This window comes from Callospermophilus lateralis, chromosome 6, assembly GCF_048772815.1.
Source record: "Callospermophilus lateralis isolate mCalLat2 chromosome 6, mCalLat2.hap1, whole genome shotgun sequence".
NCBI classification, from domain to species: domain Eukaryota; kingdom Metazoa; phylum Chordata; class Mammalia; order Rodentia; family Sciuridae; genus Callospermophilus; species Callospermophilus lateralis.
Window position 1 is genome coordinate 38,704,211 of NC_135310.1, and position 144,179 is coordinate 38,848,389.

The 144,179-nt window shown below is 35.7% G+C and overlaps 1 protein-coding gene across 1 annotated transcript; it reads right to left on the reverse strand.

Annotated features, from left to right (window-relative positions):
• Positions 1-32,015: 32,015 nt before the first annotated feature.
• On the reverse strand, positions 32,016-108,475 carry Rspo3 (R-spondin 3). Its single transcript, XM_076859756.2, has 5 exons — positions 108,379-108,475; positions 78,803-78,994; positions 76,960-77,106; positions 72,201-72,398; positions 32,016-33,207 (listed from the first exon to the last, which is right to left on the reverse strand). Exons 1-5 carry the CDS (start codon positions 108,473-108,475, stop codon positions 33,014-33,016), a joined length of 828 nt encoding a protein of 275 aa, XP_076715871.2. The 3' UTR covers positions 32,016-33,013.
• Between the last annotated feature and the right edge of the window lie 35,704 nt (positions 108,476-144,179).

Below are 144,179 nucleotides of genomic sequence, written 5' to 3' on the forward strand. Positions count from 1 at the left end.
TTCCTACTTCTCATGGGGAGCTGGAGGTTGTCTGATCCAGGATGCTCAGGGATTCTGGGCTGCAGTGCTGTGTGGACTAGGTATCCACATCAACTCTAGCTGAGTCACTGCAGGTGACAGGTCCCATTCCCCTGGCTTGCCTCCTAGGCCTCACTTCCCTGCTATGTTCCAGCCCCCCAGCCCACCCAGGCAACTGCTGCACCAACGCTTCTCAATGGGGATTACTATGCTGGCTGTGTGGCTCTGTGGAAGGGGAGCCATGTCATTCCATGTTATGATGGACTTATCTTGAATAATCCTGACACAAAAATGTAAGCAGTACTAACTTCATATTAAGTATTGCTTAAGTAATAAGTCATGCATTCTGAAAATGGTATGCAGCTTCCCCTTTACTACACAGTGAATGATTGGCCCCACAATCGACCTATTTTTCCTTGTGAAGTATTTGCCCTATGAAGGAGAATCACTGCAGCTTCAATGACTTAATGGTCAGTCCCATTATACCAGGCATGATTCCACTCTTAATTTTGTGTATGTCTCTCAATTAGCAAATAAACAGGGGAATTATCCTGACTGGAGCTTTGAACTATTGGTGGGCTCTATGTACTTGAATATATTTACAGGTTGATGCTATTTCAGAAATATACTAAGACTTATAATTTTTAAAACATGGTCATTGTTATGGTTTTGGTAAGGTTTGAGTGTGTTCCCTAAAGGTCCAAGTTATACTGAAGTTTAGACTCAATTTTGAGTAAATAGGACTAGGAGGGTGAAAACTTAATCTGACTATGGTGTTTAAAGGTAAAACCTTTGGGAGCTTATTAGTATTAAATAAAGCCATCAGGGTGGAACCCCATAGCTGAGTACTGGAGGCTTAATAAGAAGTAGAAGAGAGAACAGAAGACACACATGTATGAACTTCCTGACTCTTGGTATGTGATAAGTGCCAATTTAGGGCTCTGCCAGCAAGAAGAGATGGCTCCTCCATGTGGGCCCAGAAAATTACGAGCCAAAATAAAACTCTTTTCTTCATAGAGAAGCCTGCCTCAGATACTTCATTATACTTATAAAAAATGGACTAATACAGACATAGAGGCAGTCTTAGAAAACTATATAGACAATCAAGGCAATATGCACAATGAAAACAACATATAATCTACAACATGAAGGAAACCTTTTGGCCTACATAGTACACCAAGTTTAGTTCCAAATAAATGTGTGTGACTCTAACCAAAGATCTGTCATTTCATTAACTTTCCTTTTCCACAATTAATCTAACCTTCAGGTCCGCTATTTGTCTCAGGACATGTTCTGTTCTTAAACTGTGGCTTCCCATGATAAATTTTCTGGATAATGTCCAAAGCTTGAACCCTTGCTGATTTCTCAGACATCTGTGTATTAGTGGCCCATTTCTTCAGGAATGGTGTGGCAGATAACAATAGTCACATATTCTTTGACACTGTTCCTTTTATGAGGCGGGACCTGTTTCCCTTTCCTTTGGACTTGGATTGGTATAAAGCTGTTCAGACTAATAGAATGCAGTCAAGGAGATTAAGGCCGTTCTAGACATCATTTTTATGAGACTGGAAGCTCCTGCTTCAGTCTCATAATGCTCTAAGGCTCAAAATAAGAGGTCAGAACAAACTTCTGGAGAGAATATATGCAGAAAACAGAAAATACATAGCATTATGGTTTGGATCTGGAATGTTCCCTGAAAGACATGGAGAATTAACTGCACCCCCATACCCTCCTGGCAATTCCCCTATCTACTGCTGTTTCCCACCTCCCTTCCTGCCCCCAAGCATGTAGGGTAAATTGGAGCTTTTGTCATTCAGAAGTCCAGGTCTCAGCCAAAGGGAAGACAGAAGTGGAAAATGGGGAGTGTAGGGTCTTGATTTAACATCTGAGCAGCCATCTTGAACATTAACCGCCATCTTACGAGATAAATTTCGCTTTTCTTGTATTTCCTTTTACCTGAACTCCCTCCACCCCATTAGTGACCTACCCCATGATACCATAACCCCAAGCCAATCTCAGGACACGACCCCTTGACTCTGGAAAGCCCCATGGTGCCATTGACCTAAGCCAATCCCATGCTATTTCTCACCCCCCTAACTCTGATGCAAGCAACCCTGAGCCTATCCTATAGTGCCACAGCTTTAACTCCAAACCCCTACCTCAAAAAAGCTGAACACCTGAACATCTCGGCCCCCTCTCTCTCCTCTCTATAGAGAGATGGCCTTTATTTGTCAGCTTTGACAAATAAACTCTCCTGTGGATCTCTGCCTAGTCTTGGTCCTTCATTTCTCGATCGCCAGTCTCTTGCTTTCTCACTTTCCTTTCAGGGAGAACACAAAAGGAACTTGTACCTGACCTCCATCTGATTGAACAGCTGTTCCCAGTACAATAGGCCCCAGGGGACTTCCCTACTTGCCCTCCTGTCCTACAGACATGAACCCTCCAAAAGTAACTGACCAGCTCATCCCATGCCCTGGCTCTGCTAAACCCTATAAAACTCAGACCTCTGTTGCAGCCCATCACCAATTTCTCTCCTGAAAACGTGTCCCTCTTCTGCTTAATAGAAAGCATCACTGAACCATTGAGGTCTAGTCTCATTTTGGTTATTTTTGCTTTTATCCTTCATAAGCTCATGTGCAGAGGCCTGGGTCCCCAGTACAGCAATGTACAGACGTGGGACATTTGGGAACTGAGGGCTCTGATCTCATCCATGAATTAATCCATTTGATAGATTGATAATTTGAATGGACTGCTGGGAAGAGGTGAAACGTATAGGCAGGTAGGGAATGATTTGGAGGAAATAGATCACTGGGGTCATGTCCTTGAGGACTGTATCTTGATCCTGCCTTTCTTCTCTCTTTCTTGCCTGTCCTGGGATGACCAGCTTTCCTATATCAGTCCCTTATTCCATAGAGTTCTGACTCATCTCAGTCCCAAAGCAATGGAGCCAGCCAACCATGAAATCTCTGAAACCATGAGCCAAAATAAATCTTTCCTCCTCTAAGTTGTTCTTGTCAGGTATTTGGGTCATGGTGACAAAAAGCGGAGTACTGGAGGCTTACTAAGAAGTAGAAGAGAGAACAGAAGACACACATGTATGCAAAGAGTCAGAAGGGTCCAGCTGTGCCAGTCTCCCAGCTAATCTTGGCAAATAAGTGTGCAAGGGAGTGAAGCCTGCTCTGAGTCTTGCTTATTTATATGAACATCCATGGTTTGTAATTGGTCTGACTGTAAAAAGCAGGCATTTTTTTTTTTAGTTGTAGATGAACACAGTACCCTTCTCTATATGTTTGTATATGGTATTGAGGATGAACCCAGTGCCTCACATGTGCTAGTCAAGTGCTCTACCACTTAGTTACAAACCCAGCCCTGCATACTCCTTTTTCTATATGGATTTCTTCTGATAATGTTGCAAGGAGACTTTATATCAGTTTCCCATTGCCACGGAGGGGAGTGTATGTGTTTCTCCCTGCTGGTATCTTTCTCCATGATGCTTTATCTTTATGAATGTGTCGGTTTTTCCATGCTTAGCTTATTTTATATTTTCCCTTCTATTTCTCTGACTCTCCCTATTAGTTTCTCTCACTGTCTCCCAGGACAATGTGTACAGAACAATGGATTAGAGCAAGACACTAGAGCCAAATTGCTGGGAGCAGGCTTTACTTCTGCTATTAACTGTGTGACAACCTTGGGCAAATTTCTTAATATCTCAGTGTTGTTGTAGTTTTCCCATAAGAAATATGAAGACAATAATACAATATTTTTTGCTTATCCATGGTTACAGCAATTTCCACAGATTTAGTTATGCAATGTCAAATATGATCTAAAAATATTAAATGGAAAAATCCTAGAAATAAATAATTCATAAGATTTTTTGTTTTGTTTTGTTTTGGGTACTAAGGATTGAACCCAGGGGTGCTTTTACCACTGAGCAACATACCCAGTGCTTTATTAAATTTTGAGAGAGGGTCTCGCTAGGTTAATGAGGCTGGCCTTGAACTTGTGATTTTCTCCTGCTCTAATCACATGAGTTGCTGGCATCACAAGTGTATGCCACTGTGCTAGGCACAATTCATTAAGTTTTAAATTGAACACTAATATAAGTACCATGATGAACTTTTATGTTGTCCCTTTCCCTCCTGCCTGAGACACGAATGGAGTCTTTGTCCAGCATATTCACACTGTATATGTTATTTGCCTATTAGCCATCTCCATTATCACATCAATTGTTGTAGTATCAGAGTGCTTGTGTTCAAGTAAACACCTACTTTACTTAATAATGGCCCCCAAACTCAAGAGTTGAAATATTGGCAATTTGGATCTGCCAAAGGAAGCCATAAAGTGCTTCCTTTAGGTGAAATTATAATCATATTTAGAGAGAGACAACATATTCCCATAACTTTTATTACAGCATATTGTAATAATTGTTGTGTTTTATTATTGGTTACTATTGTTAACCTTTTAGTGTATCAAATTTATAAATTAAACTTTATCATAGGTTTATATATTGTTATGGTCTGGATGTGAGTTGTCCCCCAAAAGCTCACATGTGAGACAATGAAAGAAGGTTCAGAGGAGAAATGATTGGGATGTAAGAATATTTTTTTAATATTGTTTTTTAAATTTATATGTGACAGCAGAATGTATTATTACACTTAACCTAATCAGTGAATTAATTCCCTGATAGGGATTAACTGATGGTAACTGAAGTGGTAGGGTGTGGCTGGAGGAGGTGGAAATGGGGGTGTGGCTTTGGGTATGTATTTCTATCTGGCAAGTGGAGTCTCTATCTACCTTCTGATCAAGATGTGAGCTGCTTCTCTCTGCTACACTCTTTTGCCATGATGTTCTGCCTCACTTTAAGCCCCAAGGAATGGAGCCAGCCTTCTATGGACTAAGACCTCTGAAACCGTGAGCCCTCAAATAACCTTTTCTCCTCTATAGTTGTGCTGGTCAGGTCCTTTAGTCATAGCAGTGAAAAAAGCTGACTAAAACATGTATAGGAAAAAACACAGTATATATAGTGTTCAGTACTATGCAAAGTTTCGGGCATCCATTGAGGAGAACTGGGGACATATACTCTGCAGATAAGGAAGGAATACTATAGTTTCCAACTCAGAGTTGTTGTATGTATAAGTCACTAAGTACATAAATAATGAATATAAATGTGTATATATACTTATATGTGTGTCTACATACACTCATGTAGGTGTGTGTATTAGGATGGTGGTCCACAAGAGGTTCCTTCTAAATTAGGCATTACAAGTTCTGATCTTAATGTGCTTCTTTGTGTCTATTTCTTGTTCCCTGTCCTTTCACTTTTCCACTATTCTCACATTTCCCTGGAAAATAGCTGATATGAAAATTGCATTATTTTTGAGTAAATCAATATAATAGTCCTAAAATTACTTTTTTAAATGAGTCCATTTTGATATATTCCTCTCTTATTAGCATAAGAATCTTCAAGCTTATATGGACATTGACTTTTAAATTTTTCTTTTTCTGACATAGAATATATAAAAAGACTCTCTATCCAGCAGGCTTAGTTTATGGAAGGATATTTAAAATCTTTGTTTCTTTTCTTTTTTTTTTTTTCCTTTTTTTGGAGTGAAACATGTGAGAGATGACATTCTTAGATTCCTAGGAAGGACAGTTCTGGTGGACTCTGAGGTTTTTGAATTTCCAAGTGTTATGATTTGGATATGAGGTGTCCGCCCTCCCATAACTTTGGTGGTAATGCTGAGGGTGCAATGATTAGATTACTAGAGTTGTAACCTAATCAGTGGTTTAATCCACTTGATGGATTAAAAATTTGAATGGGTTACTGGCTGATAATTGTGGGCTGAATGGAGTGCATCTGGAGGAAGTGGGTCACTGGGGATATGCCTTGGAGATCATATATTTTGTCCATGGCTCTTCCTGTTCTCTTTCTGCTTTCCTCAGTGTCATGAGCTGAGCAGCTTTTGTCCACCGTGACCTTTCCACCAGGATTCTGTAGCTCAACTCAGGCGCAGAGAAATGAAGTCAGCTACCATGGACTGAATCTCTGAAACTGTGAACACAAAATTAACTTTTTCTCTTGTCAGGTGTTTTGGTCACAGTGAATAGAAAGCTGGCTAATACACCAAGTTTACCATTCTCTTACATTCAAGACAACATATTGTTTCAGGTAAAGTCTTCTCAGAATCCTGACAATTCTGAGACAAGGGTTTGTATAGAAGTGATTTGTAAAGTAAGTACTTGCAGGAAAGCAATAGGTTTAGCAGGACCAGAACACAAAAGAAGCCAAGTAAAATATCAGTCTGCTTTTGCAGGAATATCAAATTCTCTGTAATATGAAATTCACCTAAGCATTGTCCTGAGGAAAGAAAAAAGCTGGGCTTTCATATTTTTGCATCAGTAAATAATTGACCAAAGGCTGGAAGCCTTGGAGCTACATAAGCTCCCAGGAATTTTCAGTTCTTTTTCTCTATATCTTTATGCAAAAGAGTTTCAGGTATTTTTTCATGAATCTTAGGTATAGGCTAGAAACTGGCAGTAGGCTGATTAGGAATGGTAAAAGTAATCTAAAGAGATCTAGGCAGAACACAGAGAATGTCCCAGTTTCACAAATATAAAAAATTATAAGGAAGGAAAATAATAACTTTTTGCAAATAAAATTCAAATCTATTCAAATTAATTTTAAAAGCAAGTCACTGAGAGGTGTTAGCACATAGCAGGAGGTGGCATCTCCACATTTGTTGGCCATATGTTTTGGGTCACAACAACATGGATTATAGCTAATTAGTTTAGATTCTAGTTCAATTTATTTTAGAAAAATAACACAGCATACTCTTCTTAATTCAAACTGATTTTCGTATGTTATGATGGCACCTGCAAGTTAGCACAAATAATAATGATGCAAGAAAAAAGAAAGGAGTCATTTCAAAGCTGAGAAAGGTCATGGGTTCATTAACCTTTTCAGATCAATGAGTCTTCTAAACACAATGGTCAGAGCTAACTTCTGACCCTTGGGTCTATTTGAGGTGACCTAGAAGGGAAAAGTCAAATTGAGTAGCCTTCTCTTACTGATTTCCTGATTTCAGAGGTTACAAATGGACTCTTAGTCCTACTGCTACTCTCTGAAAAGCCTTTTCCCATCGTTCTTGAATTACAGAGTAGCCAGGCCAGGAGCAAGCTGTGAAGGAAGGCAAGAAGTAGTGAAGCTGGGATGTGGCAGCCAGTCTCTTGTGTCAGTTCCTTTTTACCCTCACTGGGACTCTTGAGTCTATTGCCTCTGTGGTTCTCATTCAACAAAAGACAAGAAAACTAGTACTGAGTGTTCCCTGTGTCTACAATAATCTCTGTGGTTCTGGGTATAAGATGAAAACGTGGATGCACCCCCTAATCTCTGCAGGCAGGGTTGATACAGGTGATGTCAGATGTGGTAGTCATGCTTTAGTTACTGTAAAAGTTGTAACCCCGTCTGGAGACAACTTTTCTGGCCAAATTTGTGGAACATAATACCAGTGCTCCCCGAGAACTTTCTTCCCTTTTGGAAGGGAAAGGGTGGGTGGGTGGGAGAAAATGAATAAGAATGAGCATTTCAAGGTTAAGAAATAAAGCAGGCTAAAAGAATTTTGTGGAACAAACTAGAGGGGCCAATTCTCTAAAGAAATGAACTGAGAGTAAAGTTTGAGCATTTGCAGATATAGAAGAGTACTCTGAAAATAGTAATGAGGGCTTTTAAACAAGAAAGAGACAAATCCCAGTGTAGATGGCCTGAAAAAAAAAACTATCAGGGCAATAGAAGAGTATACAGAATTATCCCAGACTGGAGCAGTACAGTTACTATATAACCTCATCCAAACTGGCTAAGGGGGTCTCACAAGCTTCTTAGTTAAAAGATAACTAAAAGTCTACTTCAGAACAATTTTATTTTAATATATCAAAATCTGACATATATATATATATATATATATATATATATATATATATATATATATATATATATATATTCATCCTAACTATATATATGCATTTAGTTAGGATGAAATACGTGAGTGTGTATGTGTGTGTGTTTGTGTGTGTGTGTGTGTGTATAAACTGCAAGAGATTTGTGAAAAGATGTATTGTTAGCCAGAACAGAGTATCATAAGCACCATTTTTTAAAAAATTTATTTTCAAGACAGGCTCTCATTAATTTGCTTAGAGCCTCACTAAGTTGCTAAGGCTGGCCTTGAACTTGAAATCCTCCTGTCTCAGTCTCCTGAATCACTGGGATTACAGGCTTATGACACTGCACCTGGCTGTAAGCATACTAATTCTATTCTCCATAAGTACCCATACCCACATATCAAGGAAAACGTATGCACAGAAAATAAAACAAAAAGAAGGACTACTCTTTGGGATTGGCTCCAAATTCCCTTGCAGAGCTCCAGTGGGTTGCACTAGCCTTGAGCATTCCCTTCTTTCAGCTTGGTTTATTGGGCCTCAGCAGCCTAGAGCCAAGGTCAAGTAGAAGACCTACTTGCTTTCTTTGCTTTTACTCCAATCTAAATTTTGAATGTCAGCACTCCTTGAATTAAGGAAAGCACACCATCTAACAACATGCACTGGAAAAAGAAAGCACAGAAAACCATGATAATATTTGGCTCAAGACAGAGGGCAGAACTGGTTGGATTCCCATCCCCTGTGTTTTGGGGGTTGGCTGGGAAGGGAACTCAAGGGAGCTCCCTTGGCTCTTCTCATGCAGCTGGGTGGAAGAACTAGCCAGGGTTATGCAACACACACCAGATAAAAGTCTAACTCAGTTATATGAGGCCAGAAATATAAAGTGTCTGAAAATTGTTGTCTTCCTATAAAACTAAACAAAATGAACCCCTTCTCTTAATCAAGAACATCCTTTGTTCTCACTGAGAGATGAAAAGTCCCTTAAATTGATCTTACCCTCAAATTATTCCTGAAGAAATATTAAAATTCTAAAATAGTACAGCAACATCTATTTTCCTTTTGCCTCCTTTCCTGCTGTTGGAACTGGCATTTATGACTTGCAAAGTTTTGTATGTCAACTCCAGATTTATTAGACTTCTTGAACTGAATTTTCTCAGTAGCTTTCTCTCTTCTTCATGTGTAATTCTCATTTATTACTATTTTCATCCACCTGGTTCAACTGGGGCTAATAGTCAATGGTTCATAGATAGAACTATTGGGTAAACCAGGTTCCCCTTTCCAGGAATTGAATCTTTTCTTGGTCAGGAATAGTGGCATGTAGCCTTTGATTAATCAGTCAGAAGGCATCCCACATATTCACCATATTGGGAAATCCAAAATAATAGAGTTGACACCATCTCACCTCCCAAACAAATAGATATGAAAAGCTGTTAGTATTATCATATTTAGAAGATTCCTTCAGTTTCTGGATTATCCCTGAGGTTATTTCAATACCTGTTCTCCAGAAGTAATTTTCTAAATTCTGAACATTGGGCAAATATCTTTCCAAATAAAACCTTTTCTTCCCCTTGCTTCAGTTTATTTGAGGTGGGTTTCTGTGATATATATCTAACAAATCCTAATATACCAAGATTTTCATTTGTTTCATGATTTCCATTGCGAAAACCATTCTAGTTGGTGTTTTAGTTTCAAGCACCATATTGGGAACACTATTTGATGAGACTGAGCCATGGAGAGGACACTTTTTGTCTAGACTGGGTTAGTGTGAATGACTTAGAACATGACTGGCCAGAAGTTGTAGACTTTGCTTTCTCTACTTAAATCCATCTCTTGGTTTTTACCACATGGGAGAGGCTAGTTACGTATTCTAGATTCCATTCTTTTTTTCTTTCTTGTAATAGAAATCCTATAGATTCTAATCTTCCTTGGAGATACAGATGGCCATGTAGTGAAGTTTTGGTCAATGAGATGTAAAGACAGTGTTTTTCCCCTCTTTTACCACTTTTCTAAATTCCATTTAATGGTCTGTTGGCAATATGATCTTTTTCTCCTTTCTTTTCAAGTCCCCCTCTTTTCATCTGATTCTCATGAAATCCAGGTAGAACTTCACTAGGTCTCTTGAACCAGGAGGTGAAAGTCATGAGCTGAGGTTGATGGAACTGGGTTTATGAAGTCATGGATCCCTATACCAATGCTGGAATGGAATACATATGCTCAGGCCTTCTCCTCCTCCTCTTCCCTACTTCTTCTCCTCTTCTTTTCTCCTCTTTCTTCTTCTTTTTCAGTCATGTGGCAAAGATAAACTTCTATTGGTTTAAGTAACTATTATATTGCTATTATATGCAGCCAAACATCCTAAGTGCTGAACCGCTCCAGAGGAAAAAATCCCCTTAAGATCATATCCAATAGTAAGAAAACCAAGAAAATAATAACAAAGGTCATCAGTAATCAGATTTCATCTACTGAGATTATGGTCAAATACAGTGCACTGAGTCTTGAGCAAAATTAGACTAATATTATTATTCTCCATTGGGAGAGAATTTAAGGTAGGATTATGAACAAAATTTGGGTTCTCCCTAGAGGTGACACATTTATATTTTTGAAAGTATAGAATTCTCATTTCATGAATGGGTTTAATCATCTCAACAAATGTTAATACTTTAGTAATGTCAATTCTCCACACAAAGTCTGAGTCATCTTCTAAAAATGTCATCTGAATAATGTCAGATGCTAAACTACTCTGCCAAAATGCCCTTCAGTGGCTGAAAGCTCTTCATATTGATCAGCGACTATTGTATCTGTTTCCTTATCTGTTTGGAGTTTGTGTTTGGTTTTATTATTCTTTCCCCTAAGTATAAACTCTGCAAAAGCTGAGACCATGACTGTTTTATTATGACACCTACATCTAGCACTGTGCCTGGTGGTAGTTGCTAGTCAATCAGTATTTGTTAAGTTAAAGATAAGGAGATGAAGGAAAGGATGGAAAAAAATCATGAATCTGAGAAATCTTTGAAAAGGCATGGTTTTTAAAAGGTATCTAAAAGAACTTGGTTATATTAGTCGAGACTCTAGTGTTTGATAAATGATTATACCAAAGATTACTTCTTGAAAAATATTCTTTTAATAGTTTTACTTGTGGGTGGTGGGTATCATGATGTGCTACATATTGCAGGCAGTGACCATAACCTTGTATAACTCCCACTCCTTGAGTGTGGGTGAAACTGTTAATATGATGAGCTATCATTCTTATGATTAGGCTTATTATTGGTTGACTGACTAATCTCAAAATGAAGAATGTCCTCAAAGGAGCTGGATCTTTTCAGGTAAATGTTTTTGGTTTCTTTCTCTTTTTTTTTTTTTTTTTTGGTACTAGGGCTTGAATCCAGGGGCATTTAACAACTGAAGCACATCCCAGACCTTTTTTTATTTTTTATTTAAGAGACAGGGTGTTGATAGCTGAGTTGCTCATAAAATTGCTGAGGCTGGCTTTGAACTCTCAATCCTCCTGTCTCAGCCTCCCAAGCCACTGTGATTATAGGCATGCTCCATCATGCCCATATTCAGGTAAACTCTTAAAATAAGTAAGTAGCATCAGCAGACATTCTTGCTGGCCTGGAGAAAGCAAACATCTAGGCTGTGAGCTACCTATTCCCATATTGTAAGGAATTACAGGTGGTCTCTAGGAACTGAGAATGGTTACCAGCCAATGGAAATAAAATGTGGACTTTAATCAGACAATTGCAAAGGACTGAATTATTCCAAAAATCTTTGAAAAATCCTGAGCTCCAAATGAGGAGGGAGGTCAAGATCCTGATCTCAAGTTTGAGAAAGCTTGAGCAGAACACCCAGCTAAGCCATCCCAGATTCCTGGTCCATAGAGAGTTGAATGGTTTTGAGCATTTATTTGTGGAAATACTAGTTTTGAAGCAGTAGAAAATAAATACAAACACTTTCACATACGTTATCTTATTTTTACATAAATACACAGAATTATGTTTTATCTCTGTGTTTACAGAAATTGAAACTGAGTTTAGAAAGGTTAAACACCACCAAAGTTCTTTCACTTAGTAAGCACACAGAAAAGGGAGACCATACAAGAGTGGGAAAACCTATGTCGTGTGCTCAATGGATAGAGGAGCCTAAGAACTGAGGCTGCAATCACCTATACAAGTGGATGACTGCTTCTATCCAGCCTACCATGTTGAGTGGGTGCCTTAACTCCAATCAAAATATGGTAATCTAGGCTAGCATGCCTATCTTTTATTTGCTTAGAGACCTCTGTAGGTGATTTTTAGGTAAGTGGTTTATGTTCTTGTCTTCCTTACCCATTTTTAATTTTTCCATTATTTTTTTGGATTATCTTATTGAACTCTCAAATTCTATGTGGCATGAAGTATAGGAAAGAAGGGAGAAAAAACAGAGAGAGAAAGGAAGGAATGGAGGGAAGAAGGGAAGTCGGAAGGAAGGGGGAAGGAGGGAAGAAGGAAAGAAGGAAGGAAGAAAGAGGGATGAAAGAAAGAAAAAGAAAGGCAAAAATTACACAATTATGACAAAGGAAGCAATGCCTCTGAGAGGTTAAGTAACTTGCCCAAAGTCACTGAGTTTGCAAGTTGTAAAGCAGTCTCCCACGTCTTCTGGCTTTAAGCATCTTCTTTTCCTTCTTCTCTTTCTCCTTCTTCTCTTCCTCCTTCCCCCAGCCTGACATAAACATTTAATTCTCCTGATCCTAGGTCTTTCTATTTCTAAATTAGTGTGTATATTTTTTTTCAGGAAAATAATAAGGCAAGCATCCTACTCACAATGAATTAGTGTCCCCTTTAAGCAGTTAGACTTCAGAGTAAATTTGGAGATTTTTTTTTGTTTGTTTGTTTGTTTGCATTGCTAATGGGAAAGAGGCTAATAGAAACAGAACATGATGAATTTGGATGAGCTTTAATCCACACATATTCCAGAAGTCATGTGTTTTATTCAGGAGAAACAACCACAACCACCACAACAAAAAACCCAGAAACCAATGCCTTGAAAATGTAATGGGCCACAAAAAAATGAATACAAGAAAAGAGAAGGCAATAAAGAAATAAAGCAAAAGAAGAAGAAAGAGGAAAAGAAGGGGGATTATAAAACAAAACCAAAGAATAATAGAGTTTTCAAAAAAAATCTTAAAATGCACTCTGGTCTTTGTATTGTATTTTTGTAAGTCCTGTAGGAGTTCCTTTGGTGGCTCATGTGTTGTGGATGCAGTTGGGTGGGGTTGAACTATTCTTTAAACCATATGGAATGTCAGAGAATTTGGAACACACTGATTTATCTGGCTTGTCATTATTTAATTGTATAGTTTGAGATGAGAAATCTAGGTTCTGATTATTTTTTTCTCATATATATATGTATATATATATATATATGCTATACATAAAATAAAAATTTCTATTCTTTGAGGAGAAAGGTCAAGCTCAATAAGAATAAATTCTAAGACCTCACCCAACATTTTCCTAACTACAGTTAATGGATACTCCACGCTTTCAGTTGTTCAAGGCAGAACATTAGAGATATCCCAAACTCTTCTTTCCCACCTCACTTATAACCTAAGCAGAGCAAATCTGGTATCTCTATTTTTCAAAATAGTTCCAGGATTGTATCCTCTATTATTAGTTTACTGCTTCTAATATATTCTAAGACATCAGCTTTTCTTGGCTGCTTCCTTTGTTCTTTGTCTCCTAAAATCTATTTTATAATCTAGAAGCTAGAGTGATTCTGTTAAATATTAGTCGTATCATGGAATTCTTCTGCTCAACATCTCCAGTGGCTCTCCATTCTTCCCAGAGTAAAATCCCAAATATACTCTATTACTCCACTTGATTTAAAATTTCCATAGAATCTTGGGGTCTTGTAACTACAAGCCTTTAAATTATCATGGTTAGTGGATGTAAGGTAAGGTTTCATAGAGCCTCCAAAACAGGCAGGATCTAAATGACTAAAAATCTGCTTGGCTGGGTTATTTTAAAATAATTGGATGTATACAAATTTGAGTTTGGTGCTGGCAGACTTTTGAGCTAATGGGTCTCAGTTTACAGTGAAGGAATAAGCAAACTAAGGATGAAGATATAGGCCATTTTGACTCATTTATATAAGAGACATTTTGAGTTTTATTTTTTCTAGTTATAAAGTCTTTTGTTTGAATTTCAACTTTCCTACTTCTATTACTTGTTTAATCTTGGATATTGTAATATGCTCCTATTTTATTTGTATTTGAAGAATTATATTTTTTTTAATAGTAAACAATTTCTTTTAATATTTATTTATTTATTTTTAGTTTTCGGCGGAGACAACATCTTTGTTTGTACGTGGTGCCGAGGATTGAACCCGGGCCGCACGCACGCCAGGCAAGCGGGCTACCGCTTGAGCCACATCCCCAGCCCAAGAATTATCTTAAATGCATATAAAAAGTTGTTGTCACATAGTAAGTACTTAATAAATGGGAGTTGTTGCTAATTTTTTTTTAAGTTGGAAGTAATGGAGAACACTGAGAGAAAATGTCAATTGAATGGCTACCCAGCAGTGGTGTGATAATGAGTATAGCACCAATGGATTTGGCAGACACGATGAGGAATCTTTTGTAGAAACCTACAGGGAAAGCCAAGCATACAGCAGTGATCGCAGAAAAATAATAAAAATAATAAAAGAATGGGTTTCAGAAGTATGGAAAAAATGGACAGGATTCAATCAGTGGATTGAATAGAGTTTTCAGCTTGTGAAATGGTTGAGAGGAGCACTGTTGGCCAAGATAGAAAGAACAGGAGATGCGTAAATATAAAGAAGGAGGAAGGTGGTGAGTTCAATTTAGGACAACATAGTTTTGAAAATCTATAGAACATTCAAGTCAAGAAGTTTTGTTTTTGTCTTCTATTATCCATTGGCTATGAGGACCTAGGAAGGAATAAGGTTGAAGTATTAATGCTAAATGTAGCTAAAATTCTACAAATGAATGGGCTGGGGATGTGGCTCCAGCGGTGGCAAGCTCGCCTGGCATGCATGCGTCCTGGGTTCGATCCTCAGCACCACATACAAACAAAGATGTTGTGTCCACAGAAAACTAAAAAATAAATGTTAAAATTCTCTCTCTCTCTTTTAAAAAAATTCTACAAATGAATGAGGTTTTTCTTTATGGAAGATAAAGGAGGCAGTTGAAGAGTAAGTGATGCCATAGAAATCATATGAAAAAAGAATTTCAAAGATAAAGATGAGCAATAGAGAGGCTTTGTAAGGTTAAGCACTGAAACGTGTCTGTTGTTTTTAGCGATTAGCAGCACACTTGTAGGAGAGGTGAAGAATCACGGATTTAGTAGTTGAGACAAAAGTAGGAAATGGGGAGATAGAGGTAAATTCATGTCAGTCTTTGGAGAAACAAGATTTTAAGGGGAAAGGAAAAGTAAGGTGTTCCCTAAAAGGAGCCAAAGAGACAAGATGGGAGATGGTGAAAGAAAGAAGTTGAAATACGGAAGAAAGGAGATACACTGGATTTAACTAAGGTTCCCAAAGAAATGGAAAGATATGACTCAAAGAACAGATGGAAAGATTAACATTTGCAACACAGGAAACCATTTAGCTAAAATAGAGAAGCTCTGACTATATTTACATCTATTTGTGTTGTGGGGAGAGACCAGAAGTGCAGGACTGTTCTTGCAAAATGATCTGTATTTTCTCTCTGAAGTAGAGTTCATATTCTGAGAGTGATGGAGAAAATCCGAGTAGTGAAGGTTTGAAAATGTTATTGTGGGAAATGAGAGAGGAAGCAGACTAAGGGTAGTTAGAAATTTTACTGCGTAGTGCTAATAGCTCAACTGATGTGGGAGCCCGTGAATTTGTAGTGGCATCAATCCATGTGGTTGTGGCTTTTGTTTTCAGCAGTGTTTTGGCAGCCAGATATATGACTGGAAAGGGAGTGAGTGGTCAATCCAGGGTCTGAGTTTTGCTAATTCGGTGCAGAAGAAGGACAAAGAACAACTTGACAGATGGCCTTGACAAAGAGAGGTTTAAAGTAGTAAATCAGGGCTGGGGCTGTATCTTAGTGGTAGAGAACTTGCCTGTCGTTCACAAGGTCCCGTTTTAATCCCCATCACTGCAAAACAAATAAATAAATAAATAAACAAATAAACAAGCAAACAAAAAAATGGAATAAATCCTGAGATTTATATGTACTAAGGTTGATAATGATCATTTAGTTCCTAATCTGAGCAAGGAACAATGCTATGTTTTACACAGTTTAGCTCTTATTTTTCACATTAAATATGTGATGTGAATGTTACTGCTATTTACAAATGAGGAAAATGAAGCACAGGTAAAATAATTCAATGAAGCCAGTATGAGGATGAGATTAGGAAAAATTGAAGGAATAAGGACTAGAGCTCTTAATAAAGTTGAAGAATATTATTAGTAAACTAAAAGGTTGAGGGGAAAGAAAATTTAGGAGATTTTGGAAAAAGTATTACAAAATATAAATCCAGTTATAAAAATGATAAATCCAGAGCTGGATAATTTCTGGATTTGGTTTTGTCTAGGACACCTTATGTAGAGATATATAAGCAGTGAGGTTGGAGTGTTGGACATTCTGCCCTTGCAGAAGGGGCAGTCATGAAGGTGAATAGAAAGCCCTGCAAAGCTGACTGTGTAATTGATCTACTGAGTCCTTGACAAGAGGGGCACAGGGGTGAGGTGGGGTGGTCAGTAGGGTATGAGAAAATGCCCATGGCTTGTATGTGTAAAGCATGATTTTATAAGATGCCCTCAGCTTCAAAGAGAAGTTAAGATTTTTTTAAAAGTATCTTCAAATCTCATTCTTCTGGTTCTTCTTCCTCTAGGCACATCCCTCTCATCTTTTGTCACTCCCAAAGTCTACACTTTTCCCATTTATTCTGTGCTGCCCTAGTCTGATTTTTCTACTCCTCACTTCCGCCTCTTTCCCATTCTCATAGCTAGAGTCAAAAATATAACCTCTAAATCAATCCGTCCATTTCTTTTATTTAGATGAAATTTGAATAAATCTCTCAAACATAGTGGTGTCCTGTGACAGTCCCAGATGATATGCTGAGATTCATGGGCCTCAGAGAGCTCTGGGGTAAACTTGAGCAGACAGTGGTGTGAGGATACCAGAAAATGGTTGGTTTTTCAGGTTCCAAAGTAACTGGCAAAGATTTATTATAGTGCCTATAAAGAAATTCTAGCTCAGCAATGAAGAAATAGATTTGCTAGTTCTGATGATCAGACCTTGAGGTAGAAATAGCAGAGGCCCCCATGGATGACAGGCTGCCCTCCCCATTACTGTTTTGTTAGCTCCTTTAGGTACTGAATAGGCATCCTTGCTTCTCTTAAACTTGTGGTCAACTAAAACCTCCATGGGTTAATGTATTTTTCCATGTTAATTGTTATTCATTTCCTTGTTTCTGTGGTAGTTTGCTGTACTTTATTAATGACTATGCTTTTATCATTGATTTCATCATTTTGTTACAAGTCTGTCATTCCAGCCCAAATTGACTACTTGCACAATCAATTTTTCTCATCCAAACTATCAGTTATTTCTCTAAGACTGCCTTGGTTTTTCGAATTTGGCTAAGTGTACTTTCATTAGCTTCATCTAAGCTGTTGAGATGAACAACAGAGCAGCATGAAGTACGTAGACTCTGGTGATTGATAGCACTTGCAGGTTGACAGTGGTAATTATTCAATATTACTTACATATGGTTGTTCAATAAGCTATGCAGCCATCTAATCATAGTTGTGTCTATAAATTTTATTCATAAATACATCCAGAGAAACTATCAAGTCCTTTGTTAAATTCAATACATATTTTATGAAGGTTTCCTAATTTATTACTTAAAATAGTCTAAACAAGAACAATAGAACACAAGAGGAAAATTACATCGCTAAGGCATAGCCTGATGTCTGAGAATTTTGGTGATCCCAGGTGTCCCATAGAGCCTGTTTCTCTCTCTCTCTCTCTGTACAGATTCCTATAATGGTAATATCTGATCTTACAGTAGCTATTAATAGTTTCATATTATTTATAGAATTTTTTGCCACATATCAACACACAACTTCAGTGTAGTCTTCAAAATCTGTATTTTTTCCTCAGATCAGACCCTATTATTTAGGCAAAAGAAAATATGTTCTGAAAATAATTTTTTGAAATGACTAAATATAATTGTGTTTTCACCCCCAAAAGAATGTATAATAGATATGAGAAAATTGCTTTATTTTTCTGATTTTATGTCTGATTTTGTGATATAGAATACAACTTGAAAGCAAGCACTTCTCCTTTTTTGACTTAGGAGGAGATTTGAAGATCTGTGTTTTTATTGGCCTGAATTTCCATTGGGCAGAAAACTAAAATTCTATATTTGTCATTGGATCCATACTGTAAGCATTATATTAGGTTACTTTTTTTCAGAGGGGTTTACCAAGGATTGAACTTGGGGACACTCAACCACTGAGCCAACCCCAGCTCTATTTTGTACTTTATTTAGACAGGATATCATTGAGTTGCTTAGCGCCTCACTTTTGCTGAGGCTGGCTTTGAACTCATGATCCTTCTGCGTCAGCCTCCTGAGCTGCTGGGATTACAGGTGTGTGCCCCTGAGCCCAGCTTGGGTTTCTATTTTTAGATATTAAATGACAAGGAAATGGAGAAAATTTCATCCTATATTTTGCTGAATATACCAAACATAAGATGCTTTCTATCAGCAACTAAATACATTAATAAAACATTTCATTTTTAATTGAATAGCTGAAATCATGCCAATATGTGAAAGATAAGAGTTACAAACTGTCACAAAATATAACAGGTTGCATTAAATAAGGTTATATATTGTGGGTTGCTGATGCATGTATTTGAAAAAGAAAGCAAATATGAGACAAAACTATGCTTTATATAAAATATAATTAACAGGTTTAATTTAGTAAAATTTTTTTATAAAGTAGTGATGTCAACTTGAACAGTTTCTCTTCATGGTGATGATTTAAATTCATGATTCAAACACTGGATTGCAACTTTATATAGAGAGATAATATATCATTAAATTGATATTAATATTATATTTCATATTTTATAGTATTTTACATTTAAAATATTGTTACATCTATTTCATTTTATTTATTTATGTATAATTTATTTATCAAATAATATATAAGAAGTATAAATCAATATAGGACATATGAGTTTTTAGCAAAGTTCTCTGTAAGCAAGATTGCCTAAAAGTTAAGAAACTTGACCAAGGAAGGCAGCAATACAGATTGATTTTAGATTGAAAATAAGTTAAGGTGAAATAGCACTATTGGTCACATTTACATAGAAAAGGAGATAGCCAAATAAAGGAGAGAACAAAATTATCTTGCTGAGAATTATGGAGTGATATGAAGAATTGAAAGAATTGTAAAGGTGTGTTTGTAGAACAGGTTCAAATGGAAATACTATTAACATTGACATTTGCTATAATGGTTAATGTTTTTAGTTGGATTTTTAGTTTTATCATGTTAGTATAATTCTAATCTTTGTCTGTTAAGCTACGAAATTTTATGACTTTTTCTTCTATGCCTCGCAGGTTAACATGCTCTAGTCTAATTTCTTTCTTCATAAAGTAGAATCAAGTAAATCACACCATAACACTGAAGGCCATTTCTTTATCATCCACAGCTAGACTTGGATTCTTTATCATGACTTTGGTGAAGAAGTCATTAAAGAGCACCACATTGGCAAATCCAGGGGACTTGTCCAGTCTTTAAACTGACATTTTTTGTGAAATTTAATGTTAACTATACCTCCAAAATTTCTATGTCATCACTTTTTTAGATCTTGTTTACCTCTTATTCTGTCTTTTTCAGTTTTTCTCATAGTTTCTTTTTTCTCTGCTCATTTTCTAAATACTGTTAATTGTATTTCATCTTTTTTTTTCCTTTTCTTTCACTCTGTTCTCCTTGGGCCACTCACTCATGCCTTCTGACGTATTCATTAGATGGTTAGTCCTAAATCATTACCTTCACCTTTCCTACATTTTAACCACAGACAGACTTATATTCCAGACTCATCACCATTGACCTTTCTCCTATACCGGAGAATCAACAAAGCAAACAATGACCCCCATCTTGGCTGTGGATGATGTTTAATGACATTGTTCTCCTCAGGTACACCAGAAGGAAACATGTGATTCCTTTGCTCACTTGCATTCTCCTATTGATCACCACTTTTTGTGACAACTACCTTCAAATTATCTCAGTTGTCTATCTGAGATATTCCTCTCCATCTTTCTCTGAATTGATTTGGGCTCTTATTTTGGAGTTGACTAATATAATTTTTTTTGGGGGGTACCAGGGATTGAACTCAGGGAGCTCTACTACTGAGTCATATCCTTAGCCCTATTTTGTATTTTATTAGAGACAGGGTCTCACTGAGTTGCCTAGTGCCTCGCCATTGCTGAGGCTGGCTTTGAACTTGTGATCCTCCTGCCTCTGCCTCCAGACCTGCTGGGATTACAGGCATGAGCCACTGGGCCCAGCCAACTAATATAATTTTATACTCCAATATTTAAACATGCTTTTCATCAGCACCTTCATTTCTTTATTCTTACCCATTCTTTCATTTCCACCAAAGGTAATTTTGTAAGGCAAATTGAATCATTTCATTGCCCTTTATAAACCTTTAACAGACTCATCACTGTTTTCAAGATAAAGTCCAGAATTTTCCCATTACACATAAAGCCATTTGTCATCTGTTCCCTGCCCACACACCTCCTAAATCTCTTGCCAGAGAACACAAAATCTGCTAGTAATTCAACAAACTGCATTTTCTCTTTTATGTCAAGCTCTTCTTGTGGCCTGTGATACACAACCCAGTATTCTTTTCCTGGCAAGAAATACTCCCTGGCAAAGAAATGCTCCAACGTGAGGAATTAGTTCAGGTTCCTGGACACACATCCTCTCTTGCCCTGACATCCAAGACTGAGCAGCCTCATTCCTCTCACTCTGCACCATGAGGCACATACTTAGGCAAAACTACTTTAACAGTATTTGGATATTAGTTTATGTTTCTTCCACAAGACAGTTTCAAAGGTTATAGTTTTCAGAATATATAAAGAACTGAAAATATTTAACACCTATAGAACAAGTAAGCCAGTCAATAAGTGGGAAAATGAGAGGCACAGACATTTTTCAGAAGAAGTACAAATAAACAATAAATATATAAGAAATGCTCAACATGTTTAACCCTCAGGGAAATGCAAATCAAAACTGCATTGAGATTCCATCTCATGCTAGTCAGAATGGCTATTACAAAGAAAATAAAAAATAAAAAATGTTGGCAAGGATGCAAGGGAAAAGGAATACTAATATATTGTTGTTGGGAATGTAAATTATTACAGTCACTATAGAAAGCAGTATGGGGTTTCTTCCATAAAACTAGAAATCAAACTACCCTGTAATCCAGCTATGCCACATCTGGGTATATACCTGAAGGAATTAAAATCAGCATATAATTGAGATAACTGCATACACATGTCTTCACAACTCTATTTATAATAGCCAAGTTATGGAATCAACATAGATGCCCATCAGCAGATGAATGGATAGAGATGTGGTTATATACACATAATGTAGTATTATTTAGCCATAGAGAAAACATGAAATCTTATCATTTGTAGGTAAATTAATGGAACTGGAGATCATCATGTTCTGCTAAGTAAAGACAAATATCATGTGTTTTCTTTCATATGTGGAATCCAGGGGAGTGGGAGATGACATGCAAGTAGAAGGGGGACTATTGGGGAAGGAGAAGAGGGACAGAGGGAAGAGAGGGTAATGGGAAATAGATACAATCAAAGCATGTTATGTGCATGTATGAAAATGTCACAATGAAAATCACTATTTTTTTACAATTAATATGTATGAATAATTACAATAAGAATTAAAAAAATGTAAGGATTTTTGTTTTATGGATTTACATTAGCAGCTGAAGCATGTTGCCTGGCAAATAGTAGATACACTGTAAATACTCATTGAGAAAATTGTGTGTATATATATATATACACACACACACATGTGTTTATAATTGTGTGTGTGTGAGTCTGCTTCAGATTGACTTGAAAATTCGATTTTAAAGTATGTACAAAATCTAGCAAGCAACAATTTACGTGTAGCCATCATGTGCTTGGCATGCCACAAACTTCATTTCCTTTAATCCTTGCTGAAATTCTGCACAGTCTGTGATAATATATTAATTTTATGTGTGAAGGTACAGAGACTCCAAGAGTTTAAACTATTTTTCCAAGGTTGCACAGTCAACAGTAGAGAGATTTCTTGTCTCCAAAGGCAACTCGAGCCTCATTTCCCAGTGTTCCCTCAGCCTGTTCATCTTGACTGTGTCTTCAGGAGTAGAAGACAACTCCTGCATTAGTTGTTTCAGGATAATGGGGCAGGCTGATCCGGAGATAAACAGGAACAGAACAGCAGGACTCACTGCAGGGACTGAGTGGAAGAGATGTATTGGTACTCTTCTTCCTCCCTTTTTGTTGGATGGAATGTTTGCTTTTGGCTGATTATGTTTTATTTTGTTTCATTTAGAAGCTTGGAGGATAAAAGGAAAATGCTCTTTTAAAAACTTAAAATATGAATCAACTTTTGTTTTCATTTGTTGAATGAAAGGAAATGATTAATCATGGAAGTTGAGGATAATTCTTTTAAGTTTATTACAACAAATAGCCTGAGTGAATTTGACCTTACCTCTAACCTTGGTAATATCTGAAGAAAGGGAGTCTGGAATTTAGGACATCTTTATGTAGCCTGCCTACAACTGGTATTTGGTTAAGAAAAAAATATTTGATAAAATTTTTGTTGTTTTTAAAAGGGAATTTTGTTGAAGAATATGAATTTTTCTGGGATAGTTTAGGCCAGTGAGAAACACAATAAATTTATGTCATGAGGCGCAGACTGAGTAGATGAAACCATATTTCATACTAGCTTAACTATCTTCCTCTGCCAAACACAAACTCTATGGAAATAGAGACAAGTATACGTTTAAAAATTACTAAATTGAATGTAATTATGTTTACATATTTATTGGACTAAATGAGAAATATTTACTATTCCACTATAGTTAACAGCTTCCTTCCTTCCTTCCTTCCTTCCTTCCTTCCTTCCTTCCTTCCTTCCTTCCTTCCTTTCCTCTTTCCTTCTTCTTTCTTCCACTTTCTTATTCACATTCTTCTTATTATTTTATTATTTTTCAGTACTGGGGATCCAACCTAGAGTGTTCTACCACTCAGTTAGATCCCTAGCACTTATTATTTTTAATTTTGAGACAGTGTCTCTTAAGTTGTCCAGGCTGGCCACAAATTTTTGATTCTCCTGCCTCCTCGGCCTCCCAAGTTGCTAGAATTACAGGTTTGTAGCACCTTGACTGGCTACATTGTTTTTAAAAATCAAGATTTATGAGCTGGGAACTAAAGACAAATGAGGGCATATATAAATTTGGAGTCATTTATCTCCTTCTTTGTTATTGCTAGTTGTTATAAATAAGGCACAATGAATTTTAGGAGGTATTTACTCAAACATTACATAAATTTGTAATGCTTTTGTTTCTTTGGCATTGGATATATATTACTAACTATGTCACCTACAAAAATCTGATCAGGGTATTCTGTAAAACAAGTGAAGTGATTTCTTGGGCAAAGATCTGCATACCATTTCTTAAATTTACTAGGAGTGACATAATTAGCTTGTTCAGGATACACTTTTATAATAAAAATTTTGTGCTTTTCTAGCATATTAATTAGAAATTTTGGTTTCCCAAGGCAAAAAGAATGGATAGTTTTCTATCTAATATGAATTAGACCCTAGAATGAACCATTTTCATATCTAAATATCAGGTTTGCTAACTGAATGCTTATTATATGAGCTTCATATAGTTGAAAATAAGAGAATTAAAGCATTTACTAAGATTATCCCAATTTGTGAGGAAAAAATCATGTATAGGCCAGATTACATTATTTGAAATTTTAAAATAAAATTTTTAAGTCTTTGGTTTCTGTTTGGTTGATAGTGGAAAACATTTCCCAAAATAAAAATGTAACATCCATACTTTATTACCAGTACTAAGAAAAATTATCACTTTCTCTCACCCTACTCTGTGTAAACATTTGCCTCCAGATGTTATTTCATATTTATTTTGCAACGTTTATTATGACAGTCCAAGAAGTTTATATTTTAGAGACACATTGGCCAGTTTATAGAGAGACAACTTCTTCAAGTGAAGACAGTTTACTTTGGGTGTGGGCTAAGCTATACAGCACTAGAGTCTGGTTCCCTCCAGTGTGTTCTCTATTATTCCTCATTTCCATTCTTTATGAGAACTCTGTTTCATTCTTTTCTTTCCTTTTTTAATACTTTATGGTTTTACATGATTTACCTACCCTGAGAATTATCTGAGCTCCTGGAGCTGTAACCCTGCACAGGAAATGAAAGAAACACAGGATAGTTGATAGAACTTGGCACATTTGCTCCTAAGTTTGGCTCCTGTCAAAGGTGAAACTGGAATAGCTAGAGAATTTTTCAAGGCATCCAGGATAGAGAGAACACTTTGTTGTGTTTTGATAGACTCACTGGTGTTTCTCAAATGAGGCTTAGTCCTGGCTAGTTGGAGACTAAGGAGGCAGTAGGTGATTGTGTCTGTGAACCAAGGATGTTGGGGGCCCCAAGTGCTAAAGATTCTGTCATCCCTTTAAAACACTGCAAAATAAAGCAATATTAAAGTATAAAACCTGTAGAAAAAAATTCAACAAAGTTTTCACATTTTTTTTTCTATAATGACAACTTCATTGCCATTTGGATACTATTAAACAGCATGTATTTCAAAATTTATTTTGTAATATAAAGTAACATTTTTAGAAAGCTATTCTTCCTTAACTCTTGCTCTGTTGAGTTCCTCAGAATGTGCTTAGGAAATCCAGTTTGTGGGAGGATAGGCCAGGAGAATTATAGAATAGAAGCTATCACTGTAAGAGCCTATGAAGGCTGGGGAAGTGCTGAGTATTGTTTTCCCTTAGGACTGGAGTGACAACATCCTTATAACCCTAATGAAGCACTTCACAGTAAAGTGAAAGTGTCATCTTGTGATTTAAAGTGCATAGTGAACTTCACATTTAACTGTTCTCCTTCACTATTGTTGTTCCCATGTTCTATAAAGTTATTTAAGATTTGTTTTCTGATATTTTTCTCAATTCACTTTTAACTTAATATTGCTTAACATTTAACTTAGTGTTTCAAGTGACATAGGGAAATCAGGACCATCTGCTACTTTTTTCTTTGAGGATCTGAAATAATCTTAAGGAGACACCTGTTAACACTTTGACAATCACTAGCCATTTTAACTGTCTGATATTCCCAGTAAAATGTGCCTCACAGTAATAATTGATTTTATTTTTTTAATCATTTGAAACATCACTGGAAAGCAGATCATAATTTTGATTTTGCTGGCCAGTCAAATAGTTCAGTCCTGATTATTCTTTCAGATAAGGAAGTTTTCTTTTAAATGGCTGATCAAACTACTCTTGACTCATGTGAATTGACACTTAATTGTGTGTATTTCACATTTTCTGGTTTATTTGGAGGATATGGCATAAAACTTACAAGGTAAAGAAACTATAAAAGCAGTAATATATTTTCATATAGTTTTTATAGAATGGAAAACATTAGTATTTACTGTGGATGCTGGGTTTGATATATCACTTATTATAGATTAACAAAGGCTTTTTACTTTCACCTAGAAACCTGATGGACAATTTTTGAATATTATGTAGTCTGTGTATATGACGATTTTCAAATATAGTCTTATAGCTCTACTGGCATCTCAATTATTGGTAGTAACTAGCTATACATTAAAGGACAGAAAATGTATAGCCTTATGAGTTATTTGTTTATTTAAATAACACCTAATTAATGGGTGGAAAGTGCATCTACTGACTGGTTTTTTATTTGTGTTCTAAAGTGACTACATTAAACTTGAAATATGTGATTTTCTTACAGTAATTTCTCTACTTATTCATCTCTAATTACACTTTGTTAACTTCATATTAATTTATCTGTTATCTAATTGATAGAGCTTTGGGGGGAGTAGGTTGTGGGAGATGGAAATGGTAGAAAGGCAAGGAAACTAATGCAGACTCTGAATTCAATGGCTTAAATCTGCAATAAAGTCCATGATTAAAGAATCTATTTTGATAATCATAATCAACTTGGAAAATCTAAAGACACTAAATAGTACATTTATTTATTACATTTATTTAATTACCTCTTCCTTTCTACAAATAATACCATTTTGAATTTGGATCATCTATTTCCACAAATTAAGCTCTGTTCTCTTAGACTTTCCATATGTTCATATTAAGCTGTGTTTTAAACATTCCATTGTCAACAAGTAGAAATGTTGACTTACTACAATAATTTATTCTTCTGCCCTGCCATGGTAAAACTCCAACTTTTAAAAGGAAACTGGCAATCAAGAAAGCTAGCACTTTTGGGCATGAAACTGAGTCATTTTCCTAAAATGATTCTGCCTGTCTATGTCTTTTTTTAAATTATAAATTATTCTCACTGCTGGTTTGGATAAAACTAAAATCTATTTTCCTGGAGCATTTGATATATTCCTAAAGTGAGTCATAATCATATTTTTGCAACGGGGGAAAAATCAGTAGGAATGAACCTAGTGATAAATTGAACCTCCTTTTAAACAGTTACCACATGAGGACAATCCCTTGGATGTTAAATATCAAATATTTTATTTTTGTTTCTCCAGTTTTGTTTTGTTTTGTTTTATTAAATTAATGCCTTAAGAATTACAAACAATAGTCTTTCCTTGGTTATATATTAATGGTAGAGGAACTTATTAAAAATATCTTCTCCAATTTATTCCCATAATTTTTATGTCATGAGATAGAGTCTTTTTTTTTTTCTTTCCCTAACTAGTCAACCAAAAAACATAAACCAGCAAAGTTTAGGAGCAAAGCAGGGAGACATTAAAGACCAGGATGATCCTGCAGCTGCCATGAACAACTCAGAGCCCCAAGGCATGACTCTCTCTTTCTTTTCTTCTTTTCTTTCTTTCTTTCTTCCTTCCTTCCTTCCTTTCTTTCTTTCTTTTTTCTTTTCTTCTTCTTCTTCTTCTTATTTATTTTTTTGGCATGGCATTCTCTAGGACAGACAGTACATGGCTGTTAAATAAGGAGCTTTAACAATAAAAGGATAAAAGGAAGGATCTCATTCTTTTGGGAAACAGAATTTCTTTTTCTTTTTATAAAACTGAGATCATCATAGCCAGATGGTTGACTGAGCTGGTGCAGAATTTTGTACCTTTTGGGAAACTGGGACCAACCAGGAGTGTGTGTGGTCCAGGGGGAACAGGTATAGATGGTAACGTTAACTGACTCAAAGATGTCTCCAGATCAGGACTCAAGATTTAGTAGTAGCTTATTTTATTATATTTGGGTATATTTACCAAGTAAATATACAAGATGAAATATATAATATTTATGGGGTGAAATTTTTTCTCAGGGGCATCTTTGACGTAGTTCCATTGCCAGCAGCTACAGAAGAAATATACCAGAAGAAAGGTTGCATGCCCAAACATGTGGTTGTCAAGGTATTACTACTTCCATTGATTTCTTTTTTGGGAAGTATTTGGATAATTTCCTCTAAGGCTAAAATCTTCAATGAAGTCAGAGTGTGAGGAATGGGAAAGAAACACAATTTCCTATAGTAGATAGCAACTGGCTAGTGAAAACAATAGCTTATGTATTTATTATACTCTACAATTTCAAAGCATTTTTAATGCAGTTATTTTAGACTTTATTCTGAAGATAGATGTCTTTAAAATTTTTAATTAGTTGTTTTTAAAGTTAGTTTTAAAGTCTAACTCTTACTTGGAATCTATTTTTGACAGAAATAAGGAACAGCTAAAATTTTAACTGATATTAATAAGTGCAAAAGCTAATGCTTCAGTTAAACCTCAATTGGCCAGAGCATTTGGTAATTAAAATTAGTATTCAGATATGTTTAAAAACTTTTCTAATATGTATTTTCCAATTCACTGTGTTTAAAACTTAATCTTTAGTAGATGATTCAGTCTTGGATTGTCTCAACATCATTTTTGAACAATTTGCATTCCACACAACTATAGATAATGGCAGTATAAGCATTTTGCAAACTGTTTATATGTTAGATTACTTTATATTCATATAATTTTGCCTCCTGAAATTTTCATTTGTTGATTTTGTAGTTAGTGGAATATTGCTACTCATGGAGCTTCTTCTACAGTTGTATTTTAATGTAAAAGTAATTACTATTTTGAGGGGGTCCTCTCTCCTGCTCCTTTCCTCTGTTTTCCTTCCTTTTCCTCCATTTCTCCCTCCTTCCCTTTCTCTCTCCCTCCCTCCCTTTCTTTTCACTTTCCTTTTTGTTAACTATTTATATGATGGTATGTTGGCCTCTGAGTTATTTGAGAGACAGGATGGGTGAAAAAAGATGTTAACAACTGAAGTCCTGATATTAAATGTCTGAAAGTAGCTGTGAGAAAGTGAGGCATGGTATGAAGGAAGTAGCTTCAGTGAATTCCAAAAGTGAAGAGTTGTGTTACTGCTTCTTTTCAGATTATTGTAATTCTGAATGGGACAGTGCTGGTGAACACCTTGTTTGCGTATTGGAAGAAAACTGCATTGAAGGTTTTTCCAAAATTGTAAAGGGCTACAGAAATCCAAGATTTTCCAAGGGTTTAGATTCCGTGATGCGAACTTTGGTTTTTCTCTAATGGCACACAAATCTCATTTTTCTTATTTATTCTTCTTACCTACCAATGCATTTGTGTCCCTTCCAATCCTGGGCTCCAACTCATTCACAGGCTCCTGGAAGCTGTCACCCATACACTTACACAGATCTATACCCAAATACATTAGTGGGCATGTTTCAGGTTCAGGTTCAGGGCTAAGTCTTATCCTGGGTTCAGGCCTCTAAGATTGTTTTCTCAGCCTGCTTCATGAGGTTATTATTCCAGATCATGGGAACGCACTTTAATATGTAATGCCATAGGTCATCTTTGAACTAACAATGTATATTTTAAGGGATATGATGACTGGAAGAAACACAGGCTTGGGAATTGGCCGGCACTCAGTGGACTTCCAGGCTCACTGGTTGGTAGTTGTGACTTTGGGTACTTCTCTGTGTCTCAGTTTCCTCATTTAAAAAAACAAGTAAATCAGTAACCTCTTCAGATGGCTCTTGACGTAATTATGTAACAAAGCTTGGTAAAAGGGCGGTTGGCTAGCATAAAGGATATCCAGCCATTTGTTTTGCTTCTCTTTTTACTAAAAAACCTAGGAATTAAATGTTAATGATCTACTAAGTTAATGAGATAAAATACTGAAAATGGGAAAACTCTCAATTGATCTGACCACCAGGTTTATTTAATCTTTTTATTTTAGTGACTATCAGACTCCAGATAAAAACTCCCTTTGAATTACAACTGAGCCTTTGATAGAAGACTTTCCCTCTATTTTGAAGTAACAGTTACAGTTGTGTTGAGAAAGAATCTAGTCATTTCATTTGCTATTAAAATATATCCATGGGAAAGATGGAGTATCTTTACTTATGTCCATTTAAAAAAGTGAAGATTCTTAAGAATAAGTAATATTTTAATTTTAAGAAGATCCAAAACAAATTGTAAACTGGGATTTATCTGTGAGTTGCTATTACTCATTTCAGTTCCATGATTCTTAACTATGTTCTTGGAAATGATCACACGTGTTCACTTATATGGATATAATCACATATTGTTATTCAGGAAATAAAATTAATTTATATGTATGACTTGTGGAATTAGTTGTTACATCTTTTTATTTATTTGTTTATGGAATAGTTGTTATTCTATTGAATGATGAAATTTTCAGTTTTCATTGCAACCTTGTGAGAAGCATCACCACTTCCATTTTGCAGATGAAGAAGGAGACTCTGAGAGACACACAACTTGCCAAGGTCACACATATTACAACCGGTTAGTAGCAGTATTCTAGCATTCACATAGACTGTTAAACTTGAGTCTCCTCATTTTCTTTACCATCTTGATTTGTGGGGATCTGCCCCCTCTTGGCATTAGCTGTATTTATGTGTACTGTTCCCTACCTATGTTTTTCTATTCCTATATTTTTATTACCATTAACATGAACCACTTATAACTCAATAACATCAGAGTAGCAGTGTTCAATCTTTATTCTCTGACAGTCTGTACCTTTCCACTTTGAGAAGTAGGGTTAGGAGAATTTCCAAAGGACATTGTTACTATTGAGGACTTATGAGGGGCATTAACCTGAAATCTGACAAAGGTCAAATGTTCCCTTCCCTGGGACTACAATGATGATTTCCTGCCCCACTCTTTGATATTGCACATAAGAAATTCGGACCCAGAGAAGTTATGTGACTTACCAATGGTTACACACCTGGGACTTCAACATAAATCTTCTGATGGTGGAACAGAGGCCACCCTCTGGTTACAAAGCAGAATTTGATGACCAGGTCAGGGGTCTGGATCAGATACTCATAAATTTATGTTGCTGATTTCTCTCATTTCTCATTGTATCGATAATTTACCCATCATGTGTTCTCATAAAAAATGTGATTTGTATGGGAACTTTATTGGAAAGCTGCTAATGAGTTTTTACTGTTTTGAGGGTTTCTAATTTGAATATCATATGATTCCATGTGCCTAAGGATCTATTCGGGTAGATTGAGAATTATAGCTAAAATTAACGTTATCTTTGTCTTCACCCAGTGTATGTAAACCAATGTTAGTTTTCATTTCTTTTTCCTTGGTATTTTTACTTAAGTTTTGTATGAAGAATTTAGATCTCTCATGGTCTGGAGGACCATATGGGAAGTCATGATAGTCCTTTGCCACCATTGTTATATCCTGCTTCCCCAGGATTGCATATGCAGATAAAGACTTTCCCAATAAGTGCATGTGGAAAGAATAGGGACAATGAGAAACACAGAAAGAGATGCAAAAGCAATCTGGCTACTTATTCTCAAGCACAAAGATGGTGTTTGATACCATCCAAAAGTTTTAAAACATGGAGACAAAGCTTCCACCTAACATAATTCTGCAGGATAATGTTTGTTTCCCTTGGCAACCTAAACTTTAGTTGAAGATAATATTAGAATTACTTTTTACATTGGAAACAGTAGTTCAAAGTAGTTGAAATAATTATGTTGTGTGGACAAAGAAAGAAGGACCAGAGTAAGAAGCAGGAATACATCATTTTCAAGTTTTATATCTTAGAATCAGAAAACCAATTAAGCCCAGCAGTCCACATGAGCAGTGCAGTTGATGGAGAACAGGGCCCAGAGATAGAGAGACAGAAGCAGATTCACTGCAATTCTTCAGAAAGTAGACATCTTTGAGAGAGCTAGGAAGCATGGTGGACAGAACAGCTGTATGTCCTTCCATTACAGCAGGAAGCCTAAGGGTCATGAGATTCTATGGTGCATACTCTCAGAGGCCTCCTCCTGGACTGGCCTGGCTGGTCCTCTGTGAAACACTGGTGAAGCCTTCAGCTAGGATGAAATCAAGTCCCAAAAGAGATCCACAGACTGAGAAAATATGGAGAAGAAAAGGTTAAAGACTGAAGGTGCAGGAGAAAAACAACATGTAGGAAAAGATGCTCATTTCTAGGCAAAGAAGAGGGATCAGTGAGACCATTTTGGTAGGCTCATGTGGCCAAAACTAATTGGGTTGGTTTATTAAGAAAGAAAAATTGAATAAGTATTTCCTAATACCCTGTCAGTAAGTCTCCACTGGCTCAGATAAAGGTGGATGTAAAGAGAAAACACTGAGAGACATTATATTCTTTGGATTACGCAGGTCACAGTTTCTCTGATTTGGCAGAATTCTCAAGTCTATGAGTAACGACGACTCAATAAAACCAACGATAAAACAAAGTGAACTAAACTTTAAAAACTATGAACAAATATATTTATTGTGGTGGCTTTCTCCCCTACTAGATACACCTTGTTAGAAAGTAGTATCCCTTTTAGTTCCAGGTGGACCATTAAGCAGGTAATAAAATCATTTTTTCCCTCATTGAGAGGGAAAGAAAACACATGACTTTGCAAACGTGTCATATTCTCCTTGCTCTATTTTTTTTGTTTGTTTTCTATGACATCAGAGTTTTCTTCTAATAAGTATGATTTTGTTTTTGGAAGAAAGTTACAGGCACATGTTTACAGACTTATATAATCCAAGGGGTAGCAGAGGCTAAACCACACAGTGCTGACACAGATTGGAGACCTGTTCCAGGAGATCACAACCCTTCACAGTTTGGGAGAGCAAAAAAGTAATCTCCAGTTCTATATTTCTTCCACATTTTGCCTTCCTCCAATCCCATACAGTATATTTATCTCTGGTATGCACTCTCATGTTTCTTGCAGAAGTACAGGATGCGGACAATAGAAATAATCTTAAAACAGTTGTTTCTGTAATGATAGATCCTATGATTCCAAATGCCAGGCCCTAATACTGAGTGAGCGTTCTCTAGATTTCCTGAACAAAAAACCCACATTGTCTCAGAACATTGTTTTTCTCCCCCTGATCTTTTCTTTGTTTTCAAGGGATATGGCATCTTTGAATTTTCAGAATTATCTTCTGCTTCTTAAAACAATAGCTCCAAAAATATTTTTATAGGGAAAAGAGGCTTCTTCTCCAGATATCTTCATTACATTAATGATAACTTATTGATAATAATGGACAAAATTTTCTTGTGTTTTAAAAATGCTTAGAAGCATGTAAGATAACCATTCATAAGTATCCCTTCTTTGAACTTTTGGCTCTTTGTTGTTAACTATGCTCATATGAAGAATATAGCAACTATTTGCAATGTTGTTTAGACAGAGCAATAACAGATATGTTGTTCTAATGGATAGAACACCTGTCCTGGGCATCTGGCTGAGATAGCAGCATCATGAGTCTACAATAATCTCATGGGACCATCTAGTGAACGGTGCTGACTGATACCGATTTCTGTGTCTTTTCTTGAACTTTTCGCTTCTTCTGCTGCGGTTTGTCTTTGTTTTCTCGTTGTTCTGGGGTTTCTCTACTGGATTCTAGACCTTTGTTGTCAGGGAGAGCTTCCTTACTTTCTTCTTTATTAAGTTTTTTCCTTTTCCTCTCTCTTCCTTTTTTCCCTGAAATGAAAGGACACTCCTTTAAAAATTACGTTTAATTATGTTCCACTAGGTTATTCTAAGTTTTAAAAAAATGCCTCATGTTTCACTTGAGCATGGCATATCATACCCATCGAAAGCAAATATCTACTCTTTACATCCTTCATTCAAATACTTTTTTAAGTCCTTGCAATATTCCCAACAATGTAAACATGAAATGCACATACAATATAATGACACAACTAGTTTGAACGCTACAGAATTCTATTCCTATAGGTTTGAGGTTTATTTAACAGATTACTTATGTATAATTAATAAATAGAAAATTTCAAATATATTTCTTACCATCTAAAATATTTACTAATATAAATATTTTATCTAGCTCCTCTTTAAGGTATCATTTTGTATTCAGAATTTTTCAAGTAACATTTACATATTTGCAATCTGACAAGATATTTGCAAGCCCTCCAGGAAGAGAATTGATTATCATAACAAATATGGAAATAATTAGTGATGAGTACAGGATAAATTGTACATTTTATTAACACAAATATCTGTATTTTGAAATCAATTTATATTTCAATTTCTTTATGTGTTAGGGTACTATAGATAACTTTTCAATAATCCTGTGGTATAGGCTAAAAGGGCAGGGATTTTTTTTTTATTTCTATTGACCAAATAAGTAGGTATTTATTGGATATATACTAGATTCCCTGGAGACTCTGGACGTTGAACTGGATTTGAAGCATAGATTTATTTATTCAGATTCAGATTGTGAAGTATTTTTCACAAACAGTCTTTTTTCATGTGGGAAGGCATATTGTAGCCAACATGGCACCAGGGTGAAGAACTGAATTTTATTCCACTGACATTATAAAACCTCTGAGAATTTTACAGACAGCAATTTAATCAAATTATATGAGCCTGACACCTAATTAGATGTATTGCTTTCATTTCTTTCTGAAAAGTGAGTTAACTAAAGTTCTACTATGCAAACATTTTTTATGTTTAATCAACAGTGGAATGCTTTTAGTAACATTCACTAACACATATATATCAAGGAGAAATTACTTATACTCAATTCAGTATCATAGTAAATGAAAACTAGGAACCAAGTATCCCTCAATGTGCAACAAATTCTGAATGTGTAGCCTTGTACACTGGGACATGTAAAATTTAAAGTCAGTCTGTCTATAATAAGTAACTCTGGACTAGTTATTTTGGAAAAATTATTTGCATGAGAAAACCAAAGAATTTTCATGTTCTGAAACAAACTGCAAAGATTGAATTCAGTGGTTTGGCCCTTCTTTTTCTGAGCTCTAGTTACCAAGTCCTAGGGAGCAGTGTTATTAATATTGCATACATATCCTAGGCCAATAGTCTCCTTGGATTAATGATTTTATGCCATAACTAGCTTTGTCAGGAGATTATATTTACAAAACCTTCCAATTACTTTTATGAAAACTTTTCTTGTTGGGCTCAACATAACACATCTCTACATTTTGAACTCCAGAATAGTTAATAAAAATGAGAATTCAGATAGGGGTAAAGCAAAAATAATATTATTTGAGGTATATAGAGATCAACAAAAATACTAGAGTCAATTATCACTTCTAAGTGGAACTACTTATCCACAAATTTGCCATTTCTATTATTCTTTTCACTGTAAAGAATATTGCTATGTTGGTGAGATTTCTATCTACCAACAGAATCCAGAGCCTCTTTTTCATGCTAGATTTAATGACTACATATTTGATTGACTTGAACATGGTCTTGAACTAAACAGAGAAAATTGGAGAGTAAATTTAAAGTAAAATTACTTCCTGAATATGCAGCATAATTTAAACTTTATAAAGCTACACAAACTGAAAAAGAGAAATGCTAGTTTTCATAGGAGGTACTTGGTTTTCAGAAGGAGATGTGGCAAAGGTTGGATTACATAATATTTCCATTTTGAACATATTTTGGAGGTGTTCAAGTTCAGCTCTGAAAAAACTGTGAATGAAAATCATTCCAAAGTTTCATAAAAATTACTGACCCTAAACAAAATGTTATTTTTATGGAAATTATCCAGAAGTTCAGTGTTTGACATTGTTCTCTTGATGATGATCCAACATCTTACAGCTGTTATCCCAACCATAGTGTTTTAGAAACTTAAGAAATATATTGTTTCTTTCTTGGTTACAGATTGATTTATGTGTTTTTAGCCACTTTTGACAATATGCTCAACTTGCAGAGCATTTCTGTTTATTAGCAAGCTGATATGATTATTTCTTAAGACAGGCAGAAACATTTTTGGAAGTATCTTGAAACTCACTATTATAGCTTTATTACCCAAGGAAAAACTATTTAGTCTGGGCAGTGAGTGAAAGGGGAGGATCTGGTGAAGTAACAGGAAACTAACACATTGTACACTTTTGCTGCCCAAGAGAGGGTGATTGTGCAATAGAAAAAATGGGATTATTATTATTTTTTTTACAGACCATGTGTTAGTGGTTGGAAATGCTAACTACCCCTCTGCATAAATAATATATTTTCCTCCTATCCAAGAAATAAAATAGAAATGCAAAAGAGTGACTGTAGTCCATTAAAAATCATGTGCGATTTAGGGTGATTTTGTAAGGTTTTCATTAAAGGAGACTTCTTTTTCTATTTTTGTGACTCGATGACTTTTCATTGATGTGGTTAATAGTTATTCTATGACTTAAAAAAAACATTTCTGCAAATTAAGCCTTCCAGTAATAAAAAAATCCACCATGTACGTGTTTTGAAACTATGTGTGTAGAGTGCACAGACACATGTGTGCCTGAACTGGATTGTGCAGTTATACAATGTATAACAGAATGTTCATCTCTCCTTGGCGTTCCAGTCATGAGGGTGACAAGGATTCTCTCCTCATGAATAGATTACCACTGTTATGGGGGTGGGTTTTTTAGGAATGAGTTTCTGATAAAAAGGATGAGTTTCACCAATTTCGTCATACACATGCTCTTTTGTCTTTCCATCATGTTGTGATGTAGTTTCCTAGTTCCCACAAGAAGTCTTTTTATCAGATGCTGGTGCCATGCTCTTGGATTTCTCCACTTCCAGAACCATGAATCAAGTAATCTTCTATTCTTTATAACTTACCCCGTCTATGATATTCTGTTATAGCATCAGCAAATGGACTAAGACAGTCCTTGTAGGGAAACACTATGGTGTAAGATTTAAGAACACTGTCTTTAGAGTCAGAAAAACGCTGTGTTCAAATTCTAAGTCTGCCACCAATAGTTGGGTGACCTTTGGCAAGTTTCTGATATTTCTCAGGATGAATTGATATTTCAACTATGAATAATCATTATTACCTGCTAAACTTTGTAAGAATTAAATGAGGTGTTTGTAGAACAGTTGATTAATATGTGCCTGAACTACTAATCATCAGACAAATGGAAGTTGAAATTATTAACTCATTATATAAACATGAATTTAGCCCCTACTTCATGTCAAAAATATGCTAAAACCTGGAGATACAAATGAGATATGGAGATCAACACATTAGTCACACACCAATGCCAAAATAGAGACAGGCAAAATATCTATTTGGAACACAAAGTGGAGGGAGAGCATTAAACTCTTCCAACAGAGACTGAAAAGGGTGAGATGATATTCCAGTTGAGCTTTAAAAACATGTCATGAGTTTTCAGACTAATAAAGTAGAAAGGCAATCCAGGCAGTGAACAATATAACAGCATGAAGGCATGCAAGGACAGTGGAGAACTAGAAGTAGACTTCCTCCATTTGATCAGAGTCTATATATAGGATATTACTGAGAGGCCTGGAAAGATATACAGGGCTCAATTACCAAGTTGGGAATTTTTCCTGAGAACCAATGGCACTGGAGAAGGGCAAATATCAGAATCTGAGAACAGGACAGAGTTTTGATGGTTCTGTGACTGGTTTATAAAAGACCAATGGAATATGCTAATATGTGACTTTGTTTCCTTTACAGAAAACTGATCTAAGATATTTGAATCCATTGAGGGAATATTTTCAGGGGCTGATATTTATATTTGAGCCTTAACTTTTGAAAGAGTAGCTAAAATCTCTGTGCAGACAATGACGCCATTATTATTTATGTTGCATACTACCATTACATAAGTGAATGGATAATAGACATTTTTGAGCCTTTGAAATTATTCTATTTTTTTAATATTTTTTTTAGTTGTAGTTGAACACAGTACCTTTATTTTATTTGTTTATTTTATGTGGTGCTGAGGATTGAACCCAGGGCCTCGCATATGCTAGGCAAGCACTCTACCGCTGAGCCACAACCCCAGCCCCTGAAATTATTGTATTAATACAAGCATATACAAGCTTTTATATAAGCACTTTCTAAAACCTTTTACAGACCAGGCTCCAAACAGATATGACTTAAAAATACAGATTCCTTGGAGATTGTGATGTGTAAGTTTCAGTTTGTTCTGATTGTATTCACATTAAGAACTATATTTGTAGAACAGTAGGAATACCCATTTTCCTTGAATAGATACAATTAAAGTTTATTTAAAATTACATGGTTACTCATTTTAATTACTTTTCCTAGTGGATATTTTCCTAATGGATAGTAAATTTGATTTACTATCCTCACTAATTTTTAGGGAAACTTTTCTAATTAGGTACATTTGAATAGGCACCCAGTTATGATATGAAAATCTTTGCAGAATTTTTCTTTACCAATTTTCTGTTAAAATGCAAATATGAGCAGAAAAGAATAAACATATAAAAATAACAAAGAGATAAGAAAATGATCCTGATTTATTTTTCCCAAGATATGTTTAAATTCCAAGTGAAAATACAAACCTTAGAAAATTTTCAATATCCTTTTAAACATAATGGTTATTAATAAAAGGGATGCCTTCCATAGAATGAGAAATCTAATTCATTTATCAAGAATTACTTAAATTATGAATGTGAATTAGTGATGTTTAGAAATGATCTGTCCATAGTGTTTTAAAGGGCTTCTTGGTGAAGTTCCTACAAAGTGTCACTAAGGGGAGCCGTTGAGCTTTAAGCGGTTACACTTCCCAAGATAAACTAGGTTATGATTTTTTTCCCCAAAGCTAAAAATGTATCCCACATTCTAGACTGAGGACTGAATGATTCTATGACTCCAACCATTCAAATAAATATCCAATTTAAAAGAAAAATTTCCTTTCTGTCCTTTACTTGTAAAATGAAATTCAATTGGAAGTCCATGGCTTTCAGCCTTCCAAAAAGCACAAATGGTGGGGAAAGGGGTTCATCTGATGATTTTTAAATATGGAGCTGGCCTTGGTTTTTATATAGACAGGATAAAAATTTGAACAGTCCTTCTTTTTAATTAATATATCACTGTAGAAAAGTTGCAAGAGAAGGGATTTACTACAGTATTTTTTTTTTTTTTTAAATAGCAATGATGATCTGTTATGTAGATACATATTTAAAGGTTTTTGAACTGTGGGCTATATAAACACAGGACAGCCTGACCCAGTGGTGAAAGACACAGCTGAAAGTCATCAAGGCCAAATGTCCTTCTCAGTTATATTACTACCCAGCATTTTGACTTGAGAAACATATCCAAACTTTTTGCTCTTTTTATGTTTGCTTTTTTTTTTTAATAAAATAGATACACCCTTTGCCATAATTCTAAGAAATGTAGTAAAAATATCAAAGATTAGATGTCTCCTTCTCCTCCTTTTTCTTTCTTTCTTTTGTTCTTTTTTTTTTTTTTTTTTTTTTAATAGGCAAACACTTCATTTCTCCCAATTGGAATTTATGGCTACCTGAATTATTTGTTCTCTTACTTTGTATGTGATTAAATTCTATTGTTTTCTATTTAACTTCTAAGATGTTTTTGATTAATTATTTGAAGAACAATAATTCTCCTGGTGTGGTAGTCCACACCTGTAATCCCAGCTACTTGGGAGGTTGAGGCATCAGAATTGCAATTTCAAAGCCAATCTCAGCAACTTAGAGAGGCCCTGAGCAATTCAGCAAGAATCTGTCTTAAAAAAGTGTGTGTGGTGTCCAGGGGAGGGTGCTGAGGAAGTGAATCAGTGGTTAACTTCCCTGAGCGCAATCCCTGGTACCAGAAAAAAAAAAAATTAAATATTCAACTTATTATATACTCTCCTACAAGTTGTTAATTTAGGACATTATCTTTAACTTATTTTTTGCAAAGATAGATCTGATCTTTAAATTTGTTAAGATTGGAGTTGTATTTTGTCACCATTTGGGGAAAAAAAGTCAATTTAAGAGATGCCATCTATTTATATCATGTTATTCTGGGAATTCAGAAGCGAGAGGACACTTATTATAAAACACTGAATGTACATTTTAGAAGGAAGAGAGTTAAACCTAAGCTTCTTAGCATGGCTTTCATGATTCTTGTCCCGGGTAACCTGTCCCCACTTGCTTCCTCAACCACTCTGCTGCCATCACACTTCTCCTCCTAGGCTCCCTGCACTTCCTCCACCACGATATCAACTGATGATATCTATCTGCTACATTTAATTAGAATATAGTCTCTAGAATCCTTTGTCCTAACTCAGACTCAGTGTTTAATTCTCTGGCCACATCACCTCTTCAAGGAAGCCTTCCTTGGTCTAAGTCTTTCTAGGTTAGGTTATTACATTTCTCTTTTCTGAGCACTCAGCCCCCAATTAGGATCCTGCTGCACTAATCAAGATGAAGATGACTTTGGTAGTCTGTTTCTTAAAACAGTAATAATAATAATCACTAAAATTTGATGGAGCACTTCTATATGCCAGACACATTTCTAAGTAAGAGTGCTATGTCTATAAGCTCTAATCTTACCCCCATTTTGCCAATGAGGAAATTGGGGCTCTTAACCATGGTCCCTTTCTGTTTCTGTGGTATTTCTCATCCTTGTTTTATTTCACACTCAAGTTACACTGAGTAGAAAAAGTGAGGCAAGGCAATTGTCCAGATGTGGACTAACTTTTTTTTTTTTAATATTTATTTTTTAGTTGTAGCTGGACACAATACATTTATTTATTTATTTATTTAATGTAGTGCTGAGGATCGAACCCAGGGCCTCTCATGTGCTAGGTGAGCACTCTACCACTGAGCCATAGTCCCAGCCCCAAGTGGACTAACTTTTAAACAGAGAGTTTTCTTAAATTCAAAGTTTGCAGCCAACTTATATAACCTCTTAAAATTTGAATTTCCTGGGCAGCAAGTTGCTTATCAGAACCTGAGGGAATTTTGGAATAGATATTTTGTTACCTCATTTAGTTACCTCCCTCTCTTTCCTCTTATTTTTCAATGCTACAAGTCTAATTATTTTTTAGTATTTTTATTTTTATTTATTTATTTTTAATTTTTTTATTAGTTGATCAGAACAATTTTTTAGTATTTTTATTCCTCCTAACACATAGAGGTACAGTATATATTTAATTTTGAATTTATTAATACAGCAGTCTCTACTTCTCTGCAGGGAATGTGTTTCGAGACTCCCAGAGGATGTCTGAAACCATGTACTGAACCCTATATAAAATCCTACAAACACGATGGTTTTCTGTTGTTTACCTTACCACGAGGAAGTTTAACTTGTAAATTAAGCACAGATTAACAATAATAGAAGAGTTATAACAATATAATAATAACAAAGTTCCATGAATGTGGCCTCTGTCTCTTCTTCCAGTTGTTTCACTGTATTGTGCTAACCCTCCTTGTGATGTAAGATGATGTATCCAGAGATGGAGTGAGGTGAATGACAGTATCCTGATGCATTGTGAGACTGGTATGGGAACACAAACACTGCATACCAGGGTCCCTGAGAGGGTGGCTTAACAGACTGGCAGGCAGGTGTGGATAAAAGAAACTTAAAAAAACCATGAATATGTTGGGCAAAAGGATGATTCATGTCCTGAGTGTTTGGAGCAGGACACAGTGAGACTCCATCATGCTGCTTAGCATGGCCCAGAATTTGTTTACTTCTGGACTTTTTCATTTAATATATTTGGATTGTAATTGACTGTGGATAACAGACCACAGGAAGTGAAACCTTGGATAAGAGGAGAGACTACTGTATAAAATATCATTTACATCTAATTTAGAAACATTATTTTATCATTAAGCTATCATTGCATTTTTTGAAACCCCAATGAAATTATCAAATGTTTTTATATTCTGTCATACTTAATACCAAAAATGAGGAAAAGAACTATGCAGATCTTTGCTTTAAAAATCCCATTGAGTTTTGAATATAGTCCTATTATATATAAATCATTTCATCTTATAGCAAACATCATAAATGTTAATAAAATCACATTTTTTTAGAATCTATAGTTTTATTGTCTGCTTTAAGCAATAGTTTTGCTTTGTTTTGTTTTGGGGGGATTTTTTTTGCAGTTTTTACCCCCATGCTCAGAAATTTTTAATTTTGGCTCTATGGACTGACAAGTTTCTATGAGCCTTTCACCCAATAAACTCCCTCCCACCTCTTGACTTCCCCCTGCTGTGAACCCAAGGCTGGATCATTGTTTGCATTAAAAAGGGACATTGGAGTCCAGAAGTAACTTTTAAAGATAATGAATACTGCATACTAGTATGTCTTCCTTCAGTAAGTAATCAGTCTTAAAAACAATTAAAAATACATACTGGAGAAAGCTCCCAAAGATTTTTTAAAGCTATTTACAATATTTAAAATGTACTTATTTTAAAAGTATAGGGTGTCCTGCACTTATTGTATAATATTTTAAAAACACAACAATAGTATAGCAATTTATATTAAATAAATATTTTAAATTTATCATTCTTTAATAAGGGATTATTTCTCTTGAATAACTGCTTTACATTTAAAAGTTGATTAAAAATAAGCAATTTCAATGTTTCTTTTTTTTTGGTGTAAAAGTTCTTAACTTTTAAATTCTATCCACCAAATTAGGTTAGATCAAACAACTTGGAAACAGAATCAGATTAATTTACATGTTGAAATTCCATTAATTTACATGTTGAAATCCCATTAATTTACATGTTGAAAATTTCTTGATCTAGACACTTTTGCTTAACACATTTTGAACTAGATGTTGGATCTCAAACAATACTATCTATTGGATAAACATGTAAATTTATTCTGATTCTCACTTGATGTAAAAGAGTGTGTTACAATCCAATTTTTGTTCTTTTGCCATGAAATTCTGACTACTTTATAAAGTGAATATTATTATTCCCTAAAAAGTGACCTGCAGAGAATATTTCGATTGTTTCACATACTATTTATAAACTTAAAATGTGGGGATTTTACTGCTTATCTTCAGAAACTTAGAGAATGCTATGGCTGAGTTCTAATATTTCAAAGGCCTTAAAAATGTATTTGGAAACACTACTCAAAATTTTTCCTACTCAAAATTTTCATTTGGAGCCCTCCTAGTGACTAGGGAGGCTGAAGCAGGAGGTTCACAAATTCAAGTCTAGCTTGGGCAGCTTAATGTGACCCTGTCTCAAAATAAAAAATAAAAAGGGCTGGGATGTAGCTCAGTGGTAAAACACTTCTGGATTCAATCCCTCATACTGCAAAAAAAAAAAAAAAAAAAAAACCAAACAAAAACTTCCCATTTGGACTGTATCTTCTCAAAGTATTAGTAACTGTCTCAAAAATGAACAGATGTGCTCATCTTTCTTTGTAACACACATATTCTACTTAGTCTCCTTCACAACATCCATTCTGGCTTTAGCTTACACTTAGTATCTCAACCTAGAGAATACCTGTGAATCTATGGAATGTTTATGACAAATACAAATGTCACTCGGTATCCATGGGGGTGGGTTACAGGACCTCCATGAACACCAAAATCCCTGGAAGTTCCAGTGTCTCATATAAAATAGCATAGTATTTATAAATAACCTATGCACATCCTGCCATATTCTTTACATCATCTCTAGATTACCTATAATACCTAATACAGTGCAAATGCCATGTCAATAATTTGCATGCTACATTTAAGGAATAATGACAAGAAAACAATTCTGTATAGTTCAGTAGAAATAAAAATTTTTCCCCAATATTTTCAGCCCAAAGTTGGTTGAGCTCTTGAATGTGGAACTATGGATACAGAAACATGACGGTCTTTTTTTTTTTTTTTTTCATATTACACTTTAGAAAATTCTCTCAGTAGGTTAAACAACAAAAACCAGTGAAAGGACCTCTTTGAAAATTCCTATCATACACATATTGCCAGACTGAAAGTACATAAATATTATCACCTATGAGTTTTCCTATAAACCAGAATACATAATAATCATACCAGTGATCCCTTTGAGAAATCTGGAAAATTTTTCTCTTTATTAATGGACTACAATTAATTACTTTAAAAAAACTTTTCACTTTCTTTATGATGAAGTAAGTTTGATTAATGTTGTTTTGATTTAAAATTTAAATGTAACCACTTTATTTAATATATCACTACACAACAACTAAGTTGAAAGTGCTGCTTACAGTATAGATTGCTTTGAAAATATAAATTTTCTAAAGAATTTGCTACTATGAATTTTAATTTTCTTCCTCTAAATTTTTCTGAGTTGACTCTCATGCTCACATTCAATAACTGTACTCAAGTAACAATAAAAATCACATAAATTAACTGGGGTTCAGTGGTACACCACTGGAATTCCAGTTGTTCTGAGGCTGAGGCAAGAGGATGACAAGTTCAAGGCCAACCTCAGCACTTTAGCAACACCCTTTCTCAAACGAAAAAAATAAAAGGAGCTGGGGAATATAGCTCTGTGGTAAAATTCCCCTAGGTTCGATCTCTAGTATTGCAAAAAGAAAACAAAAGTGCTTAAATTTGTTGACTTTTCTAATGCACTTACCTCAGAAAATCAGAAAATGAAATTGTATCAATATTTGATTCTAAAGGTTAATGTGTTTAAAAATTTTTTTTCTTTTATCTGTACATGTTCCTCTCATGAAGAAGTACATTGAGTTTTCATGGAATATTTAGAGTAAAAATGATATTTGAGTTTCCCTATTTTTCTTTGCTTGAAATGGATGTTCTGGAATATCCTCATGGTTAATGTCCACCAAAAGAAAATCTCTTTCATTGTTTTGTTTTTTTTTTTTTTTTTAAAGAGAATCACTAAGCCAAGAGCATTGTCTTCATCTTTGATGAAATATAGCTTTCCAATTAGCAGGAAAGGCCTTCATTTCAAAAGGCTGAACAGAATGCTACTTGAAAATTCATTCCAGCTGGGTAAATTGAAGAACTGAAACAATTCCAAAGAAAGAATATTCTCTGGGCATTTATCATTTGATTTTCATTTGGATAAATTTCCATTTCCTCCAAGAATTTGTTTCAGAATTTTGTTCTTCTGAGACAGAAAAGAAAGTGTTGATAGCCATGTTTGACTGTATTGTACTTCTTCCCTTACCCCAATTATCTGCTCAGTTGTATTTACAAGAGGGATTGGCTTCACACTTGCCGACATGTTTGCAATAACTGACCATACAAGAAACCTTGATGTTACTCCACTGTCTTTCATCATTTTATGCACTAGTTAATTCTGATGTTAAATTCTCATTTGACCACAGCCCACTCTTTTTTGGGGGGCATTTTATTCTTCTATGGGGAAAAATAATGTAACTCTAATCACAAGGGGAGAAACAATTACTAAGTCAATTATATAATTTAGTGTGCTGTTCTATGGTATTTTAGCTAAAGATATCCACACTTTTGTAGCTGTTTTTAATGTTTTTAGCTATTTATTGACTACCTATGTGAAGCTAATTTATAAATGTACCTTCAATACAATTTAAAATGCTTTTTGCTTTGCATCAGTATTTTTTTTTCTTTTCCTTTACTGCACACCATTTCAAACCGTTACTATAACTAGCTTGAAAAACATGAGTGGGGATGTACCTCAGTGATAGAAAACCTGTGTGGCATGCAAGAGGACCTGAGTTCAATCCCAAGCGTCACAGACAAACAAACCACCAAGAAAACTTTACTCAGTCTCTATTAAAGTTCTTAATACTTTAGTTTGATTCCTAATGTAAATAAAGTCATACGGGGTATATTTCACCAATAACAGATAATGCAGATAGTTTCCCTACTGTTTCTTCCTTTCTATGGGATGAGACAAATCTATGCTTTAAATTATAAATACTTCCCATATTCATTTCCATATCAGCAACAGGGCTCCTTGTATTTCTTCATCAATAGGGGTACACATACTTGAGTGCAACACAAGTGCCTCAATTTCTTTAAAATATTTTAGCAGTTGGATGTTCACTGATTTAGAAATATCCCCCATTTAGTTAAGGAAGATTAGTAAGATTTTACTATATCACATTTACAGGTTTTCACCATACTTTGTCTATCACTGTATTTATGAATGTTAGATTGAGGGAGAGTTGGAAGAATAGACACATGTGCAACAAATGTGTGTGTGTGTGTGTGTGTGTGTGTGTGTGTGTGTGTGTGTGTATTTGCACATATTTATTTATAGGTCCTTTCTTACCACAGATGGAAAATTGTTCTTATTTTTGGTGTGGATTTTAAAATATGAATTCCAAGACAGACTATTTTCCAATTTAATTTTTAATAACCCTAAAAGGAAATGTGTCCTCTTTTGAAGAGTGCTTCAGAAATTTGAGGATTTGAATGATGAGATTTCTCTAGGTTATATGACTTTTATCTTTTTATCAGTCATTTTTTCCATAAACTAAATTAATATGTACCCTCTTTCTTTTCTTTTTTCTTTCTTTCTTTCTTTTTCTTTTTTTTCTTTTTTTTTGCGGTGCTGGGGATTGAACCCCAGGGCCTTGTGCATGCAAGGCAAGCACTCTACCAAATGAACTATATCCCCAGCCCTCCTCTTTATTTTTCTCTACAAACCTTCAAAATATTTCAGGAAAATGAAATATTGTCCTCCAATAAGCATCTGATTGATTCAAAAGAAATAAAGGAATTACTTTCATTCTTTGTATACTCAACCTATATGGGGCCTTTCCCTCCCAACTTGATTGACATTATCCTTAGGAGTCCAATTTCCCTAGTACTTTCTTATGACTAACTAGGGTATTTCCCATTGTTTTGACAAACTCTGTGAATTGCAATATGTGTTTGCTAAATTAAAATCTATATTTTTTGTCATGTGTCAAGGTGATATTAAATTTACTTCCTGTATTTTCATATTATTATGAATTACTGCATAATAAAATAACAGTTGTAAATACAATGGACTTACTCCTTACAGAAATTAAACTTTAATTACCAGTCATCTGTTAAAATATTGAAAAAGGAAATACAAGTCACAGGACAGGTCATTTAGGGGTAGGATAGATGGACAGTAATTTCAGCTTCTGGCAGTGGGTTCCTGGCCTATTTGCATGATTTTATGCAGAAGGGGATGCTTATAAAGCACATATGCTTGATTCCTTGGTACATACTACTACTGTGACTCAAAAATTTATGGTAGCTCCAATTTTCTATTTGGCAAAAACCTTCATACAATAGCTACTCAATAAATATATGTTGACTACACCAAAGAAAAAGATAAATAATGTCCCCTTTCTTGATGTCATGGCTACTACTCAATTTGGGGGAGAGTTAAAAACAGGCATAGAAAGTTTTGGTCTTACTCTTTCCTATGCAAATATTCTTTGATTACCCAGTGTCCCAAACAACTTGTCTTAATAAGCCCCATTTATTATTATGAAGTCTTCAGCCAGTAAGCCAGTTATTTTCCAAGATTGACTTCAAGTGGCTACAGCCTAATCCAGAGATATAGTCTTAGGTAAATCATTCTGGCCAGTCATAATCTAGTATAGTATCTTGGGACCAAGTCAGTGATAGCGATGAGTAACTAGAGAACCCTAAAGTGCCCTAAGGCTGTGTCAAGAAGAGGCTTAGAGTCCAGGTTGCAACAGAAAGGTGATAGGGGATTCTACTCTCTTCTAGTCTGAGAAAGGGAAGACTCAGGGATTTGAAAGCTCTCAATGTTTCTGAGGTTGGGGGCATGGGCCAGAGTCCATCTCCCAGCCAAGAGCTGGGAAACAGTGACCTAAGAAAAAAGTGTCTGAGATGGTTTGGAAAAAAAGAGTCAGAGCAATAGAAAGGGGAAAGGGAGGAGGAGAGGCAGGGACTTTGGGCGATTGTGAGAAGCTGAAAGATGCCAAAACAACTTTTTCTTTCTTGAATTATCTTCTATAGCAGCATAAATGATGCTTTATTTGGTGTAGTTGGGAATGTAGTCTTCTTTTAAAGTCCTGAAATATGATCCTGGCCCATCTTGCCCCAATCTTGGGGCTTTTGTATACTCCTTTGAAGTGGCACTACATAGTCTCAGAAGCCTGACTTCCCCTTGAATTTTGAATGACTGTGGCTTTTACTGTAATCCATTGAATTTTGCTTTCAACGGAATGCCCCCCAAAGGAAGGACTATTGGATAGTATGATGAAACTTCCATGTAGAGGATGCAGCAAGGGCAGCAGATGGCATGTGTAATGCAGTCAATGGGGACAGAGAAAGTCCTGGGAAAAACCGAAGCAAATAAGCTGAGAACTAAAGAAAACGTGAAAATATCTAAAGGAACAAACCCCATCTTATGGGATCTCCAGAAAAAATGGAGTATTTGTTGTTTAATTGAAGTATCTAAGAACCAAATAAAATGATCTTGGGAATAAGAGGGCTGAATAAAATAGACAAATATAGTTTTAAAAGGATAATAGGTTTTGATAAGCCTTGTTTTTGTTTTTATTTTCTGAGCAAAGTGAACAGCTTCCATCTGTGCCTTAAGACCATGTTATTGTAGAAAAGAGGATCGTATGTAAGCCTATCCCTTATGGCAGAGAATTTTTGTGAGAAAAGGTACTAGTCAGGATATGATTAAAAAGAGTAGGGAATAAAATTATTGAAGGAGAGTGGAAGTAAGATTTGTAGACTTGTTCCTCTGCAATGCTGGGGTTTTGGGGGAAAGGAAAAATAATCCTTTCTTCTTCATTATACCTTGTCCAAACTTAACCAAACACATCTTTGGGCCCAACAAACTCTGTAGAATGTTTTAAGCTGCATAAGACTTGAGGAATTAAGTACAAAATGTTTCCTGGGCAGACCTGCTGAGTAGGAACAGTTTGGGTGTGGGTGTGTGCGTCTGCCATAATAAACAGAACATAATATAGTGGCTTCTAAAATATTAGCAAATATTTCAGACATCACTGAATGACTTCTGATTTTTGCACCACTGCTTATAACAGCTGGAAAGAAGTTGTATCCTTTATCTATCTAGGCTAATGTATTTAACTTTATTTATACATGGGTTACAGGATTCATATATTTTACTATACTACTTTTAGCTATTGAGAATCGCCCCTTTAAGGTACATTTTGAAGGCTGCCTCTTTATCAGATCTTCCCTGATCATTCTCCAGCAGGTAAAGAGGGATAAAGTAAAACAGAGCTGTTATAACCCTGGACTGTGAATTTAGAAAGATCTGAATCTAATTTTCTGCCAAGCCATTTAGTTATCATCTATCTTTGGGGATATTACTTAAACCCTCAAGACTTCATCTTTTAAAATGTGTTCCTAAAAAAGCATGGCATTGGGGTTGGGGTTGTGGCTCAGAGGTACAGCACTCACCTACCATGCGTGAATCTCTGGGTTTGATCCTCAGCACCACATAAAAATAAAATAAAAGTAAAGATATTGTGTTCACCTATAACTAAAAAATAAATATTTTTTAAAAAGCATGGCATTAAATTTAAAAAAATCTGAAAGAGGTATCAGGAACTGTGCATTTTAAACTAGTTATATTTTTTTAATCAGTAATTTGACCTTAAGTAAAGCACCCTTTGTGTTTCTGTTGCCTCATCTGTAAGATAGAATTGATAAATTCTTATTGTTCTCTTAATTTGGGGTAGGTGTTAGAAACCAGTGATATATAAATACTAGGAAATATAAAGAATTATTTAAATTATTATTTAATTTAATATTGGTCTCTATGAAACTACAAAACAGCTGAATGAATAAAGCAAGCCACCTTTGAAAAGACATCAGCCTTTATCTGCTTCCAGTAAAATCTCAGCAGGAGAATTTAATTCCCTTTAGACTTCTGGTAAAAGAGCCCACTCAAGTCTACCTGCCTTAGGAAATTATAAAACATTTTACCTCTTGCATCTCTTTTAAATGAGTCATTTCATCTGTTCTCATTTAGCCCACTCAAGTCTACCTGCCTTAGGAAATTATAAAACATTTTACCTCTTGCATCTCTTTTAAATGAGTCATTTCATCTGTCCTCATTTAGTTAAAGCATCTCTAATATCCAGACTGTATTTTTGCAAAATCTAGATCACTGGTTTTGTGTGTATATGTGTATGTGTGTGTGCCTGTGTGTGATTCCAAGTATTTTCCACCCTATTTTACAGAGCATTATCTCTTTTAGCAACTAATTTTTGCTTCAGCCACACTATATATCTCACTATTATTTAACTTCATCTTGCTCTTTCCTGCTTTTATGCCTTGGTGAATGATGATTCTCAATGGAAAGTTCCTCTCCCCTTCTTTAGCTGGAAAAATTCTACTTGGCCTTCAAGATCCAATAATAATTTACCTCCTCTGTCTCCTGAGGACACATTAATCTATTCTGCCTTTGTCTGCACTCAACTTTCCCATGAAATTATGAACTTCCAAATGAGTCTTGCACATATTGGTACATCTTTCTTGTTTTCACTTCTAGTATCTAGTACAGTTCCTGGTGTATAGTAGCTACTCTACACCCAGCATGGAGTGGTTTCCTGTACATAAAAATCAAATAAAAGAATGGACAGACAATGTTCCACACCAGACTCATGCAAAGCAAGATGAGTGGTGTATCACAAGGCTTAAATAATAATACAAATAAATCATTCTATTCATTAAAAACAAATTTTCTAGTAGTACAAGTCATTTAATGGGCTTTACTTTCTCATTGATATAATTATATTTCTTTGTCTCTTGATGTCAATCGAGGTAAGGGAATATTTGCTTTCAGTTATGTTATGATAAAGTAAATGAAATGATTTTATATGAGGTATGGTATCAATGCATCATCCAGCTGGGAGCAAGAGGTTGCAAGGCTCACTCATGGTACCATCACATCCAGCTTCCAAAATTTCTAGGCTTCAGCTTGACTTCTGACTATTACGCACAGAACATTATGCATAAGTCAGCAATGTAAAATTTAGTCACATTTTTGTACACCATGTTACAAGAAAAATTAACTTTTCTTTTAAAGTCAGTGAAAAATAGAGAATAAACAGAGTAATAAAAGAGCTGGGCAGATTCAGTTGACTCAATCAACAAGTCTCAAGAAGAAAATTACTATAAGCAACCACTTCAAAAATATGAGCAATGCCAGTTAATGTTTATCCTTGTCTTGGTAACCATTCTTACCCAGGGTCCATTAAGAAAATATTATGCAAATTGAGACCCCTTCAAATTTCTAAGAAACATGACCTTTTTTTTCTGAAACAGTCCTATAAAATAATAACAACCCATGCCTTAGTCACAGGAGCTTGTGAATATGTTACAATACAGGACAAGAGGGAATTAAGAATGGAGAGTAGGCTGATCTTGCAATGGAGAGGTTATCTGAAATTATTCAGAAATGAATTATCTATTTATTTAGATAAGTTTTTTTTTTAAATTAATTTTTATTGTAGGTTGTTCAAAACATTACATAGTTCTTGATATATCATATTTCACACTTTGATTCAATTAGATAAGTTTTCAAAAGGAGAGGAGGTAGAAGGGAGGTTCAGAGAGGTACCATGTGAAAAGGAGTTAATCTACTATGTCTGGCTTTGAAGGTAGAAGAGGGGACCATGAGCCAAGAAATATGGGCAGACCTTAAAATCTGGAAAAAGCAAGTTTCTCACTAGAACCTACAGAAACATAACCTGCTGCCATCTTGATTTTAGCCTGGTAAAATCTGGTTGGGACTCCTGGCCTACAGAACTGTTAGACAATAAATCTGTGATGTTTAAAACACTATGTTTTTGATCACTTATGACTACAGTAGAAAATGAACACAAGCCCGACTTTGAGGTGGGTTTCTCATATTTCAGTTCACATATGCCAAAAGTGGTTTTAGAGACAACTGTCCCATTACTCACATGCTCCAGGGCAAACTATATAAGATCATCTTGGTGATGAACACCACCTAACTTGTCTACACACACTATTAGAACAAAAGAGCCTTATTTTCCTTTTTGCAAACTTTGTTCCAGTAAATTTGGAGAAATGGAATTTATTGATGATCAAATGGAAAATCATAAATCAAAGGCAGCTAAACATTAGAAAAAAACAATATCCTGATTTTTATAATTACCAGTTCATACCTCTATGCTTAATCTAGTTTTTAGGAGGAGCAAAATGATCTGATTGAGTATTAAATTGTGAATAAGGTAGTGTAGCACACTTGGGTACTCTCTGCCTTATTTTTCCATATATGGTGGATATCTTTTCATGTCAATTTGTGAACAAGAATTCCTATTAAGCAGAAATTCATCTGGACTATATCAACTGCAAGATCAGCTTTAAGACAAATGAAAGAATGTGAAAACAGGGAGATTCCTTAAGAATGAAATTATGCCTTCCCCCATCGCCCACACCAGTGTGGTTACAGAACTATGGGGAATTTATCCCAGAGTTTTCACTACTCTCAGTGTTCACTGCTTCAGTTCTTCCTATCAGAACCTCCTGAGATTAGAAAGTTGTGCCCTTTTCAGAGACTTTTTTCAGCTGATGAAGGCTTCTGAGTTAGCCAGGAATCAACATGGGATGCTGTACTATGTCAGAGCTGCATGTTTAGTCTGCCTTCCTAGAAATAATCAAGAAAAGTTATACGTGAAAAGACACAGATGCTCCTTTCTCAGCAATATTTTCATACTTTTGAAGTGTAATATAAAAAGCTAAGTACAGACCTAGAAGAATATATGTGTATTTTAAATATCCATTTATTTTTATTGATTTCATTTGTAAAAGTTCACTACAAGGCAGTAAGTTTATATCATGGTTCTTTGAAAATTGATATTTATTCTACTATGTATCCTGACTTATTACCAAGCATATTTGTAGCACGAAGAAGATTTTTATTTGCCAGACTCCCAATTATTTTAGGAAAACCTTTGAAGAGGTACCTAAAACTATTTTGTCCCAAATTCAGTCATTCAGTTATCATTTATTTTCATGATTATGAAAAAATAGAACTGGTGTTAAAGCTGCTGTAAAATGTATATCCTGTTTTAGTAATTAGGAAGCTTGTGTGTAGAGCTTAGAGAATCTGAGTTGTCTGTGATGTTACTGGTTGCTGTCTAGCCCAAAAAATGTAAAATGTTTTCCCCTGTCAACTACAATACATAACGTATTATTTAAAAATATATATTGTGTAATGAAGTATAATTAGAACATTTCAATATTTTAACTTTTTATAATCAATCATCCTGTCAGTTGGATGCACAGCCACATTAGTATTTAATGAACATGAAGCTCATTTCCATACTCATTTCTAAAATAGAAATGAATCAAAGCAGGACTATATCCCACAGATTATAAAGCCAATACTAATGTGATAAAAGTTATTTTGCCATTCTCTTTTTGAAATCACAATAGAACTCCAAAAATAAAAAAAGAGAAAAATTTGTAAGTCCACTATTTGGCTCTCTTTGACTCCCTTCTCTGGATAGCATTTACAATTGACTTTTGAGGAAAAACAAACACATGTGTAAAACAAAAGTTTGGCTTCTTGCTAGTCCTTTCCTCCTTTGTCTTTCAACTCTTTTACTCATGCTATGAAAAGAGAGAAAGTAGACATAAATCTTTTCAATTGACATTTTTCAAAACTTCAATTCTTGTTTCACCATTTTAACTTTGTTTTTCTGTTCTTACTGTTGACCCCTATAGTACGTGACACACTGTGCTTATACCTTATCACAAATTCTGAATACAGAAAGAAGTTCTTGTGATCAGCACTTATTACTGGCCTGGAACATCTGGTGCCAACCTCAAATCTATTCCAGATTACACTTGGATCTATGTTTTTTCCGACCGGGGCACCACCCTCTGCTGTCTGAGGGTCAAATATGTAGCTCCTGCCTGTGTAGATGACCAGTTGGTTTCCAGGAGTCAGAACCTCCCAGTTGATGGCAACCAGATAAATGTGCCTCTTCTGTACAGCTGAGATATGGAATTGCAACTGGCAAATGCTTGGTACACTCTGGTAACTTAAAAGACTAGGAATTCACATTTCTGACATTTAAGAAGATTTTAGTCTCATTGGCTTTTTGTCAAGAATTGGGTAACATGTTATAGTTTTTGATGATTTGTTGGTTGTTATTCTTTTAAATTCCCAAGGAATGAGCAAAATGCCCAGTGGGAACTTTGAAGTGAGCTTTAGATTTAGCAGTCACTTTCAGGAGCCATTAGCCATGGCACATTACAATAAAAGTCCCAAAGGCAGGCCATTCTTGGGTCAGAATCTCTCGAGTTAGAGGAAGACCTAACACTAGGGAAGAAACAAGTTCAAAAGAACTTTTGGCTTAAAATGTAAGATTTGAGAATCTCAGTATAATGGGGGAAAAACAGATAGTATTTATTGAAAATCAATTTTCTGCACACAGAATCATAAGGACTATCAAGAGTGTAACTTAATCTACAAGGAATGACAGGCAACACTTTCTTCAGCAGTTTGGAGCAGGTACCACCTGAGTCAAATGAAGAGCACTCTGACTTTTATTTTGAAGTTAAGTTAACACACAAACCCTAGAGTAGAATATTTCTTCTTTAAAGTTTATCTTGAACTTTTTCATTGTACAAACCCTGGATTATCCTAAATGGATCTTAAATTACTTTCTGATGACACCTGAGATAAAGTGCCTTTTTTTTTTTCTTTCTCCACATCAAAACCCATGGGGCTCTTTTAAAAGGTTACTCTCCATACCTGTTTATAAATGGGATTTTAGAATTCAAAGGAGCCAATAAGAAGAAGCGAGTATTTTAGATCTATTCACAAAAAAGGAAATAGCAAGTTCCTTGATGTTGGAGCTCCCACCCCTTCTGTTACAGGCCAGTACTCCGACTTCCTTTTTTGCTTAGTCATTGCTGTAACTCCCACTCTGCGATTAATTGCGTGACCCTGGAGATGAATGATCTTCCACTTAATCTTAGCCAATGCAATCTGGACAACCTCAGGTTTGGTGAGGCTCCTCTTGGGTGGTTGTCATTTGTTTTAAGAACATTAAAAGTATCTCATAAATCTATATTTATTTTATTGGTGAGTAATCTACTGTAATTAAATATGAAATGCTAAAAACAATGTTAAGGTAAAACTGGGGTCACAAACCTCTTTTTATGGTTGTTTCATGGCTGCAAAAATACTCTGGAATTCGCTTTTGTCTTTATGTCTGGATCTGTTTAACATTACAGAACATCCAACAGCATCTCATGTTCAGATGAGTACTTTGTGTTTTAAAATAATAAGAGATTATTTTTTATGATGAATATTAAATGCTTATGAGTAAACAGCTTACCACGCTTCCACTTACAAAACTGGGAATTTGGTAAACCAGTATTATATCCAGGTTTGATCTATTCTTCCTTGCTTTCACATTGAGACATGCAGAAATCAGGCTGGATAATAACAAAATTAGCTAAAGTTCATGAATTTGGAATTGATGATTTAGAAGGGACTCTGGCAATTGTGCTAAAATCGATGTTTGCAAGACTGTCAGGAAAAAAAAGAAGAATTTGTTACACAGACTATAGTTGAAACAAATAATTGTTTTAAGGGTACTTAAATGATTAAAAACGATGATTTTTTTTTAGTACTTATTGAAAAAATATCATATTATCCAGATAGTATTATTTGGTAACTGGAGCTGTCACCTACCCAACTTTCACCTGGCAGTGAAAGACTTGCCGAGGCACTCCTAGAAAGTGGTACAAGTGTGTCTTTTTTTTTTTTTTTAAATATTTTATTAGTTGTTTATGGACCTTTATTTATTTATATGTGGTGCTGAGGATCAAACCCAGTGTCTCACACATGCTAGGCAAGTACTCTACCACTGAGCTACAACCCCAGTCCCACAAGTGTGTCTTTTAAACATTTTATGTAATTCAGCCTAAAAAAAATAGAATTACCCATTTTCTGTGTTTTGTAATAGTCAGGAAGATGCATACATACTCTTCTCAAAATAATAACTAAATAATGTGCATTGGGACTCTGTCTTCAATAAAGGAAGTCTATGTTCTAAGTTAAACAAATGAATAAAGCAAAACAAGTGGGAAAACCAAAGATAAGGGAGATTAAAGGGAAGATATAGGAATATCTCCCACTCCCACCTGACAAATCAGTAACTTATTTTGGGGAAGTGCATATGTTGGAGGACAAATGAATTATTCAATGTGAAAGAATGAGGTGAGCATCAAGTGTTTTTGAGCATTGGTGACTATGTTTCCAGCTCTATGGCTCCCTGCATACTACTTCTACTGATTTTATTAAGTATCTGTGCAGACTTATATACTTAAACTGAGGAAAATGGAGCAAGATTAGTTTTTTTCTAATGGCTCTAGAGAATATGGTGGAAGTGAGGTTAACCCTCAAAGGTATTATTTTGTTGCTATTAGACCATGGCATAGAAGCAGTTTTTTAAAAAAATGTATCTATTACCCTGATTTCTCACATTCCATTTTTTTTATGATTTCTTCACACTTTTGGTCTTCTGATGGAAACATAGCTACTGTTTTAAAACTATACTAAATGAAGTGTTTATGAAAAAATACATAGGCAATGTTGAAATAGCAACCACAACTTTGTTCTTATTTCTATTAGGCCAAGCTTGAATGTGCAAATCTATAATTATATTTCAAGTGGTTTAGAAAGCTTAATAGACCACTAGTAGGTTTTTACCACATCTTAATTCTGAAAATCTGTATATAATTTAAAGGAAACATATCCATGTGTTTATGACTAATTTGCTATTAAGCCTATTTTCTGAGCTCAATTTCATGTCTAAAAAGTATTTAAAAGGCTCTTTAAATTTGTAAGCCTTTCCTAAAGCAAAATATCACAAATATATATGGCATTAGAAATGAACTGGTGTTTGACAACCTAAAGGCTATAAATATAAATAATACTACTAAAGGAAAATATATTTTTTGCAAATAAATAGCTTACTCTCTCAATGCCAGTTTCCCTTGTTTCCAACATTAAGCTATGATATTCTAGGAGAAATTTTGCATCATTTCCCAAGCCTCAATCTCTCGTGCCTTGAGCAGATGTCTACAGCAATTGAGAGCAGCATGTGATTTTTCCATACAGTGGTGTGTTCCCAGAGAACAACCCAAAAGTCATGCTGCATCTGCTCCATTTGCACATGCACATTGTGTTCTTTCTTGGAACTCTACCCACTCAGGGTTTACTTCATGCTGAGAAGCCTCCTGGGGTGAGAACTTTGCTCCATGTTTGGCATGTCCACTGATTCACATAACATTTAGGAGTCCATATATGCTTCTAATTTGAGTAGAAAATTCCCACTTTTGAATACACATTTTAGTAAATTTTACTTCATTTCTTCAATGTTGCTTAATAGTAGCTGGATGCATTATTAACCTTCATAACCTTTTAAAACAGCAGATGCGGATTTTTATTAGGACTTATATTTAAGCAAAGCTCTGTGAAAATTGCACAAAATATTTACAGCCTGAAGGTCACTGACAGTGTCTTTGTTTAGACAACATGATATTGCCAATGCAACCATTTACTGCACTTGACTATGATATTGGTAATTTATGAAAATTCTCTGGCTTTTGAACACTAGCATGATTCAAGGCAAAAGGCGAATTACTGGCTAATTTGTTTATTAAATTCAAGTTTGTTTTTTTGAACAACAGATTGGTTGTAAAACAGAAAGACTAAGCAAATTTGTGGTAGAAATTTGATGTTTTCAATTTTATCAGCACTAATAACAATAAGAAATAAAGGTTAATGTTCACCGGCATGTGTGATAGGTATAGTTCAAAAAGAGCAGACAGACGCAAATAAATGGTAATCCTGAGCATGTGGGAAAAGATCCAGGTTCTAGTTATGTCTGCCTCGCCTAAATACGCACTGACATTCATAAGATATTATGTCTTCTTTTCAGCCACAGTTATTTGAAATCATACTGAACAGAGTCAGGTCTGGATTTTAGTCCAGTGTCTACCACTAACTTTGTGTTTTTAAGTCAACAACTCATACACAAAGCTTCGATTTCCTCATCTTTGAAAGGGGACTGATAATGGTCATGCATACATGTCTGGAATATTTAAAGGACTGAGATAACTACACAAATTGCCAAGACTTAAATAAGCAATTGGAAAGAATCTATGTTAATGAATATGATTATAGTTAAGGGATATGGTTGAACAATGATGACACCAGCAAATTATTATCCCACCTTTTATTTTTCTGCATGATTTTGAATCCATGTGAATTTTCCCTGGGAAAACATTTTACATGCCCTGGAATAGCTATTTCATTTTTACTTTAAATGTCTTATCAGGTTCCCAGAATTATATAACCAGCTAACAGAACTACCTTGTATTGTTTAGTGTACAGAGGTGCATAAATGCCTATCAATGGTAACATTTAGGATTTAAAACTAATTTAGCAATTGCATATTATTTTTTTAAAGTTTCTATTGAAAACTGTATGTTAAACAGTTTTGTTTCATATTTTGAGATTAATAGCTAAATGTGTACAAATATGGGCATTTTACACAGAACTCAGCAGCTGCAAATGTGTTTATATGTGTAAAACAGATACACAATACACACACATTTATAAAATGATCCATTAGCCTCTTCTGTAGAGAGATGTAGACTTTAAAACAGGGATGTTAGTTTAAAGAAATAGAGTTTTGTGGCAACCCACTATTGAATATGATAAAATAAAAATACTGCTATATTTCCTTTATAAATTTACGTGTTTGCAGTTAAAGGATTGTGTCTCACATGCTGGCAGCTTTATTCTTTTCAACATTGCAATACATATATTCACATCTTTGGTATTAAACTAACTTTAAAAAAATTTTAGTATCGCACACACATTTTTAGTTAAACAATAAACATCTGTCATCTGCCATTTATTAATATTAATTAAAAATGGTCAGTAGCTCATGGGATCCAACTCCAGCAGCTGAGATTTTTCTAAATCTGACCTTCTTAGAATTTATGTAAAAAGTGTTCAGAGTAGTTCTCCTAAGGCCCTAAGCAATTTAAGGCCAGTTTGCAACCTAATGTTTTAGATTATGTATTTAGCAATCAAAACAGGATGGACGGATGACAGAAATTCTGTAAAAACCATAATGCCAGCAGATTCCATGGAACAAATAATGAGATGCTCAAAATGACATAGAGCCACACATTAAAAATTACTATAAGTTCATGTGATTGATTGATATATGTGTTAGGAGTGTTTTTCCATAGTTTTCATGCTTTAGATGACAAATGTGGAAGGGTCATTTCCTATAAGTTTGCATAAATGAATATAAACTTGAGGAGAAGACCCAAAACCAAATAAACACAAAGCCTAGAATATTAGCCTATCCTGAGAGAGCTACTTTTCATAGCTGCTCACGTCCTGCCACTGTACCACATACTACAGCTACAGCAGAATGGACTCTAAGACATCTGAAATAACCTCTGCTCAATGCCCTGGGAAGCACAGTGACATATTTTTCCCTTCAAAGATTTAAGCAATTTTCCTAAGAAAAAAATATTTTGCTTTTCTGTAGAACTAGGTCCAGAGGAAAGTCAAATTCAGATTTTTACTAGAAATATAATAAAACAAAAGAGATTTAGAAACCATACTGTTCATTGTTTTTTAATATATTATTTCAGCATAGAGCTATTGGTTGGTTGGTTAGAACTTACTTCTATAAAATCACTTGTTTTATTTTTTATTGCTTAATTAGAGTAATGCATATAACAGTCTTAGCCATTTTTAAGTATACAGTTTAGTGGCATTAAGAACATACACATTAGCTGGGCATGTGGCACACGCCTGTAATCCCAGCAACTCAGGAGGCTAAGGCAGGAGGATCAAGAGTTCAAAGCCAGCCTCAGCATAAGCAAGGTGGTGAGCAACTCAGTGAGACCCTGTCTCTAAATAAAATACAAAATAGGGTTGGGATGTGGCTCAGTGGTCAAGTGCCTATGTGTTTAATCCCTGGTACAAAACAAAACAAAACAAAAACACAAAAACAAAAACAAAAAAACAACAACCAAACATTCACACTGTCATGTCACCTCACCACCATCCATTTTCAGAACTTTTCATCTCGTAAAATTGAAACTATTAAACAAGAACTTTCCCTAATCCCTGGTAGCCACCAATTTACATTCTGCTTCAATGAATTTGCTACTCTTGGTACCTCATGTAAGTGAAATCATACAATATTTGTCTTTTGGGGATTGGCTTATTATACTTAAAATAATGTCTAAGTTTTATTCGTGTTTTCAGATTTGTCAGAATTTCCTTATTTTTAAGATAATGATGTTCAATATTTGTTTATCTACTCATCCATTAATGAACACTTGAGTTGATCCCAACTTTTGGCTATTGAGAATACTACTTCTATGAAGATGAGTATACAAATATCTTTCAATTCTTTTGAGTATATAGTCATAGAAGTTGGTTTAGTGATACGCTATTAAATATCTCTACCAATTAAATACCTCTACAAATCCAATTAACAACATCAACATAATTCATACAAAAAAATTAAACAAGACTACATGAAATACTGTGTCTATAAAGCAGCGTGTTATAGTGGAAACTGTAATGTACTAGGATAATTTTTCTTCCTTCCTCTGTCGCTACCAGCCTTGTGATAAGGTCATTTGAGAAGTCACTTAAACTATCTCTTTTTTTTTTAATGGATCTCTGTATCTCTCTCTCTCTCTCTGTCTGTCTCTCTCTCTCTTTTAGTTGTAGATGGACATAATACCTTTATTTATTTTTATGTGGTGCTGGGGATCAAACCCAATGCCTCACACATGCTAGGCAAGCACTATACCACAAAGTCACAACCCTGGCCCATCACTTAAACTTTTTAGTGTCACTTAATATAAAAAGAAATAAAATTATAAAAGACCAATGAGTCTTAAAAGGTACCTTTTGAACTCTTGCTCTCATTTCTTGAATGTTGCTATTACTACAAGAAGCCAATATAGAATAAGATTAACTATATCATAAGACTTCTTAATTACAGCAACAGAGGTGGAAATGAGTTTATGAGGGATATGGGGCAAGACATACATCCCTTATAAGTGTGTATGGATCATCATATATATAGACAAATCCATTTACACTAGTGTGCCTGGCACTATGTTTAACACACAGTTGCTGCTCAAGAAATGTTTGCTGATTGAACACGCACCCATACATAAAAGATTATAGTATTTAGTAAATTAAAAAATCAGCATTGCCTAGGAAATGCAATTACTTAAAATGTATATAAAACCCATTATAAATGTAGCTAAATAAAATAAGAAAAGTGTTTGCTGTACACATGACCCAACATCTATGTTCTTACTATAACAAAGAGTTCCTACAACTGTTTGCTCATTACAAAAATTAGAACAAAGGGCAAAACAATGGGCACTGTTTATACATAGGCATCTATGGAAATCCAAATAGCCACCAGACACATAATTACCCTTATTAATAATCAAGAAAATGTCTATTAATAAAACAATAGAATGTAATTTGTTAATCTGATATATTGGCAAGAATTTAAAGGATTGATAACATTCAGTCCTAGTAAGGATATAAGGAACCAGACGTTTCTGTTTTTGTCAAGTGTTAACTGTTAAAACATTTTTGAAAAATAATCTGGCAGAATACATTAATATTTAAAATGTTGACATCTGGTCTAGGCATCTCTGGGTTCAATCCCCAGTACCAAAAATTAAAGTAAAATACTGATATCTTTTGCTTTATTCATTCAAAGTTTGAGACACATTTGAAGTTAGAATTTATAATTACTTCAAGTTCACTAGGCCTGACATTGAAAATATTAAACATAATTTTTTGAAGATTGTGAATGTGAGAAGAAATTATGATTCTATGAACACAGGTAATTCTTATTTAAAATTAAGGAAATATGCAGGGAGGGAGAAAGGATAACAGGGTGAGAGAAGAGGAACTTAGTGGTATATAACATGGTAGGAAGCCATAGGGCTGAGGGGCAAAATTAAATATAAAAACTCCCTTCTCTTACACAAATGTCTATTACAGGCTTGCCCATGTAATACTTTTGTAAATTGTATCTTGGCTGTTAAAATGAATCAAATTTTAAATAAGACAAAATCTCTGTATAATTTTGGTGTGGGCTGGAGAACACATAGTCAGCAAATGTAAACATGAGGGATATTTCTCTATCATATATACATATTTCATAAAATAATTACTTAAAAAATAAACATTCTACTTATTTCACTATGACAAATGAGCTTATTATTTGTTAAATAAGACAATATTTTTTGTTCACAGTTAAATTAATTTGACAATAACTTCTAATGCTAAGTAAGCACATTTTTTATATCTGCTTTAGTTTCAAAATAAGCAATTATTTGTATCTCCCAAGTATGAGTTTAGTATACTATTTTCTTATCTAAAATGCAATATTATTCAAAAAAGTGAAGTGTCATTGTGTTTCCAGATGTAATATTTCATGTAATAGAAATGTAAAAGAAATATCTCATTTTAAAATGTGTGTGCTATCTTGACACATAAAATGTAATTGGGCTTGGGTCACATGTCCACCCCTTGAACCAGTCACTAAATTTGACTCTTTGCAAAAATAGGAAAAACAGTCTCTTCTAGCAGAAAACAAATAAACAAAACAACTCTTTGTAAGGCATATGTTTCAATGATGGCAGCCTGGGCTCACAGAGACCAGAGTTATGACCTGATGGTGCATGCATAATATAAACACAAGAGTTCAGTAATTGGGTTTGAGTTAATCTTAAAGTTCCAGTGGTCTAGTGCATAATCAAGTCAAAGGTCATTACCCACACTGGTGCATTTCACACAGAACTCAGCAGCTACAAATGGAAATGGTCATAACTTTATTTAAGCCTGCACAAATCAGTCCCAGAAGCCACAGGAGTAGTGAATTCTTTTAAGGCCAGTTTACTCCTACTCCTATAAGAAAGTTTCCAGAAAATTCAGAGATTAATTAATTAGTTAAATTAAAGCATTATTAACATTATGTTGGACATGTATGTTCTAGTCTAAATTAAATTTAAAAACATTTGGATATTCTTCCTTACTTACATTATTTTTAATAATTAATACGGGACAGGATTATGTTACAGAAAAGCATGTTTCTACACTGGGTAAATTTAGAGCTTCTTCTTTGACATCTACACCCTTATTTCTAAGTAGAACCACCAATCACAATTGCTCATAGTTTCAATTGTAGGAATGTAATCTAGGCAGACTAACTGCAGTACTCTAATTCCCCACCAGCAACAGGGTCAAGGGGTGAACATGTGATACAAGCCCAGTCAATTAGAATCTTCATGCAATTGAATGAATGGACACTGAAAGAGTGGGAGGACACTACCCTTTTAAGTTGAGATTCGTATAGTTATAGACTTGGAGTGCTTAGAGTCAGGTTTCCTCCTAATTGGAGAGAAGCCCTACATCAGGGAAGAACAGATACATAAACAAAGAGAAAAGGAGGCAGGCTGTGTTGAAATGGTGAGAAAGAAAGGAGAAGATGGATCCAATTCTTTGTGCACTTAAAGCAATCTGAGCTTGATGAAAAGAACTATCAATGGGGTATAAACACTGACAATATTATTTTTCTATTATGGTAATTATTTCAGATATCATGTAATTTTTTAAGAGAAACTAAGAATCACAAAGAAAAATATAGAGAAAAGTATTTCCCATGTAGAACCTTGAGAAATGGGTGTTTTGAATAAAAGGTAAAAGGGACTAATAGGGAGTGAGATAGAGAAGTATTTGTGGAAGAGAATGCGAACATAGAGGAGTAAAAATTCCCCTTCTATATACATTTTGTCACATTAAAAAATGTCACATTAAAAAATAGCTAGAAACTACAATTGAATTTGTCCACCAGCAAAACACATACTTGAACTATTTGGAGTCTAGTTTGATACCAATGTAAAATTATTAAACTATTTGAAGGCTACATTCTCATTTGCAATGTCCAAAAAGATAACAATTGATTTTTACATAACCAAGTATGAGGAGAATGATTCTTTCAATGATGTCACAGAACTTTATTATAACCTTCATTTTTGCTTGGTCACACCTCCTGGGAAGCTCAAGAACTAGGTATCCAATCCTTTCTTTCAGACAGTAACATCTACAAAGTTAGCCTGTAAAGGCTTCCATGAAGCTGCTGGAGTAGAAGAAAAGAGAACAAGATAATGATCTATGGGAAAAATAATTCTTTTGTGTTGTCAAATGTGGGGTGGCTCCTCTGCCAAAGAGGTTTCAGCAACACCAGCAGTTTCAAGGAGTGACTGTCTTAGGGATGTGGGAAGGAGGATAGGAGCATGAAAGAAGGAAGTGTCTTTTTGCTGAGAAATGTTTACTTTGTAATTAACAAAGCACAAGAAGGCCCTTTTGGAAACCATATTTGGGGGTCCAGAATTTAAATTTATGCTGAAGCTCTCTGGAGTCTCTCTCTAGGGAACACTCCTAATTGGCAGGGATCACTGTTGGCTAGAACAGGCTGCAAATGTAGCCAAGGTCTTAGGGTCATTTCTCCAAAGGTCCAGTTAACTCAGCTCTATTCCAGAGCCACAGGCTGTACCTTTAACCCCACATAGGCCTCTTACAAACCCATTGTAGCACATCAACATGGTGGTTACAGGAAAAAATGCATATATTTTCCTTGAGACCAAAACAAAACATAGGCAAAAATATTTTACTTTTGCCAGCATAAAAAATGTCTTTGTAAATGTTTCAGCAAACTCTAATAAAGGCGACAGCTACTTCCGCCTTGAATCATGAAGATGAAATCTGTCAATATAGGTAGTTGCTGCAAGCAAGCTGATCATCAGTGGTTATTAATTTGTGGAATAACATAAACCACTGTACTAACATCTAGAATATAAGACCCATGGTGAAGGAGAGCTTTGTCTTTCTTGTTCTCTGTTACTTCTTCAGCACCTAAAACGGCTATCCCACAACTGGTGCTTTAATAAATATTTGTTGAGCGGATGAATGTCTCTTGGTCTCTTATTTTTATTTTTCTTCTTATTCTGCCCTTTACAAATTGGAAAGTACAATAGAAATGGTATTCTATACATCTTCTGTATCAATCACTGACTGTGTGTTTACAGAGGAAGAAACATTTAACTCCAAAAGTAAGAGATAGTGGAAAGATTGAGCAATCATATTAATCAAACTGCAAACAAGAGAAAGACCTTTATGGTAGATTGCAGAAATGTTGCAATTCTCATCTGTTTCCCGAGCATGCCTAGCACCTTGGAAAATACTGTCCCAGCTTCTCCTGCCAACAGGTGCAACCTATTTCTTCACCTCCTGAATCAGGACTGGCTTTGCCACTGGCATAAGTTAACAGAAGGCTGTGAAGTAAAAGCATGCCAGTTCTAAGTTTAGCCTCAAGAAAAAACACTTCTCTTCTCCCACTTACAACCCTGAAGACCCTCTCAGCATCTTGATAGAAACATGGTCCAGCTTCCTCAGTCCTCAGTCATCCAACCACATGAGGGAGCAGAGATCAGAATTGCTCTGTGGATCTCAGCCTACCTTGCTTGCCTAGTCACAGATTGTTAAGTCCTTATTTTTTTTAATGTTTTTATTCTTTTAGTTGTTGATAGATCTTTATTTTATTTATTTGTATGTGGTGCTGAGAATTAAACCCAGTGCCTCACACATGCCAGGCAAGAGTACTACTGCTGAGACCCAGCCCCAGTCCAGTTTCTGTGTGTTGAGTTTAATTGTTATACAGCAAAAGGCAATGGAAACAACCTTCCCACACAAGATCTAAACAATGGCAAGATTGTTGTTGTTTGGGGGCCAATGGATGCTTCATATAGTATAGCTAGTCCTCTACTGAATAACCTGACCACTGTGTGTTATGTTAAACACTGGTTAAAACAAATGGACTATATATATCCAAAAATAAATCTCAGAGAATATAGGTATTTGCAAATATCATTTCTGATTATAAGGATTAATTTAGAACAGGGATGCTGAGGTACATACCATTATAGTAGAGAAAGTCTACAAATAATTTTTCTATCACCATAGGAAGGAAGGGATTATATGAGGAACAATAACACTCATGAATTTCCCACCATTAATAACAGACACCATGAATTCTGATCATCATTAGTCATATTACCCAAATCTTAGGGAGCCTATAAAATGGGATGATACAAACATGGTCTTACTTATAAACAAATAATAATTGCTGGTTGAGATATAAAAATTGATAGTCATACACAGTATTACAAAGAGTGAAATAAAAAGCTTCTTATTTTCTGCAGAGTTTTTTTTCTATAACACTGAGAAGTTTAATAATATACAATGGGGTTATAAAATATGTTAGAGGCAAGAAACCTGGTTAATGTCATTTCACTTTTTTTTTAAATATCCATCCAGGGATGACTGCAGTCCTTCTGCTTCATTATGACAAATATACATATAAAGGATTTTGGTTTGGTCTTCATCAACCAAACCCACACAACCGGACACCAGAGAATCCTTACATAGATCCTGCCTTAGAAATGCTAATATCAAAGGAAGCAATGAGAGGCTGGGGCCTATTGCTAAAATTATAGATGCTTTTTTCTACATGTATATTAAATTCTGATACGTATCCAGGAAGTTTTTAAGCTGATTTAATGTTTCAGTGATTAAATTGGAGTTGTTAGGAAAGAAAAAGGAGTAAGAGTTGTGTAATATGGGTAAGGAGGAAAAACTCAAGTAAGACAAAGAATGAGCCAGATGTGAATATATCTGAAAAGGATCAAGGATAAGGTGATTTTTTATGGGACTCATTACAAAGATCAGTAATACCTACATTCTTTCAAATACAATAGTACACTTGTGTTATTATTAAAGATCTAATATTTAAAATAGGTTTTAGTACATATAAAGTGTAATCTTTCAATCTGTAACAATCTAAGATGGGAATAAAACTACCTCATATTTTTTTTTTACCAAAAAGGTAGATCCCAACTGCATACTCTAGGTCCAGTTCTCATATTTGAAAAATTTAGAGATTAAATTTTAAAGTATTATGTTGAATAATATAAAACTGCTAATATTTAGACCATTTAAGACCTACCCCAAAAGTCAGTTGCATATAAAGTCAATCTCATAGAACAATGGAGTAGAACAGTGGTAACTAGAGACTGGGAAAGGTAGTGGGGAGGAGGGAAGAAGGAAGTTAAATGAGAGGCAACAAAACACAGAGCAGAGGAATTAGTTTTACTTTCTATAGCACAGTAGGATTAGTATTGGTTAAAACAATTTATGATAGATATGCTAAAATGATCAGAAGAGTATGAAATTCCCAAAAAGTAAAAATGATTCATGTTTAAAGAGATGGACATGCTTATTACCTGATTCAATCTTTATACCATGTACACATGTATCAAATTATAATGAACCCCATGAAGATATACAAATATTATGTCTCAGTAAAAGAGGCAGCTGCATATGGTTCTAATCAATAAGAGAGAATTATGAAACAAGAGATGGCTATAGTTACATAATGAATTTTGGTGAAGAGAAAGCTAAGTAGGGTTGAAACAACTTGGAGTCCTCTCCACTGAGGACATTAAATGAAAAATTTGGCTTGGTTTTTAAGAAGTAACACATATATTTGCATTAAGGAATGGTTCTCTAAGAATGAGGGTTGTTATTTACTAGAATGTAATGCCTTTCATGAGGGTTTTAAGCATAGTTGTATATTTTTATGTGATACAGGAATATTTTTAAATTAAAATATTATTAAGCTTTAGTAAAATTGATTATTATATTCATATTGTGAGGTAAAACTTCTGCCTCTGTCCCACCATTTTGTCCTAGTTAACATCTCTTCCTATGAAGTGCAGGTTTTTATTGGTGGCAAGTGGTCTTCTCCAGAATCCAAACAACTCAAGGAATATATAAAAGAAATTGTTGAGTTTATGCCACAGTTTCTTATTCTTGGTACTTTTAGCAGTTAATAATTTTTCCTGAGAGCAAAGTCATCCCTGGTTGAGAACCATAGTCTCTAGTGCCATTTTATCTGAGCTCTATAATTTATTGACATTTCTTTTACCTGTGTCAAGGCTTCAGTCTAATAACAGGTGTAAGGAAAGAGCAGAAAGTTTCATCCTTCAGTGCTTAAACAGAATGAGTGTCTTTAGTCCAGTTGGCCTTCCATGAGGATGAGAACTAGTAAAGGGCAAAATCTAAGTTCTTCAAACCAGTTGGCATCCTACAATTTTCAATAAATAAAACCATCTATTTGGCTTTTGATGAGTTGTTCTGGAAATCTTGGCCATGTACCTTGTTTTGAATTGAATTACTAGTTAATCTAATTCCTTCCTGTAGTAAATTCAACTATAAGTCATTGTAGTAGTTATAAAAATTTAGGAAGCAAACTAAATGACAAAGAAGCAAACCTAGAAACAAAACAGATTCACTGTTTTTTTTTTTTTGTTAGATTTTTTAAAACTGAAATTGTTGAAATTTTAAATATAGCACTCATAATAATGCATATTTATAATATTGATATTATAAGTTAGCATGTAAGACCTTTCTTTCATGTAATACCCAGTAGAATTATTATACTTAGTTTTGGGGAGGTTTACACAAAGCAACCTATAGTATATTAAATTTATACAATAATTTGTGTACTTATTTCCTTGGACATTTTATTTACTTCTATTTTAATGTACTCCTTTTCTAACTAAGATAGGAATAAAACTACCTCATATTTTTTACCAAAAAGGTAGATTCCAACTGCATTTTTCCCATGAATCTTCTCTCTTCTTTCAATTTCAAGATCACCCACTACCTGTAATTAATGAGGATCTTCTTCATGAGTTAGTCATGAATGGAATTTCTTTCATTTCTGGTGAATTGCCCTAAAAATCTTCTGTAGGAAATTCTCTTCAGTAAATTAGAGTAATGAGAAAATAACTTAAAAAATACTAACTGTCCTTCCACCTCCATCACACACACAAACACACTTTTGCACATCAAATGCAGGCACAAACGCATCTCCTGGTTTCACTTCTATCTGAGATGGTTATATCCCATATGCTGAAAGAGTCAATAATTATAAATTGACAACCATTGAAAGTATACTTTCTCCTTCTTTTCTTCCATTTCAATATATTATTTTAATGTCTATATAGTATTTGTCTGCATGTTTATGTAGTCTCTTCAAATATATTTCACATATTTTTGGTATTTCAAACATAATTCAGTTGAGGTAAGTTTAACTTTTTATTTGGGCTATTAATTGACGAATAAACTAAGCCTGATAAAGAGATCATGTTAGGTAAAGGGGAAATATATCTAAATATGTTTAAAACAGTACGCTTATTTACTTATTTTATTTTTATTAAAATTTTGAGTTGGAACTTTGCAAATTACATTTATCTCCTTGCATTCACTTATTACATCTATCCTCAACAACAGAAGAGAGATAGGAGAGAAAACTATGTACAAGATTTTACAACTTATCTTTTCAACAACACATATTAATTGAAAAACATCTCACGACTAGGATAAGCCATTATGTTACTAGAAACTATTTTCTTCTATTCAACTTCTTTGTGCACATTTGGAAAGTCATTTCTGGTTCTTATCACTCTTCTCTAGGGACTCTGCCTTTGGCAATTACAACACAGCAGAAAAAAATCCTGAACACATGCTCCATACCTAGTCCAAATGAGTTATCTACCTCTGTCTATTGTTAACTTCTTGGGCAGGGATCATAGAGGTAAGTTTAAAATTTTAGGCTAAATTTTATAATAAAAACCTTACCTTTTAGTTTACTCACTAAATGAATGTTCCTGTTTTATGACTCTTATTGGTATTTAGGAGAATTCAAATAATAAGATATTTTAGTGGTAGGAGAGATCATGTCTTTATTATTTTGTTATGTTTATCTTTTAAATTATCTAACGGTTTCTAATGCTTACTCTAATTAAAATAAGAAACATAAGATGGTATAAAATTAAAAAGAAAATAAAGTCTTCTACTTTATTTGGCCTGATAATATTCTTCCTTCTATGCATATTTGTGGTTCTTACCACTAAGATGATAAATTCAAGACAATAGCTAAGTGTTTTATTATATTGTATATGTAACATAAATTTATATCAAACCCTAAATGAGGACTTGCATGATTGTTTTTGTTTTTGTCTTGATGGTATGCTTTATATAGTTAAAATTGTGGGATGTCCAGAGGTCATAATTATTTATCTATCTGGTTTCTCTGTGTTCATATAGGATATTTGAAAAGTAAACCTCATGGAAAGAAAGGTATAAGGTTAGGGAAGTAGTGAATGAAGGGAGAAACAGATTTGTTCCTGAACTACTTGAAATAGTTCTAAAGAAAACATTGAAAGATGAATGAAGAGTAAGTAAAAGTGAAGCTAGATCTAGAGTTTAATTATAAATGATCCACATTTTCTACTGAATAGTCTATGCATTATTAAATTTGAAAAGGAATAAAATGATTGAATTTTTTCTAATTGTATAAATTCTGTTGTCAATATAAAATGTCACTGTATCCTTAGAGGCAATCAGAGAGAAATTTTAAGCCAAGTCTTATGTCACAGGTTACTATTTCAAATGCCTTGTGGCATTATTTATCTTATCAGTTACTCATTTTAAGAACTGACATTTTCAATGTTAATGTTTAGATCAAGTGCCAGCAAAATATATTAGAAGACCACATTCTTAAATAAAGTAAATAAAATGTTCCTAGTGTCTTACTTTAATTTTTTTCAATTGGATAAACTTTCCTTAAATTTTAAAAGTAAAGTATACTAATACTGATTAGTACTGTAGAGTCTTTGTGGAAAGAATGATATGAGCAAAGACCACCTGTAAGTCATTAAATTTCAAGAAAATTTAGTAAACATAAGTAAACATAGGGCTATGGGAGCATACGCATAGTAGAGTGATGAAATATTTGATTTCCAAATCCAACTTTTAAAATCTAAGATGTTTTAGATTAATTGGTAACAAATGCCAGAAAGACCTTTTTCACTGGCCAATTTCTTCTTCTTTGTCTTCTTTTTTTAAAAATGTTTTTTTAGTTGTAGATGTATCTTTATTTACTTATTTTATTTATTTATGTATGGTGCTGAGGATCAAACCCAGTGCCTCACACATGCTAGGCAAGTGTTCTGCCACTGAGCCACAATCCCAGCCCCTCACTAGCCAATTTCTATTCCCGAATCTAAATTTTAATCAAAATTTCTTACAAATTTACAAAAGTTTGAAGTTCTTTTTAGAATAACCCATGTGTTCAAGAATTTTAACACATTAACTACTTGATGTAATGGTAACAATAGATTATACATTCTGATGATGGCCATTTTGTGTTGGTATAATGAAAGGTGCTTTGAAATGCACAGGTGACTCCAAATCTTTTTTATATGAACAATGCTCATGTGTGCACAGAGCCCTCCACTGTGCTCCATTAAGCTTAGTTCACATACATATAAATTCCTGTAGTACATGGTTTTGTGATCATCTGTTCAAATATCTCAACCTTTCACACGGCTTTGAGTATACTCTCAGAGACAAAATGCTCTGACAGTATTCTATTTAGATAGGAATCCCTATAGCTAGTACTATGTATGGGCATGAAATGAGAATTTAACAAAATATGCTGAAAGAATACACGAAAAAAACTTAGGAAGTTCAATCCAGAGGCAGACTACTCCTTACAGGAAGCAATTACTTGAGAGGCTCATTCACAGGGTCACCAGAAAACTACCAATAGTTACTCAAAGCTACATAACATATTTGTAGGAAGTGGTGCTATGTGCATGAGTGAGAAAGTCAGGAAAATGATATTTTAAAGGTCAACAATTGTGGTTCTTCTAAATGGAAGTTTATTCACTCTCAAGCATCATAATATATAGTATATTTTTCCTTGGAACTCATAAGTTTTCAGAACAAGTCCTTGCATGGTTAATAAATATCTAATAGATTTTATAATATAGTATTTAGAGTTAGGGTAACATGGAAAAATCAGACAACCAACCCGCCCCCCAAGGAATAGAGCATCATTAACGGTTGTGCTAAACTCAGAAAATACAGCCTTGGGTCATTTAATTCAGAGGGTGTGTGGTGTGTGTGTGTGTGTGTGTGTGTGTGTGTGTGTGTATGATATTTATATACACGTTTAGAGCTGGGGTTGCAGCTCAGTGGTAGAGAGCTTGCCTAGCATGTGTGAGGCTCTGTGTTCGAGTCTCAGCACCACATATAAATAAATAAAATAAAGGTCTATCCACAACTAAATATATATTTGTTTTGTCACAAAAATTTGCTACCCAGTTACACAACTTTGATTTGTATGCAAGGAGGAAAGGACTAAGTTGGTGTCTCTTTGCCATAGTATTCCACAAAATGGAATCAGAGCTTGTGTTATGAGACTTTTCAAAAGTCTTCTAGGCACTAAGAAGGTGGATCATAGAAAAAATAATTGCCCAGATGCTTATAATATAAACTCCTGCATCACAATTCAGTTAGCACACTTTTATAGTAGCATAATGTTCTGAGATTAGGTTCCAGTTTTTAAAATTATCACACCTATATTCTATAATGTGGGGTAAACATATTATTTGCTTGTACACACTGTAGGATTTTAGTCATGAGTAACGTGGCCAAATATTTCCTAAGAAATACTTAATGCATAAAGCAAGATATGCATCAAATTATGAGAATTCAAACAAGCACATTTTGTATGACTGTACCTCGTTCTCCCTTCTGACACTTCTTTCTTTGCACTGTACACTTTCTTGTCTCACTCGTAGGTGGACACAGGTTACCCTTGGCTGAAGGATGCTGTATTATTTCTCGGACCCGTGTTTCAGTCCCTCTTTTGAAGCCACATGTTTTTCCTTTCTTCATGCATGGAGTCCAAGGGCTCCATTCACTGGCCTCGCAGTGCACTGAAATAGAACAGCAAAAACAGTCTCAGTTGGCTTACAACACTGTCATGATCGTTAAATAAGAAAGATTTGCTTCCCTCAATACTTGCCCAAATTTTGAGGATAAAACCTGCAGATCAAAGTTGGGTAAGATGACTTAAGTGTAAATCAGAGAATGGAAGAGGCAGAAATAGAATGCTTTCAGGTTTTTTTTTTTCATAATTATTAGGTAAATTCATTCTTACATTGGATTTACATTTTGCTCTAGATTTGATTAACTCAGGCAGTAATACAATTCATCACAACTGATCAATGCTTTATAATTTCCAGAGAACCCATACAATTATCTATTGATTCTGAAGAACTTGAGAGAAGATGTGATTATTTGCTAGAGAATTGATTTTCAAACTTCAGTATGCATCAGAATTTTTACCTGAGGGTCTGCTAAAACACAGCATTCTGGACCCCACAGCTTGAGTTTCTGATTCAGCTGTCCGGCATGGGGCTGTGAATTTGCTTTCCTAACAATACAGGTGATGCTGATTTGTAGATACAATAGCCTTTGAAAACTTCGGTACAATAGAATGGTTGAACAGCAAATGAATCCAGGTCTTTGGCCTACATTCACAGCCTTTCTTACTTCTGTGCAGAAGAGCCCTTAAATATTGCCATTTATAACTGGGTATGGTTCAGCATAGCAGCATCTATTATAAGGGAATTCTGGGTTTATTTCAATTGATAACCTGCTTCTAGAATGAACTTGACTGAGTGATCCCTAAGAGAAACTGAGTTACCTTTTCTTAAGGTTTTAGATTTGTTTCCTTTTTCTGTATGTAGTATTCATATCTTTTCAATAATGACTTTCCCAAGTTTTAGAACAGATATTTGTACTTTCAACAAAAAGAAATATTTGAAAACTTCTCTTCTTATATTTATAACCACTGTACTTCCTAATTTAATAACAAGTGACACAGCTTCCAACAGCAACACTTTCCCATGATACAACCCATGTCAAGTTTCCTAGAAAACTCTTCTGCCTTAATAAATCCTTATTTTAGAGCAGAATGCTCTTTGATAACAACCTCAAGACACATAACCTTGTTGGGCATGGTGACACTACTTTGAAAGCTGAGGCAAGAGGGTTGCAGGTTCAAGGCCAGTCTGGGCAAATTAACAAGACCCTGTCTCAAAATAAAATTTAAAGCAGGTCTGGGGTATAGTTCAGCAGTAGAATGCCCCAGCATTGCACACACGCATGGGTGCACACACACACAGACACACACATACAAAAAGAAACATAACCTAAGTATATTATAAATTTGAATCCATTCATCATACATTTCTCTCAGGCTTTTGCAGTCCCTTGCAATACGTGAATGTAACACAGAGTTAAATAAAAGTGATTACACACTAGATACTTGAATTTAAGTTTCTGTGATCTTGAGCTTTAGTGAACCACTTTCAAAATAGTCTTCATGCTCAATTAACCACCATAATTATGGTTAAAGAATAGAACAACCATTAACAACATCAAAATCATTTTCCAGTTATGAACATTATCTTCCAGTATCCCATCTCAAACTTAACCATTGAAAAAGTAGCGGATCTTCAATATATAAAATAAAAATATGTCCAAAATGGAAGTAAAAAATTTGAAAAGATTGTGAGCTCTAATTTTGTCTAGTATTCATTTAATGCCATAATTAAGAGGACTACATTAGGAAACATTGTCTAATGCAGAATGACCAGACCTGGGTGTTCTTTCATAGTAGAAAAAAATGGTAAAGAAAAATGTGTATTTAGCCTTCAGAAAACCAGATTAAAAAAATTACAACATGGGTAAGTGTTGGTCTATAATCAGAAAGTGAATGGTGCTGAAAGTGAAATTGTAATGAGACCCTTTGACAATTACATTGGAAGAAGAAGTACATTCAAACTAATGGGGTTAGGTATTAAAAAGCTCTAATAAGACAAGAGAGTTAAAATGCCAGGAGAGGAGAATCACTTTTTTTCCCATAGAAATAGTAGAATAAACTATATTAGCATCCAGAAAAAATGGAAATTTTGGAGAAAATGCTAAAGATAACAAAAAGGTTATAGTCAGGTTACTAAATGAACAATGGAGAACTGGAGCAATTGGTTAAGAGATAGTTTTTTTAAAAAAGCAGAATTACTCAGTTTCTGTGTTTCTTCTATCTTCTGTAATAAGAACAATCTCAACATTGGAAATCTCTAGCTATTCACTAATGAAGCAAGTGTCTCAAAAACAATAATGAGCTGCCTTGCCCTGGTACTAGTTATGTTGAAATTGACCATTAGTCTTGGGTAACAGTGAAGGGGAGGAAAATTTAACTGGATGTCCTACCATTATTGGTCTTGCAATACCATTTTGTTTTTGCTCAGTTCTTGCTGATCAACTACATGGTTCCACAGGAAATCTAACAAGGATATCTTTTTCCATCTGTGACTACTAGAGCAAGACCACTTCTCCAATGAGGATGACAGAATGACAATGAAGAAAGAAAGCTAATAACTGAGCACCAACTGGAAAGAATATGTCCTCTTATAAAATTGGGTTCAGTGGATGTTTATGCTTATTTTGACCTGAAACCACAGGGAATACGTATGTGATGGCAAAAGACTCCAGTTCCACATCAGGGCAGTGTTTTCTTTGATTTTGACCTTTCCACTCAATTTGAAATCTAGGTAGGAAGCCAGAGATACAGTTTTTATATTTTTAGCAAAGGGAAAGACATATTTTGTTGGGTAGCCAGTGGGGAGCTAAGGTTAACGTACTAAGTATAGCCCTGACAACATGCAATATGGCCTGGGGGTTAAGATTTCAGCTCTCTGGGTCCTATTTTTCATGCTTGTTAGGGGAATAGGCTTTCATATTCTTCTGCATGGTGAAGTAGGTCATCTTCTTTCCTGAAATTCTGGGGCAAGCCGATATGTGTGGCGCCGGTAAGCCAGATGGCACCTGATGGGAGACAGCCCTTATGGACAAACAAGAGCCAACCCTGAAATAAAGTCTCTGGTTTGCACTACTATTGTGTCCTAGGTCCTTTGTACCTGGTAAATGAGCTAAATGAAGTTAAGTGGCCTTTAGACTGCTAGTACCTATTTTAAAATATAAACCTCCTAAATTTGTGTTAAAAAATAATCTAGTTTTACTGGTAGTATAAAACTAGGAAACATTAAAGGCTTACCCAACAGTTCCAAATGTTAAATGCTCTTTCAGATAAGAAAGCTTTTAATACCTTCAATATAAATAACATCTGAACACAGAGGGCTACACCTTCAATCACTAAGAAAATTTCAATGTGGGTCCTTTTTTCTGGGTAAATAAATCCCACAAACTCAGTAATTCATCTTGAATTTCTATCCTTGAATATTCCACAAGCATGTTCCCATTTTTTTTTTATTCCAAGTTTGGAACTGATTACCTCTAATCGTCAGCCCTCAGGACCTGTAAAGAGATCAACTTGAAGTGCTTTCTCATGTACCTTTTACCCTTTCCTAAGCTGTTTTTCTGAGTTTTTATTGAGAAGAAAAAAACTTAATCAGAAAGAGTCATGAACTGGCTCAGGACTGTTATTTTCCAGATGCTTCTGAGGTTACCTTTAAAATATCATCTATTTGTTTCATTCTACCCAAACCATTGTTCAGAAATAAAAATTCTATGGAGGACCTGAAATGGTTAAATCACCACCTTATATTTACTGCTCCAACACTTAAATTCTGAAGGGTCTGTGCTGTGGCCCCAGGGCTGTCCTGGAGACTATCTTGTACTGAATCAGGAGGGCTGTTGTGTGCACATGCCAACCTCAGTGCAGCATCAAAGGTTCCTGCAGTTCTTGCCCAGGGGATTTTGAGCTTTCCTATGCTGTTTTCTCATTTGGTTTAGCATCTGCTCCCCAAGTGTTCATCAAACTCATAGCTCAAGTAGCTGCACAACATTTAAAAGAGGGAAAATACAGCCTGACAGTGATCTGTTATTTAGACAAACAACTTGTCTCAGGGACCTCCCCTCTAGGAAACTCAGCCTGCAGTTAATCAGATCCCGGGACTCTTTCCTTTTGTCAGTTTGAGTAAGTCCAAAATATTTCTTTTTTTCTTTCTGAATACCTGTGCAAGCAGAACATTGAAGCATTAATGGACTTATCAAGAGAAAATATTCCCTCCTTGGAAAATAACTTTGGTTATTGGTTGAGATTAGGCCTAGGTGTTTTGTGAAATTATTGCTTTAATTACTTCAAGATACAGAGACTAATTCTAAGTAAAACTTCATTAGGTAATGATGCAAAATAAATCTACAGTGTTCAGAATAGTTGAAACATACAAACAGTCCTTAAGAAATAATTGAGCACTCATTGGATGAAAAATGTTACTGTGATACAGGCTAGATAATGCTATGAGAGCATCTTTAGAATAGGATCTTTGTAAAGAAGGATGGAGAGAGCCTCTTAAGAGACAATTGCTGAGGCTCTTGTGAGACTGGACTTTGAGAAGCACCTTCATGGAGAATGACTATCATGTGAGGTGTTTCTCATCCATTCTAAATTTCAGAAGTCCTCCTCACCAATACTGACGCACTCCATGGTATGGTTGTTGGCTTCCAACCCTTCTGGGCAATTGTCAAGGCACTTTCCAAGGTGTAAGTAAAATCCACTTTTACACTTTGTGCAGAAATTTTTGTTGAAACATGTATCGCAGTCAGCCTTGCACTCTGAAAAAGAAAAAAAAAGAGAAATATGCTTTCATGATCTTTTCATAACTATTGTTGGACCATTTTTCCATACACAGGCAATTTTGTATCAAACACACACTTGGGGTTCAAATTTATTTTGCTAAAATGAGTTAAAGATTCCTCTATAGTCATTTAGTTGACGTATATCAGTTGTTGATTTAATACCATGTACTAATTACCTAATAAAATGTTTTGATTATATAGGATGAGTATTCCCTTTCCTAATTTCTAAAACCCCAAATGCTCTGAAATAGGACACTTTTTTTTTTTTTTTTTAGCACCACACCAATGTGACACTCAAAATGTTTCTGATTTCAAATGTCTGAATTTGGGATGCTCAACCAGTAAAAACTACATAAATATTCTAAAATGTAAAAAACTTCAAATTCTGAAACACTTCTGGTTCCAGGCAACTCAGATAAGGGATACTCAACTTGTACATATATATTGCCAAAACTGGTTACAGGACAAGTATCTATTTGTATTAAACCATAGTGAAGATGTCTCATTAGAACTTTTATAAACTATACTGAGATACTTTCTTGTACTGTTCTTATTCACTCAACAAATATTTGATTTGCAGTATATGCCAGGGATTATTCTAGATATTGGTTAAGATTCAGACTGCACAAAGCTTGCATTCTAGGAGGAAATATAATACAAACAACAAATTGACCCTTCTTGTAGTAATCCTATAAGCCAGGATTATTACAAGAATTTTATAATATTTAGTTAAACTTTAAGACAACCCAACAAGGAAGTCCCTATGATGATTCCCATTTTACAGATAAGGTGCTTGAAGCTCAAAAGATTATGTAATTAGCTGAGAACCAGAGAGGTGAATTGCTTTTCTAAATCAGGCAGTTTGATTTCACTTTTCAGTGAAAAGCACTCTGAAAAAACAACAAAACAACCACAAAAGAAAAGGGAAGAAAAAGAACTGGGAAATAACTGACAAAGGGAAAGGCTGATTATTTTGAATAAGATGGTCATGGAGTACCTCTCTGGGAAGATGGTCATGGAACACTGCTCTGACATGTGAAAAGAATCCCAGATGAAATGGGAGAGCTAGCCATGCAAAGGCAGGCCAAGATCTTTCCAAATTTCCAGAAGAGCCAGCATACAACAGTAATTACAAAGGCTGGAGGTGGGAAGGCCTTGTTAGGAGACCAGTTGAGGCTGGTGCAACATGGTAGAGAGGGAGTCCTAGTAGATGATCGTGAAGGGACAGATAGAGAGCTATATGGTATTTCCTAATTTACAGTTTTGAAAGTTCACTTGGGTTCAGTGTGTAGTGCAGACTCCCTGGGTCCAGAAGAGAATGTATCCAATGGATGAAATAAATGTTTGAGTTGCTACACTCAAATCCTTTGGTAGCCTAAAAAGCTACAATGATTCAAGTAATTAAATACTTGGAGTTTTTGATGGTCATGGGAACTAAGATAGTACTGATGCTTACAGTACTTTTCCATAGGTTCAATAAGTAATAAACCTGTTCTCAGTCTTAGCTTTTCAATTAAAAGAAAATCACATGATTTTTGTTTTATCTTGCTAAATTTAAGTATGGTTTAGCCTAATCATCAGGCTAACACTATCACAGATATATTAGAAGCGATTTCAATCTGAAAAAGTCCCCAAGGATGAGATAAAAATATAATGTTGTGTAGGCACTTACTTGTACATTTATTTATATCTGGATATCGAGTTCCATAATATCCACTTGGACATGAAGAGAGACACACTCCTATCTGCTTCATGCCAATTCTTTCCAGAACAAAAAATAGTCTGGGCTTACATGACAAACATCCATTGTAATCTGAACACGTTGCACAGCCTCCTTGGCAGCCTTGACTGACATTAGGATGCACTGGGGAGACAAATGAAGAAAGACAAAAACAAAGGTTAACTTATAAACATAGAAGTTGCATGACATTTTCTGGTAGTGTTTACATTTCTTTCACTAGCTTTCAATTTGGTGGTAATGGTTGAATGAGGCAGAATTTTTTCCGACCTTTTTTTTTTTTTTTCAGTGTGATATGATATTTCCTTTTAACACATATGTTGCCTTTAATTTCAAAGTTCATAAAATTTGTGCATTTGAAAAATAGCAATGCATTTGGCTTGAACAATCTGTAGAATACCTATGCAAAATACCCTTACTAATTAGTTCCTTGGGAAATTAGGGACTATATGTAAAATATCCTTACTGAATTAGCTTCTCTGGAAATTAGGGACTGGCAATTTTATGCTCACATGTGAATTGAAATTAATACACATGACTTTAGTTTTTCATTTATGTGGTAGGTGATAAACACATGTCTTTAATTTCTTCAGTAATATAATTATACACTCTAGGGTTTGAGAAAGGATACTAAGTTCTAAGATATTTATTTTCAACTATGGTATATTAGAGAACACAATTTTACTCTTTGATTCAGTGCAAATTGATTCTGAAACTATGTTAGCTACTCACCACCCTCCAATGCTTTCTTGAAATATTTCTTCTCAAGTGGGTTTAATAATTGCCAACACAAATTGATACAATGCTGTAAATTTAATATTACTAGTATTTCCATGAGGGCCATTTGTAAGTGCTTATGGTAATTTATTCTCAGTATTGTATATTTGGGACAGTCTTACAATTTCTGTGCCCTCGTTTTCTGCTTACTGAAGTAAAAATCTTATATGCCGAGGATAGACGAGTCTGTCCTCAGAATATGGCTACACGTATTCCCAGGTTTCAAAGAATCACTCATGTAAGAGTGTCCATTATCAATTTAGAGAAAATATGAATACACATCTGGGGAGATTGATGTTTACCTCAGGTCATCCCCACTTTAACCTTTGTATGACTATTAACTGTGTGTGATGTGGTAGAAACTGCTGCCTAAGGGGTGTCTTCCTTGTGACCAGGGTTTGGGATGATTTCCCCTGCTAAAATATTCTCTATTCAAATATAAGATGAATAGCATTTTTTTGTCATTTCAGAATGCTAGAAGGGAAAAAAATGTTCCTTTGAGAAACAAAGGTTGATGAACAGGAATTGAAGGTATCTCCACATATTTCTGACTTCCTTTGTTGGAAAAGGAAGGTAATAGCTCTGATAGGCCATGCTGTTATTAGTCTGTATTCAGTAATATTTGGTTACTAAATTCTTTCTTATAAAACAAAGAGCTTCAGACTTACCTAGTAGGGGTACCCATAAGATCAAAGAGCCTTACACAGGGGTGCATGGGTGAGCTACACAGAGGTCATTTGGTTGACCAGCATCCTCTGCCTGTAAGAAGCCATCCTGGAATCAGCCACAGGAACCACAAACAGCTCATTCTCATTCCAAGACGTTTTGTAAATAAACTGAGGAAATGTGGGGGGGGGAAGGGAAGTCTGCTTTTCCTGTCTATGCTCTTCTGCAGGGTGGGGCAATCATATAAAGTGGCACAGGAGGTTTAGACATTATAGGGCCCCGGGGACTTGTAAGTGAAAACTGCTTTCCAAGTAACAGGGTCATTTTTCATGCCAGTAACTCAGCATTGGAGACTTACAGAAAATGTGTACATATTTTAAGCAGGGAAACACCCTAAGAAAGGAAAGGGTCAAGAGAGCTCTATGTTCAGAATATATCAGAATTCATTTCGAGAAATGAGAGGTGTCAGTAAAAACCTGCAACCCTTCTTCGAAAAGAATTGCCTATGGAAAAGTGAACCTCACTTGAAATAGAATTGCCTCAAGTTCCCAGGCCACTAAGTGGCTCTGGGTTCAGGGAAGATGGATCAGGTTGGTCCATGCCAGCATGTCCTTATTTCTGAAATGCAGCTGCTTAAAAGAAAACACATTGGCAAATTTATATATCTTGAAACGTTTGTCAATTATAGTATAAATTTAAATAGATCAGTTGTCAGTATCAGCATGGTTTACATATCAAAACCTCAAATACTGGGATTCTTTAAGATAAATTTCAGTTTAAAAAAATAATTGGGTTTGGGGTATTTGGAAAGTTCTTAGGAGGAGCTCTGTATGGGTCTCATGATTGAAACCAGTATCCATTGAAATTATGAGGTATGTTGAAAATACCTCACTCAATTCTCTTTTTTTACTGAGCCTTTTACTGATGAAATGTACCACAGTTGACACTGTGCTACAATAAATCTTTTCACCTGTCTTTTTAATATTTTGCCTATGAAGACAAAAGTTTTTGAAAAAATACTTTTGAAAAATCAAGGAAGACCCAGTTGTCCCAACTTGCCAGGAAAATTTGTTTATTTCTTGTCAGTGAACTTTCAATGGGGGCAGTGAACTTTGAATATGAAATGAAGGCAAACTTTATTTCTTCAAAAAAGCTTCAATGCTGGCTGTGGACATAAGAGAAATTGAGATTATGAAGTCTAGATTCTATGAACCTATTTTTTTTTATGGTTGAATTCTGTAGTGACTGCTTTCTTGAATGCCGTATAAGGATCACTCAAATTATGCAGTCTGTATTACACAACTAGATACAAATTTCCCAAACTTCATCTTAAGTCAAGAGCTTTTACTTTTTATATGGAAACCACAGAAAACTTTGGTTTGGATTGACTGTAACAGCTTTTTCAGCCATAAAATCTTGTGATCCTAAAATGGAAAATAGAATTTTACTTTTGTTGTGCCTCTTCATAATTCCTATTCTAATAATAACTTCATTTTTATTTGTAAATTTCTTTTCCCAAGCAATATTTTTCTACTGTATTTTATATAAGCAGTGTATATCTTGGTGGTGGAAAGCAAGGGGAGATTTCATGGAATATCTAATGCTTGAACTCAATTTTAGAAAGTGAGTTGGAGTTTACCAGTACATAAATGGTCCTGTGGGGCCAGGGGAGGAAACACCACAATCACCCAAACCGAGGAGACTGGCATGAGTTCAATCCAAGTGGTGCATAAGTAGTGGGTTATGGAAAAATGAGGACTATCAGAAAGCTTGGTAGAGAGTAGATCTAAATTATGGAATGCTTTGTTGGCGGGTGCCAAAGAAATTATCCTGTAGACATAGGGGTTTAAATCCAATGAATGATACATCAGTTTTCTGTTCAAAAGGAATTCTCCTAGTAGCATGGGAGTCTGGAAACTGGGAGATGAATAATGTAGTGTTCAGGGTAAAAGACAGACAGTAGCTTATATGGCTGAAACAGTATAATATGGTGAGAAAGGGATGCATGTTCTAAGGATATTTAGGAGATAGAATCAATCAAATATGGCAACCAAATAAATGTGGCCTGAACAAGAAAGGGGATTTGGGAAGCTTCTAGTTCTCACCAGTGAATAGAGAGGGGAGGAGCTACCAGGTGAATAAAGCCTGCATGGGGAGGATTAGGACACAGTGTGTAGAATAAAGAGGTCAGAAAATATAAATATCATTTAAAGTCACTAATTTTCAGGAATGAAGCTTACTTTGGGGTGGTTACTGGAGACATACATGGGAGTGTCTGGTGTTGGCTGTTTAATTAAAGATGTTCTGAAAGTGGAGAACATTGATAAATGGTAGGAAAAAAAAGACAATTCCAAATAAACAACATTTGGTAAGAGAAAAGATGTGTAATAAACAGACTTTAATAATACTTTACATTTCTATACCAATTTCAAAAAAAGCATCTCATTAAAAAACTAAGTTAACTGTGGCAACTGTCCTATGATGTATATAAGTGGGAGCTATCATAATTACTTATTTTTAAACCCTAAACTAGGACTCAAAGAAATACTACAAATCACTGAATTAATATTGAGTTTAGATCAAGGGATAAAACACATATCTTTGATATCTGGTACTTATTTCTCTAAATACAAATAAACTTCAGATGTGCAACAAGAATAGATATGAGTGGGAAATGGACAAATTCACAGGAAATTTAAATTGGGATCTTAAGATTTTACACAGTAAAATTAGTATGCCTTTCTTAAAATTAAGAAAGAGGTAAATATCTTTTCTCAGCCTATTTATGAGGGTTAAGTGTATGAAAAGGGTATATATTAATGCATAATTTAAAAACTATTTGCAGTGTCTGAATTGTAAACACCTCTGAGTTAAATGACTTCAGTTTCTCTAGCTTTTAAACAAGCCTTCCTACTATCTCCTTGATAACCTTCAACTTGTGATAAATAACTGATGAAACAGTTCCTAAGGAACTTACTATTGGCGTGAGAGTTAATTCAACTGTGATATTCAGAGCATCAAGTGTTTTCAGTTTTGTTGTTTGATGCTGAGAATTGAACCTAGAGCCTCATGCATGTTAGGCAAGCATTCCACCATTGAGCTACACCCCCAGCCCCAGAACATAGAATTTTAGAGGGTACCAGGGCATTTGGTAAATATATCATGTTACTAATTTTCAGTGTTTATGATATATCAAACCAATTACAATATTGAAAACTAAGTTCTCCTTCTTTAATAATTTAAGTGCAAGCTCCTAAGATTTGCCTTACTCTAATGCCTTTCTAAAGCTCAACTGAAAATGTACCACTATCTATTGTATATTTCTATGTGGAATAATCCATTGTTTTATGCTGCTAGTTACCTCTGATGGTACTTTATTTGTGGCTAAAGAATTTTTAAAATACCAAATTTGATAAAATTTAGGCTTATAAGACAGGTTTGATTGAATTCAAAGGAAGTTCTAAATAAAGAAGTGGTTTATTGATTTCACAATTTATATAATTAAAAATTTATAATAACAAATGTGATAAAAATTATTTTAAACTAAAAACAGCATAAAACTTATACAAAGTCTTCTGAAATAATTCTTGTCTTCACATTTACTAATTTCTTTCCTGTGTGCAGGAGCCTTATGAGTCAGGGTAGGGAAAAGAGAGCAATGGAATTCCAGTTATTTTTTACATTTGTCCTTTTCTCCAGGCCTTCTCCTTTTACAAGAATCTTCACATTGAACATAAGTTTCTTGAGGGCAGGGGTATGATTGCTTTGATAATTTCCTGTTAAGTTTCTTGATGATTTCTACACAGAGTGGCTATTTATTGAATAGGTTCTTGATAAATATTATTATTATTATTATTATTATTATTATTATTATTATTATTATTATTTTACTGGAGATTGAAACCAGAGGCACTCTATCTTTAATGAATGAAGGCAATAAATAGAAAAAAATAGGGCTGGGGTGTTAAGTCGGTGGTAGAGTGCTTGCCTCTCAAGTGTGAGACACTGGGTTTGAATAAAATAAAGGTATCGTGTCCATCTACAACAACAACAAAAAAAATTAAAAATTAGAAAAAAAATAAGCTACTGTATTTCACCAGAGTTGTCATATCAGTCCAAAAATTGGTCTTTAACTTTGAATCACGGCATTGTCCCATGGCACATTTCTGTTCAACACATGGCTTAAAAGGCAAAGATAGCAGCAATGAATTCACCAGTGGCCTATGGATGTGCTTTGCTTTCTTGGAGGCTTAAGCCTAGAACTCTCAGCACTCATGCATTGTCAGTATATTTCTGAAAGCTGACACAGCTAGTTTGTCAGATAAGGAAACCAATAATAGCAATAGCTGTATAGAGTCTTCTAATACAAAAGGTTAAATTTTCTAAGTCCATACTTTGCAGCACAGAAGTGAATTTTCTTAAGTGTACTATTTTGATTATAATGCACAAATCAATGACAACTAATGTATTAGCTCCCCCCGCCCCCCGCCCAGAGCAGAAAAATGTTCAGTAAACTGTCATGAAGAAATGATTTGGGCTATTTGGTTTTGATATATATTCACAAGTATTCTGTGCACCTTAATCTGTACCAAAGAGAGTTTAGTAATAAATGATTTTAGCAATACTAGCAAAATTTTAAAAGTTTACTATAATGGTTGCAGTCCACTTTTTTGCAAAAAATATTTGATATAAAATCTGTAATGATTACGTGGTAAAATATGGTATCTGTGCTTTTTAAAAATAATAAAGATGTTAAGTCAATAAATACTTAAGAGAAAGTATCTATAATAACTTATTTTATGTGCTGTGCCTATAAACTTCTGGTAAAAGAATCAAGTTCCAAGTCACATACAATTTGAAGATGTTTAGTTATGAAATAAATCATTCAATATGAAATTATGAAAAATTTCTAAAGGTCATTTAGTTGAATAATACATTGACCTAGAGGAAATGTGGGAATTTTTTTCTTGCCCAAGTTAGAACAACACATTTCTACCATATCTGAGAACTTGATTGTTACTGAACCATATTTAAGTTTAGTGTAATGCTACAGTTGAGATGTTTCATGGTCCTTATGGAATGCTTGGCAACATCTACTTTTAAAAAATCTTATGTTAAAAATTTGAATTACTTGGCAGTCCCCTTCAGATTCTGTTGTGTCAAATAAGAAAATATTGAAAGTCAATTTTTAAAAATTTATTTATAAGTTAAAAAGGTTTCAAAGTAGAACTGACAATGAACAGGTCTCCAGAGCCATTTAAACAATTAGGAGAAGTTAGGTATAGAAAGCAAGATATGTACAAAAGTTTTCTGAATAAATATAATTACTTTTTGGGATTCAACCCTCTTTTGGCATTCCCAAGCTATGAAACTGCATGAATCGAGGTTTAGTCATAGTCCTCCATAGTTATTATCTATTAATAATTTTTGAAAGAGATATATGTTTATGCATCTAAACATATATACATCTTGCTATTTTTGAAATACTGTTTATTGCTTGATGGTTTAATGGTTTAATAAACCAATGTCTTAATCTTTAAATGAATTAAAATTCACCTATTATTTACATGACATATATATATATATATATATGCATATGTGATTGTATATATGTGATATGGAAGCATATACATAACAGACATGCACATGCACACTCATGCGCACATACAGCTATGCATATTATTTGGCCTATTATCAAAGTCAATAGTATAGACTTTAATTGACCTATAACAGGATAATAGTTTGTGCTGTATGTTTTAGTCCCACTGAATCAATCTCTAATCTGAAATTTTGTTTTTACACCAGTGAAACTTAGAATTCCTAAGTCTTAGAGAGGAACATACTCAACAGCTGCTGAATACAGTCCAGTTGGTGCTCCACCATTATTATGTGGGGAAACACATTATTTATAATGGAAGTGATTTCTTTGAGAACTTGGTAAATCCTTCCTTTTCACTTACTAAATAATAATTTCCTAAAGGAGTCTAATATTTGTATTCTATAAATACTTTAAGATAAAACCACAGCAATAAGACAAACCTAACATTAAATAGCAACTATCTTTTCTTTTTACTTGAATCAAGTCAGCTCAAAATATTGCAAAAATGCCCAGTAAATGATGTTAGCTGTAGAATTCCTGAAATCTAAGATATGATGAATACTTGGTAGCTAGATGTAAACGTGGTGGGCAAGGGCTTTATTTTGCCTCATCACATGCTGTAGGATCAAGACTAGAAACAAAAGATGGAGATGGATGCAGAACCAACAAGTGCAATGATTTTTAAGACTGTGGGAAAGAACCAGGCCTGAGGATCACTACTATCATGAGGAAATCATGAGGCTGTAGAGATGTGAGTGATGTGACATAAAGTTAGAGAAGGGCAGAGCCTGATCCTAAAGGCCCTTCCAGAGGGAAGAGAATAGTCTCAGTCTATTTACACTCTGCATTTCTAAGTAAATCTCAAAAGGAAGGAAAAGAACCCATGTGGCCTGATACAGTTATTCACTTTAATTTTTGTTAATTTCATGAGTCTTGGAACAGAACCAGCATGTTGTATTCCATGAAAATATGCTCTATTATTAATTTTTATATTAGAGGAGAATGTTCTAATTAGTAACAAACATGAGAATTTACATTCAGATCCCAACCTTTGAAGAGACTGTGCATCCATCTACATGCTCTTTGTTCTTGAGAACAGTTCATTTCTCCTTTGTCCCTCCCCATCTCCCACCAGCAGTAATTTTAGTCTGCTTTGGGTTTTAAATTTTCACTGCTCTTTTATTGGAGGGTATGTGGGGGTGGGGTAGAGGAAGAGAAATGGTAAAGTTATGAAATGTGTAAGTAGTCATAAGAACAAAGAAAGGATAAAAAGTTTAAAAATTACAACCTTGCACATCATCTTTTCTTGCATTTTTCTAAACTCTTGCCATTAGCAATGCATATGAAATATCAGTAACAGAGCAATAATGTTATGGCTTTCACTTTTAATATAATCTTTTAAAAAACAATTTCAACATTATGTTCTTTTATTCATTAAATAATCCACAGAGTAATTTCAAAATGGACCCTTGAGAAGTAGTGAAAACCCATATTAGTTTTCCTGTAACCAACCAGGCAACTATAGTTGATACTGCTACAAAGACTGTAACAAAACTTTTGCAGGATTAAAAATAAAGTCCCCCCGGCAAACCACAAATAGAAACTCTATCATAAAGTTAATGCACTCTGCTACGTGTTAAAATGTAAGGTACTGAATCAGCATCTCTAGCTGTTGCTAAGGCAGGGAAAGCTTCCCCTTCTCCAAGTGGCCATGTTCCCAAGTGGAGGTGAATAGAGGACAAGAGGGGGTGGAGAGGGGTAATGGAGACCCAGTTCTGCAGAGAGCCAGGACCTGTTGATGAGTTAGTGGGTGGTAATAACAGCATTTTTCATGAGACAGATCCAACAGTGTTCATCCAACAGTGGGAATCATTATGTGCTCTGGTCTGGCTAAAAGAGCCATTCCTTTTTTTTTTTTTTTTTTAAGGGGAGAAATAATTAGAAATCAACACAAACAGAAAATGTGATAGTTTAATGGTAATGAATCTGCGTGGGTGAGTCCATAACTACTAACTTCACATTCTTAAGTGAAACAAACTTCAGTTTGTGCTAAAAAACAAACTCTGCTTTGTTTTATTGTGAATAAACTTGGATCTTCCTGCCACATAGCATATCTGATGGCTGGAGCCTTAGCATAAGCAAACAGCAGGAGAAGCCTTGTGGTATTTTAACAGGCACAAGAAGATGTACAAAAAGTTGGTATACCGTTTTAAAAAATCCAGCTTTATGTGCTGCATCTAAAGTCCTGAGTAGAGAAAATAGTGAATTTTTCTCATAAAATTACTAACAGAAGAGAAATACACATGCACCTTTGTGGGTCTGATGAATTTTTATGATATGTGCACAGCTTGCTGCACTGCCACCTCGTTCAGAAATGAGCCCTGCCCACTTCTCAAAGGAGCACAGGGACAGGGTAGTGAGGCACTGGCTCTGGACTCATGCACAGTCTGTTTTGAATCCCAGTTTTGAGATTTATCTAGCTAACTTGCCAATGTTTATCTCTTCTTCCAGCTACTAGTTTAAAAAAAAATTAAATTGTTCAACATCCAGACACCATCAGCTAGTAAACCTACAAAGATGAACACCTCTAATGATTTGTTTCAAGGTGTTCACAATCTGATTATTTATTTAGACAAAAGTTGCTTAGCCTCTTTGAAGCAAGCCTTTCCCTTTTTGAACATGGGAGCATCTAGGTAATATAGAGGATTAATGAGTGGATCCAGGTGCTGTAAAGCACCAGCATCTTCACAGACTTGCATTCAAAATCAATAGGTATAGGAAATTTCGTTTTACTCAAGAGACACTAACTACATCCTGTGTTACCTCCATCCATATTCAAGGTAGCTGGCAGATTTACCAATAATAAGTCTGAGAAACCACTCAGCAAGAAAACTGGAAAGAGGGCAGGTGCTGATGTTTCTTTGTACAATAGGAGATTTGATAACTTGGAGAGCCAGAAACTCACAGTCTGAGAAAGAAGCTACTTTCCAAGGACCACAGATATAAACTGTAATGGGAATCCCTGGTGATCTCACACAACATTCTGGGTAAGAAGTCTTAGGAACTCTGGCAACTTACTGAAAACAAACATGTACTTAAACAGACTGAAAGACATGACATAGAAATGCTACTAGTACAGTGCATAGAACCAAAGGTCTGTGCTTATAGCTACAGAACTTCACTGCATGGAAGAAGGACCTATAGTGCTTATTCAAAATGCACACGCATAGGATCCACTCCAAGAATGTTGATTTGGGAATGGAGATGGCAGACTTAGCTATACTTATAAGGAGCACTCCACTTGAATTTGATGCAGGTGACATAAATACCACACTCTCAGCATCATATCATCACCATCTTCATAAATAAGTGATTGCTGGAGGCAATCTTCTAGGGACTGATTATACTGAGAAACAAAACATTGTTTCTCACTCAAGAAGCCTACAATGAAGTTAGTAAAATAATCTTTTGAAATTCCAAAGACAATAAATATATAGACAAGAAATTTAATAAAACAGATTTTTGTTTGTTTGTTTTTTTAAGTAGGAGCAATTACCAATGGTTATGTGAAAACTACAGAGAGCAGTTAGGAATAGTTTATGGGACTTTAAGGGAAAAGAGGAACTTATATAAAAGAAAAGGGGAAAAAAGGTGAAGTGTTATGAACAAAATTCTTTAGATAGGAATACATAAATAATATTTGGGAGGATGGGGAATATAATCATGGAACTTGCTCTTTCTTAACCCTATCAGCTTTCAGATTTGAACCTGAAGTTAATTAGGGCTCAGATGGTAAAATTATAAAGTTTTGGAGGGATCTACTTCAAACTGATTCCCCAGAATCATCTACTTGATTGTGTCTATAATAACAAATATCCTGATATTGGGAGACATCCATATAATTTATTTTTTAAAATTCCCCTTATATAGACACTCAACCTCTTAGGAAGTTCTAGTTCCACACGGAACACTTCTTCCTGAGAGCAGCTGGTCCAACAGTGCTGGGTGCTCTTGCCTCCTCACTTCCTCCCCATGATGAGCTCCAGGGGAACTGAAATGGGACAGGTCCTTAAGAATTTGGCAACTCAGCTGTCAGCCAGTAAGACTCTCATCCACAACAAAGAGTTTCCCTAACCTTCAAGCCTTCACAGTCAAATCCAAAGAAATTCTACTAACAATAGACACTTCAGTGGAAATACATGTGGATTGTGGCAGTGAAGGAAAGACCACGTTTTAGAGTTTATAGAAAAACAAAACAAATATCATCCTACCAGGACTTGTAGGGGGGTATTTTGCCTCCCACTAGTCTTTGATGCTACACAAATGACATAATATTGTAGAGCTTTAACTATAAAATGATTACGGTAAAAGTTACTCTATTCATTTCAAAGAGGTGTTGAAAAAATTAAATAAGAGAACAATGAGAATGTCTCTCTATACTACACAAAACTATATTGATATAAACTATATTGATTATTGTTAATAATGGACATAAATAATGATACTTTATGTAACTACTTGGAGCCAGATCTGAAGCTCCCTTTTTCCTAAGAATAGTAAGAAGAGAAAACTAATAATGGTATTTGATGAGAGCAAAACAATTGGCTTGTTTTTAAAAATGGTGCCCTTTCATGAGTCATCTGAGGTTATTAGGACAACAGGTTACTGGAACTTTTTAAGGCTTGACAACTCTTGCAGTAAGGAAATAAAGAGATTGTGAAATAAATCCTTAGCCAATGAACAGATAATTTTCTTTGAAAAACTCATTAATTAAACAAACATAAAATCAGATTGCCAGAAAACCCACAGAACACTTCTCAGGAATGTCTGTTTTGGGAACCATTTGCTGTGTGGCCTTACGTGCGACACAATGGCCACAGACTCTTTTCTACTCTTGGCTCTGATGCAATGTGACATCAACCAAGTTACTTACCTCTTTGGCCTCTCTTGTTTGGCTTTAATAACCCAAGGGGCTTAGGCTGCAGACATCATTTCCAAAACTCTTCCTAGCTATTAAAACATATTGTATATCTTAAATAAGTGCTGCTATTTATAGTGTATTCTGTAATATTTTGTTTCAGAAAAATGGCACCATCCAGTTGGTGAAGCCAAAAATCTAGAATCCCTCTTCATCCCCATCTGCCATCAACCTTTCCCATGGATTTTATCTCCTTGAATAGAGTTCATATCTATCTACTTCTACTACTACTAGAACTTTAACATTTAGCAACCAGATGAACCTTTTAGGAACAAATGATGATTATATTGAGCTTCTGCTTTAAAAACAGTTTAAAAGCTCATTGCTCTTCCCAATTAACCACTCTGTCAATTAGCACAGTTTGTTTATTCCTTCTCTCAACCTCACTTTTTGTCCAATGAGGTAATAGTTCCATCTCTACTGCAGAGAGAGAAATCTCCTTCATGTAAACAGCCTGTATGCATTTTCTTTCACAGACTGAGTGAAAAGTAGTGTCACAGAAAGGGCTCTGTGTTCGGTCAGAAGATCTGGGTGTAGGTTTTAGGTCTACCATTTTACCCATGTCATATCATTTTGATGTGTTCCTCAACCCTTTTCAGCCATTTTCTTCAGGTATAAAATAAATGGCTAACAATATGTCATGGTAATTGTTGTGAGGGTTACTCAAAATAACACTTGTAAAAACTGCTAATAGTTGCCTCTCTTTACTAAAAATCCCTTCACAAGTTAGTGATGACATACCAAAAAAAAAAAAAATTGAATCAACTTATTTTCAAGACACTGGATTTTGGGCCACTGACATCTTCTAAGTTCTCAACTAATGTTAGAAAAGATCCTCAACAGACTAACAAAAGAAATCCAAATAAGTTGTTGACATATGTTTGCCAAACTGATACTTCAAGTGGATTGGACTGTACGTTCCATGTAGTGGTCAAGGGTTACCATAAAAGGTTTGAGAAATGCGGCAGAGAGATGAACAAAAATGCACTATTTTTAAACATACAATATTTTAGTGTTTGTTTGGTAAAACTAATTCCAGTTAATGAACTAGTGTGAAAGTTCAGCTATAGAAATTAATCAATGTGCCAAAAATGGAAATTCACTCAGCCAAACTATGCCACTCCATTACAAGCTTTACCTAACAATGCCAACTACGTTTACAGTACGCATAGCATACTTCCTATGATTGTCACAAACTTCATGCTAAGTGATGACTCCTGTTCATTGGTCATAAATCTTTTGACAAGAAAATACTGGGAGGCCTAATAAATTTCAGTGTTTTCTGTTGATCTTCCGTTCACTTTCCAGCTTCCTGCCCACAATGGTCTCTAGTATCCTTGTTTTCCAGAGGGGGGAAAAATGTGGGTATGAGTTAGATTCATAGTAAATTATTTAATGAATATCTAATTCTATTTGAACAAATCTAACAGGGAAGTATTAATAGCTTAGAAAACGTATGTAAGTGTTCTAATTTATCTTTAGCCAAATATTGCTTTTTAATTATGGCTTCATCTTTTCTATTTTAACTACTGTGCAATGTCACATGGGCAGATTCCAGTTTTGTTTTTTTTTTTTTGCTCACTTTTATAATCCCATAACATAAAAATAGCTGTTCAATGAATTAACAAATTTATGGTGTTTTAGTCAGGCCTAAGTTCAATTGCCATTTCTTTTCCCAAATTCTTCCCCCAACAAGATTTCTTTTTCACTTGTTAGCTTCTTAAATGTGGTCTAAGTATTCTGAGAAACTACCAAAGGAAACTTACATGTTTGAACTCAAGCTCTAACTCCACATCCTTGAAGTTTTGACAGACAACTTAAGGTAGAGCATGTTCGAAGAAGGAAAAGGGAAAGTCTGTTGATCTTACTGGTGGAGGGACCTCAAGGTCACTTTCCTGCCTTCAGATAAATTAAAGAGTGGGCCTGCCACTTGATAGTGGATGCAACGGAATCACAGACTAAATGGTTTGCCTCAAGTGCACAGCAGGGTATAAACTAGAAATCAATCTCCCCGGCTTCTAATGTGTGATTTCTCTCACAATAGTCTAAACTCAAGAAGGTAGTTCAAAATATGTGAGTCTCCTGCAATGAAGTTTATGAAATTTCCATTCTATCCCAAAGGTCACTCTTTAGTGTTTTCTTTGTTGAATCATGATATATACAGGATGCGAGTGGGAATCAATTGGAAACTCAGTAGTGAATTATATTGGGTACGTCTGAGGTAAAACAAGGAGTAAAATCCCACTGAGGTGTTTCAATGTAATGGACATAGCAGCTTTATTTTTTTTTTCTAAAATGCTTTCTTAAAGGAAAAAAAACAAATCTTAATGCAAAGTTTAAAAAAGAAAACTTACTTCATAAAGAAGAAAACACCATAGATACCAATGAGGGATCTTAGATTTTGATCTGTCAACAAGTAAGTGGAATTAAAATTCATAGCTTTTGCCTGGTGCTATGACAAATGCCTACAATCCCAGTGACTCGGGAGGCTAAAGCAAGAGTATCACAAATTTGAGGCCAGCCTCAGCAACTTAGATAGATTCCCCTGCCTTCACCCCCGAAAAAGGACTGGGACTTAGCTTAGTGGTAAAGCACCCCTGAGTTCAATTCCAACTACTAATAAATAAATAAATAAATTTATAACTGTTAATATTTTTGTGTAGCCTTAGATCATCAAGGGAAGGAGAAAATAACTTGTGTAAAGGATATATACCTTTTCCAGTCAGGTATCCCAGGAATCGTTGATATTGTAGAATTAATATAAAATGCAGTTAGTGAAGTTTCTGCCACTTTAAATTGCTTTGCTGTTTTCCCCTAGTATAGTTGGCTCTTTATATCCATGGGTTCTACAGCCATGCCTTCAACAAGTTCAATACAAACACAAATTTAAAAACATATGCGTTTTAAAATTTGTGTTTGTACTAAACTTGTTTTTCCCCTAAAACCATAGCATAACTATTTACATGACATTTACATAGTATTAGGTATAAGTAACCTACAGATGATTTAAGTATACAGTTGGCTGTGAGCAGGTTAAATGGAAATGTGATGCCATACTACATAAGAGATCTGAGCATTTGAGGATTGTGTCATCTGAGATGGGACCTGGAACCAACCCCCTGTGGATACTAAGGGATGATTCTATATAATAAACACTTGAAAATGCTGTGCAAATGGGAAACATAGAAAGGGAACATTGGTAAGCTTTTACTTCCCAAGGCCTAGGACGCCACAGTGTTTTAACGAGTGATATTTGATATCAACGTTAGAGCTTAATCATTGTGTCTTTTAATAGTTCTTAAATAATACACAAACCAGGACTTAGATCAGATCTCAGATATGTGATTGGTTTTACTTTGGTGATCATATGGAAAAACAGATAAGGACTGCATTTGAACTTGCAGAGTGATAAGAAGATTTGTAATTGACCCCACCCTCTTTTAAACACAAGTAATTACTCTTTTCCTATTTTAAATATAAATGAACTCATTTTCTCTACATTCTGTACACTTTGCCATTCAAATTATATAAGTCCATTCTAATTTCTGTCTTAATTATTTTGCCTTTAATCTTTTCTCCAGTGTACAGTATCAAAGTCTATGCCTCAGATAGCATAAGGTCTGTTGTTGCAAACATAAATAAGATCTATCATTTAGAAACAGTTACTTACACTTTGTTTAATCTCTAATGGAAAGGGTTTCTCTAAATATTTACACCAGAACAGTTGTCAGAATTAATCCTGCAAATTTGCTGGCCTACTCCCAGAAGTAGAGGGCTGGTGTACGTGGGAGGGGCAGTGGTGGTGGTAGGGGGGTGGTTCTGGTCATATAATTTTAAGCAGCCCTAGAATTTCAGGGAGCTGCCTGTTAGAATATGAAAGGTTTGTATTAACAAAAAAGGTACTTCAGTGTGCAGTGCAATTCAAGTAAAGTATTTGAACAGCCACTTTAGTTTATTGCTCTTGTAAAAATGACTCTCTTTGCTTCAGGTTTAAAGAAAGGGTATTATACAAATTTCAGAGACTCCGTGAATAAATTATCAATAAGAAAAGAAACTTGTACTAAAAGTGTGAAGGAACATCAAACTTATTCTGTGCAATGGCTCTCAAAGTGTTTAATACATAGAAATGACTTGTTCCTTCTTTGAGTGCTAAGTGCAGTCAGCATACAAGAGTTGTACACTGGGGAGAGAACTGAAATCTGCCAAGATAAATGCTAAGATAAATGCAGCAGTGTTTTATAAATTAACTCAGCTGTCTGTGTGTTTATTTTTTCTTTGGATTCTAAAATTAAAACTGTTCAACTCATCTTAGCAGTAGTTGAGAATTTAGGGAGTGGATGAGGAAGTAAGTTTGGGCTAGGAAGGATGAAGAAAATATCCTGCACTGGAAAATCTTGGCAATTTTCATTTGAAACATGCTCTTATCTCATGAATACAGTGTCTGCCCAACAGTCTATGAATTAAGTAGCTTGGCTAAAAATTTTTACATGAAGGTTTCTGGGATCGCAAACATCCATTTATAGCATGAGTAATATATTAAATTCAGACATAGACAGTTTTAAATGAATTCCTGGACTGTCCATTGGGTGTCCACATGGATGTTTGAAGATGGTAGTGGTGGCCTGAAATGGTTTGGAGCTCCTCTTACTGGAATTCTCTCTTTCTTTTTTATAAATTAGACTGACATATGGGCACATGATGCCCACAGGTCTGAAAATACATATGAATTAGGGGCTGGATCCTTGAGGCTTGATAATGGGTATAATGACAAATGCTAGCAATTGTTCTAGGGGTAAGTGTGTACACCTACATGATCCTGTAAACCTAAATGGTTTCTGAGAAAATCCTACTGATCTCTTATAAAACTTGGATCTCCATCAAGCTCTGGATACAATTGAGACATTTTTCTTTCCTATGTGAAAAAGCTCTTTTAAGTTGTATTCAGGCTTTGTATAAATAAGAGTTATCAATTTAAGGACGGCATGAAATTGTGACTTCAGGTCAAATGGCCTAAGGATACAATATTGGGTCTTATTTCTTCTTAACAAATAAGTAATGAGAGTCCTTTTAGATTCTGGATCAAAAACATTATCTTAAATTGAGAAATAAAGCTATATTCTGTAAGAAATATTCAGCTGCCTAATATGTGCTCAACTAGTTTGTAGCCAAGCAACTTTTGTCTGTATCTTTTGTTTAATGGCAGAAACTATATAGCACCAAAAGATAAGAGTGCAAGTAAACAAGTCAAAATGTTACAGCCAAATTAAAAAAAAATTGATTCTTCCATTTCATGATGATGATGATGATGATGATGATTTGTAGTAGGGATTGAAACCAGGAGTCCTTTACCACTGAGTTACATTCCCAGTACCTTTTTGTTTCTTTTTGCTCAGAGGTTTACTGAGGGGGTTGCTTAACTACTGAGCCAGATCCCCAGCCCTTTCACTTTTGAATTAGAGACAGGTTGATACGTTGCTTAGGCCTCACTAAATTGCTGAGGCTGGCTTTGAACTTGCAATCCTCCTGCCTCAGCCTCTCAAGCCACTGGGATTACAGGTTTGCACCACAATGCACAGTTAGCCCCAGTCCTTTTTATTTTGTCTTTTGAGACAGCGTGTCACTAAGTTGCTGAGGGTAGGCCCATACTTGCAATTCTCCTGCCTCAGCCTCCTGAGTTGCTGGGATTATTGGTATGTGCCACTGCTTTATTTTTATATTATTTCGAACTCAAAACTAAAGAAATCAAATGTGTTATTTTTCTGTACTCTCCATCATAATAATAAGCAAATCACTATAACTATTAGGTTTGTGCACAATGCATGAGGTCAGGGTTTATTTACCACACGATAATGGATATTGCTATTTGCCAGAAAATGTTGGCCAGGAAAGGATTTTGACTTCCTCTCTGTTTCAGTCAGCTTTTTCATCACTGTGACCAAAAGACCTGATGTGAATAATGTAAAGGAGAAAAAGCTCATTTGGGGTTTCAGAGGTCTTAGTCCACAGATGACCAACTCACCGCTCCGGGCCCAAGGTGAAGCAAAACATCATGGCGGAAGGGCATGGTGAAGAAAATTATTAGCTCAGGACATGGAAAACAGGAAGCAGAGAGAGCTCAGCTCACCAGGGACAAAAATATAGACCCCAAAGGCATGTCCCCAGTGACTTATCTCCTCCAGTCACACCCCACCTGCCTACAGTTACTGCCCAGGTAATCCTTATCTGCGGATTAATGGACTAATTGGGTTACGGCTCTCATAACCCAATCATTTCACCTCTAAACTTTCTCACATTGTCTTGCACATGAGATTTTGGGGGACACCTCAGAGCTAAACCATAACACTCTATATATTAAACTAAGCAACACGACTCATCCATGTCTATAAATAGAACTAGTAGTCTAAGCTTGAGTAATATGACAATATATGGAAGTCATTCTGAATAATAAAGGAATTTGAAATTTTAAGGATATTGACTAGCAGGAGCTTTGTGTCTTTGCTAATCGAAGATCTATCAAATGAGGTTATTACACAACAGACACATGTGCTTTTTGAATATGTTCCTATGAAAGGAGTAAACTGTTTTCCAATTTTGTCATATAATGAAAGTTTAAAATGGTAACTCCACTTATTTTTTTGATAATTTCTACTTAGCCTCTTCCAGTACCATGCTTCTAAAAGGTATTATTTGAAGTGAAAGTGAGTTTAGAATTTTTTTAAAAAAATTTTTAAGAATGTTTTATTGTGAGTTCACTCTTGGCCTTCATTTTGGGGACTTTAGAGCTCTTGCCTTGGTGTAATGCACTGCCATCTTCTTATTGCCAAGTTCCTTCCATAATTATATCTAAGTTGACCTGAGAATGTTTATAAGGATCTGTTCCTTTCCCTTTTTCTCCTTGTCAGTTAATGCTTTGGGGGAAGACTTTGACTACATTCCCGGGGTTCTTTCTATCTGCTCAAGAAGGCAGGAGGATGTGTGAGGGTGGCACAAGTTCTCACTGTGGGGTTTGCACCACTGCAGGCAGACAGGTGGTTTATAAGAGGTTGGTGACATGAACTATGCATGCACTAATGGCAGGTTTACATCTTTTGCAAGCTTGGGATGAATGACATATTGAGAAAAAAAAAAAAACCTAGGTGAAAAAACATTGTTTTCTTGTGGATTTCCTGCTCTCTGTAACTCATGATTTCTCCCAATCATTAGGGACTAGTAAGGAGTTCTAACTATGGAGCAATGGCTCAAGCACGCTGTGATGACCCTCCTCCCAAGAAGCCTGGCTTTGCTCATTCTAATTACTTTTGGCAATTGTGGTTATTGGGATTTGGCCTAGTGACTCACTGGAACCCAGATTTTCCCAAAGAGCCCCTTTAGCAAGCAGAATTAAATCTGACAGGAAGCCCAGACTTCCACCTCAGTTTTTCATGGAGCTTTCCCCGATTTATGGCAAGGTTTGAAAATTTTTCATGGACGAGAAAAGAATAAACAACAAGATTTAATGAAGATAACTACTCAAAGAAGAGCACATTAGGAGTGAAGTAAAACAGTAGGTTTTTTTTTTTTTTACTACCACAAAGCTTTCTCCATTAAGTTAGAGCTTAAAACTATGCTATTTATAGTAGTTTTACTGATCACCAGTAGTCAATCTAAAGTTAGTTAGGAATTGTAGAAACCATAAAAAAGAAAAGGATGTTTATTTCTTGGTAGGCAGTCATCTAACCATTAGGATTTTCCTAATAACAAGGAGGATACTAGGGCCCATGACCAATCAAGTGGTTAGACATAAAACAAACACACAAACAAACAAAAAACAGCTGTTTATTGTGTAGTTCTGAAAAAAGGTTGAGTATGGCTGTAAGGCTGGTACCCATCTTGTACAGTAGCCGTCTTTGTTCCCTCCCCTACCATAGCAGAGCCCAGCAGCAAGCACTCACCCATGAGCCAGTGCTGGTATTTCAGGAAGCCAATACCTATGAAATGCACTATCATGTCACTGCCCACACTTTATTCAGAGTCTTTGAGATAAGTCTCTATCAGGTAGTTCTATCTGCACAAGTCAGTGCCTCAAGTTTATCAATACTCTTGATTAAAAATAGAGTACTATCAGATTGCTTTATATTTCCAACTAGCGTTTGCTCAAATAATACATAGCTCATTTCTTATCACACACTCCGCACAAGTTTATTTTGTCCGTCAAGCCCTCATAAAACTGGCATTGTTTTCAACAGTTGCTCAACTGCAGTAGTTATTCTTGAATTAAGGGTCTGGTGATATTTCCCAGTCTCAGCTCTGCATTAGTATCACCAGAACTACTTTTAAAAATAAGGATATCTAAGTCCCATTCCCAGGGATTGATTTATTTCATCAATGGTGGAGTCTGGATATTGGTTTGTTTTTAAAAAGATTTCTAGGTGATTCTAATGTGAACTCAACATTAAGAATTTACTGGACCAAGACTCATAAAGAAAAAAATTAAAGAGTGGAGGTTACTATTAATGCTGCTTGTGGTAAAATGAATAATAATAACATATTTTATGAAACATCATAAATATAACTTTTCTGGATAACAAAATGTAGGCAGTGAAATATCTATTGTGGTTGTAAAGATTTTGATACTTAACTGCAAAATTATAGACTTTGCCCACATCCTCATGCCTAGGGTAATCTTCTGTTGGACATGTACATCATACTTAGAAAGAATAATTTCAGAATATTTCAAATAAACTGTGCAATCCTATTGCTTCTTATGAAAAAGACCAGCAACTTTTTAATTCTTAAAAACATTTAAGGCAAGTTTAAGGAAAGGAGGATAAAGGGTAGAGAAAATAAAGAGATGTAGGGAACAATACTGGAATACCAGAAGCCACCCACACAATTAGTGTTTAAAAAAGATTTGTGGTTTGTCTTGTGTGAAATAAGAGACAATGACCAAAGAAAAGTGGGTAAAAGAAAGGAAAAATAACGTAAGGTTTGAGAAAAGGCCCTATGGTTGCCCCATATGGATGTGGGCTTTGGAGCCAGACTAGACTAGAATCCAGATTCTCACATCTTTATTGCACAGTGGACTAAGGTGAGACTATTCAAAAACATTCCTCCAGGGAGTGTATGAGTCAAAAACATTACTCCAGGGTGTGTATGAAGACTAAATAAGATCATTTTTTCAAAAACATCACCTAAAGGGTTAGCACCTCTTAGGTGATTAAAACATGGAAGCTCTTTAAATAAAAATTGTTATCAGAATACTTTAAAAAAGTATACATGTATATTAAGATAAAACATACAGGAATATAACATTGATTCTGGGAGCTATGAAGCAATAGTTTACCATGAGGCACTTAACATGTTTTGACATATTAGTTTGTCGCTTATTGGTCAAATATGACTTACACTCTATCTGATTATAGGCCAGCTTTGACAAGATGACAGTGTTCGTACCTTTAAGCTTGCTTTGTATGATAAAGAACAGAATTAGTCAGAATCTAATGATTTTTCTTACTGACTTATTGAGCATATGTTAAGAAAACAGTGTTCTAAAATAAGCAGTTCACAAATTGTTATTTTACATTGTGTGGTAGTGGTTTGTGTTAAGTGGTTATAAAATGGGGGTTGTTTTACCACTTACTTTCAGGAATGTGCTTTGTATTGGGGTATAATTATAAATATGCTTACCAGCTAGTTTTCTGGGGACAATTTTTGGTAGTGAATACAGTATATTTCATTATTATGTATAGATTTTAGAAAGCTGTTGGAAAGTAAGTAAGCCTAGTCCATGACATGCCAGGTACTTGGAAGACTAGGGGAACAGACTTCTTCCTATACAGAAGCCTGAAAATGAAATGAAGGAAAAAGGAAGCCCGGGCCTGGTTATTACTGAGGCTGGACGATTCCTTAGTGGGGGATGTTGTACTGTGTAGAAGGACTAGATTCCTGCAAGTTTTATCCCATCCTGAGATTCTCTGTTTTTAAAACAGCACACTTCGTAGAGAAATCTGCTTGAAAGTAGAATGCCACTGTTATAAATACATGCTAAGTCCAATTAGAATGGTTCTAAAATCATTTTTACATCCTACAGAAACTTATCTTTTATTACCATAAAGTTTTCCAAGTCTCCTGATGCTCTGTGGCAAAGTAACAAAGTCCCTCAGGTAATGGCGCTTCCAAGTATAATCTTCAAGTTCAAGATCTGGCTACTGACAACTGCAGCTCAGGATGCCAGTGACCATTATCTTATATAATATAGACAGTACTATGAAAATGAGGAATTTCAGTTGAGAATGTATTAAACCATTTAAATTGTACAGTGTGCTTTAATGTAATCGATTTACCCAACCACGAACAGTAAGTCTAAATGTCAGCAATGCAAACATTCTGATAACAATAAAGAAGGCATCATGATATCTAACATGTCCAACTATCTCCTTTATGTGAATGACTCTGAAGCTCTTGACTTCAGCCCTTGATGCTCTCTGAGACTGGCTTAGACTCCCTAAATGTCTTATAGGTTCCTCAAAGTGAAGATAGTTCAAAAGAAAAATAGGTTTTCTGTCAAATCTGCTTCCCCTACTTGCCTGTATTTGTGTTTGTCTATCATTTTTCCATTAACCAACACCTGTGTCTTTATATTCCAAGGTATGTGGAGAGCCAAATATGACTTTCCGTCTCTTTCCCCATCACATCCAATTAATTGGCCAGAATTATGGATTTGATCAAAATAAATTATCTGCTATATATACTCTCACCTTCAGTTACTCGCTCAGCATAGAACTTTTTGCCTTAAACCTGGACTGTCAGAATTAGCTCTCCCTTGTCAACATAGGTCACCTTTGAAAGCCTGCATGGTACAGGAGCTCTGCATTATTCTAGTTGGTATTTAAAATCAGCTCCCTATGATCCTAAGTCTATGAACCTGCCATAGACTACTGACTGATGGGTCAGCTATGGTTTTCGGACAGTATAAACTGATGGATGAGGCATATCATAATTAATGCATTCTTCAGTTCAAAAAGTTGCCCATTAGTTAATATTTACATGATAAGCCTTATGGGATAAATTTACTAATAGTAAATTATAGATTATATTTACAGTTTTATTAGCTTAATGTAGTTGAATAGAACAAGTAAGCTTAGACAGATTATTTAGCTTACTAGTCAGGACTTATGTTCTCATACCAAAAGATTCAAAGTTGAGAATACTAGTGGATGCTGTAGATCTAAATTTTTTTTTACCAACTTCCTCATTTTTCCATAGAAGAAATGTATCTGGGGTAGTAATGGAACTTGCCTGTGTTATCTAATATTGGTAACAGAACTGGGTCTAGAACCCAGGTTTCAGTTTTTCAGTTTCTGCTTCCGCACTTAAACTGGAGATTCCCCTTCTCAGGTCTCAGTCTTTATCATGAACATAGGATACTTGCCATTTATGAAATTATTGATTCAGATTGAACACTAATAAGCAATGCTTGGAGAGTAGATGAACTTTTGCATGAAATATAAAGACAGTTACAAACAATTAAATCTACTTAATTGAGCAATCATATTCTTTAGTACCCTTGAATTTTCCTTTAAAAAATTCCAAGAGAATTTTAGTACCAACAGATGGTAACTAGCTCCCTTGCCAAGATTACAAAGGCAGAAATGCTCTTATTAGATAAGAGACACCTTCAGCTATATTTTTAAAAATGAAATTTTAAACTAATCAAACTGTACTTATATGAAAATACTACAGGTATTTTGTTTAAAGTTACACATTGTTGAAACTTTGGGAGCAGTGAATGGGATTTCTTAGCATTCAATGACACCTATGCATTTAGCATTTTCAGTAACCCCACAATCCCTGACAATGGAACATTCCATTATTTTTAGTATTGCTTGAGTGACAACTTTCATTAGAATGTTAGTAATATTCCTGAATGGAAAGATCTAAAGGGATAAATTAAATAAACAGAAAAATATAGGCATCACTTTTCACAAATGTATATTTTATAGTTCATGTATTATATATACTTATTTGGTGGAACTGGGGATTGAACCCAGAGTTTTGTGCATACCACTGAGCTACATACCCAGCTCTTTATTAAAAAATAATAGCAAATCATTTCAACAAAGAAAAAAATCTATATTTTCCTCTCAAAATCTAAAGCAATACCCCCAAATATATAATTTATGACATAACATTTTTTTCAAATTATCATTTTTGAAAGAATGTCAGTGTACAATGTACTAGTAGGAGAATAAATAGTCACAACTAAGTCAAAAGTACAATTTCAACACTGTCTTGCCTGATCCTTACCATGCTCTCAAAACTGAATGATGTTTTCCTAATGGTAACCAAAGTTGATTCTTACATTTCATGAAATACAATATCCACTGTCCTGGCATTTCAAGAATTCACTACTTGGAAAGGGTATTTTTGGAGGTAGGGATGTGATGTGTGATTAAATAGTGAGGAACTGAGAAGAGAAAGGCCATGACAATGTCTAAAATGAAACTTCTGGATAGAGATGAAAGGAAAAAGATTATTTAATAAATCATCATATCTATAGTAGTTTTATTTTTTGTAGTTCATTATGATAATTGCAAAGGAATCTTTCCATCTCAACTCAACATATTAAAAACTCTACATTATCTAGGATTCGAAAGAACCACTGCAACTAAAAAAGATCAGGCATTTAACTAGAAAATATTTTAGATATTTAGTAGCAATCTGGAGAACTCTGTCCAGATTCAAATAATCTAAAATGACTAATAAACTCATTTTGTAGTAGCATAGCAAGAGTTTTCTTGTAATAACTTGAAAATCAGATTTTACTACAGGTTGTAATTTCTATTCATTGCTTTTTTGGGGACCTAATTTGTAGAACACTAAATGCCAGGGAAATCTTTAAAGGAGAAAGGATTTAGCAAAGCTTATCTACTTATAAGTTGAAATACTGTTCATATTTCTTGATTAAAGGAATATTGAAATAATCACAGTAAATCATTTTTACACCCATTCCTATATTCTTAATTATTTCAACAACTTGGGGCTAAAATGACAGCATTTCAAAATTACTGTTTCTAATGTACTTAATAAAAATCTTACTAAAGTAATAAACAATGAATTAAAATAATATAACAACAGGATATTTTAGGAAACAGGCTTGAAAATGTAATGATGATTAAATTAGTTTCACAAAGATAAATGTTTTTTGCTTGTATTTAGATGTTGTCACTACTGTTTGTGAATTTGAATTTGTCTTTGATTTAAATGGATACCACATGATATGTTACAGAATACACTCTCTCCAGAAAATTTTGTTCATGTCTCTATCTGTAAATCCTTTTCTCAAAAACAGGTTAGACTGGCGAAAATTGTTGATAGGTATAAAAAGAACTTTCATAGTCAATATTCAAACCAACTTTTCATTTAATATTAATATTATAAAATGTATAGTAGAGTGAAAGATTTTTTTGTTTTATCAGATAACTTGTTATTTTCCAAGATTAGCAATATGATTGCTAAGCACACATCAGAATCTCAAAGAATGAATTCGCATTGAAAAAGTGTCATTAGCAATGACCTATATATTCCAGTAAGTCCATTTTTAAATTTTTTAACTATTAATATTATTTTCTTGTTTCTTTTTTTCCAGTCTTCTTTTTGAAAAACATTAAAAGTTTTATAGACTCTGCAATAGGGTGTATTGTATTATGTACACAATGGTTTTTCAAAAATTGGATTTATCTGGACTCTGAACAATTAAAACCCAATGAATAAATGGTAATAAATAAAATGGATATTAACTGGTATCTGATGCTTCTAACAATAGCCTTCTGGCCCAGTAATATCCCACAATGTCTTCTGGATAAGTAAATTATAATATATTTAGCAAATTTCACTATCACTTTAGATAGTTAATTCTTTGACAATGGTCATCTTGTATAGTACACATTAATATCAATTCAAAAATTTCCAATCAAGCTGAACAGCTTATTTCTCAAACATATTGGGAAAGTGATAATCTGGAGAGAATCAAATATCTTACTTATTCCTGATATCTTCTCCATGACATGGATCAGCATATAGTATAAATGTATGAATAACTGAGGCCCATGACTGAAAGCAGTTCTACTTACTGACTCTATCACTTTGTGGAGGTTGCTTAGCTCCTGTTTCTCAGGAGCTTTCTCTGTAAAATAGGAAGATCAAAACCTGCTTTTATACTTCAAGTGACTATTCTGAAACCCAAGCATATCATACAAATGAAAATGTGGTGTAACAGTAAGGGATTACAATTATTATTATTATGGAAAAGATAATTTTTATTTTTCTTAGCACACAACCTGGAATTCCAAAGTTGGCACTACCAAGCTGCAAAGGCTAAATTTGAAATGAGTCAAAAGCTGAATTCAGGGTTCTTGATTGAGCATCCTGTACTTAAAGCTAATGCTTATCTCTAAAAACATTGCTATAAGGGGATTTTTGAATAGGAATTGCATTTAATTTTTATCTTGAATAAATTCAGTTAGGAACTATATATCAATCAAAATAGATAAAATGTTATTGCTCATTTATTAACCATAGTTACATAGATATTTTCAAGATACAAGACTCCTGTTTTAAAGCCTGTTTATTTTATAAGAGGAAACACTATTTGAAACAACTAGGATCACTAGTCTGTAACAAAGTATAGATAACTGAGTAAGGGTTGTTTAAGCGAAACAGGAGAATGCTGACATGGCTCTGTCTGCTATTTCTGAGATAACCCATGGTTCTTTAGATCCTGCAGCGTTTAACACTGCAAGGGAATGTCTTTACTTACAAGAACTCTGCTAACCCAACAATGAAGAAACCATTAAAAAAAAAAAAAAAACTTTGGAAAACAATTATTACACCTTTATTTTCTATCTCTATTTTTAGTAATGGTTTTAAGCCATTAGTAGGAAGTTTAGGAAACTGAAACTATTTATCTACAAGCCAAAAAAAAAAGGATACTTTAAATATCCACTTTAGTATTTTAGTCCTGTTGAAGAAAAATAGAAAAAAGATTTGATACCAACTTGTTTTTAATTTTAAACACCTCTTCCTAGTTCTTATTAAAATTTTTATCCGCCCCCCCACCTCCGCCACAAGAGAGATTTCCAACGAATTGATCCACATGAGTTTGTGAATGTGCAATTTGATTTTGAGTTTCTGGGCATTCAACAAGGATCTTTCTATTCTCTACTCCTTTCCCCATTCTCTGAGTTTTGCTGCACCTGCCGAAAGTCTCGTCAGTCTTCTCAGAGGACGCAAGGGGTCGCTCCTCTCCCAGCGTTGCACTAGCAAACCAAGCCGCAAATGCAGACTTGCGAAGGCGCAAGGAGCAACGCCTGCAGAGCTCTCTCCCAGACCCACTCCCACAAATCACTGAGATTTCAATCCAGACCCACCCATTCCCTCTTTCATTCCGACAACACAACCAGAGGGAGTTTTGACTCGGCCTTCAGAAGATTAAGGCGGGTCGAAAATCAATTTGCCTTTCCGACTCCTCAATCTTCCCCTAGTCCAAGCCTAAAGATGCACTGTCTCACCCCGCCTCATATTCCTACCCCATGGTGGTACTCGTTAGGGAAGATGGGGACTAATGGACAACAAGCTTTCAGAAACTCGGGCTCCAAACCCGTAAACGAAGACGCCAGTGACACTGACAGGACCTTGCCCTACACCAGCAAGTGTGTAGCTCCCGATTTGGGGGGAGGGCGTCCCCCGTGGGGTGAAGGAGGGAACAGGGAACCCAGTAGGCACCTATTGTAAGAAAGGATGGAAAGCGAAAGGCTGAACTTCAGTCCATCCTCGGTTTCCCCACTCACTGTACAACTCAATTCCCTGAGACGACCCTGTGGGGAGACCATTCAAGGACCAAAAGGGGTCCACTGAGTCCAGGGGCGGCTCCTTCCGCGAGGCTGCTGCACAGCCTGAGCAAAAAGAGTGGGTGGGAGAGTTGCGAAGAATACAAACCATTAAGAGGCCAAGAATAGTAAATTGGATGCCCTGACATGTTTAGTGTAGAACCTCCTGCACCCTGCTTCGCGATCCTAGAGGCCATGAAGCCAGGCCGGAGCCCCTGGCGCTAGGGCCCAGCCACGTTTTTTAAAGGCAATTTTCAGGTGAATCAAACCTTGTCTGGCCGAGGCTAGAGGTACAAAGGGAGCTTTCAGGGGACCCTCATGCCCATGGGCAGGGCAGAGACAAACAGCGGCCGGCCGAGAAGCGATTACTAAATTTCCATCTCACACAAGCGGGTGTTGTGTCCAACGCGCTGCCCCTAAGTCAGCCCCAAGGAGCTTCACCAGCTGGACGCTGGGGAGGGATCCGCCCTGGGGAACCAGGCACGGATCTTAGGCTGCGCAGACGCGGAGGTCGGAGCTGCCAAGGCAATAGCATCGCTCTCTGAGCCAGGAGAACCCCCTGACAAATTTCTTTCCTCCCTTTTCCCACCAGCGCCCCCAATGATGGAGCCCAAGTTGCCCTTGCCTCTACTGATCTGCGAAGGCACTCCCCACGCGGGCACAGAGAGCAGAACAGCGCGCACGCGGGGCGACCCCAGGAGTAAGATGCAAAGCTCAGCCTCACATCTGTCCATACCTCTGGAAGACGCCACCTTTCAGAAAGATCAACCTTGGTTGAGACTGCCCTAGGGGGATACCCTTTTATTCCCACCTAGGGCACTGTTTTATGAAGCCGTCACAGACCAGTTCCTAAATAACTGAAGAAGGGGCAGCAGCGAGAAGGCGAGCTCGAGTCTATAGGGGGAACCCCATCCTCAACATGTTTCTTTCTCAGGGGACCCACATGAAAGATTCTGAGATGGCTAAAGCGCTCACATGTGACAAGAGAGTAAATGGGAACCCGCATCTCTGGGGTTGCCCTGTGTTCAGACCCCCAGGCGTGGGACGTTGGGCATTTCTGCAAACAAACACGCGAACTCCCTACGCCTGCTCCACTAGAGCGGCAACTCAGCCGCTCTCTAGCTAGTTCCTGGCCTTCCTGGGGGGCGCTTCACTACCCGAGCGCAGCCTGGGGGCCCAGCCAAGGTCTTCCCGCTCCCGGCGACCATGCAAGGTGAGCCGGTGCTGCGGCCGCGCCTTTCCTGGCGTTTGTTCAGCTGCCAAGGGTATTCTGCAGGCCGGGCTCCCAAAGGCTTGGGGCGCGAAGCCTCCATGGGAGCCTCATAAGATAAGACACAAATCCTCTGAGCCAGTCTAAAGAAGGATGAAACTTTCCCAGAACCTTAAGTTGTTAGTGGGCGGGAGCCACACTAGCGCTTGGTCTGCCCGACTCCAGCATCTTCCAGGATGCTAAGAGAGGAGCTTCGTCAATGTCCCCAGAGCCCAAACTATCGTCTCCTTTGGGAGGCATGGGGTGTATGGTGGGAGAATTGTTAACTCTGGGAGCAGAACTCAGGACAGGCAAAGCGACCCGACAGGTGAACGCGGCAGAAGGGAGCAAATGCGTAAAAACCCCTGCACTTACTTCTTCGCTGGCGCCTTCCCCGGGAGGCGTTTTGGCTGCCGATGTATTCCATAAAGTTCAAAATGATAAAAAACCAAGAAATCAGTCGCAAGTGCATAGTAACCCAGTAATGTTTCCCTTCTTTTTCCTCCTTTTTCTTTTGATTGTTAATTATATTTAATGTTTTAAAAGTACATGTAGGTGTTAGGCGTATCTATATGGAGAGCGAGCGAGCGAGAACCCAAGCAGCGGGACTTCTCCACTCAGTTCCAAAAGGCGTGCTGTGATGGCAAGCGAAGCGGGGCGGGTGGACGGGGAAAACAACTATTGTACTTTCAAATTGTCCGAACACCCAACACTGACGGCTCTGCTGGGGTGGCTGTCATCGCCGCAAGCGAAGGTTCCAGGAGCCGCCCAGGCGGCCGCAGGTAGCATGGTGCGCGGCGGCTGCGGCCGCGGGCGGGATCCGGGCGAGCAACGGCGGCGAAGGCGGCCCCTAGGGCTCAGAGGCTGCGGCGGCTGCGGCAGCGGCTGGGGCCCCGGGAACGCAGGGGAGCGGACGCCGTCGGCACTGCGGCCATGGCCAAGGGGCGGCGGAGAGACCCCGAGCTGCTTCTGGCGTTCGCGAGCAGGAGCCGCTCCAGTGTTGGGCTGGGCTCCGGGGAGCACCCCATAGGGGAGGAGGGGAAGGGAGGGGGAGGGGGGAGGGAGGGGGCAGCAGGGGAAGGAGGGGGTACGAGGGAGAGACAGGGGGATGGCTGCGGGGGGCGGGGGGAGCTCGGGGGCGGGGAAGGAAACTGCTGGAGCAACAACCCTGAGCGACCTCAATAACTTTCAATTTCAAGAGGGAAAGAGGGAGCTGGAAAAGTACAGGCGTTGCGATTTGGCAGAGGGAAGGGAAGAGGCGCCTAAGGGGTCCTGGGTCTGCGGAGGAGCATCTCTGGACACTGCAAAGACGGCTGGAGAACCGGGGCTGGATGGGATAGGGGAGGGACTTGGGGGAGGCCCTGCTTGCGGACAAGAGCCCTTCAGAAAGGCAGCTCCAGCAGGGAGAGGTGGGCGCCCTGGCACTGGGGGTATTGATGCCGAGGGTCCAGCGGGCGGGAGTCCCCCACCCCCCACCTCCCCAGTCCAGCAGGTCTCGGGGCCTCAGGCTGGGCTAACCCTGCTCTCGGTGGCCATTCTCCCCTGCGCCACTGAACCCCCACCTCATCCTCGACTGCTTCCTGGCGGCCCGCCCCTCGCCCCTTTGGTAGATAGCTGAAGGGTTTCTGGCTGCGGACTCCTTCCCAGTTCTCCTTAGCCTCTCCTCCTCAGTTGCTTTCCTTCCTTCCTTTCTTTCAATAAAAGTAGCTGCGGTTGAATGTCTGGATCCGGAGGGAACTCAAAGGGCTCTGCGGGTCTGCTTGGCTGCGGTTTACCTGCTCGGAAGGGGGAGAACCCAGAGGCGTATGCGCTCAGGACCATCCGTTTGGAAATGCTATTGTGCTGCAGCTTTCTTCCAAACCGAACCTTTACTGTGGCTCTGGAAGATTCCTCCTCCCCTCAGGCAATTCCCTCAGTAGTCAGCTCGCCCTCGTTAGACTCTGGCGCGCTCTCGGTCTCGCTCCCTCTCCTTCTCTCCCTCCCTTCCTCTGTCTCCCAAGGTTCTTGTGAGATCTGTTGGCATTTTGGTTTCTTATCTGGGTTACTGGGAATAACATATGGAAAGATTTCCCCTGTCTTGGGGGAGAAGGAGAAGTTCCATAACTTTCTATTCGAGCGCAAGTAGGGGCTCCTGGGAAGGAAAGAACGAGGTTGCCTGGCCCCCCAAAAGGTGGGAGAACCAAGGGCTGGCGCTTCTAGGCGGTATGAACCCTAGCTGTTAGTCAACGTTGAGCTTCCCTTCTCTTTTCTCCAGTAGCATAAGCCCAGGAGCTCTCAGTAGTTACTGAAGAAGTATTTAGTTGAAGATCGCAACCCCCCAAAGCGTTTTTTAATATAAAACTGATCTATGTATATGTAATAGAATACCTGGAGGACTGCAGTCTTTAGCGCTGCAGCTTTAGATGGGACCAAACTTCTGGGAGGCCACTCTGGGAAAAAAAAAAAAAAGCCGCCTGATTCATAGATTCATAGATACCTTACAGATTCTTATGCTCGAATAATTTAGGTTTTGAAAGTCGCCTAACTCTTTCTGGAAAACAAACAAGACTTGAAAGATTGCTTTCAATTTGCAGAGGAGAAACAAAGGTTATTAGCCATATCTGTCCCATTTTGCAAACTTGCAATGCTCCTGGGTTTTTCTATGCCTCTGGAATACTTTAGTAGTTATTTGTTAAATACCCCAAAAGGAGGATTGAGGAGGGGTAATGGCCTGGATGCTAATGGAAGGGAACTGTAAATAATTCATTTTTGTAAGGTTATGAAAATTAGAAGCTTAGACTGACCTTTTGATGCTAATTCCTTACTTGAATATCATTTATTATTTTGCAGACTTGTATTGGAATTCTAAAAGTAGGTATAATTTTCTTTAGGGTTGGTATTATGAGGGCAATAATCCTATTGGTATGATTTTTGCCTTATTTTGAAAAACTTCCATGTACAACATTCCTCTTTCTGTGGTGGAACTGTCTTCTGGACAGCCTGTGAATGTACAGTGAGCATGAACACATGCACATAGCCACCCCCATCTGTTGCATAATGTCTAGTTGTAAATGACTGAGTTTATCACTTTGAACCAGAAAAGTTACAGATAACCAGACAATCCCAATAATGATTATCTAGAAAAGAAGCCACTCTATTTTTCTGTGCCTGTCCCCATCAGCTTTGCTTTCCTTCTTGCTTAATACCTCAGATCTTGAATATCTGCACCATAAAATGTGGGGGATTTAAAGTCTATGGGAGGCTCCCTTTGAAAAAGACTCCAGAGATGGTCTTTCTAATCCTGGATACTTGAGCCGGAAGGGATGAGATTGCAAAAGGGATGTAAAAATGCAATTTAGTGAAGAACTTCAGGGAAAAAAACCATGAAGCCACTTCTCACTGTGTGTTGTGCAGACATATGTTAGTTTGGATGAGAACAGGAATGGCAGTGCAAATAAATAAACAAACCCAGAGAGAAGCTCCAGTTCTTGAGCCATCCCAGAAAAGAAGTGCTAGATGCAATGGGCAGGAATAACTTGTCAAAGAGTAAGCACTCTTCAGAGGAAACATAAGGAAAACATTAAATAAATGTTTCAGTATTCTTTCTTTCTTGATTCTTTGCCTTAGAATAACTTTTTGCCTGATCTATGTTACCTTACTATTAAAAGTGTGTTTACTCGTCTGGCTGTCTTGCATTCCCTTAACTGCTCTAAGATCTTACATAAGGCATGCCATGGTTTATTTTGTCCAACATAGTACCTATTTTTTTTTCTTCAATAAACAACACTCAGGAAAGCCTGTGGCTGGTAGTGGATTTCAGAGTTCAAACCTAAAGCAAATTAAAAGCGATAGGCTAAGCATGGAGGTAGACAATTTCTTCTTAGTTTTCTCTAAAAAAATAAGTCCCAGAAATTTTTGATGCCCAAGAATCTAAGAGACTCAGGCCAGGAGAATCATACAGTTTTGGATAAAAATAGAGGGTTAAACATATGCAAACTAATTAATACAATTTCTCATATCTCTTCTACCTCCTCCCCCCAACAGGCAGTGTCAACAGTAACAAGTTATTTTTATCCATTGCAGCAGTGGCACTTTAAGGAAAGAAAAATTATTCTCATATTGTTGAATCCATACAGCAAATATGTAGAAGAGGTTGAGCTCCAGAAACAGAGAGCAAGCCCAATAGTTTGGAACGGGATATAACTAATAGTGATGAGAGATGTTTGGCAAAGTTGGGGCTGACATCAGTCATTATACCACAGAGCTAATATGCACATTCTGAAAATGCTCAACTCTCCAGTTGCTCTGATCTGGAGTCATTGAGTGTGTAAGTCAAATAGGGTGCTGGCTGGCTCTGTGTTACTTTTGTAGCTAGAAGTCATCTCTGAAACCCAGAGAAGACAGCAGTATTTCAAAGCTATTGAAATTAGTAGACAAAGGACAACTAATATTTTTAGAGAAAGATAGGTGTTACAATGATTATAGCCATTTAAAAGTGATTCAATATCTACATAGTATTAAGAAAACGAGAAGATCAAGACCCAAGGTAGATTACTTTCTCTCAAACAAGAAAAATGTTCTTCCTCCTGTTTATGAAGTTATGGGGCATTTACAGAATTGCATGCCTGTTTTAAAATTTCTTTCTTTCACAAACCAGTTAATTGCTGGGATCACTTAAAAAGTGAATATTCAATAGTACTCACTATAAAAAAATCTAAACTGAGAAAGTTTTGAATTATTAAAGAGCTTTAGTGTTTAGAGGATATGTGTTGCAGTAAGAGGGCACTGGATGAAGAATCTGGGGATCATGGTGAGTCCTCATTCCATATTATTATTGTGTACCAGGTTTCTCCATCTAAAAAACAAGCAAATTCAACTAAGTGATTTTCCAAGCCCCTGTTAGCTCTGAAAATAATGGCAATATCTGCAAAAAAGAAAGAGAGACTTGTAATTGTAAATGTCAAAGCTATTTCTAGTTGTGTGACATCACAGCTTTCACTTACGGAGTTGTGTTTAATTGAATAGGTCCAGATTTAGAAATTTCCTTTTAAATGCGTTGATTTTCTGGAAATGCCTAACCCATTACAAGAATCCTAGATGACTCTAGGCCAGTAAAGATAAATCCAGGACTAGTTTAATCCATCTAGATGTCTGTAGACTTTGGGATAACAAGGAAGAACAAATGTTAAGCCCTGGATTCTGGGCAGACTCCTAGAGAAAGTAGGGTAAAGGACTTCTATGTCTCATGGAAATACCACTCATTTCAGTTTGTTTTCAGGAATCATAGGTGAGGGAGGAACATGAACTTTATTGAGTAAGGGCCTTTATTTTCATTTCATGGTATTCCTTACTTTTTCAGAATAAAAGTTCAGAAATAAAAGTACTTTTTGTTTTTCCTATTCATATCATATTTATAAGGATTTATATCCAGTCTCTTTTGTCCCGGGATACCCTTCGAAGGTCAGCAATAAAGCTGGAATGATTGTGGTCACATCTTCAGATTGAGGAATGACTATCAAAGGAATGAAGTATTTTATGATGTAGAATGTTCAACTGAGAGAATACTAATGAACCATTTTTGCACTTTCATTTGATTGTGTTACCTCAAAATAGCTTCAAAACACATTGTGTCTTCAATAGGATAACTGAAGCCAGAAAGGTAAAGTCACTTGCTTAAGCTTATGTAGTAAGTACTCTGGATAGTTTATATTCCCCAAGATGTATTTTCTCCTCCTTCCTTGTCCTTCAGGATGTTGATTGCAATGGACTAAGTCACTGAGCTCCCTTCCTCTGGTTTCCTGTTAAGTTCAGCCAGAGGGGGTATATGCAGAAAATCAGAGCGAGGGAGAAAAGAATAATGCTGCTCCCTTCCTGCTTTGGCATCATTCTGGAAGTGTCTGTATCCCTGGGATACTATGGCTGTGTGAAGCAATGCCCTTTCCATAGCTCTAGCTCTCAAATAGATTTCAATACCATCATTTATCTTCCCCGAACCTTTGGGCCTAGCAATAAAAATAGTTTCATACTATAACTAGTCCAGAGATGCCTCAACGCCTCCTATTGATTTTTTTTACTCTATCTGCACCATTAAAAATAGTCATTTTATAGAAATATCTTCCAAAAATATTTGCTGCATCTCTAAGTACACAGAAGCATCAGCTGCAACTTGAAATGAGGTGGTCTGATTTAAAGCTAGTGCTTTTACTACCATGTCATCCTGCCTTTTCAGCAGAATGCATGCTTATTAAAAGTGAGTTGGCTGATTAAAAGTGAGTTGGGGGTCAGGTTGGGTAGGCGAGAAGGTTTATACAATAAGGAAGCAGACACACAACAGATGTCAGAGCCAGGTCATTGGTTAAACCAGAGTGAAGAACTAGAATGAGAATGACAAGAAATGAAGCAAAGTTCAAAGTTACAGCCAGGCAATCAGAAACAAGGAGATAAACAGGAAAAGAAAGAGCAAGGTAGTCAGGAAACAGCAGTAGCAAAAGTGAAAGCGGACGTTGATTTTAAGGCATGTTTTGACTAGGTCACTATTTTTTTCCAACTATGTCTAAAATGATTCTTGCATAATCCACAAGCTAGTAAGGGTACCTCACTGGAAAGTGGTATCTGAGGTCAATCAGCCGTCCATTTATCCCCATGAATATCTGTTGACAGTGTCTTCTATGGTGACTCCAGTACAGACACAAGAGCAATGTTTTATGTAAAGCTTATAAGGCAAGAATATTGAGGAGATGACTTTATGGATTGAATTGGTGCTTGGATTAAAAGCCATGCCTTTGCCAGACATGGTAGTGCACACCTATAATCCCAGTGGCTCAGGAGGCTGAGGTGTGAGGATCATGAGTTCAAAACCAGCCTCAGCAATTTAACAAGGTCCTAAGCAATTCAGTGAGACTCTGTCTCTAGATGAAATATTAAAAAAGGGTGGGATATTGCTTTTTTTGGTATTAAGGCTCAATCCCTAGTACCAAAGACAAACAAACAAACAAAAAACCTTTGCTTATGATGGAAATAAAATAACATAAAAGCACATAAGGACATGCTTAACAACAGGTTTTAAGAACTCTCTCTCCAAGAGTCATATTTAAAACCAAGACAACAAAACTTCTCTCCACATAAACCATTAAAGCTTCCATGTGATAAGGGATATGCTGATGATAAAGGAAGAGGAAAGAGGGACAATATGGGAGGGGTGGTGAGGAAAGGAGAACTTTTTGTCTAAGATGTGCAGTGTTTGAGGTACTAATGGTGAGTACTCATGAGGATAAAGAAGGGTTCAGATTCCTTCCTGTGCTTGAGGTGGGCCCTGGTTCAGAGGTGGAGAGGGAAACTCCTGTTTTGTGGTGTTTGGTGGAGGTGGCTGGTTGCAGCTGGCTGCCAGCTTGCTTAGGAGGCAGCCCTACCCCAGAAGTATTATCAGCCTCCTTGTCCTCCCAACAGTTCATTGTGGCTGTGTTGACCATGTGGGAGTGTTGTTAATGGCTGACACCCATGTGGAGGTCTGTGTAGGTTAATGATTGGACCACTTTACTGTAGCTACTCTGTGGGCAGATTCCTCTCATATGAGAAAAAAATGCTATTTTATTTCTCCTATTTCTTGAAAGTGTTTGAAGAGATTTGGAATAACTAACAAAGAAATGAGGACTGGCCTTTCCAGGGGTCTGGCTATTCCCACTCACCTGCTAAAGCTCTCTCCATACTTTCTTGTGTTCCTTCGGGACATGTTCTCCCCAGAGGGGTTTTGTGCATCCAAGCTTATCAGACGTCCCCTGCTGAGTCTCATCCATTTGGCACACTGGCCCTCCCCACCCTAAAAGTTCTCTACTCTGAAACTTAACCCTTGCTCACATATTAGTGATAAAGAGCTGGTTCAAATTTCTTTCCTTCTCTTCCACAATAGGGTCTGTTCTTTCTAAAAACCCATGTTGATTTCATATTGTACTGTAGGTTATGTCTCACATGTGGGGAACTTCAAGTCATCATGAGGAAGAGTAAAAGCTCTGATTGGCTGGTGGTCCTGATATTTTGGCTCAATGTTCTTTCTTTATAGGCAGGATTGCTTCAGTGAGAAGTATTTGGGAAGTCCTCCAGTGTCACTTATACTACATTTTGTAGGTCAAAGCAAGTGACGGGGCTGGTCCAGATTCCATGGTTTACCAGATAAACCTCATCTTTTGATAGGAAGGGCTGCAAAGAATTGTTGGCTACTTTTAATCTACCGCAGAACTAATGAGTAGATTACTGATTTCTGTATGAAGTCAAGTTTTGAATTGCCCTTCAACCAATTGTAAATTGACACTGAATTAAAACAAGAAAGCAAAACTGAGGTATTATATACCCTATTGGACCCCCTATAGAGTGTTTGGTTCTAGATTAGTTATTCTTCCTCTGAACTGGGTTTCAATACTAGACTTAAAACCTCAGAATATCAAAGTATAATGCTCCAGGCCACTTATGGGCCACAGTTTGGCTTTAGGTTCATAAGTAAAAACAATTTTGATTTGGAACTTATAGAAAAAGATCTTTGTGTCATTTTCATCTTGAGGAAAGCACAAGAGTTTCCCTCATAGAAAGGTAACTTTAACTTGTTATTTCCTTTCTTTTCTCTTATGGTAAGAACTCAGGCAGCATTCCTCAAGGTTTGTAGCTACAATTAAGAATTCTTCTCACTGAAAGGAACTGTGTGTAAATACCTCTTTGCCAGGAATTCTTCTTTTTGTCTGTTAAGATTGATATGATGCAAAATAGAGCCATCGGCAGAAGCCTGAAAGATGTCAAGGCCATGCTCTTATAACTCTAGAACAATAAGTCATAATAAACCTCTCTTCTTTATAAGTTATCCAGTCTTGGGCATTTTGTGGAGTAAGACACACAATGCTATGGATTGAACATGTCCCCACCAAATTCTTGTATTGAAACTGAATCCCCAATGTGATAGTACTAAGAAGTGGGGCTTTTGGAAGGTGATTAAGTCATAAGGATATGGCCTTCACAAATTTGATTAGTTCCTTTATGAAAGAGGCTTTAAGAAATTCCCATGCCCCTTCTACTATGGGAGAGTATAGCAAGATGGTGCCAACTTTGTAGCAAAGAGCAAATCCTCACCAGATACTGACTCAGTTGGTGTTTTCATATTGGACTTCTCATCCTTCAGAACTATATGTAATAAGGTTCTGTTGTTTCAAAGTTACCCAATCCAAAATAGCTTGTTGTAGCAGCAGGAATAGACTGAGACATAGTGTAATATTGAGAAATTGAGGTTCAATCTAGATTCCAATAAGTAATACCTTGAAGATTTCTCTATCAATAATTATATTAATATGCAGCTTGGTTTTCTTTTCTGTCTCCATGAGTGCATGTGTATTGGTATTTTTCTCATATTTGTTCTAGTTAATGAATGTTTTCATATCAGTATGTATACCACTCAAAACCCTCAAAGTTTATTTTAAAACAAATAGGACTAAGAAACTTAAGAGCTAGTGAATTGTTTTAATAGATTGTTTTCTTCTTTATTTCTGACATTTGGCAAGGGAAGAAGGCATGATATGTGCAGGGTATCCTGAATGTGAATGTGTGGAATAGCTGTGTCTAATAAGGATGCTGAGTAAGTATGGGAGATGCAAAGATGAGGGCAGAAACAGAAGCTACCAGAAAAAGCAGAAACACAAGAGAGGGTGTGACTGTTTCAAGGATTAAACAAGTGTTTTAAAGATGGCCTTAGGAAGCATTAACAAAAAAGTTTAATTTAAGACCTTTTTACAATCTCTTAAACATAGATGGAGATTGTATACAATATTACACAATTAATTATTCTAAAAATAATTTAAAAATCCCTGAGAGATTCACCTGAGCTTTGACATATCTGATGAGACAGGAATGAAGAAAAATTATCCAGAATATTCAGTGATGATTGAAAATAAGTACACTTGACATAAGGAGGTGAGGAAAAACACAGAATATCATTTTTGCTCTTCATCCATTTTCTGCTTTAAAGTAATTGTTATCAAAATTGATGCTGTTACAGGTAGTTAGTAGTAATGATTATATGAAAGGATTTTCTCTGCCATGATCAGCTTCCTTGGGGGATCCTCAGTGGCAATAGAGAAATATATGATTAGATGCTCGTATGTACGTTACATTCTAATTTAAGGACAGCCCCAACTAGTGAAAAATATATTAACTTAAACCCCAAAGTTTAATATTCCACATTGCTTAATTTGAAGATAGTGGTTTTCAAAATGTTAAGCAGATGCGTTTTTCATTCCCAGAAAAAAAAGATTGTGTATAATTACCCATTGAATTAAGGCCATTAATTTTTGGAGGAAAGGGCATCTTAGGCTGCAATTTCATTGTGTTGCTTTGAAGTTTCAAAGCTGTCTTCCTTCAATCCCTCGTAATAGTATTGTTGCAATGGATCTGTTGAGAAAAGTAAGATATTTTTAATGTCAAATTTTCTTTTTATATACTAGCAAAGTTATGAGTCCAAATAGACAATTTCACTGAAAACCAGTTATCTAGGAATCAAAATTTAAAAGAGATCCTTGCCTAGGGAAGAAGAAGTGGAGAACCCTTCTGGAGGGAGAAGAGTGAGAATGTAGGACAAAGAAAGCAGAATCTAATCTCCTCTCTCTCTCTCTCTCTCTCTCTCTCTCTCTCACACACACACACACACACACACACACACACACACACACGTTTATTTATTTATTTTTTAGTACCAGGGATGGAACTCAGGAGCACTCGACCATGGAGTCACATCTCCAGACCTATTTTGTATTTTATAAGAGACAAGGTCTCACTGAGTTGCTTAGCACCTTGCCATTACTGAGGCTCGATTTGAACACGTGATTCTTCTGTCTTAGCCTCCTGAGCCACTGGGATTAGAGGCATGTGCCACCTTGCTGGCTTCTAATTTCTTGATGGCTGAACATTCATATGGGAGTACACAAGAGATAGGATTTACACATTTAGGGCATTGTGTAAAATGTGTATAAAGAGCCAAAGGTCAGAGGATGAGATAAATTCATCCCTTTGTTGGTGGGAATAAATATAATTTCTTCAAGAGTAAATTTCCTTGGAGACCAGAGACATTCTGTTTAGCACTTAAGTATGAATGAAAAGTAACCAAAGGAGTTTCTCTGTAATGCTGGCCCTGGCATGACATTGTGCGGCAGCCACAGAGCTGTTTAGCCCATAGTTCTGTCGCTCTTCATGCTGCTTTCTGGACATGTGTAGATATTGCATCTCCTGGGCCTTCTCACCCCTTTTAAAGTTAGGCCTGGTATATATAAATGGAGAGAAATGAGAGCAGAAAATGTACTGGTCATTTCCAGATAAAAGTTTGAAGAATCAGATTTGAATTCATCACATTCTCTTTCTAGTGCCTTTGTGACCAAGGAAGTACACGACAGAATGAAACCTCCTTTACCTGGGGTCCCTGAGTAACCACAGTGCACAGATTTCTCATTCCCACTCCCCTCCTGATCTGTGCTGGGTCACAGTGTGAATGAGAAACACAGCTTTGTCGTTACTGAGCAACTGAGATCTCCCTTAAGTCAGATTCTGAGTCCTTCAGTCAGAGTAGTTTCTAGCATGAATAAATCAAGACATTTGTTCAGAAAGGGAATAAACAAGACATTAAAAATAAGATAATTTCTATCAAAGTATCAAAGAGACAAGTAATGGATAATTTACAGAATAAATTCAAAAGGACCTCATTGAGAATGGGCAAAAATGACTGAATGATGGAGCAGCTGAGTCCACTGAAATAAAATATATTTGCTGTTGCTGAATTAATAGGCATTTAAAAGTTAAATGGATTCTTTCATTTTATGTTCTTTGTTCAAGATTGATTTTTCTATGTTAGTCCATTTTTCATTACTATAATGAAATATCTTAGGTAATCACCTTTATAAAAACAAAAGAGTTTTTTTTTTTTTTTTTAATCTCAGCTCTGGTGAGGACCTCATGGTACATGATAATAATGAGCAAGAGGGAAAGATCACATTTCCAGAGTGATTGATGAACGAGGCTTGCTTTTAAAATAATTCACTGTCACTGGGGGGAGCTCAGGGCGCCAACAAAATGTACCTTAATCTCTTCTGAGTTCAGTTTTCTCAGTGTCCTAAGGATCTCCCACCAGGCCCCACCTCTTAAAGGCTCTATGCCATCTAATCCTGCCACACTAGGGACCAAGCTTCTAACACATAAGTCTTCTGGAACAGAGCACATCCAAATCTCAGAAATTATCTTTAAAACCAGGTTGAGATACATATATTTCAAAGAACTTGAAGAGTCCTCGTTGGATCTTCTAATTAAAATTTTCACACTTGGCCAATATTTGAGTGTGGCGCTGTATTCCCTCCTTCAGCAGTGCACATTATTGATGCAGTCTTGGCACTCTGCATCACCAGATCCTAGGAGGCTTTCAAATCATTCCTACAAGTGTTTCATGCAGTCCCTGCCAGTGGATGGGAACTGCAACACAATAGGGAAACCTATTTTCCACCTGACCTTGAGGTAAGGAAACATTTAAGCATCCTCGAGAGACAAAAGTGTATGCTGTTCTTAAAGACTTTGCAGAGAAGGAATTACAAATCTTTTTCATAAGCTTTTAAAAATAAAAAGCAAATTTCATTGTCCTCGAATGGCAAGTCAGGACAGCATGAGGTTTCTGCACTGAACTGAAATTTCACAAGCAAGCTGGAATACCTGCCTAGAAACTGGTAAAACATTCAAGTTTAAGGGAGGTTCTAGTTTAGTTGGCTTTGCAGAAGTCAAGAATTCTGGAACTGGAAGTACTAGCAGAGCTCATCCAGTGTAGATTATTTTATTTTGAATGTGGAAAACTGAGAAGTGAAAGAATAAATGGCCAAGGCTGTCCTGGCAAGGTTGAGGCTAAAACTCTTTCCTTGGTACAGCTGGCACACTGTTAAACACACCAGAATTCTGAATACTGTGCATTAAGCATTCAGAGTTTTATCCTTCAATCTGTTTTAGAAATCCTTTTCATCAGTCCATATCCCTGAATGAAAACAGTTATTTTATTAATCAGTCCATTCATTGATTCACATTTATTTAACATTCCTTTAGTATGTACCTTTGTTTGGCCTTGTCATTCACCTTCATCATTATTTCAAACTAAGAAATCTTCAAAAAGTTTTAAACAGCTATAAATGTAGCCATTTTCTTTTGGTTAAACATTTTAATACTTGTTCTTTTAATAATTTCTCACTGACTTAGCTACACTTCTTATTTTCAAAGTCTATGGTCAGGTGAGTTTTGAATATACTAAAAAGAAGACCTAACATTTCTGCATTTACTTTGTAACTGAAACCCATATTTGTTTTTATAACTAAAGAATTCCATATGAATTTTCTCTACAAACTGATCCCAATTTTATTTTTCAGTCATACTTAAGGAAAACATAAACCCCTCAAATAAGGCCATGTGTTTATGTTATTATTCTATTTTTGTTCTGCTGAAATCCATTCATTTATTTTCAAATTGCTGTAATGTATAAAAGTTGCTTTAATTCTACTTCCTCGCTGCCAATCAGTGAGCATGCTGAGTGCCTACTTCGTGGACAATAAGCACGATGTATTAAATGTAGTGAGAATAACTTTTCTTATTACTGGAAAAAAAGTCACTCTCAGACTATAGATAACTAAGAACAAGGCCAGTTTGAATAAGATACTGGTTTTTGAAGACTTGAGTGTTAAGCCAGCTTTTGAAGCAAATGAAGTCTAAATCTCATGATGTTACAGGAATTGAGCAGCGCAAGTGTTGAAGATATTCCTGTTCAAGGGAAAACTCATGTAGGAATTCATATTCCCTCCTCTAAGGCCAGTTGAATGGCCAGTGTCAGCTGTCCCTTCAGAATGTTCAGCCTCGTGTTCTGCAGCAATTCCTGAGAGCTTAGGCACTATGGCATGTCCTGGCATCCATATACCTAATCGTTTTTCCTTCTGAGTAGGTTGGAAGTTATTCTTAATCTTCTCTTCCATGTTGTGCATCTTACTCATCACTGGAATCTAAAACACATAAATTGTGTGTGTGTGTGTGTGTGTGTGTGTGTGTGTGTGTTGAGAAGGGTGGGTGAATGGATACCAGCTGTAGCTCTGGTTTCATTCCCAAGTATATTCAGCTCAATAGGCCTGGTGCTTAGGGTATCCTCAGAGCAACAGCACCAACATCACCTAGGAACTTGTTAGAAATTCAGACTTTCATGCCTCACCCCAGAACTTCTAAATCACAATCTACCCCACCATTTTAACATTTTTCCAAGTGATTTGTATGCACACTAAGGTTGGAAAAGCTGCTTCCTGATACAATCATCTGAGAGAGCCTTTAAAGATACCAATGAATAGATTGTATTTCAACACATTTAAATCAAAAGCTGGTATTATGGTATCATCATGATTTAAACACTGCCCAGGAGATTCTAGGGTGCCCTTGGGTTGAGACTAGCTGCTCTATTTTTTTTCCAAATGGGCCTAAAGATAAGAATCACCTAAAGCCCTTGTTTGTTTTTTTTTTTTTTTAAATATTCCATAGTTTAGGTATAGGGTCTACTGATGAGAAATCAGAATTTTCAAAGGAGAGAGTTGTCCTTCTGCATATTTAACAGACGGTTCGGATTCCATTCCTTTCATCTGGTGACCTTGGGGGAACTAATTTTTGTCTGTATCCTTACATCCTTCATCAGGTGATAAGAGAAAGTAGATTCACAAAGCAGGGAGACAAACATGGAAAAGAGAGAATGTGGGATGAGATATAGGTCCCAAAACATCCGATAGAATGGGGCAGAGGTGGAGGTGGGTCTCCAGTCAGCTGACACCACTTTATCATTATCAAGAGCTGTTGCTGTACCTAGATCAGTGAATGATTCTCAACTCTAAATCTCTGTTTGGGAAAGGTTTGGTGCTGAAAGGGTACATTTCAGAGAAGATAACCAAAGTTTGTGGGGAAGAGGGAAAAGTCATCAGAATAGTTAATGTCTTATGATTAATAGTTAATAGTCTTATGATTCAGTGCAAAGGGAATAAGAACATGTTCTTCAGAGTGGTGCAAAGCTATCTGTTGGATTCCTTACATTTTTATGTGATCCTCAGATTGAGGAATACTTATTTCAAAAATGTGTATTTTTTATTGGTATATATGACACAAAGGCCAATAATACATTTCTAAGACTTACAAGGATTATATTTATTACATCTGTATAATGGCCATCTCAACATAGAATACCAGGTTGGTTTGACAGAGTGATTCTTCAAATGATTATGTTAGATTTTGTTTAAAAATGTCTTCTTTTCAAAATTGTACTTTGCTGTATAGAATTATTTGTGTGTGTGTGTGTGTGTGTGTGTGTGTGTGTGTGTATATATATATATATATATATATATATATATATATTTGTATTTGTAGTAGGATAAATACCCTGTATCTTAAGTATTTACATATCAGAAGTATGTGGGACACTCTGTTAGGGGCTACAAAGAGAAGATATTAGAGAATACAGTGCCTGTTTCTAAAGGGTTTAAAAATTTAGGGAGTGGTTGGTTGGAGGTCAGGACTTGTATGCACAAAAAAGAACAATAATGGAGCAAAGAATGAATCGAGAACCAAATAAGAGATTCAGATAGGACATACTGAAGAAGTTGAGAGTGCTGTGCTGCCTATGGATGTTATATGGAAAGTGCCATTTAACAGGGGGCTACTTTCTGTTTCATCACAAATTTATGCTATATGACTTTAACGATTATTTACTTTCTCTCAATATTAGTTAGTTGAAGGAAAATACAATAGGAAAGAAAAAAGAAAGAAAGAAAGAAAGAAGGAAAGAAAGAAAGAAAGAAAGAAAGAAAATTCTTCCTGAATTTCCCTTGCTGAACTTAAGAGAACTTCAGGAACACAATGAGTTATCTTATCTTGTGTGAATATCTAGAGGAATTACAAGATCCTAAGATAATGAGCACCTTTGTAATGAATACCCAAACTGGACATTTGGCTGATAACATTGGTCTGCCTTCTCCTTCTAGCAAAGGGTCCTGATTTCCCAACAAAGGGAGGGGAGTTGCAAAACAGCAGGACTTTGCTACAGTCAGTAATTAATGAAGTGCTAAAAGTGTCAGAGCAGAGGCTCCCAGACTAGTGTGTGACTCAAAGGGATAAGAAGCACCAAGCATTTTAAACAAGTGTCACTTAAATAAACAGTAAGTCAAGTGAGTCCAGTCTGTGGAATGGGAAACTGTCTATTGATATCAGGAGTCATTGCATGACTGTGTAATACAATATTATGAGGATTAGTCATTCTATTTTGCAACTTGTGAAAAACTGGAGATTTTCCCTCAGTTCTACAGAAGGTGAGCAATTATCTGCTTCTCAGTATTCAAGGAAGTCAAAATGAACTCCTCACACACAATGGTGTTCAAATAAATAACCAATCTGTTACAGTTTCCCACAGCATGACTTTTCTTTACTCCTTTAATGAATATGAATCAATCAAGTTAATTATTAATATTTGTAGACAAGTCAAATTATTTTGCTAATCAACTAATAGCTGGGGACTCAAGGCCTAACAAGAATTTTCTTTACTGGGAGGAACATTACTGAGAAAAAAATGACGTAAGTGGTCATTTTGGCAAAAATGAAATGTGGTTTTCTACATAGTAGAAGAATTCCTGACTAAATTCGGATACATGTTAAGATATTGTTCACATTAAAATTTGATGGTTTCTTATATTATCTCCAAGTTTCTTTATGTAAGTATTTAAAGTTGGGGGTTGTCAGTACTAAAATAACAGGATATTTGAATTTATCAACATATGATGGCAATTCCCATCAAACAGAACTCACTAAAATGTCTATATCCATAAGTATATACATAAAATATTGTTATTAATAAAAATATTTCCATTAAAAATAATGAGTCATTTTGACTTTCTTTTCTACCTATAGTTTTCCTACTAGAATGGGAAGTTAAAAATGATCTGATGAAACTTGATTACCCCAGAGTGAGTGTTATTTTTAATGAAGGATTTCATACTATTTCTGTATAATTGGTACCAATTGAGGAAATGTTTATATTGAATAAGTCTACCTGAGGTTAAAAATGCAAAACAAATTAAATAACTCTTAAATATATTCAAATGTTAAAATTTTAGAAGTAAATAAAACCTTAATATTCTTCTTTTTTTTTTCTTTCTTTTTGTTTTTTGCAATATGGAACATATATATATATATCTTGCCCCAAAGGAACATTAAACATTTGCAAATGAATATCTATTCATTTTAAGTATGAAAGACTGAATCTCATTGAATTGGTTTAGTGAACATTAAATTATAGAAATAAAGGCTTAGTGTTTGGTTGATTTGATTTGATAGCATTTATTAAATGTAAGCTCATTAAAAGAAACTATCTGCCTTGTACTAAAGCGATTACTGAGAATTTTGGAATTTTAACACTTTAAATCATAGAGGCAGTATTTAATGACTTGACCTTAGAGATCTTTGGTTCTGGCACCAGTAACTGAATAAGTTAGAGACATAAATCAGTAGTCTATGCAACAGAAACATTTGAGATCTATCCATGGAAATACTCTGAGTTGTTTTGACTTTTTTTCTCTTATAGTTATTTCTTGGGGGGCGGGTTGCTTTGAAGATTGAACTTTCCATGTTTTAAAATGTGTATTGAAAAAGAATTTATTGGATCAAGTCTTTTCCTTCAACATACTCTAGAGGGAGTCAAATCTAAGAAAGTTATGTTTGATGCATTTCAAGTACTGTTGGTTCTTTTTATGATTTCCTTTTCTTGGTAGCAATCTGTTTTGACCCTCTTAGTTAATAAACCCCAGTCCTTGGTTAGAACCTGAAGCTAATGAGACCAAGAAAGATACTGAGCTCCTGGGTGAATATCTTATAGAGAAAATATCTCTTCTCTGGTCACAACCCACTAGGGTCAGCACATGTACCAGTGCACAATTTGGCATGAATGAGGAGAGAGGGAAAGGTTGCACACTCAGGGCCAGGAAAATTCTTTCCTCCCCAACAGGAATAACAAACTCCAATTATAGAATTATCAATTAGGGGTGTCAATAAGTAGCTGTTTGAACTTAGACAAATTACTTAACCTCTTGGAAATTCAGTTTTTCAATTCTGCTTAAATGAAAAGTTGAGTTAGATGGTCACAGGTCTAAATTTTTATATTATTTTTACAGCAGATAGTTGTTTACTTGTATAAAAACATGTCTTAAAAATCTGGGTATGAACCAGAATCTCTTAGAAAAAGTTTGGTTGTCTGTCATTTCATTCTTAATATCTTTGTGCCAATACTACACACGCAAAACCGGACTGCATGTATTCTCCCCAAATACCTCCTGTGCATTTCCAATATTTATTTCTTTTATTGCACTACTTCTTTCACTTGAAATTTCTTCAACTTCTATTGACACTTGTAGAAATTCTATGTGCTCCTCAACTGAGGTGTATGTGCTCTGTGAAAAAAAAAAAATCATTGTTCCTTTTCAACATGATGGGCATGATTTCTGCTTCTTCTACATTTCACTTCAATTTGTATTTTTTCCCTTTTTTCTTTCTCTTTTTAATACTCGGGAATGGACCCAGAGTCTCAAGCACAATTTTTCTCTTTTTGACACTATCAAATCCTGCCTTGTATTACAGGGTGTTTTTTTTTTGGACACGTCTTAATCTTTTAACAAATGTTCAAGTTCCTTAAATCCAGGGATCAAGTGATCTAATCTTTATATTCTCAATTTTAAGTAATGTGATGTGCTCAAGAATATGTGTCATAAAAGCTGACAAAATGAATGAAATGATACTTTGTTTTTTTTTTTAAGAAACGAAACTTAACTTTTGAAAAATTGTTAAAGTAGGCATAGAGTTCGTTTTAGTGAGATCACTAATTTCAACTCCTCAGGCTCCATAGTGCCCAAGTTTCTGGGGAGTTGGTTTTAGAAAATTTTCTCCATAGGAATTGAAGGAGGAAAAAATACTTGGTATTTTTTTTTTAATTGTAATTTACATGCTTGTTTCTAAGAACTCATATAGCTTCAGTGTTCTTTGGTGACTGGAAGTTGGTATGTATCAGAAGCAGATTTTGAGTGCATACTTTAAAAAAAAGATTTGCATAAAATGTTCATACAGTTAATCTTCTGTAACCCTTGGAGGTGAGGAATTGTCAGCATTTTTTCCCATAAGGTACTAATTTATTTTTGTATTATAAAAAGAATGAAATCTCCAAATAAAGATGCATGTGGAATCAGACATGCCAACATTGGTATAAGATGTGCATTAGGATTTTGTTCAACAGTTTCCTAGTTATTGTTGCATATTTTGTTATTTTTCCTTCTTTCTGTCTTCCTTACTTTTATTTATGCTTTTTGTTTCTTCCTTACAACCCATAGTTACCCAGATTTATATAGTAGGTTCACAATACATATTTTATTTGATTTTTTTCTTACTATTCTTTTTCCCTTAACCAACATATAAAATTTTACCTAGGGAAAAAAGTGACTTGTGTGGACATATGTGGAGTTCATTGTTGTTTTAAACTTCCAGTTACATATTCTCTCAGAGGCCTCTTCCATCCTGAACTCTTCATCCTTTATTTTCGCTCTTCTGCATTTTTTTTTTTTTTTTTTTTTTTTTTTGCAGTTGGCTGCCATTTCTCTTCTCTAAGATATCCCACACTCTGGGAACCACTTTCCTAGTGGCTGTAAAAACTTAAATCCCTAATGATAAATGTCAAGTGGTATGGCTGAATCTTTTATACAGGTCATTCCCTACATAGTATCATGTTATGAATGTGTATGGCTTCATCAATGGGTGTGGGCAAGTTCTTCCCTCCTACTTCATGCTGAATTTCTTCAACTTAGGTGTGGCTTTCTTACCTCTCAGTTCAGCTCCAGGCTGACAATTGAATTACATTCGTGTTGCTTACTTTTCTTATGTTGAGGCCTTTGTACCTCTTCTGGGCTGCTGGGTAGGAAAACTTGGGGTGGCCACATTTAATTGTCATCTACAGATATATCTGAAAATAAATCCTACTGGTAATACAGAGGACTAGGGTTACTGACCAATCACAGAGTCTGAAACATTGAGGAGATTGGTGTCAAAGGCCAGATTAAAGATGTGACAGAAAACAAAACATATTTTTACCTCTATAATAAGAGTGAACAGAATTTCAAAATAAAAATAATTAGCATCATCTCTGATTTTGTGGCCTTGTGTTTTTGTCTTCTTTTCATAGCTTGAATTGTGCCTTTAAGTTATGGAGAAATATTTTGAGTATTGTCAGCCCTTATAACATGGTTGGTATCCGTCCTTTCCTTTGGTTTTAGAGGTAACTTCAATTACAACCTGGTTGCTTTTGCTATTGAAAAATGATGTAAGTGATGATAAGATGTAACATCTCTATGGCCAAAATTAGTGAAATGCCAGATCCTATGACGTTATCATAGAATTGACCTGTTTGGGCTGCTAAAGCAAAATACCTTGGATAGGTTAATTTACAAAAAACAATTTTTTTCCCCAGTGTCTACAAGTCTAAGATCAAGATGGTTCTTCATAGCTGGGGACTTCTTGCTGTGTTCTCACATGCTAAAGGAAAGAGAAGCTCCTTTAGGTGGGTTTCAGAAGAGACCTAACCCCATTCATGAGAGTGAAGGCTTTGTGACTTAGTCACCTCCTGATACAAGACCTAAGGGGCAGGTTTGAGAGAGGAATGTCAGAGGAGCACAGGCATTCAGACCGTGGTAGCTTAGATTTCAGGATTTTAAGATTGTGTCTCCCTCCGTTCTTTTTCTTTCTTCACTCCTCCTTTCCTTCCCTTTTCCCCTTCTTCCATCCTTTGCTACTTTCTTCCTGCCCCTCTTCTGTCAATCTTTTCTCTTTAATGACTGGAAATTATGGAAAAAAAAATGACCAGTTAATGTGTGAGTTTGTGATGATCTCTAATCTTTTTTGGAACTCCTAATATTAAAACCGATAATGCTGATGCTTGAATATCTTCAAAGAGAGGTGGTTATGTCACAAAATTATTTTTAGAATCTAGAACTGAGCATACCATGGCTACTCTATGTTTTTACAAACACACATAAGTGTAGCACTAATATCATTTCTGCAGGAAAAATTAGTGCCATAAAATCTGTCTTCACAGTAAACTGTGGGCTACTTATAGCCTCAAACATGTTTCCGATAGCATTTTCTATCTTTATGGCAAGAGTATGGTTTGTGTATGTTCCCGGGTATGATTCTTACTTAGAAGCAGAAAAACCAAAGAATTAAATATCTCTTATTTTAACTGAAAAATTTCTTAAGGTTAAATGGTATGGATGTGGAGAAGAGATGTATATTTCTATATTGCAATAATTATCTCAAACATTTAAATATTTTTTTGAGAGAGAGAGAGAAAGAGAGAGAGAGAATTTTTTAATATTTATTTTTTAGTTTTTGGTAGACACTACATCTTTATTTGTATGTGGTGCTGAGGATCGAACCCAGTGCCGCACACATGTCAGGCTAGTGTGCTACTGCTTGAGCCACATCCCCAGCCCTCAAACGTTTAAATATTAATTTTAGAAAACTCATTATAGAGAGGAAAACCTATTTCATTTATAGTAATGTCAAAATAGAGGGGAAAAATTTGGAGAAAAAGAAAAAACTACATTGAGGACTGAAGTGCAGAAAATAAGGAACTTGGATTTATCATAGCAAATGCTCTTAAGTTTTACTTGTATGATTATTGGTAGTTTTCTTTTGTTGCCTTTATATTTGTGTTCAGTCCTGTGCCAAGATATGTAAAACAGAATAAAACAAAACAAAACAAAACAAAACAAACAACAAACAAGCAAAAACACAAAGAGTTGAAGTTTCAGAAGGATCTTTTTCACAAAAATAAGTGTTTGCATTCTTTCTCTACTTTTCTTCTCTCTACCACACCAAAAAATATGTGCTCTCTGTGATTTTGAAAGTGATACTTTTTATTTCTTTATGCTGGATATCAAAGTAATAGATAAATCATTCTAGTACTGTGGATAACTTGGGTGTCATTACAAATTATTTCATGAGGCCTTTGAATTCAGACTTCCAAATTGCTCAACTCTTGTCATCAGATTTTATACATAGACTCTAAGAATATTCATTCATATTCACCTTTGCATTTGGGGGTTCTCTATTCAAGACTAGAGATACCTTGTCTTAGATGAAGGGTAACATCTTTGTGCACTGAGATGAGTAAGAATTGATGAGGACTTCTTATTTGGGTCTTATCTTGTTTTAATACTATCTGTGTCTTCTTGTCTTCTTGTGGGATGTTAACCACTGGACATATTGGAAATGTGTGATCTTTCTTTCTGGTTCTTTGTTTCATACTTAATTTTTATGTTAGTTTTTCATCTCTTTATTTCTGTTAGGAATTATATTTTAGCTTAAACTTGTCTAGGAATATGATAATTAAGTATCTTTTTTGAATTATACTAGTGATAAAAAAATGATTTAGTGGCTGGGGATATAGCTCAGTTGGTAGAGTGCTTGACTTGCATGCACAAGGCCCTGGGTTCAATCTCCAGCACCACACACACACACACACACACACACACACACACACAAATGATTTAATGCTGGGCCTGGCCTGTAATCCCAGGGTCTTGTGAGATTGAGTCAGGAAGATCAAGAGTTCAAAGCCTGCCTCAGCAAAAGCAAGGCACTAAGCAACTCAGTGAGACCCTGTTTATAAATAAAATACAAAATTGGGCTGGGGATGTGGCTCAGTGGTCAAGTGCCCCTGTCAACCCCTCCCCTCAAAATAGATTTTGTTTCTTTTTTCCCTTATTATTGAATAGAGAATATAAATTAGTAACTTTTGCTCATTTAGTTTTTCATTTTTAATTCTACAATTACTACATTTATGTAATTTAATAAACACATTATAGAATTAAACATTTATGTATTTTCCTCAATTCATTTGGCTCCACTTGCTTTCTCGGGTCTTGGCCATTTGCTCAGTGGAGATCTTTGCCTGTATTACTGTGCAGTTATCCCAAATATTACTTTCTGTCTCAGGCTGCCTGGCAAGAAGGTGGGCTGGTGAAGAGAGATTTGTGGCATAATCTAAAGTGGGCTCTACTTATCTGAAAATCTGAAAATTCTCTTTCCACTCGTTGTACATTCAGATGAGCACTGAATGTCAGGCATGAGATATGCCTTTCCCAAAATACTATTCAGAGGGGATGATTAACACAACCCAGAAGTTCAAGGGAGTTAACTTGTGAGAAATAGTTGACCAATGAGGAATTTGAGATGAGAGAGAGCTGATTCTCTAGCCGGCTCTCCATCTAAACCTGACCAACTGTTCCAAATTGCAGATGTTCCTTCTGACCTGCTATGATATGTCCCTCACTATGTTTTCACCTACAGCTTTGCCAATTCTATGCCACTCCATGTTGTTTTTGTTCTCCTTGGCTTTCATTTGTTATTTTTCTTACTTATTGCACTAGTACTGCACATCCTCTTTCCAACCTGCCACCACCCTGTATAAAGGATGAAGATACAAGCTTTACCTTAGTTTCTGCCTTCTAGGAAAGTTAAAATTTGACAAATATTGATTTATTTTTAAAAGAATCCAATTTAGAATTATAAAAATGTAGAAATTAAAAAAATACATCTCCTTTTCTCTTTTCTCCATTCCCTTACTCAAGATGTTTAATATATGTTCTCATGTATTTAGAAGAGATAATAATACATATCAGCTTGCTTTGAGGAGTTTTTCTATAAATGGAATAATCATGTATGCCTTTTCATGCAATTTGATTTTTTTTCAGGAAGCTATGGATTTTGGAGACTGCCCTATAACAACAGAGTGCTCTCCTGCTTCTAAACACAGCATTTCACACTACAGATTACCAAGATGGTACCATGAGGATGTACCAGAATGATTTAATCCATTTCCTTTAAAGTATGTGTTTTCAGTATTTTCCAATACAAATAAGGCTGCAATAAATATTTTTTAATGCTTCATGTACCTATGTTTAAATATTTTCTGGGACAGAAATACTATGAATAACATTGCTGAGAATAATGTTAACATTTGTTTTACTGGAAGCTCCTAAGTTCTGTATCTTTTAAATCCTCAATTTTTTTTTCTGTGATCATTTTCTAGGAGCACTGAATATTATAAATCTTTACATAATTCTCAGTATCTGTGAAAATGACATTTAATTTATTTTTTTAATTTGCATTTTCTTAACTGAGAAGGACAAACAACATTCTAAGTTTACTGAGTACTAAGACATCTAAAAGTACCCATTTTTATTCTTTCCTTATGGTATCTTTGGGCTCACATGAATGAATGATAAAATACATGAGAATATTTTACTCTCTTTAGCCTTTTGTACTAGTTGATGTACTGATTTTTGGAAATTTATTGTTATATGAGGTCATTTGTAGCACATAATAACCATAATTTTTTATGTTTTTCTCACTCAGTTTTATTATCAAATGAGTATTTCAATTTGGTTCTATGCTTAGTAGAGTTCAACCTTTCTCATAATTTTTGTTTCTTACTTTGACTAATTCTTAGTTCCTAGAAAAACATAAGAACAAAACAAGCCAAATTAGAAAAGCAAAAACAGAAATTTTCATACTTAATGATGTTTTGGCATGTAGCTTTGTAGATATTTTCTCTGCATATTTTTATAGTATACAAATGTACTTTTAAAATATCTTACTACCTGTTGTTTTATTTTTTAAGTTCTTAAGAGACAAATGATAATTGTACATATTCATGGGGTAAAATGTAATATTTTAATACTTATTAATTTACAACCTACTTTCCCACTTAACTGTATAATTCAAACATTTTTGAATATATTTCTTTTTTCATAAATGTTTCAGTGTGGTATATTTCTGAGACCTTGACTATTTAAGTATGTTTTTCAGTTGTCTTCATGGATGAATAATAACTTGGCTGAATATTAAATTATTGGGTCAAAAAGTTTCTCTCAATTGCTTTTGCCAATTATTATTGCAGAAAGAAAGCTTATGTAAGCTATTCTTTATTTTCATCATGTAAAATTTTTAATCTATTTTTTGTTTATTTTTATGGATTTATTCTGATATTTGATTTGATTTTACTTTTCAAATCCTTTCAGTTAAATCCCCCCCCCCTTTTTTTCCTTTTTTTCCCCCTAGAAGTTCTTTGTGAGGGACATTACAGCATAGTGGTGGAGCAGACTGTGAAGTTCACTGACCTAGTTTGCAATTTCTCTTTCTCTACCAGCTTTGTGACCTTGGGTTTACTACTCATTGTACCTTCTACTAGCTGCCATATCTGTAAATAAAAGCATGCATTATCTAGGAAGTCAAACATGCTAATGTTTGTAATGTTCTTTGAAAGATGTCTCTGTCAACTATCATTGCTTATTAGATCTTCATTACCACTCCTACATATCTAGGATTTACTTCTTTTTTTTTTTTTTTTTTTTTTTTAGAGACAGTGAGAGAGGGAGGGGGAGAGAGAGAGAAGTTTTTTTTTAATATTTATTTTTTAGTTATTGGCGGGCACAACATCTTTGTTTGTATGTGGTGCTGAGGATCGAACCCGGGCCACACGCATGCCAGGCGAGCGCGCTACTGCTTGAGCCCCATCCCCAGCCCCTACTTCTTTTCTTTTCCACAGTATTTTGTGAGAATATTTCAAGCATGTCCACTGCATCATTAATTTGAATTCCTCCAGGGTTACAGATGTCATTTATGCTCTCTGATGTGTATTTTAAGTCTTTTAAAGCAGTTTAACTTAAAGAAATCCTCCCTCATTTTGTCTGTATCTCCTTTTTGGTGATTCTGCTGAATTTTCATCTCATTTTATGGCTTTCTCTTCTGTTTCATAAATGTTTTAACTTCTTGTGTCCTAATTAAGATACCAAATATTTACATTTGAAACATTTTTTTTTCAAAGTTCTATCTCTTTCATTGGACATTTAATTCGATGTAACATTCCTCACATTGACATTACTTATTTTTTCAGAGCCCAAGATTTTTTTTTCTTTTTCTTTTTATCTACTTTTGATGTTTGGCAGTGTACTGTCTGTATGTGTTTCCCTTTGCCTTCAGAATTTATTTCATTTAGTGATGATTAATTCCAATTCCCAGACTCATAACTATAATCATTGGTTGGTGCAGAGTTGTCCCCAATATTTACTGTCTGCAGCTGTTTAGTGTCGCTATTTAAGATGTAATCTACTCTTACATAACATTGCCTGCTGTAAGTAATTGTGAGCACATGAGTACATTAAATACTACAAACTTCAATATTCCCTTCTTCCACAAACCTTGTATCTACCTATAACTCTAATGACTCACTTGAAAGAAGCATAGCTTTTAGAAATAAATGTGACCTCATCATTCATATTCTATTTCTACCTTGTTTGCAACAGTTTGCAGACTTAGACAAGAGATGGACAGGAATGTCCTAATGGTGGGGTTGAGAAGTGAATGTGAGAGAAAGCTTCAGTCTGATCACAAAACCAGCACCTGACACCAGGGATATAGTGTGTTACCCTCTTAATCATTCATTTTTGTTCCAATAATTTGATCCTCTTAATCATTCATTTTTGATCCAATAATGATGAATTCATTTTCTACCTAATATGTACATTCCTTGACATGTGATAAGTACTCAACAAATGCATATCCTGGCCTTTTCTTTCTGGTGGGCAGGATTATTTGGACTCTGGTAGTACCGTTGAGTGCATTATTGAGAATTATTTCTAAATGTTTTCTAAATTGTGGTGTTAGTTTCCTGCCAGTCTTAATTACCAGTCCCATTTTTTCAGTTTTAAATTGACGATGATCAGCAAGAAGATTTATCAGAGACTTCCAGCCTTTTTTTTTTTTTTTTAACTGAGTCATGTATATATGTTTCAGAAGTAATGCTCTGGTATTGCCAGGAAAGATACACCAATAGGCACTGAGCTTGAGAAAGCAATAATGTGTAGTAGGTTTTATTAACAATCTTAAGCCAAAGTGATGAAGATTTGGACATTGGAAATAGGAGATTTTGGAGGAGAATTAGGATATTCAATAGATATTTGTGAAATAAAATAGGAGTGCTTAGTAATTATGCATGATGTCTAGGAGAAATTGATGAATAAGAGGAAAAAGCCTACAATGACTAACAGATTCCAATTTGCACTATTGTTTCAATAACTTAGTGCAGTGGTGGAGTAGGTTATAGTGCAGGAAATTAAAAATTTCAGATTTTGATATATTGGACATGTGGAGTCTGCAGCATGTCCATTTGGAGATATTCAGGAGATAACTACAATGACGGACCTGTAATTTAGAAGATCAGTCAGGGTAAGAGATATGGATTTGGGAGTTACCAGCAATAATGAAAGGATATGTTGCATACGAAGGGACAGATGCCAGGAAAAAGCAAGAATATAGGTAGATGGATCAGTAGAAAATTATAATAATCCAGAAGAAATGATCACTGACTACTCCAGAGCAGTAGTAACAAACCAATTGGAGGGAAGATTCACATTTCAGAAAGCTTGCTATGTATGCACAGACAAAAATAAGGTAGGGAGGTAGTTAGGAAGAATCATCTGCTGGAAAGTGACAGGTGGAACTGAACACATAGCTCAAGGCAAGTTGCAAAGATTTGGAATGGCTAACATGAGCAAAGGATGGTGATGGTGGGGGACAAGAACCAGGCACAGTTGAGACAAGAAACCAGAATTCATAAATTTGTAGGGTAACAACTTTCAAAATATAAATAGCACATGATTGAGTCTCTCTCTCTCTTTCTCTAAACAAGATGGGAGGTTTTCTAAATAGATACTGCAAAAAGACCAGGTACTTGGAATTGTCAAAAACAACAAAAGTGTTGGACTACAGAGGTGTAGGCTATGCAGAGCAGCAACTGAAACAATGCATGTGGGGTGGGGTCGTTAACATTCAAGGAAAGAAAAGATGGGTAAAGGGATCAGTGATCTTAAAAAGGGATCAGTGACCTTAATTTGACTGAAAACTGGGTGTCTTAGCTTTTGTCAAATAAGTTTGGAAAAGATAAAATTTGCAATATTTATGAAAATTTGTTGCTTGTATTTAGATTTCACTTACTCATTGCTTTCCCATCTCAGACTTCTCTCAATATTAAGTACAGATCATATATGAATGAACATAAAGTGGCTTTACTGTCTGAAAAAAAGTCTACTGCCTTCTAGATAGGATCTTTCCATTTGTATTCATGTTGCAAAGACTACCTATATAGCTCTGATGTATATTTCTTAGTCACAGTTTGTCTATGGCCTGATATCTCAGTATAATAACCATCTAGTGAGCAACAGAGATGGCTATCTTAAGGATACACCCCAACAATAAAGAAATCACATGACTGTCAGATGTTTTGTGGTGACTGCAAGGACAGGTCTTCAACATCTATTATTATCCTTTTACACTGGCCATACTGTTGAAATTTTACTTGGATAGACTTTTTTAAAAAAATGCTAATCTCATGATGACAATGGATTCACAATGAGATTGACTTAGCAGCTTCTTTGTATAGGTGGAAGTGAGTGACCAAGTAGATGCATGACTGGAGAAGAGGATTATAGTAGTTATAGAAAAACCACAAATTATTATTACTATTAATTTTTAATCCAGTCTAGTTCTTATATGTCTGTAAGTTTACAATTTAATAACAGTGAATGACAGGAATGAATTTAGCCACTTGTAATTTTGCTTTACTTTCAACCTTGTAAAAGAATAGTAGTAATTATATACTTACTATACATGTAGCAATTGTATACTTATTATACATGTACATACATATTTATAAAATGTAGTTTATGCTGATAGGTTGGTCAAATCACTTAATAAATATGGCAAACTAAGCCAACTAACAATCTAAATATTTTTTTTTTTTTGGTGTGGTAATATCTATTTGCTTCTGTGATGGTCTGTTTCCAAAGATAACTGCCCACTCTGAGCTCCTTTAGGGCAGAAATTTTATGTTACTCATTCTCTTTGTATGCCATGCGGAGAACACTGATTTAAATATAGAAGATGATCAATGACTTTCCTAGCATAAACAATACAGAAGGAAATACTATAAACTAAAAAGAAAATTACAATTTAAAATATCATAAATTCTAGGAAAAAATTCTATTGATAGTAATAATCATACTATTTTGAAGCCCAGAATAATACCATGACCACGAATTCTAGTATGTAGTTGTTGAAATAAACAATTTCCTTTTTTCTGTGACACTGAGTCAAGTGAGTATATAAATCTGGTCTTGGCTAATTTGGTGTGGCCGGGAGGATGGTTTGATGCATTACATAGATTGGTTTGGATGGGTGTGCCATTTCCCTTTGTCTCTGAAGTGTCTCAGTTCTTTTTGTCCCTGCTTAAGCAGCCTCTTCCCAATAATGCTTTTGCTTTTGAGTGGGAGGACTTGTTAGACCACAGACTTCCAGGCTCAAGTTTTGTATATCCTGATGAAAACTCTCAAGTTTCCCTACTGAATGTAAACATCTCCGTGATGTGTTTAAGCTGAAGCTTGCTGAGTATTGGCGGAGATTTGCTGAAGCGAATAGAGTGGTGCATTTGTACTGATCAGGTTGATTGAACACGAAAGTGATAAAACATAATACTTTAAACTTGGTGGATATTAGGATTCTTGTCCCAGCCACCACATGCACTGTTACTTCCTCTTTGCCTCTCAGTCTCCTTTCTTACAGACTCTGGAATTTATTGGCTTCCTTTCCTCTTTGCCTGATATTTAACTAGAGTCCCTACATTTAGTTTCTTTTCTAATATTTTTGTGTTAGGATACTTCATCATCTCTCCCTGCATCTTTCTTCATCTATATTCTGGCATGGCAGCCCCAAGCTAATTTTAATGCTGATAACCTTTTAAAAAGGGATTTGAAAATATTTCAAAGAACCCCTTTGAGGAATGCCATATAAGCATGGTTCATGGTCTCTACATTTATTTTATTTTATTATTTTATTTTTTAAAAAAATATTTATTTTTTAGTTGTAATTGAACACAATATCTCTATTTTTTATTTATTTATGTGGTGCTGAGGATTGAACCCAGGGCCTCTCACATTCGAGGCAAGTGCTCTACTGCTAAGCCAGAACCCCAGCCCCTCTACATTTATTTTAAAAGGCTTACAGTACTAACCGGGATAAATGAATTGAGTATTGCTGATGTGATAAGTGAAAAGCAACATGTCCATACAACCCGATTTACATCATTACCTTTTGAGATTTGCAACTCTGATGAACATCCGAAGGACATTAATAAAAACCAAGTGCAAATTGGAATAGACATCCAGTATAACTGATGTGAAACTGAGTCAAAGGGGACAAAGCATAGGAATTCTAAACCCAAGTTTTATCAACTAGGGAAATCTGGTTTAGGATAGAGTTAATGTATTCAATGTATCTTTAGGTATGACTGAGTTTATTTTTAGTAGATATGCAGAAGTTTTTGAAAGTAGTCATAGAAGGCTAATGTTTTGGTATCTAAAATACAATAGAAAAACATTACCTGTAGCACTTGTATAGATTAGTTTGCCCTTTTAAGTTCTCTCACATCTATTGTAAGTCTAAGTATCACTTAGCTCCTGAAGGTACTTCAAAGAACAGAGGTGAGTCTGTTATGATAGTTTTTATAAGCAATCTATTTTTGATTATTTTTAAAATCCTTGTGGAGATTTTTGCCCTACTTGGAAGCTAACAAGTTAATTTGCCAGTTTCATGCATGTAGGCAGAAGACGTAGGATTCCTGTTTCAGAGACAAAGGACTGGATTATTAGCAAAAGCAATAGACAGATTATCAACATTTATTTTTTCATGCTGGTTTCCCATGCCCCAATCCTGAGAAGACAGTGCAAATAGGAGTTAGGTAATACCTGTACATACAGTGACACATTAAAGGTAAGGGTCCTGAGATTAGGGAACCTGAATCTTTTATCATATGCAGTAATTATTCCCCTGTACTACAATCGCTACTGTGAAGGTAGCCATACAGGACAATAACCAAACTTGCCCTCTCCTTTGGTCAGAAGGAAACATTGTTTGTCTATACCAATGCTCCCTGTTTTACAAATATCTTTTAAATCATGGTCTGTAAAAGTTACTCTGCTCACAGATGTGAAAAAATGGAAGAAACTCAGTTGTGAATTATCTTCCAATAATATAAACACTGTTTTTGACACCAGTTTGGCTTCTGTTTAATGTTCCCATGAGTAGGTGACTTGAATGGCCTCTCTGATCAATCTGATCAACAGAAGCTGAGACAAATCTGTTCAATTTGTATCATAAGGAATTAAATTAAGTGTACTATCAGTAGGACTCCAGGCGGCAGAATGATGCCAACCTGGAAGATTGAGTGTGGTTGAGTCTGCCATCTCCACTCAGCTAGGAAGGTTATTCCGTCCATCTGTTTTGTATTTTTGGAAGTTTTTTGAGATCTTCCTTATGACTTTAATTATTCCCTTTCTTTTGTCCTTTTTATTCCTTTACTGTGGTGTGTGTGTGTGTGTGTGTGTGTGTGTGTGTGCATGATTTTATACAGGAGAAAAGATAAATACATATTTTCTATCCATCATACATAACTGGAAGCTACATGGTTTTCTTTACTTTTAGACTGTTATTTATGGGTTAAAGAGCATAAAAAATTATTTAACTCTTCATTAGTGAGTGATGTGCTGACAGAAGTTTAAAACCGTTTCTCTAAAAAGTAAAACATAAAAAAACCCTGATTTTAAAAATGAGAAGCTCTGATTTTTGGCATTTGCCAATTTTTATAATTGTGTAAATCCCTTGTCTAACATAGTCAATATCCAACTACCAATGTGATGTCATTAGACACAAAGTTGGGAAGGGATGCACATCATGGATTATTACAAGTCAGTGTGACCTTTCTCCAGCATACCTCAGAGTACATGAATATAATACAACAAATAAAAATTAAAACAATAGTCACTAAAAAAAAGCCTCTCCTCTAGATACCCTACACTTAAAAATGCCTCTCCTCTAGATACCCTACACTTAGGTCATCGAGTGGTCTGAGAAGCTTATTACATAGTCTGACCGAACAGCAGTGCTATGGTGGCCTCCTAAGGCCCTAGGGTTTGATCTTTATCTTGGTAAGTGGTTCTACCTGTCCCTATTGAATACCTGTGGTAGTAATATACAGCCTAATATTCTTCTAACATGACCAATCTACCTACCATTCAAAAACCCCCAAATGGTTCTAGCAGCCTTGCTTCGTCCATTCACAGACAATATAGCACTATCATAAACATCTCACGACACACTTACTCTGGTTTCTGACCTCTTCGTGATCTCTTCAGCTTCTGACCTTTTGTATCGTTTCCTGTCTCTGTCTTCACTTTTGTTTCTTGCATCTTCTGCCCAATAATATTTCTCAGATAGTGACCGATAATCCCAGGATTATATGTGTTTTTGCTGCTTGGCTTGTATCTGTTGTTCGGTGCTCTGCAAAACAAATCTGAACGAGCCAGGCTCCTGGATTCTATCTAAGGCCTGAAAACTGCTCCACAGGATTGAAGTTCACACTGTTTTCACTAGCTTTTATGAAAAGAAGTAAAACTTTTCCCAAAGCATGAACATCCTCGATAAAGATTCCCAACAGATGGCCATTGAGCTTTTACTTGATTTGTATCTTCTGGTTTGACAGTCTGGTGACAAATATTGAATTGTAATATACACTCGGGAAGTGTATTTTTGAAAACGATTTTGACCAAGACCCAGGCCATAGATTTGAAACTTTTCTAATGGATGAGATGCATTAAAAGGTATGAAATATTTATTATTTCCATAAAACATGCAAATTGCCCAACCCTAAGTGCTTCAACTATTATTTGGGTTCTTAGAAATAAGAAGGTTTTTGAAAAGCTTTTCTTGAGTTAGATAGATACTTGATAATAAAAGACCACCAATATTTGAAAATATATAACCTTGAAAACCATAAAAATAACAACAACAACAACAAAACCCATAAAAATACCCCCATATAACAATTTGTGATATTTAAGCCTGGGGAAAGCATAGTCTGAGGACTGACATGATGTCCAATGTGAGTGATTGCATAAGAATTTTCAATCTATACATGTCTTTGTTCTATTTCCCTGTATAGTCTTAATATTCTATTTTATTAATAATTTTCTTATTTTGATTTTTTGATATTTCAATTTTACCATGTGATTTTGTTTATTCTTTTAAGTTGTGAATTAAAGCAAGTTTGGTACAAAAACATAAAATCTTCACTGATTTTCTCTTTATTCAATTCAACAGAGATGAAACACATTGGAAGAGAATATGCCCTTAACTATATTTCTCAAAGAGTCTGGATTCTTTCACTCTTTTATCAGAATGCAAAGAGACATGCTGTACTTAGAAATAGTACCTCAGAGTTTGACACTAGGAGAAATCCTGTGGATTGTTTGGCAGTCGTAAATTTTTAGAATCTCAAAATGTATTAAAGACTTAGAAATTAAACATTTTTGAACAAAGAAAAAAAAAACTGAGCACCAGGGAGATGAAAATAACATGATCAATACCATACAATTGGTTAATGACAAAACCAGAACCTCAACTTACATCCCACTATATCAAATTCAACATTTTTTTATACTATAACCTGCTGTTATTATTTTGGCTTGTTTGAAAATGAGTTAATGTTGCAGAACTCAGGAATGAAAACCAATGATACTTAGGAAAAGACAAGATAATGTTCTTAGGGAATATAGAGCTAATTCATGCTGAATTGCTTGAGGAAATTGAACTTATAACCAGTATGTAGAGACAGGTCACCAGGTTAAAAAATGAGTCACAGATCTTAAAAATTCAGGGTGTTTTGTGACCAATAGCATTTGGAGTTATACAAATCAGATAAAGATAATCAAATCTCATACCACAGCACATAAATTGATTGCCCCAGGGATCCAGCGCCTCCTTCTCTTCCTCCCTCTCCCGTATGAAGTAATTTCTTGGCTCTTAGAACTGTTTTCACGATTTATTCAAAGTGTTGCTGCCAGAGTCCCATCCCATTTGGCACAAAGAAGGGAACAAAGCCCCCAACAACTCCACTGCTTTCTACAAGGGATTTGACTCCCACTGTCTCTTCCTTTCTTGGCTTTGGGTAATGACAGATTGCAGAATCAGATGTTGCACAGAAGTCCTGATAACAAGTTAGAAAGATGATCACTGCTTGCTTGCTCTGTCAGGTTTCTTTTTTACTAGAAAGTTTACTATCTCTACTGCCAGGACTTGAGGAAAGAGTCCTAGCTCTATCTTCCCAGGTGTTTAGTTCTGTCTGGCAGGAGTGCAACTAATGATCTCCGGAAGACGAGACTGATTATCTCTGTAGGTCTATTAACTTATTTCACAGGATGTTAATATGTGTCAGTCACTCTAAGACTTCACTTAGCAAATCTTTCACACTTGGACCCGATCTGAAAATAAAAATCATTTTGACTATTTCATAATGGATTGTCTATGTATGTAATAAATCAAGCTCAGGGGAGCTTTCTATAGTAGGAAGAGCACATATGTACTTAGAACCAGAATTTTGTAATCAGAATTTGGAGTCTGAATATAGGTTCAGTTGCTCTAAGACACTTCTTAGGTTCAATATCCCCCACTTGTAAAGTAAGTGCAATAGTACTCTGCCTGCTGAAGAGTAATCTGTGAGAGTCAAATGGAAAAATGTACATGAAGATTTTTCTGTAAACCATATAGTACTATGGAAATGGAGGCTTTCATTATTACCATCTGAAGAATGTGGGAGAATTGAAGAAGAGTTGGTGCCACAAGCAATTGGACTGATTAAAAATATCAATTTCAATTTGCTTCCAAGAGATTGTGTATCTGACTATCTCAACACTGTGACACTATCTGTAGTGTGGTGTAATGACTGCCTCTCTTTCAGAGCATTCATCCTAATACTGTCCTAAGGGCTGTGTAAGTACATATAGGATGGTACATATATGTCAGTACATATATGTACATATATGTCAGTACATATATGATGTGTAAGTACATATATGATGGTTTTTACTGAAAGAGAATTTCCAGTGTTGAGGGACATCCCCAAGAAATGAGAGAATGTTATTTGAGTTGCACTCCGGTTCACTGACATTAGCTTGAAGTTCTGTGGAGTGCCTGATATGAAAGTGAAAGAATATTGAATTGGGACTCATGAGTCCCAGGTTCCAGTGTTCCTGTAGACTAACCCTGAATAACAAGAAGGACAATAATGATGGTGTGGAAAATGCTGACAATGGTAAAGATAACAGCAGTAGCAACAAGATCTTATTGAGTAATTACTCTGGGCCAGACAGTATGGTAAGTGCTTTATATGCATTAAATTATTAAGTCCTTTCAATAACTGTGTTATAATTATCCCCATTTTACAGATGAGAAGACTCAGAATAAGACCTGAAATTATCGATATTAAGAGCGAAGGTTTTGTCCTGATAGCCTCATTTCCAAACTCATGCATTTACTCAATCCTCTGACTAATGTTCCTCTACCTTGGCTACTTCAGTCCAAGGGTTGGTGATTATTCTCAAAAAGGGCTTTTCAACAATCAAAAAATCTTAACAACAAACAAACAAACAAACAAAAACAATCCAAATAATCAAATCAATAAATGGGCCAAGGAACTGAACAGATACTTCTGAGAAGAGGATATAAAAATGTTCAACATCTCTAGAAATCAGAGAAATGTAAATCAAAATTACTCTAAGATTTCATCTCACTTTAGTCAGAATGACAGCTATTTATTAAGAATTCAAACAACAATAAGTGTTGGCAAGGATGTGGGGAGAAAGGCACACTCATACATTTTTGGTGGGACTGCAAATTGGTGCAGTCAATCTGGAAAGCACTATAGAGATTCCTTGGAAAACTTGGAATGAAACCACCATTTGACCCAGCTATCCCTCTCTTCATTTTATACCCAAAGGACTTAAAAACAGCATACTACAGGGACACAGCCACATCAATGTTTATAGCAGAACAATTCACAATAGCTAAATTGTAAAACAAACTCAGATGCCCTTCTATAGATGAATGATTAGGGAAACTGTGGTATATTTACACAATGGAATATTACTCAGCATTAA

Excerpts from the sequence above, each read along its gene's own strand:
- Rspo3 (XM_076859756.2), bottom strand. The coding sequence starts at position 108,475 with ATGCACTTGCGACTGATTTCTTGGTTTTTTATCATTTTGAACTTTATG. Across the intron at positions 78,995-108,378 it reads GGGAAGGCGCCAGCGAAGAA|TGCATCCTAATGTCAGTCAA; the intron begins GTAAGTGCAGGG and ends TTGTCTCCCCAG. Across the intron at positions 33,208-72,200 it reads GTGTCAGAAGGGAGAACGAG|GGAAAAAAGGAAGAGAGAGG; the intron begins GTACAGTCATAC and ends CTTTCATTTCAG.